Here is a 144,179-nt window from a genome sequence, read left to right as displayed (position 1 = left end):
ATTTATGATGATTATATTGATGAAAGTGGGTTTGGAAGAGTGTCAACTCTAGGAAATAATTATCCCTATTTTGGAGGGTGTTGAATCTTTTCACAATATTGATAAAAGTGGATTTGGAGAGGTCATGACTTTATTTAGTGATGAATCCACTATCTTGGAAGAGGTTTCAATTGATTATGAGAACAAAGTTGCTATCTATGATGATTATTGTGATGACATGTATGTTATAAAGAGTAATGGTATCCATGAAACTTGTCATCATGATTTTAATGCTCAAATTGATTATGTGAATCAAGTGTCATATGATAGTTATTTCATTGAATTTGCTCCCGCTATTATTGATGAGAAGAATTTTGCTTATGTGGAGAGTAGTAACTTTTCTATGCTTGTGGATAATGAAAATAATGCTTTGTGTGATAGCTATATTGTTGAATTCATTCATGATGCTACTGAAAATTATTATGAGGGAGGAATATATGCTTGTAGGAATTGCAATAATATCAAGTTTCCTCTCCATGTGTTGAAAATATTGAAGTTTTGCTTGTTTTACCTTCCTATGCTAGTTGATTCTTGTTCCCATAAGTTGTTGGCTCACAAAATCACTATGCATCGGAAGCAGGTTAGACTTAAATGTGCTAGTCATATGCTTCATGATGCTCCCATTATGTTTCAATTCTTATCTTTCATGTGAGCATCATTGAAATCATCACGCCTAGCTAAAAAGGCATTAAAGAAAAAAGCTTGTTCGGAGACAACCCAATATTTACCCCTACTGTTTTTGTGTTTTCCCATGATTATGATACTGTAGTAATCATGTTTTATAGCTTTTGTTTCAATAAAGTGTCAAGTAAGACCTTTGGGATGATCCATGGTGATAGTTGATTTAGTCTTGCTGAAAAACAGAAACTTTTGTGCTCATTGCCAGAATTTTAGAAATTCACATAAGCGTGCGTTTGGTCTAAATTTTTTACACATGATTTATATACAAATTGCCTAGGTTGTCCTGATTTTTCAGAATTTTTGGAGTTACATAAGTAGACAAAGTTTCCAGATTGCTACAGATTGTTCTGTTTTCTATGTGTTGTTTGCTTATTTTGATGAATCTATGAGTAGTATCGGAGGGTATGACCATGGAGAAGTTGATTACAATAGATATAACACCAATGTAAATTTAGAATGAGTTCACAACAGTACCTAAGTGGTGATTTACTTTATTATACTGATGGAGCTTACGAGTTTACTGTTGAGTTTTGTGTTGTGAAGTTTTCAAGTTTTGGGTGAAGTTTCAATGGACTACGGAATAAGGAGTGGCAAGAGCCTAAGCTTGGGGATGCCCAAGGCAACCCAACGTAATATTCAAGGACAACCAAGTATCTAAGCCTGGGGATGCCCCGGATGGCATCCCCTCTTTCGTCTTCGTTCATCGGTCAATTTACTTGAGGCTATATTTTTATTCACCACATGATATGTGTTTTGCTTGGAGCGTCCTGTATGATTTGAATCTTGGCTTTTTAGTTTGACACAATCATCCTTGTTGTACACACCTTTCGGGAGGGACACACATGAATCGTGGATTTATTAGAATACTCTATGTGCTTCACTTATATCTTTTGAGCTAGGCAGTTTGCTCTAGTGCTTCACTTATATCTTTTTAGAGCACGATGGTGGTTTTATTTTGAAGAAATTGATGAACTCTCATGCTTCACTTATATTATTTTGAGAGTCCTTAAACATCATGGTAATTTGCTTAGGTTATGAATTTAGTCCTAATATGATGGGCATCCAAGATGGATATAATCAAAACTTTCATTTTAGGCGCATTGAATACTATGAGAAGTTTGATTCCTTATGATTGTTTTGAGATATAAAGATGGTGATATTAGAGTCATGCTAGTGAGTAATTGTGGATTGGTAGAAATACTTGTCTTAAAGTTTGTGATTCTCGTAGCATGCACGTATGGTGAACCGTTATATGATGAAGTCGGAGCATGATTTATTTTTTGATTGTCTTCCTTATGAGTGGCGGTCGGGGACGAGCGATGGTCTTTTCCTACTATTCTACCCCCCTAGGAGCATGTGTGTAGTACTTTGTTTTGATGGCTAATAAATTTTTGCAATAAGTATGTGAGTCCTTTATGACTAATGCTAAGTCCATGGACTATACGCACTCTCACCCTTCCACCAATGCTAGCCTCTCTAGTGCCGCGCAACTTTCGCCAGTGCATTAAACCCACCATATACCTTTCTCAAAACAGCCACCATACCTACCTATTATGGCATTTCCATAGCCATTCAGAGATATATTGCCATGCAACTTCCACCGTTCCGTTTATTATGACACGCTTCATCATTGTCATCTTCCTTTGCATGATCATGTAGTTGACATCGTATTTGTGGCAAAGCCGCCATTCATATCTTTTATACATGTAACTCTTGAGTCATTGCACATCCTGGTATACGGCCGGAGGCATTCACATCGATTCATATATTTGTTCTAGTATCGAGTTGTAATTCTTGAGTTGTAAAGTAAATAAAAGTGTGATGATCATCATTATTAGAGCATTATCGCATGTGAGGAAAGGATGATGGAGACTATGATTCCCCCACACAAGTCGGGATGAGACTCCGGACGAAAAATAAAAAAAATAAAAAAAGAGAGAATAAAGAGGCTAAAGAGCCCAAAATAAAATAGAAAAATGAGAGAAAAGAGAGAAGGGGCAATGCTACTATCCTTTTCCACTCTTGTGCTTCAAAGTAGCACCATGATCTTCATGATAGAGAGTCTCATATGTTGTCACTTTCATATACTAGTGGGAATTTTTCATTATAGAACTTGGCTTGTATATTCCAATGATGGGCTCCCTCAAATTGCCTAGGTCTTCGTGAGCAAGGCGAGTTGGATGCACACCCACTTTGTTTCTTTTTGAGCTTTCATACACTTATAGCTCTGCTTCATCCATTGCATGGAAATCCCTACTCACTCTCATTGATATCTATTGATGGGCATCTCCATAGCCCGTTGATACAACTAGTTAATGCGAGACTATCTCCTTATTTTTGTCTTCTCCACAACCACCAAATTCTACTCCACCTATAGTGCTATATCCATGGCTCACGCTCATGTATTGCGTGAAAGTTGAAAAAGCTTGAGAAAATTAAAATTATGAAACAATTGCTTGGCTTGTCATCAGGGTTGTTCATGATGAAATACTTTGTGTGATGAAGATGGAGCATAGCCAGACTATATGATTTTGTAGGGATAACTTTCTTTGGCCATGTTATTTTGAGAAGACATGATTGCTTCATTAGTATGCTTGAAGTACTATTGTTTATATGTCAATATTAAACTTTTGTTTTGAATCTTATGGATCTGAATATTCATGCCACAATAAAGAATATTACATGGATAAATATGTTAGGTAGCATTCCACATCAAAAATTTTGTTTTTATCATTTACCTACTCGAGGACGAGCAAGAATTAAGCTTGGGGATGCTTGATACGTCTCCAACGTATCTATAATTTTGATTGTTCCATGATATTATATTATTTGTTTTAGATGTTTCATATGCATTAATAGGCTATTTTATATTATTTTTAGGACTAACTTATTAACCCAGAGCCTAGTGCCAGTTTCCGTTTTTTCCTTGTTTTTGAGTTTTACAGAAAAGGAATATCAAACGGAGTCCAAACGAGCTGAAAATTTACGGTGATTTTTTATGGACCAGAAGAAGCCCATGAAGCATCAGAGTTGGGCCAAAAGAGTCCCGAGACAACCACAAGGGTAGGGGGCGCGCTTGTGGACTCCTCGGGAACCCCCTTGACTTGTTTCTGACGCCAAAAATTCCTATAGATATAGAAACCTCCGAAAACAAACCTAGATTGGAAGTTCCACCGCCGCAAGCCTTTGTAGCCAAGAAAAACCAATTGGGAGCCTGTTCCTGCACCCTGCCGGAGGGGGAAGCCATCACCGGAGGCCATCTTCATCATCCGACGGTCTCCATGACGAGGAGGGAGTAGTTCACCCTCGGGGCTGAGGGTATGTACCAGTAGCTATGTGTTTGATCTCTCTCTCTCTCTCTCTCTCTCTCTCTCTCTCGTGTTCTTGATTTGGCACGATCTTGATGTACCGCGGGCTTTATTACTATAGTTGGATTATATGGTGTTTCTCCCCCTCTACCTTCTTGTGATGAATTGAGTCTTTCTCTTTGAGGTTTAGTTATGTTGGATTGAGTATTGGATTTGAGAACACTTGATGTATGTCTTGCGATGGGATATTGCTACTTCTTGAGCTTGTGTTGGTTTTCCCTTGAATAGGAAAGGGTGATGTAGCAAAGTAGAGATAATTATTTCCCTTAGTTTGAGAACCAAGGTATCAATCCAGTAGGAGATAACGCACAAATCACCAAGACCTGCACGAACAATAAAACAACTTGCACCCAACGCGATAAAGGGGTTGTTTATCCCTGCATGGTTACTTGCAAAAGTGAGATCTGATAGAGATAGATGAAACTAAACAAAAGAAGTAAATATTTTTGGTATTTTGGTTTATATATTGGAAAGTAAAAGATAGAAAAATAGTAGATCGGAAACTTATATGATGGAAAATAGACCCGGGGGCCATAGGTTTCACTAGTGGATTCTCTCAAGATAGCAAATAATATGGTGAGCGAAAAAATTACTGTCGAGCAATTGATAGAAAAGCGCAAAGTTATGAAGATATCTAAAGAAATGATTATGAAATCACAAACCTCAACACAAGTATTTATCCAATTCACGATTACTCATTAGCATGACTCTAATATCACCATCTCTACATCTCAAAACAATCATAAGGAATCAAACTTCTCATAGTATTCAATGCACTTTATATGAAAGTTTTTATTATATCCTTCTCGGATCCCTATCATATTAGGACTAATTTTATAACCAAAGCAAATTACCATGCTTTTTTAAAAAGACTCTCAAAATAATATAAGTGAAGCATGAGAGTTCAACAATTTCTGTAAAATAAAACCACCGCCGTGCTCTAAAAAGATATAAGTGAGGCACTAGAGCAATATTGCCTATCTCAAAAGATATAAGTGAAGCACATAGAGTACTCTAATAAATCACGATTCATGTGTGTCTCTCTCAAGAGGTGTGTACAGAAAGGATGATTGTGTCAAACTAAAAATAAAAGATTCAAATCATACAAGACGCTCCAAGCAAAACACATATCATGTGGTGAATAAAAATATAGCCTCAAGTAAAGTTGCCGATAGACAAAGACGAAAGAGGGGATGCCTTCCGGGGCATCCCCAAGCTTAGGCTCTTGGTTGTCCTTGAATATTACCTTGGGGTGCCTTGGGCATCCAAGCTCAGGCTCTTTCCACTCCTTATTCCACAGTCCATCAAATCCTTACCCAAAACTTGAAAACTTCACAACACAAAACTCAACAGAAAATCTCATAAGCTCCATTAGTATAAGAAAATAAATCACCACTTTTGGTACTGTTTTGAACTCATTCTTTATTTATATCTGTGTAATATCTACTGTATTCCAACTTTTCCATGGTTCATACCCCCCAATACTACCCATAGATTCATCAAAATAAGCAAACAACACATAGAAAACAGAATCTGTCAAAAACAGAACAGTCTGTAGCAATATGGAAACTTCTAATACTTCTGTAACTCAAACAATTTAGAAAAAAAGGACATCCTGGGAAATTTGTGTACCAATCTTGTGAAAAAAGTATCAGATCAAAAACATGCTTCCCTGAATTATGAAAATTATTTTCTTGGGCGCAAAAGTTTCTATTTTTCAGCAAGATCAAAACAACTATCATAGTAAGCCATCCCAAAGGTCTTACTTGGCATAAACACTAATTAAAACACAAAACCACATATAACCAGAGGCTAGATGAATTTCAAAGCAAAACAGGAGCAAAAAGCAAAGAGCAAAAATAAAATTGGTGGCTTGACCATCCTGATTTAAAAAAAATGGTGATTGACACCTGGAACACCCTGGTTCCTGGAAAAACAGCTATAGATATTTGGATGAATAAGAGTAAGCTATTTAGGAAGAAAGCTCGAGGGTGGAATATTAACATTGAAGCAGCTAGTAAAAAGAAGAAGAGGGAGCTTTTGCTCGAGTTCGACATTCTTGACGTGTTCTCTGAGAGAAACCAGATTGATGATAGGGATATGGTCAGGATGGAAGAAGTTAAAAAAGAACTTGCTCAAATCTGGAGCAAATAGGAAACTGCCTTGTGGCAGCAATCTAGAGATCGTCGAATTATTGATGGGGACAAGAATAATGCCTATTTCCACGCTTTGGCCAACCATAGACATAGGAAAAATCATCTCTCCGAGTTAATTGGGGATAATGGTCCAGTTTACACCACTCAGGAAATGTTGGGGGTAGCTACCACCTATTATAAAGACTTGTTCTACTTTGAAAATAAACACAATATTTGTCTCGGTCCTTCCTTCTGGGAGGAAAATGAGTTGGTTACTCAAGAGGAGAACGACCATTTGCAAAAGAACTTTTCTGAGGAAGAAATCAAAGAGGCAATCTTTGGGTCTTATGCCCATGGCGCTCCAGGCCCAGATGGACTATCCTTTCTGTTTTATCGAACCTTTTGGGAGGTTATTAAAACTGACTTCATGGCCCTGGTCAGAGACTTTGAAGAGGGCAAGCTAGATTTACAACGTTTGAATTTTGCCTTGATTGTTCTCATTCCAAAAGAACCTGATGCCAGAGAGATGAAGAAGTTTCGCCCTATAAGTCTGAGCAATTGTGGGATATTTTTTTCTAAAGCCATGACCAATAGGGTATCCCCTGTTGGATGTAGATTAATTTCTTCTAATCAAACTGCGTTCATTAAGGGGAGATACATCCTGGAGAGTGTGGTTATGGCACATGAGGTGATCCATGAAATTAAAAAATCAGGCTCACATGGTTTAGTTCTTAAATTGGATTACGAGAAAGCGTATGATAGAGTTAGTTGGGAGTTCCTATTTGATATGCTTCACTCGAGAGGTTTTGGTCCAAAGTGGATTTCTTGGATCAAAAGTACTCTCATCAATAGCACGTTCAGTGTGAGAATAAATGACACTACTGGGCCCTACTTTGTAGGAGGTAAAGGTCTCAAACAAGGGGATCCTCACTCCCCTTTGTTATTTAACTTGGTTGCTGATGTGTTTACTAAAAATGCTCAAAAAAGCTGCTTCCCAAAACTTAATATCTGGGCTTCTGCCTCATGTGATTCCTGGAGGTGTGGTTAGTCTGCAATATGCAGACGACACTTTACTGTTTTTGGAGAACTCTACTCAGAAAGCAAGGAATTTTAAATGGCTTTTGTCATGCTTTGAAAACCTGTCTGGGATGAAAATTAATTTCCACAAGAGTGATCTCATGACTATCAATGTGGATGATGCAATTTCTAAGGAATTTGCTCAGATATTTTGCTGTAAAAAAGGCTCTTTCCCTATTAAGTATCTGGGAGTGCCTCTGCACTATGATAAGTTAAAAAAAGAGGATTTACAGCCTATTATTGATAGAATCATTAAGGGCATATCTGGCTGGTTGGGAAGATATCTCACGTATAAAGGGAAAATTATTTTACTCTGTGCTTGTGTGATTAGTATACCTGCTTACTTGATGTCTGTGATCAAGTTTCCTAAGTGGGCAATTAATGCCATTAACTCCCAAATGGCTCACTTCTTTTGGGGGAATATAGGAGACCAACACAAGTACCATCTGGCTAATTGGGGCCTAATTACTAGGAAGAAGGAATTTGGAGGCTTGGGGGTACCCAACATTAGAGAGTATAATATGGCTTTATTAGCTTCTTGGGGTAAAAGATTTTTTAATAATCCCGACTCAGATTAGGTTAAGCTTCTCTTGTACAAGTACAGAGTTAATTCTCCTAACCTGCTCTGGGCTAAGAGTGAAGGGGGCTCTACCTTTTGGAAGAGCATAACTTGGGCCCTGGCTGCTGCAAAAACCTTTTATAGATGGAAACTGGGAGATGGAAAGCTCATTAGTTTTTGGCATGATGTGTGGGTGGGGGATTGTTCCCTTAAGGTACAATTTTGGGATTTATTTAGTATATGTAACCAAACTGACAGTACAGTTGCTCAAGTGTGGGATGGTAATGATTTAAAATTAACCTTTAGAAATGTGTTGATCTTCGTGGTATGAACCGTTGGGAACAACTTGTTTATGTTATCAGGCAAAAACCTCCTTTGGATGAAATGGATACCCCGATTTGGGGCTTAGAACCCAATGGGACTTTCTCGGTTAAATCCTTTTATAAACAAATCAATTTTAGTGGAATAGTTCCTGATATTAGTGATAAGATGTGGAAAATTTTATGTCCGCAGAACATCCATATTTTCCTTTGGCTTTGTGTTCACAATAAGATACTTACCAGAGATAATCTTGCGAAAAGGAGGGGAGTTGAAGAACCTTCCTGTTTATTTTGCTCTGAATTTGAAACGGTTCAACACCTGTTGTTTGACTGTGTGGTGGCCCAACAAGTTTGGGAATTTGTTGTAGAAGCTTTTGCTATCGACAGAATTTCTTGTTTTGGAAATGTTGTGTCCTTCTGGCATATGCATAAGGAAAATGCTGTCTTAAATATGGTGACAACTGCTGCCTTGTGGAGCCTGTGGAGACTAAGAAATGAGTTTTGCTTTCAGGGGCGCAAATGGAGAAGTGTGAAGTGCATTCTTGCAAAACTAAGCTGCTTTTTACACCAATGGAAAGTTCTCTGCGACGATGGGCAGGAGACTCTACTGCTACGATGCATCCTTCTACTGGACAAACGGCGTGGGGAACTCCTCCGGATCGCATGGAGATGATGCTGGGAGAGACCAACTGAAAAGCTGGGCGTTGGAGATGATGGATCACTCCTGAAGATCTTTCCTGTCGTTCTCCTTCATTTCTCATTTCTGTTGGTGCCCTGTAATAAGTAAAAGACTTTGTTTATGCTTCTAGCCTCTAAACTTTATATTGGCTTTAGGCTTTTATCGTTGATTTAGCTGCTCTGTAGTAGTCGGATGATACTTTGTAAAACTGGTGTCTGGTGCTGTCTGCTTCATTCTATAAAATGGGGCAGGGGGGCAACCCCTTTCCTTCAAAAAAATAAAAATAAAATTGGGCTGTCTCCCGACAGGCGCTATTATTGAAAGCCTTAGCTAGGCATAAAAACACGAATAGATCTAGGTATTGTCATCTTTGGTATGCAATCCATAAGTAGCTCTCATACTAGATTCATATGACAACTTAATTTTCTTTCTAGGAAAGTGTTCCATGCCCTTCCTTAATGGAAATTGAAATCTAATGTTTCCTTCTTTCATATCAATAATTGCACCAATCGTTCTAAGGAAAGGTCTACCAAGAATAACATGACATGTAGGATTGCAATCTATATCAAGAACAATGAAATCTACGGGCACATAATTCCTATTTGCAACAATAAGAACATCATTAATCCTTCCCATAGGTTTCTTAATAGTGGAATCTGCAAGATGCAAATTTAAAGAACAATCATCAAATTCATCGAAACCTAACACATCACATAAAGTTTTTGGAATCATGGAAACACTAGCACCCAAATCACACACGACATGGCACTCATAATCTTTAATCTTAATATTAATAGTAGGTTCCCACTCATCATAAAGTTTTCTAGGGATAGAAACTTCCAATTCAAGCTTTTCTTCAAAAGATTTTATCATAGCATCAACAATATGTTAAGTAAAAGCTTTGTTTTGATTATAAGCATGAGGAGAATTCAACATGGATTGCAACAAGGAAATACAATCTATTAAAGAACAATTATCATAATTAAATTCCTTGAAATCCAAAAGAGTGGGTTCATGGCTACTTAAAGTTTTGACATCTCCAATCCCACCTTTATCAATTTTTGCATTAAGATCTAAAAACTCCGAATAATTGGGACGCCTTTTAACTAAAGTTGACTCATCTCCAGTCCCATCTTTATCAAGATTTATATTGTAAAACAAAGTTTCAATAGGAGTCACATCGATCACTTTAAGATCTTCATCGTTATTTAAAGATTTCGGTTTAGCAGCCATCTTATTTACTAAAGTAGCTTGTTTCTTAGAAAATTGGCCTACTAATTTTTCAAGGTGAGCAAACTGAGATTTCAAACCATAAAATTCCTTAGACATATCATCAAGCTCTTTATTCATGTATTCCGTAAAACTTTTGTGCTCCTTAAGCTTGTTTCTAAAGAAATTATTATGTTCAAATTGCAAAGACATGAAGCTCCTAACATTATTTTCAATTTCTTCCAACCTCCTAAAGTAAGGATCAACATTCTTTGGTTGAGCCATGGAGGCAGGTAAGCACACCAACACACGGACGAGCTAAAATCAACAAAGGAGACGAACAGAAGGAGAGCGAAGAAAAAGGGCAAAGAAAAAGGGTGAATCTTTTCAAAAATTGTTTTAGAAGTGGGGGAGAGGAAAATGAGAGGCAAATGGCGAATAATGTAATGAAAGAGATGAGAGTTTTATGATGGGTACTTGGTATGTCTTGACTTGGCGTAGATCTCCCCGGCAACGGCGCCAAAAATTCTTCCTGCTACTTCTTGAGCTTGCATTGGTTTTTCCCTAGAAGAGGAAAGGGTGATGCAGCAAAGTAGAGATAAGTATTTCCCTCAGTTAAAGAACCAAGGTATCAATCCAGTAGGAGACAACACACAAATCACCAAGACCTGCACAAACAATCAAACAACTTGCACCCAATGTGATAAAGGGGTTGTCAATCCCTTCACGGTTACTTGCAAAAGTGAGATCTGATAGAGATAGATGAAACTAAAAAAAGATAAAGTAAATATTTTTGGTATTTTTGGTTTATAGACCGGAAAGTAAAAGATTGCAAAATAGTAGATCGGAAACTTATATGATGGAAAATAGAACCGGGGCCATAGGTTTCACTAGTGGCTTCTCTCAAGATAGCAAATAATACGGTGGGTGAACAAATTACTGTCGAACAATTGATAGAAAAGCGCAAAGTTATGACAATATCTAAGGCAATGATTATGAAATATAGGCATCACGTTCGTGTCAAGTAGACTAAAACGATTCTGCATCTACTACTATTACTCCACACATCGACCGACTGCTATGTGCATCTAGAGTATTAAGTTCATGAAAAACAGAGTAACACGTTAAGTAAGATGACCTGATGTAGAGGAATAAACTCAAGCACTATGATGTAAATCCCATCTTTTTACCCTCGATGGCAACAATACAATATGTGCCTTGCTGCCCCTACTATCACCGGGAAAGGACACCACAAGATTGAACCCAAAGCTAAGCACTTCTCCCATTGCGAGAAAAACCAATCTAGTTGGCCAAAATAAACCGATATTTCAAAGAGAATTACAAAGATATCAAATCATGCATATAAGAATTCAGAGAAGATTCTAATAATATTCATAGAAAGGCTGATCATAAATCCAAAGTTCATCGGATCTCGACAAACTAACCGCAAAAGAAGATTTCATCGGATAGATCTCCAAGAACATCAAGGAGAACATGGTATTGAGAATCAAAGAGAGAGAAGAATCCATCTAGCTACTAACTATGGACCCATAGGCCTGAGGTAAACTACTCACGCTTCATCGGAAGGGCAATAGAGTTGATGTAGAAGCCCTCCATGATCGAATCCCCCTCCGGCAGGATGCCGGAAAAGGCCCCTAGATGGGATCTCACGGGTACAGAAGGATGCGGTGGTGGAAAAGTGTTTTTGTGGATGCTTCTGGACAAAGAAGTAGGTCGGTGGAGTCACGGGGGGCCCACAAGGCAAGGGGCGCACCCTACCCCCCTTGGTGCTCCCTCCCCCCTTGTGGCCGCCTCTTGGCTCTTCCGACTTGATCTCCAAGTCTCCTGGGTGTCTTCTAGTCCAAGAAAAATCATTGTGAAGGTTTTATTCTGTTTGGTTTTCCTTCTCTACGAAGCTCAAAAACAAGGAAAAACAGAAAATGGCACTGGGCTCTAGGTTAATAGGGTACTCCCAAAAATAATATAAAATAGCATATTAATGCATATAGAACATCCAAACCAGATAATATAATAACATGGAACAATAAAAAAATATAGATGCGTTGGAGACGTATCAAGCATCCCAAGCTTAATTCCTGCTCGTCCTCGAGTAGGTAAATGATAAAAATGATTTTTTTGATGTGGAATGCTACCTAACATATTTATCCATGTAATTTTTCTTTATTGTGGCAGGAATGTTCAGATCCATAAGATTCAAAACAAAAGTTTAATATTGACATAAAAACAATAATACTTCAAGCATACTAACAAGGCAATTATGTCTTCTCAAAATAACATGGCCAAAGAAAGTTATCCCTACAAAATCATATAGTATGGCTATGCTCCATCTTCATCACACAAAATATTCAAATCATGCACAACCCCGATGACAAGCCAAGCAATTGTTTCATACTTTTGGTGTTCTCAAACCTTTTCGACTTTCACGCAATACATGAGCGTTAGCCATGGACATAGCACTATAGGTGGAATAGAATATGGTGGTTGTGGAGAAGACAGAAAGAGGGAGATAGTCTCACATCAACTAGGCGTATCAATGGGCTATGGAGATGCCCATCAATAGATATCAATGTGAGTGAGTAGGGATTGCCATACAACGGATGATGGGGAACACGGTAATTTCAAAAAAATTCCTAAAATCACGCAAGATCTATCTAAGTGATGCATAGCAATGAGAGGGAGAGTGTGTTCACGTACCCTCGTAGACCGAAAGCGGAAGCATTAAGTAACGCAGTTGATGTAGTCGAACATCTTCACGATCCAACCAATCAAGTACCGAATGCACGACACCTCCGCGATCTGCACACGTTCAGCTCGGTGATGTCCCTCGAACTCTAGATGCAGCTGAGGCTCAGGGAGAGTTCCGTCAGCACGACGGCGTGGTGACGGTGATGATGAAGTTACCGGTGCAGGGCTTCGCCTAAGCACTACGTCAATATGACCGAGGTGGAAAACTGTGGAGGGGGGCACCGCACACGGCTAAAGATCAACTTGTGTGTCTATAGGATGCCCCCTGGCCATGTATATAAAGGAGGGGAGGGAAGAGGTGGCCGGCCCAAGGGGGGCGCACCAGGTGAGGGGAATCCTACTAGGACTCCTCAGTCCAAGTAGGACCCCCCTCCTCTTTCCTATTCCTAGTAGGAGAAGGAGGGAAGGAGGAAGGGGGGAGAAGGAAGGAGGGCAGCGCCGCCCCCTCCTAGTCCAATTCGGACCAGCCCATGGGGGGCGCGCGGCCACCCCTTGAGTCCCTTCTCTCCTTTCCCGTATGTCCCATTAAGGCCCATTACTTCCCCCGGCGAATTCCCGTAACTCTCCGATACTCCGGAAAATACCCGAATCACTCGAAACCTTTCCGATGTCTAAATATAGACTTCCAATATATCTATCTTTATGTCTCGACCATTTCGAGACTCCTCGTCATGTCCGTGATTTCATCCGGGACCTCCGAACAAACTTCAGTCATCAAATCACATAACTCATAATACAAATCGTCATCAAACGTTAAGTGTGCGGACCCGTAGGTTTGAGAACTATGCACACATGACCGAGACACATCACTGGTAAATTACCAATAGTGGAACCTGGATGCTCATATTGGCTCATACATATTCCACGAAGATCTTTACCGGTCAAACCGCATAACAACATACGTTGTTCCCTTTGTCATCAGTATGTTACTTGCCCGAGATTCGATCATCGGTATCATCATACTTAGTTCAATCTCATTACCGGCAAGTCTCTTTACTCGTTTCGTAATACTTCATCCTGCAACTAACTCATTATTCACAATGCTTGCAAGGCCTATAGTGATGAGTATTACCGAGAGGGCCTAGAGATACCTCTCCGAAACACAGAGTGACAAATCCTAATCTTGGTCTGCCAACCCAACAAACACCTTCGGAGACACCTGTAGAGCACCTTTATAATCACCCATTTATGTTGTGACGTTTGGTAGCACACAAAGTGTTCCTCCGGTATTCGGGAGTTACATAATCTCATAGTCTGAGGAACATGTATAAGTCATGAAGAGAGCAGTAGCAATGAAACTATAACAATCATAATGCGAAGATATCGGATGGGTCATGTCCATCACATCATTGTCCTAATGATGTGATCTTGTTCATCAAATGACAACTCATGTCTATGGTTAGGAAACATAACCATCTTATATTAACCAGCTAGTCAAGTAGAGGCATACTAGGGACACTATGTTTTGTCTATGTATTCACACATGTACTAAGTTGCTGGTTAATACAATTCTAGCATGAATAATAAAAATTTACCATGAAATAAGGAAATAAATAATAACTTTATTATTGCCTCTAGGGCATATTTCCATCAATCTCCCACTTGCACTAGAGTCAATAATCTAGTTCACATCGCCATGTGATTTAACATCAATAGTTCACATCTGTATGTGATTAACACCTATAGTTCACATCGCCATGTGACCAACAACCAAAGGGTTTACTAGAGTCAATAATCTAGTTCACATTGCTATGTCATTAACACCCAAAGATTATTAAGGTGTGATCATGTTTTGCTCATGAGATAAATTCAACGGCAGAGCAACAAGAGGGAGAGTGTGTCCACGTACCCTCGTAGACCGAAAGCGGAAGCGTTAATTAACGCGGTTGATGTAGTCGAACATCTTCGCGATCCAACCGATCAAGTACTGTATGCACGGCACCTCCACGATCTGCACATGTTCAGCTCGGCAACATCCGTCGAACTCTAGATCAAGGTGAGGCCGAAGGAGAGTTCTGTTAGCACGACGACGTGGTGACAGTGATGATGAAGTTACCGATGCATGGCTTCGCCTAAACACTACGTCGATATGACCGAGGTGAAAAATTGTGGAGGAGGCACCGCACACGGCTAAAGATCAACTTGTGTGTCTATGGGATGCCCCCTGGCCACGTATATAAAGGAGGGGAGGGAAGAGGTGGCCGACCCAAGGGGGGCGCGCCAGGTGTGGGGAATCCTACTAGGACTCCCCAGTCCAAGTAGGATTCCCCTCCTGTTTCCTATTCCTAGTAGGAGAAGGAGGGAAGGAGGAAGGGGGAGAAGGAAGGAGGGGGGGGGGGCGCCGCCCCCTCCTAGTCCAATTCGGAGCAGCCCATAGGAGGGCACGCGGCCACCCCTTGAGTCCCTTCTCTCCTTTCCCGTATGGCCCATTAAGGCCCATTACTTCCCTCGGCGAATTCTCGTAACTCTCCGGTACTCCGAAAAATACCCGAATCACTCGGAACCTTTCCGATGTCCGAATATAGCCTTCCAATATTTCTATCTTTACGTCTCGACCATTTTGAGACTCCTCGTCACGTCTGTGATCTCATCCGGGACCTCCGAACAAACTTCAGTCATCAAATCACATAACCCATAATACAAATCGTCATCGAACGTTCAGCGTGCGGACCCTACGGGTTCGAGAACTATGTAGACATGACCGAGACACATCGCTGGTCAATAACCAATAGCAGAACCTGGATGCTCATATTGGCTACTACATATTCTACGAAGATCTTTATCGGTCAAACCGCATAACAACATACGTTGTTCCCTTTGTCAAAGGTATGTTACTTGCCCGAGATTCGATCATCGGTATCATCATACTTAGTTCAATCTCATCACCGACAAGTCTGTTTACTCATTCCGTAATACTTCATCCCGCAACTAACTCATTAGTCACAATGCTTGCAAGGCTTATAGTGATGAGTATCACCGAGAGGGCCTAGAGATACCTCTCCGAAACACGGAGTGATAAATCCTAATCTCGGTCTATGCCAACCCAACAAACACCTTCGGAGACACCTGTAGAGCATCTTTATAATCACCCATTTACGTTGTTACGTTTGGTAGCACACAAAGTGTTCCTCCGGTATTTGGGAGTTGCATAATCTGATAGTCTGAGGAACATGTATAAGTCATGAAGAGAGCAGTAGCAATGAAACTGTAATGATCATAATGCTAAGCCATTGGATGGGTCATGTACATCACATCATTCTCCTAATGATGTGATCCCGTTCATCAAATGACAACACATGTCTATGGTTAGAAAACATAACCACCTTTGATTAACAAGCTAGTTAAGTATAGGAATACTAGGGACACTATGTTTTGTCTATGTATTCACACATGTACTAAGTTTCCGGTTAATACAATTCTAGCATGAATAATAAACATTTATCATGAAATAAGGAAATAAATAATAACTTTATTATTGCCTCTAGGGCATATTTCCTTCAGTCTCCCACTTGCACTAGAGTCAATAATCTAGTTCATATCGCCATGTGATTTAACATCAATAGTCCACATCTATATGTGATTAACACCTATAGTTCACATCGCCATGTGACCAACAACCAAAGGGTTTACTAGAGTCAATAGTCTAGTTCACACTACTATGTGATTAACACCCAAAGATTACTAAGGTGGGATCATGTTTTGCTTATGAGAGAAGTTTAGTCAACAGCATAGCAACAAGAGGGACAGTGTGTCCACGTACCCTCGTAGACCGAAAGCGGAAGCGTTAAGTAACACGGTTGATGTAGTCGAACATCTTCGCGATCCAATCGATCAAGTACCGAACGCACGGCACCTCCGCGATCTACACATGTTCACCTCGGTGACGTCCGTCGAACTCTAGATCCAGCTGAGGCCGAGGGAGAGTTCCATGAGCACGACGACGTGGTGACGGTGATGATGAAGTTACTGGTGGAGGGCTTCGCCTAAGCACTACGTCGATATGACCGAGGTGGAAAACTGTGGAGGCGGCACCGCACACGGCTAAAGATCAACTTGTGTGTCTATGGGATGCCCCTGGCCACGTATATAAAGGAGGGGAGGGAAGAGGTGGCCGGCCCAAGGGGGGCGCGCCAGGTGTGGGGATTCCTACTAGGACTCCCCAGTCCAAGTAGGATTCCACTCCTCTTTCCTATTCCTAGTAGGAGAAGGAGGGAAGGAGGAAGGAGGGGGGCGCCGCCGCCTCCTAGTCCAATTCGGACCAGCACATGGGGGGGCACCCCTTGAGTCCCTTCTCTCCTTTCCCGTACGGCCCATTAAGGCCCATTACTTTTCCCGGCGAATTCCCATAACTCTCCGGTATTCCCAAAAATACCCGGATCACTCAGAACCTTTCCGATGTCCGAATATAGCCTTCCAATATATCGATCTTTATGTCTCGCCCATTTCAAGACTCCTCGTCACGTCCGTGATATCATCCGGGACCTCTAAACAAACTTCGGACATCAAATCACATAACTCATAATACAAATCGTCATCGAACGATAATCGTGCGGACCCTACGGGTTCGAGAACTATGTAGACATGACCAAGACATATCACTGGTCAATAACCAATAGCAGAACCTGGATGCTCATATTGGCTCCTACATATTCTACGAAGATCTTTATCGGTTAAACCGCATAACAACATACGCTATTCCCTTTGTCATCGGTATGTTACTTGCCCAAGATTCGATCGTCGCTATCATCATACTTAGTTCAATCTTGTTACCGGCAAGTCTCTTTACTCGTTCCATAATACTTCATCCTGCAACTAACTCATTAGTCACAATGCTTGCAAGGCTTATAGTGATGAGTATTACCGAGAGGGCCCAGAGATACCTCTCTGAAACACGGAGTGACAAATCCTAATTTCAATCTATGCCAACCCAACAAACACCTTCGAAGATGATAACCCACAAGTATACGGGATAGTTGTAGCCTCTTTCGATAAGTAAGAGTGTCGAACCCAACGAGGAGCTAAAGGTAGAACAAATACTCTCTCAAGTCCTATCGGCCACTGATACGACTCTACGCACGCTTGACGTTCGCTTTACCTAGAACAAGTATGAAACTAGAGGTACTTTGTAGGTGTGATAGAATAGGTTTGCAAGATAATAAAGAACACGTAAATAAATGTGGAAAAGTGGTGGTAGGAGTTGTGGAATTGTCCCTAAACAATTGACTACTTTACTAGACCGATAGCAAGTTTTATGTGAGAGAGGCCACTGCTAGCATGTCATCCCTGACTTGGAATTCTATGCACTTATGATTGGAACTATTAGCAAGTATCCGCAACTACTAACGTTCATTAAGGTAAAACCCAACCATAGCATTAAGATGTATTGGTCCCCCTTCAATCCTGTATGCATCAATTTCTATGCTAGGTTGAAGCTTCTGTCACTCTAGCCCTCCAATACATAGTCCTATCAACATACAACTAACCCTATGGTGTGATCCACGCGCGCGCTCATATGATGGGCACCAAAGGATAGCAACATAACCACAAGCAAATTAAATCAATCATAGCAATTCATCAACCACCAATAGGACAACGAAAATCTACTCAGACATCATAGGATGGCAACACATCATTGGAAAATAATATGAAGCATAAAGTACCATGTTCAAGTAGAGGGTACAGCGGGTTGTGGGAGAGTGGACCGTTGTAGATAGAGGGGGGAAGGTGATGGAGATGTTGGTGAAGATGGCGGAGGTGTTGGTGAAGATTGCGGTGATGATGATGGCCCCCGGTGGCGTTCCGGCGCCACCGGAAGCAAGGGGGAGAGAGCCCCCCTTCTTCTTATTATTCCTTGACCTTCTCCCTAGATGGGAGAAGGGTTTCCCCTCTGGTCCTTGGCTCCCATGGCTTGGGAGGGGTGAAAGCCCCTCCGAGATTGGATCTATCTCTCTGTTTCTGCGTTCTGGAATTCTGCCCTCGCACCGTTTCTTTTATATCCGTAACTCCGATTGGGGTGAATCTTTCGCCCAGATTTTTCTCGTAAAATTAGCTTTCTTGCGGCAAAAGAAGAGCGTCAACCGCCTTACGGGTGTCCCAGGAGAGTGCCAGGCGCGCCCAGGGGGGTGGGCGCGCCCCCTATCTCCTGGCCACCTCGGGCACCATTTCACGTTGATTCTTCCTCCGGAAAATCCCAAATATTCCAAAATAATTCTCCGTCCGTTTTTATCCCGTTTGGATTCCGTTTGATATTGGGTTTCTACGGAACATAAAACATGCAACAAACAAGAACTGGCACTTGGCACTGGATCAATATGTTAGTCCCAAAATAGTATAAAAAGTTGCCAAAAGTATATGAAAGTTGAAGAATATTAGCATGGAACAATAAAAAATTATAGATACGACGGACACGTATCAGCATCCCCAATCTTAATTCCTGCTCGTCCTCGAGTAGGTAAATGATAAAAAAGATAATTTTTGATGTGGAATGCTACCTAGCATAATCTTGATCATATGTCTAATCATGGCATGAATATTAAGGCACGAGTGATTCAAGGCAATAGTCTATCATTTGACATAAAAACAATAATACTTCAAGCATACCAACCAAGCAATTATGTCTTATCGAAAAAACATAGCCAAAGAAAGCTCATCCCTACAAAATCATATAGTCTGGCTATGCTCCATCTTCATTACACAAAATACTCCCATCATGCACAATCCCGGTTTCGGCCAAGCAATTGGTTCATACTTTTTAACGCACTTCAACTTTTTCAACTCTTACGCAATACATGAGCACAAGCCATGGACATAGCACTATGGTGGTATATGGTGGTGGTTGTGAGGACAAAAAGGGAGAAGATAGTCTCACATCAACTAGGCGTATCAACGGGATATGGAGATGCCCATCAATAGATATCAATGTGAGTGAGTAGGGATTGCCATGCAACAGATGCACTAGAGCTATAAATATATGAAAGCTCTACAAAAGAAACTAAGTGGGTGTGAATCCAACTTGCTTTCTCACTGAGGGAGTCCTGGACTGGGGGGGGGGTGTCCGGATAGCCGGACTATCATCATCGGCCGGACTCCAAGACTATGAAGATACAAGATTGAAGACTTCGTCCTGTGTCCGGATGGGACTATCCTTGGCGTGGAAGGCAAGCTTGGCAATACGGATATGTAGATCTCCTACCATTGTAACCGACTCTGTGTAACCCTAGCCCTCTCCGGTGTCTATATAAACCGGAGGGTTTTAGTCCATAGGACGAACAACAATTACAACAATCATACCATAGGCTAGCTTCTAGGGTTTAGCCTCCTTGATCTCGTGGTAGATCCACTCTTGTACTACCCATATCATCAATATCAATCAAGCAGGAGTAGGGTTTTACCTCCATCGAGAGGGCCCGAACCTGGGTAAAAACGTCATGTCCCTTGTCTCCTGTTACCATCCGCCTAGACGCACAGTTCAGGACCCCCTACTCGAGATCCGCCGGTTTTGACACCGACATTGGTGCTTTCATTGAGAGTTCCTCTGTGCCGTCGCATATAGGCCCGATGGCTCCTTCGATCATCAACAATGACGCGGTCCAGGGTGAGACTTTTCTCCCCGGACAGATCTTCGTATTCGGCGGCTTTGCACTGCGGGCCAATTCGCTTGGCCATCTGGAGGAGATCGAAAGCTACGCCCCTGGCCATCAGGTCAGATTTGGAAGTCTAAACTTCACGGCTGACATCTGCGGAGACTTGATCTTCGACGGATTCGAGCCACAGCCGAGCGCGCCGCACTGTCATGATGAGCACGATTTAGCTCTGCTGCCGGACAGTGCCCTGGAGGCAGCACACGAGCCCGCTCCGATCCTCAATTCAGAGCCGGCTGCCCAGATCGAGGACGGGTGGCTAGACACCGCCTCGGGGGCTGCTATCCCTACGGCGATGGAGCCGAATACTGACCTTGTCCCTCGTGAAGCCTGTGACTCTGAGGTGTCGGACTCCTCGCCGGACTCCGAACCTCCTGCGCCCCTACCAATCGAATCTGATTGGGCGCCGATCATGGAGTTCACCGCCGCGGACATCTTTCAGCACTCGCCTTTCGGCGACATTCTGAATTCACTAAAATGTCTCTCGCTATTAGGAGAGCCCTAGCCGGATCACGGTCAGGACGGTTGGGATGCGGATGACGAAGAAATTCAAAGCCCGCCCACCACCCACTTTGTAGCAAATGTCGATGATCTAACCGACATACTAGACTACGACTCCAAAGACATCGACGGTATGGACGACGATGCCGGAGACGACCAAAAACCAGCGCCTAGGGGGCACTGGAAAGCCACCTCGTCATACGATATATACATGGTGGATACCCCAAAGGACGGGAATGGCGATGGAACAGCGGAGGAGGATCCTTTCAAGAAACAGCCTAAACGCCGGCATCAGCGGCGCCGCTCTAAATCCCGCCACAGCAAGAATGGAGATTCCGGCACCGGAGACAATAACACCCCGGACAGCACCGAAGATAACCCCCTCCAGCAAGATTCAGCACAGGAGGGCGAAGAAGCCAGCCCCCATGAGAGAGCGGCAGACGAAGAGGTAGAGGATGATAATTACATACCTCCCTCCAGAGACGAGGCAAGCCTCGACGACGACCAATTCGTCGTACCTGAGGATCCCGTCGAACAAGAGCGTTTTAAACGCAGGCTTATGGCCACGAGAAATAGCCTCAAGAAAAAGCAGCAACAACTTAGAGCTGATCAAGATCTGCTAGCCAACAGATGGACTGAAGTCCTCGCGGCCGAAGAGCATGAACTCGAACGCCCCTCCAAAAGCTACCCCAAACGCAAGCTGCTCCCCTGATTAGAGGAGGAAGCATACGAACCTGCATCACCAGCGCACAATACGGCTGACCGACCACCTCGTGGCCGCGACAGAGAGGCCTCTAGGCCCTCCACTAGAACCGTACCCTGGCATCACTCGAAAAGTACGAAGCCACGGGGGAATGCGCCGGAGTTGCGAGACATATTGGAGGATAAGGCAAGACAATCAAGATCTATCTACGGATCATGTGGGTGCGCCACGATGCGCGACGACTACCGTCGCGCCTGATACTGCAACTCCGGTAGGGCCGAACACAGTAGACAAAGCTCGCTTGAGCTACGTCGTGATATAGCCCAATATAGAGGCGCCACGCACCCACTATGCTTCACAGACGAAGTAATGGGTCATCAAATCCCCGAAGGGTTTAAACCCGTGAACATTGAATCCTACGACGGCACAACAGACCCCGCGGTTTGGATCGAAGACTATCTCCTTCATATCCACATGGCCCGCGGCGACGATCTACATGCCATCAAATATCTCCCACTCAAGCTTAAAGGACCAACTCAGCATTGGCTTAACAGCTTGCAAACAGAATCAATTGGGTGTTGGGAGGACCTGGAAGCCGCATTCCTCGACAACTTCCAGGGCACATATGTGCGACCACTAGACTCCGATGACCTAAGCCACATAATTCAGCAGCCAGACGAATCGGCCAGGCAATTCTGGACACGATTCTTAACAAAGAAAAATCAAATAGTTGACTGTCCGGATGTAGAGGCCCTCGCAGCCTTCAAACATAACATCCGTGACGAGTGGCTTGCCCGGCACCTAGGACAGGAAAAGCCGAAATCCATGGCAGCCCTCACATCACTCATGACCCGCTTCTGCGTGGGAGAGGACAGCTGGTTAGCCCGCAGTAATAACCTCAGCAAAAAATCTGGCAGTCCGGATACCAAGGACCAAAATGGCAGGTCGCGTCGCAACAAGAACAAACACCGTGTTAACGGCGACAACACTAAGGATACGGCAGTCAACGCCGGATTCAGAGGCTCCAAACCCGGTCAGCGGAAGAAGCCATTCAAAAGAACCACTCCGGGTCTGTCCAATTTGGACCGAATACTCGACCGCTCGTGCCAGATACACGGCACCCCCGAAAAGCCAGCTAATCACACCAACAGGGATTGTTGGGTATTCAAGCAGGCAGGCAAGTTAATTGCCGAAAACAATGACAAGGGGCTGCATAGCGATGACGAGGAAGAGACCCGGCCACCGAACAATAGAGGACAGAAGGGTTTCCCCCCACAAGTGCGGACGGTGAACATGATATACGCAACCCACATACCCAAGAAGGAGCGGAAGTGTGCACTCAGGGACGTATACGCGATGGAGCCAGTCGCCCCGAAGTTCAACCCATGGTCCTCCTGCCCGATCACCTTTGATCGAAGGGACCACCCAACCAGTATCCGCCATGGCGGATTCACCGCATTGGTTTTAGACCCAATCGTCGATGGATTTCACCTCACAAGAGTCCTGATGGACAGCGGCAGCAGCCTGAACCTGCTTTATCAGGATACGGTGTGCAAGATGGGCATAGACCCCTCAAGGATTAAACCCACAAAGACGACCTTCAAAGGCGTCATACCAGGCGTAGAAGCCAGTTGTATAGGCTCAGTTACACTGGAAGTGGTCTTCGGATCCCCGGATAACTTCCAAAGCGAGGAGTTAATCTTCGATATAGTCCCGTTCCGTAGCGGCTATCACGCTCTGCTCGGACGGACCGCGTTTGCAAAGCTCAACGCGGTGCCACATTACGCATACCTCAAGCTCAAGATGCCAAGCCCTCGAGGAGTCATCACAGTCAACGGAAATATTGAACGCTCCCTTCGAACGGAGGAACACACAGCGGCTCTCGCGGCAGAAGTACAGAGCAGCCTCTTAAGGCAATTCTCGAGTCCGGCCGTTAAGCGGCCGGACACGGCTAAACGCGCCCGGAGTAACCTACAACAAGACCACCTGGCACGTTCCGAGCATGCGTAGCAATGAGGCCCCAACCCCTGCCCTTGTGAAATTGCAAAACTGGTCCTTCGTGTACATCAATACGCTCTAGAGATACCATGGGCATAGGGGGAGGGGCACGACCACCACAGGCCCAAAATGCGGCTTAACCGCACCAGGGGCTCCCAAGTGCGTCACTCTTTTCCTTTTTTCCTTTTTCTTACCCACAGGACTCGTTCACCAGAGGCCCTGTCTGGCAGCAGACCTGCCGAACTCACGATGCAACAGCCAGGGAAGGAAAAAGGCTACGACGAGTATCCAGGTGGTCTCCATTACGAGCATTAAATCTGTTTTTATACACCATTCCGCAGCCTACCCCTGGAGGGGGACATGCTTAATAGTCCTACCCCTTGCTTACCGCACTATTTGTATCGTTCAGCATTCATGGCAGTATTCCTTGAATAAACAATGCATCGCTTTTTGCTTATAATTGCATTTCTTTCTTATATATATGTTCATTTATGACATGTTGCATCCATACACTCTGGTACGGCTAAACACACCAGGGGCTTAAGTTCCCCACATTATGGTGTGATAAGTCCGAACACTTTCACAAGTGCGGCACCCCAAACTTATAGCATTATATGCATCGGCTCCGAATCATGTCTTGGGTAAATAGTTGGGTTTTCCCGGCTCCCATGTTTTGGTACCTTACGTTCCGTTGTATCGACTAAGGTAGCACTGGGAGAACCACTTCAATTGCGCCCCGGTTGAGCTGGGCGAGCGCCTTAGTGGAGAAAGCTAAAACTGACCGTCATGATAAGGCGAGAGCCGGTCGCTATTCGAGAGGTCTTTTCGAGTCCTTAAAGACTTATGCCGCTTAGAGCGAGGAATCGGCTTTGTCCGGCCCAGGCGTGGATAGCGCCCCGAACTCGGTCTTCCGAACACTAGGGGCTTTGCCGAAATTTAAAATTATAGAATTCTATGGCTAAGTGAGAGTGTTCAAGCATTATAAGTCCGGTTGCCTCGTTCGTTGTGTTGAGCGCCTCCCTAGATGGACCCAAAAATGGGAACAAGAGCGCTCAAGTTTATCCCGAACACCCCAGCACTCGTGGCATGGGGGCTGAAGCTGACGACTTGCCATCTCTCAGATTTGATAAACGGCCGCACATAAGGTAATATTTTAAATTAACAAGCGTTGCTTAGCGCATATGAACAAAGTTTTCAGTGCACAGGATAACACATTGCGAGTCTACTCAAATATTACATTTTTGGAGCACTCACCCGCAATCATGCGGGCACCCTTCAGGACACTCTTATAATACATTTCGGGCGTGCGATACTCCTTGACCGCCGGCGGCGCGTCCGTCAGAAGCTTCTCAACGTCCATGCTGCCCCAGTGCACTTTTGCACGGGCAAGGGCCCGACGGGCACCTTCAATACAGGCGGAGTGCTTGACGACTTCAACCCAGGGACACGCATCCACCAGCCGCCGCACTAGGCCGAAGTAGCTCCCAGGCATGGCCTCCTCGGGCCACAACCGAACTATGAGGCCCTTCATGGCCTGTTCGGCCACCTTGTGGAGCTCGACCAGCTGCTTCAGCTGGTCGCTAAGGGGCACCAGATGTCTGGCCTCAGCATACTGAGACCAGAAGACCTTCTCCGTCGAGCTCCCCTCCTCGGCCCGATAGAATGCGGCAGCATCGGACATGCTGCAGGCAGATCTGTGAACGCTCCTGGAGAGCTCCAAATGCGGGTAAGTAATAGGTAATTCACATTTACATGCTTACTTTGCATGAAAAATGCCTTACCCGCCGCTATCTTCTTTAACACCTCGATTTCCTGGAGGGCCTTGTGGGCTTCGGCCTTAGCGGCTTTGGCACTCTCAAGAGCTGATGAAGCTCGGACTCTCGAGTCTTTGAGTCGCGCTCCAAGCTCTCATGTTTTTCCACGAGAGCCTGGAGCTCTTGCTGCACCTCCGCTACCCGCGCCTCCTGCTTCTCTCACTCGGCTTGTTCCGCGGCCGCATTGCGTTCCGCCGCGGACACCGCCTCCTTCAGGGTCGTCACCTCGTTCGTGGCCCCTGGAGTACCCACGTTATCCTTGTTAGTTCTCTTGCAACCAAAATCCTTTTCTGTAAGGTACAAATTTAATATGGTGTTACTCACCTTCCTTGTCCTCGAGCTGCTTCTTGGCATGGCCGAGCTCGTTCTCGGACCGCTCGAGGTTCTGCTTCAAAGCATCAACCTCCGCAGTCAGTGCGGCAGAGGTCAGCAGCGCAACCTGCAATTCCATATTGACATATTTTTTAGAACTCCTGCGTATATCTTTTTAGATCCTCAGTCCAACTTTTCTTTCCGAACACCGAACCGAGCATCAGGGGCTACTGTCTATGCGGTATTATCTTACATGTCTTAAAATTCTTACCTCAAAGCCTATTAGAAGGATGCTGCAGGCTTTAGTCAGCCCGCTCTTGGCGAGTTGAACCTTCTGAATCACCGCACTCATGATAGTGCGGTGTTCTTCTTCGATGGAAGCGCCGTTGAGCGCCTCCAACAAGTTATCCGACACCTCCGGTTAGACGGAGGCCGCCGGTGTCACGGTCTTGCCCTTCTTATGAAGGGGCCGCCTGCCGGACTCCGGAACCACTGCTGGTTTCGGTGTGGAGTCTGGTGCGAAGTCCGGGAGGTTGCCCTGCGGCACCTCCGGAGCCTCCCCCTCCTGATGGGTCCCCTCCTGGGATCCCACCTCGGCGTCATCAGCGTCACGAGGGGTGGAGGCGGTCGGAAGGGAATCCATATCCGACGTGCCCAAGGACCCGCTCGACGAAGCGGGAAGATCGTCCTTGGCTGGACTACAGGTTGTACGCAGCATTAGAAAGACAACGCGTGGCAAAAAGAGAAATTATAAATCATCCAGGAATCCGGATACTTACGATCTTGCCAGGGGCTTGGCCCTTGAGGGCCACTCCTCGCCGTCGCCGGTGTTGGTGGAGCAGTCCGGAGGAAGGGTCCTTCCCTTCTTGGACCCTTCGGCCTCCCTCGCTGGGGAGGCCTTCCTCTTCTTCTCCCCCCCCCGCTTGGGGGGAGGCCTCTTTCTCCTCCTCCTCGCCTTCAGGGGAGGAGTCCGCCTCGAAGTCATCGGACGATGAGTCCGATACCACCAGGCGTCGGGAACTCCTTCGGGTTCCCGTGGCCTTCTTCTTGGCCTTCTTCTCCGGCACCACGTAAAGTGCCGGGACCAGCAACCCCATTAAACGGGCGTCCGCTGGGTCTTCTGGAAGGGGAGCCGGACAACTAACCTGTCCGAACGTCTTCTGCTAGTCCTGTTAAAGGCATTGGGAGTTTAGATCCCGCATAGAGTCAAACTATGAAAAACGAATGTCCCATAAAGGATAACGTAGCTTACCTCGCCAGCTGAACGCTGCGAGCTGAATCCGCGATCTTCGGTAGCGGATGTGGGGGCTTCGGCGCCCTTGAACAGCACCCTCCAGGCCTCTTTGTACGTAGTGTCGAAGAGGCCGCTCAAGGTCTGGTGCTGTGCCGGATTAAACTCCCACAAATTGAAATCCCGTTGCTGGCAGGGGAGAATCCGGCGGACAAGCATGACCTGGATCACATTGACAAGCTTGAGATTCTTGTTCACCAGGGTCTAGAGACAGGACTGGAGTCTGGTCAGCTCCTCCGCACTACCCCAAAGCAAGCCCTTCTCTTTCCAGGAGGTGAGCTGCATGGGGATGCCAGATCTGAACTCGGGGGCCGCTACCCATTTAGGGTCACGTGGCTCGGTGATGTAGAACCACCCCGATTGCCACCCTTTGACGGATTCCACGAAGGCACCCTCGAGCCAAGTGACGTTGGGCATTTTGCCCACCATGGCGCCTCCGCACTTTGCTTGGCTGCCCTTCACAACCTTCGGCTTGACATTGAAGGTCTTTAGCCAAGCCAAAGTGGGGCTGGATGCAGAGGAAGGCCTCGCACACGATGATAAATGCCGAGATATTGAGGATGAAATTTGGAGCCAGATCATGGAAGTCCAGGCCGTAGTAGTACATGAGCCCCCGGACGAAGGGGTGAAGTGGGAAGCCCAGTACGCGGAGGAAGTGGGGAAGGAATACGACCCTCTCATGGGGCCTGGGGGTGGGGATGAGCTGCCCCTCGTCGGGCAGCCGGTGCGCGATGTCGCTGGACAGGTATCCGGCGCTGCGCAGCTTCTCGATGTGCCCCTCCGTAACGAAGGAGGCCATCCACTTGCCTCCCGTTCCGGACATGGCTGGAGAAGGTTGAGGTGAGATGTGCGGACTTGGGTGCTGGAGCTCGAGTGCGCGGAGATGGATAAGCAAAGGAGGAAGAAGGCGTAGGTAAAAGAGGTGGATCCTTATCCCCTTATATATGGGCAGACGAAATTATACGTCCCCACCGGCCTGATAAAACTCGCTTATCTCCCAAGCGCCACAATCAATGGCGCGGTTGGGTTACCCACGTCTGTATTGATGGGAATCCCGGAATAAGGGGAACACGATCTCTGCTTCGATAAGACATGCCAAGGAAACCGCTTCGCTAAACGCGCTGAGGTGGTATAATAAAACGATTCAAGTAAAGGCTTGGTAGTGGTGTGATGTCACGCCACAGAATACTTCAGCAGATTGAACTTGTGTACATATTATTCTCTCTACGGTGATATGTGGAATTTATTTTACAGAGCCGGACACTATCCTGGCGTTCACAATCTTCTATGAATTATTCGGAGGAGGAACCTGCCTTGCAATGCCGAAGACAATATGCGCGCCGGACTCGTCGTCATTGAAGCCTGGTTCAGGGGCTACTGAGGGAGTCCTGGACTAGGGGGTGTCCGGATAGCCGGACTATCATCATCGGCCGGACTCCAAGACTATGAAGATACAAGATTGAAGACTTCGTCCCGTGTCCGGATGGGACTTTCCTTGGCGTGGAAGGCAAGCTTGGCAATACGGATATGTAGATCTCCTACCATTGTAACCGACTCTGTGTAACCCTAGCCCTCTCCGGTGTCTATATAAACCAGAGGGTTTTAGTCCATAGGACGAACAACAATTACATCAATCATACCATAGGCTAGCTTCTAGGGTTTAGCCTCCTTGATCTCGTGGTAGATCGACTCTTGTACTACCCATATCATCAATATCAATCAAGAAGGAGTAGGGTTTTACCTCCATCGAGAGGTCCCGAACCTGGGTAAAAACATCGTGTCCCTTGTCTCCTGTTACCATCCGCCTAGACGCACAGTTCGGGACCCCCTACCTGAGATCCGCCGGTTTTGACACCGACACTCACGAAGACCTAGGGCATTTGAGGAAGCCCATCATCGGAATATACAAGCCAAGTTCTATAATGAAAAATTCCCACTAGTATATGAAAGTGAAAGCATAGGAGACTCTCTCTATGAAGAACATGGTGCTACTCTGAAGCACAAGTGTGGTAAAAGGATAGTAACATTGCCCCTTCTCTCTTTTTCTCTCATTTTTTCTTTCTTTTCCTTTTATTTTTATTTTTTTGGGTGGGCTTCTTTAGCCTCTTTTATTATTCATAAAGTCCGGAGTCTCATCCCGACTTGTGGGGGAATCATAGTCTCCATCATCCTTTCCTCACTGGGGCAATGCTCTAATAATGATGATCATCACACTTTTATTTACTTACAACTCAATATTACAACTTGATATCTCGAACAAAGATATGACTCTATATGAATGCTTCTGGCGATGTACCGGGATGTGCAATGATCTAGCATAGCAATGACATCAAAAAACGGACAAGCCATGAAAACATCATGCTAGCTATGTTACGATCATGCAAAGCAATATGACAATGAATGCTCAAGTCATGTATATGATGATGATGGAAGTTGCATGGCAATATATCTCGGAATGACTATGGAAATGCCATAATAGATAGGTATGGTGGCTGTTTTGAGGACGGTAAATAATGGGTTCATAATACCGGCGAAAGTTGCACGGCAAAATAGAGGCTAGCAAAGTGGAAAGGTTAGTGTGTGTATATCCATGGACTCACATTAGTCATAAAGAACTCATATACTTATTGCAAAAGTCTACTTGCCCTCAAAGCAAAGTACTACTACGCATGCTCCCAGGGGAAGGGTTGGTAGGAGTTAACCATCGCGCGATCCCAACCTCCACTCATAAGGAAAGCAATCAAAGAACACCTCATGCTCCAACTTCGTTACATAACGGTTCACCATACGTGCATGCTACGGGACTTGCAAACCTCAACACAAGTATTTCTCAATTTCACAATTACTCAACTAGCACGACTCTAATATCACCACCTTTATATCGCAAAACTATTGCAAGGAATCAAACATATCATATTCAGTGATCTACAAGTTTTATGTAGGATTTTATGACTAACCATGTGAATGACCAATTCCTGTCATCTCTCTAAATAGATATAAGTGAAGCAAGAGAGCTTAATTCTTTCTACAAAAGATATGCCCACGCTCTAACAAATATAAGTGAAGCAAAATAGCATTCTACAAATGGCGGTTGTCTATATGAAGAGAAATAGGCAATCCAAACTTCAAATGATATAAGTGAAGCACATGAAGCATTCTATAAAGCCATACTCAAAAGATTTAAGTGAGGTGCAATGAGCATTCTATAAATCAACCAAGGACTATCTCATACCAGCATGGTGCATAAAAGAAAAGTGAAAACTAAATGCAAAAGACGCTCCAAGACTTGCACATATCGCACGAATGAAACGAATACGAAAACATACCGATACTTGTTGAAAAAAGAAGGGATGCCTTCCAGGGCATCCCCAAGCTTAGACGCTTGAGTCTCCTTGAATATTTACTTGGGGTGCCTCGGGCATCCCCAAGCTTGAGCTCTTTCCTCTCTTCCTTTTCCTCATATCGAGACCTCCTCGTTTAGACACTTCATCCACACAAAACTTCAACAGAAAACTCGGTAAGATCCGTTAGTATAATAAAGCAAGTCACCACTCTAAGTACTGTTGCAAACCAATTCATATTTTGTTTTTGTATTTTTTCTACTGTAACATAACTTTTCCATGTCTTAATCCACTAATATAAATTGATAGATTCATCAAAACAAGCAAACTATGCATCAAAAATATAATCTGTCAAAAAACAGAACAGTCTGTAGAAATATGAACATCCACCATACTTCTGGTACCCCAAAAATTCTACCAAAATTAGGAAAAATAAACAAGTTGTATATCAAGACAGTTCAAAAAGAATCAGAACCAATTGACGTTCCAGTTAAAAATATAAAACCGTGCACTACAGCCAAAGTTTATGTCCTGCACAGTACAAACCAACAAGCATTGTAAACATCCTAAAGGCAAACCTTGGCACATTATTTTTATAATACAATGGAATTGTACAAGGGGATAATTATTTTTGATGAAAAGTTTCTGTAATTAAGATTCACAAAGTTTCCGTGAGCATGAACAAAGTTCAAGGCTAGCTCCCACTTCAACAATGCTTGTTTTTCTCACTTTCACTTTCCTTTTTGAAAAGTTTTTAGGTTCCCCTCTTTTTTTTAAACTATATGAAAGCACTCAACAGAAATAAATGACTCTATAAAACTTCTGGGTTGTATCCCTGGCAGCGCTTTTAAAGCCATTAAGCTAGGCATTTAGTGCTCAAGTAATGAATCCACCCGGATCCCAAGGTATATCAAAGCCAATTTTAATTAACAATGATTTGTAATTTAGTTGTGAGCACAAAGTAACATATATCATGTAATGACGAAGTCTAACTCTCTTCCTATGCATCGGCATGTCATAAAAGAACAATTCATGCACACATAGTAAAGGCTAATGCATAGTATAAACAGTTTCTTGCAATTCTATCATATTGGAAACATAGAGAGGCGGAGATATAGTTCCTCTCTCATAATAATTTCAAGTAGGAGCAGCAAGCACACGCATATTACATCCATCAAAATCATCATGTGCAATGGTAAAAGGCAACCCATCAATATAATCCTTAATAAGCATAAACTTCTCCGATATAGTGTAGTCTGGAGAATTCAAATAGATAATAGGACTATCATGCGTGGGTGCAATAGCAACAATTCCATGTTTAACATAAGGAACTATAGCAAGTTCGTCTCCATAAGCATAATTCATATTGGCATCTTGGCCACAAGCATAGCAAGCATCATCAAAAATGGATATTTCAAGAGAATCAACGGGATCATAACAATCATCATAGCAATCATCCTTCGGTAAGCATGAAGGGGAATTAAACAATGTATGAGTTGAAGAGTTACTCTCATTAGAAGGTGGGCACGGGTGATCAATCCGCTCTTCCTCCTTTTGTTCTTCGCTCTCCTCATCATCTTTTTCATCCAATGAGCTCACAGTTTCATCAATTTCTTCTTCCATAGCTTCCTGCAAAATATTAATCTCTTCTTGGACAGTGGAGACTTTCTCAATAAATGCATTAATATTGTAATTGTATTCATAATTTTCATAGAAGTATATAAGTATAGCAAGATTTTCAGGCCTATAAACATCATCATGAAAAGCTTCATACTTTTCAAACAAAGGTTCAATTTCATAAGCAGCCTTAAAAGCAACAAATTCTTCAATTTGTTCAACATCATAGTAATCATATATACCATTAGCAGAAGAAGCTAAGGTTTCATTACCATTAAATTTGCATGAAAAGGGAAGGTGTGGAGCCTTCATCCTAGAGCAACAAGTAATATCATATCTCAAGCATAGATCCTGAGCATACCAACGCAACATATTAATTTGATCCCATAATAGTTTCCCTTTTTGTGTCAAGCGATAATCCCTAAAGTATTCACGTTGATCCAACGTTACTCCCATAACATAATTGAATGGGGTTTTCTCAGGATTATCAAAGTAGTACATAATATCTTTCATGTAACGAGCATCAAGGGTTTTAGGAGGTTCCCCATCTCCATGAGTAGAATCTACACCTAATTTTTTTGGTATTTCGTGTTCCATATCTAGAACTAAAGATAAAGAACAACTTAGAACAGCAAATAAAGATTACTTAGTGATAACGAAAACAAGCACACACGAGAATATTCACCCCACGCTATGACTTCCCGGCAACGGCGCCAGAAAAAGGTCTTGATAACCCGCAAGTATACGGGATAGTTATAGCCTCTTTTGATAAGTAAGAGTGTCGAACCCAACGAGGAGCTAAAGGTAGAACAAATACTCTCTCTAGTCCTATCGGCCACTGATACGACTCTACGCACGCTTGACGTTCGCTTTACCTAGAACAAGTATGAAACTAGAGGTACTTTGTACGTGTGATAGAATAGGTTTGCAAGATAATAAAGAACACGTAAATAAAAAGTAGGGTCTGTTTAGATAAATAAACAATAAAGTAAATATAGCGAGTGTGGAAAAGTGGTGGTAGGAGTTGTGGAATTGTCCCTAAGCAATTGACTACTTTATTAGACCGATAGCAAGTTTTATGTGGGAGAGGCCACTGCTAGCATGTCATCCCTGACTTGGAATTCTATGCACTTATGATTGGAACTATTAGCAAGCATCCGCAACTACTAACATTCATTAGGTTAAAACCCAACCATAGCATTAAGATATATTGGCCCCCCTTCAATCCCGTATGCATCAATTTCTATGCTAGGTTTAAGCTTCTGTCACTCTAGCCCTCCAATACATAGTCCTATCAACATACAACTAACCCTATGGTGTGATACACGCGCGTGCTCATATGATGGGCACCAAAGTACAACAACATAACCACAAGCAAATTAAATCAATCATAGCAATTCATCAACCACCAATAGGACAACGAAAATCTACTCAGACATCATAGGATGGCAACACATCATTGGAAAATAATATGAAGCATAAAGCACCATGTTCAAGTAGAGGGTACAGCGGGTTGCGGGATAGTGAACCGCTGTAGATAGAGGGGGGGAAGGTGATGGAGATGTTGGTGAAGATGGCGGAGGTGTTGGTGAAGATTGCGGTGATGATGATGGCCCCCGGCGGCGTTCCGGCGCCACCGGAAGCAAGGGGGAGAGAGCCCCCCTTCTTCTTATTCTTCCTTGACCTTATACCTAGATGGGAGAAGGGTTTCCCCTCTGGTCCTTGGCTCCCATGGCTTGGGAGGGGCGAGAGCCCCTCCGAGATAGGATCTATCTCTCTGTCTCTCTCTGTTTCTGCGTTCTGGAATTCTGCCCTGGCATCGTTTCTTTTATATCCGGAGATCCGTAACTCCGATTGGGGTGAATCTTTCGCCGAGATTTTTCTCATAAAATTAGCTTTCTTGCGGCAAAAGAAGAGCATCAACCCCCTTACGGGTGGCCCAGGAGAGTGCCAGGCGCGCCCCTATCCCCTGGCCACCTCGGGCACCGTTTTGCGTTGATTCTTCCTCCGGAAAATCCCAAATATTTCAAAATAATTCTCCATCCGTTTTTATCCCGTTTGATATTGGGTTTCTGTGAAACATAAAACATGCAACAAAAAGGAACTGGCACTGGGCACTGGATCAATATGTTAGTCCGAAAAATAGTATAAAAAGTTGCCAAAAGTATATGAAAGTTGAAGAATATTGGCATGGAACAATCAAAAATTATAGATATGACGGAGACGTATCAGGAGACACCTGTAGAGCTCCTTTATAATCACCCATTTACGTTGTGACATTTGGTAGCACACAAAATGTTCCTCTGGTATTCGGGAGTTGCGTAATCTCATAGTGTGAGGAACATGTATAAGTCATGAAGAGAGCAGTAGCAATGAAACTATAATGATCATAATGCTAAGCTAACGGATGGGTCATGTCCATCACATAATTCTCCTAATGATGTGATCCCGTTCATCAAATGACAACACATGTCTATGGTTAGGAAACATGACCATCTTTGATTAACGAGCTAGTCAAGTAGAGGCATACTAGGGACACTATGTTTTGTCTATGTATTCACACATGTACTAAGTTTTCGGTTAATACAATTCTAGCATGAATAATAAACATTTATCATGAAATAAGGAAATAAATAATAACTTTATTATTGCCTCTAGGGCATATTTCCTTCAGTATCCTACTTGCACTAGAGTCAATAATCTAGTTCATATCGCCATGTGATTTAACATCAATAGTTCACATCTGCATGTGATTAACACCTATAGTTCACATTGCCATGTGACCAACAACCAAAGGGTTTACTAGAGTCAATAATCTAGTTCACATTGCTATGTGATTAACACCCAAATATTACTAAGGTGTGATCATGTTTTTCTTATGAGAGAAGTTTAGTCAACGGGTCTGTCACATTTAGAGCCGTGTGTATTTTGCAAATATTCTATGTCTACAATGCTCTGTATGGAGCTACTCTAGCTAATTTATCCCACTTTCAATATGTATCTAGATTGAGACTTAGAGTCATCTGGATCGGTGTAAAAGCTTGCATCGACATAACTCTTTACGACGAACTCTTTATCACCCCCATTACCGAGAAACATTTCCTATTCATCACTAAGGATAATTTTGACCGCTGTCCAGTGATCTACTCTTAGATCACTATTGTACCCCATTGCCAAACTCATGGCAAGGTACACAATAGGTATGGTACATAGCACAACATACTTTATAGAACCTATGAATGTGGCATAGGGAATGACTTTCATTCTCTTTCTATTTTCTGCCATGGTCGGGCTTTGAGTCTTACTCAACTTTATACCTTGTGATGCAGACAAGAACTCCTTCTTTGACTGATCCATTTTGAACTCTTTCAAAAACTTGTCAAGGTATTTACTTATTGAAAAAAATCTTATTAAGCGTCTTGATCTATCTCTATAGATCTTGATGCCCAATATGTAAGCAGCTTCATCGATGTCTTTCAATGAAAAACTCTTATTCAAGTATCCCTCTATGCTATCCAGAAATTCTATATCATTTCCAATCAACAATATGTCATCCACATATAATATTAGAAATGCTAAAGAGCTCCCATTCACTTTCTTGTAAATACGTGCTTCTCCAAAAGTCTGTATAAGACCATATGCTTTGATCACACTATCAAAGCGTTTATTCCAACTCCGAGAGGTTTGCACCAGTCCATAAATGGATCGCCGGAGCTTGCACACTTTGTTATTACCCTTTGGATCGACAAAACCTTCTGGTTGTATCATATACAACTCTTCTTCCAGAAATCCATTCAGGAATGCAGTTTTAACATCCATCTGCCAAATTTCATAATCATAAAATGCAACAATTCCTAACTTGATTCGGACAGACTTAAGCATCGCTATGGGTGAGAAATTCTCATCGTAGTCAACTCCTTGAACTTGTCGAAAAACCTTTTTGCGACAAGTCGAGCTTTATAGATAGTAACATTACTATCAGAGTCTGTCTTCCTCTTGAAGATCCATTTATTCTTAATGGCTTGCCAATCATCGAGCAAGTCCACCAAAGTCCACACTTTGTCCTCATACATGGATCCCATCTTAGATTTCATGGCCTCAAGCCATTTCGCGGAATTTGGGCTCATCATCGCTTCCTCATAGTTCGTAGGTTTATCATGGTATAGTAACATGACTTCCAGAATAGGATTATCGTACCACTCTGGTGCAGATCGTACTCTAGTTGACCTACGAGGTTCGGTAGTAACTTGATCTAAAGTTTTATGATCATCATCATTAGCTTCCTCACTAATTGGTGTAGGAATCACTGAAACTGATTTCTATGATGAACTAATTTCCAATTCAGGAGAAGGTACAATTACCTCATCAAGTTCTACTTTCCTCCCACTCACTTCTTTCGGAGAAACTCCTTCTCTAGAAAGGATCCATTTTTAGCAACAAAGATTTTGCCTTTGGATCCGTGATAGAAGGTGTACCCAACAATTTCCTTTGGGTATCCTATGAAGACACACTTCTCCGATTTGGGTTTGAGCTTATCAGGTTGAAGCTTTTTCACATAAGCATCACAGCCCCAAACTTTATGAAATGACAACTTTGGTTTCTTGCCAAACCACAGTTCATAAGGCGTCGTCTCAACAGATTTTGATGGTGCCCTGTTTAACGTGAATGCAACTGTCTCTAATGCATAACCCCAAAATGACAATGGTAAATCAGTAAGAGACATCATAGATCACACTATATCCAATAAAGTGCGGTTACGACGTTCGGACACACCATTATGTTGTGGTGTTCCAGGTGGTGTGAGCTGTGAAACTATTCCACATTGTTTTAAATGAAGGCCAAACTTGTAACTCAAATATTATCCTCCACGATCAGATCATAGAAACTTTATTTTCTTGTTACGATGATTCTCCACTTCACTTTGAAATTCTTTGAACTTTTCAAATGTTTCAGACTTGTGTTTCATTACGTAGATATACCCATATCTGCTCAAATCATTTGTGAAGGTCAGGAAATAACGATACCCGCCACGAGCATCAACACTCATTGGACCGTATACATCGGTATGTATTATTTCCAATAAGTCACTAGCTCGTTCCATTGTTCCGGAGAACGGAGTTTTAGTCATCTTGCCCATAAGGCATGGTTCACAAGCATCAAATGATTCATAATCAAGTGATTCCAAAAGTCCATCTTTATGGAGTTTCTTTATGCGCTTTACACCGACCCAAACGGCAGTGCCACAAGTAAGTTTCACTATCATTATCAACTTTGCATGTTTTGTCATCAATACTATGAATATGTGTAATACCACGATCGAGATTCAATAAACCATCAACATTGGGTGTATGACCATAGAAGGTTTTATTCATGTAAACAGAATAACAATTATTTTTGTCTTAAATGAATAACCATATTGCAATTAACATGATCTAATCATATTTATGCTCAACGCGAACACCAAATAACATTTACTTAGGTTCAACACTAATCCCGAAAGTATAGGGAGTGCTCGATGATGATCATATCAATCTTGGAACCACTTCCAACACACATCGTCACTTCATCCTCGACTAGTCTCTATTTATTCTGCAACTCCTGTTTTGAGTTACTAATCTTAGCAACCGAACAAGTATCAAATATGTAGGGATACTACAAGCACTAGTAAGGTACACATCAATAATATGTATATCAAATATACCTTTGTTCACTTTGCCATACTTCTTATCCGCCAAATATTTGGGGCAGTTTCACTTCCAGTGACCATTTCCTTTGCAGTAGAAGCACTCAGTTTCAGGCTTAGGTCCAGTTTTGGGCTTCTTCACGGGAGTGACAACTTGCTTTTTATTCTTCTTGAAGTTCCCTTTCTTTCCCTTTGCCCTTTTCTTGAAACTAGCGGTCTTGTTTAATCATGAACACTTGATGTTGTTTCTTGATTTCTACCTTCGTCGATTTCAGCATCACGAAGATCTCGGGAATTATTTTCGTCATCCCTTGCATACTATAGTTCATCACAAAGTTCTAGTAACTTGGTGATGGTGACTAGAGAACTCTGTAAATCACTATCTTATATGGAAGATTAACTCCCACTTGATTCAAGTGATTGTAGTACCCAGACATTCTGAGCACATGCTCACTAGTTGAGCAATTCTCCTCCATCTTTTAGGCAAAGTACTTGTTAGAGGTCTCATACCTCTTGACAGGGCATGAGTCTGAAATACCAATTTCAGCTCTTGGAACATCTCATATACTCCATTACATTTCAAAAATGTTTTGAAGTCCTGGTTCTGAGCCATAAAGCATGGTGCACTAAACTATCAAATAGTCATCATATTGAGCTAGCCAAACGTTCATAACGTCTGCATCTGCTCCTACAATAGGTCAGTCACCTAGCGGTGCATCAAGGACATAATTCTTCTGTGCAGCAATGAGGATACTCCTTAGATCACGGACCCAATCCGCATCATTGCTACTATCATCTTTCAACTTAGTTTTCTCTAGGAACATATAAAAATATAAGGAAGCTATAACGCGAGCTATTGATCTACATCATAATTTAAAAAATACTATCAGGACTAAGTTCATGATAATTAAAGTTCAATTAATCATATTACTTAAGAACTCCCACTTAGATAGACATCCCTCTAGTCATCAAAATGATCACGTGATCCATATCAACTAAACCATGTCCGATCATCACGTGAGATGGAGTAGTTTTCAATGGTGAACATCTCTATGTTGATCATATCTACTATATGATTCACGCTCGACCTTTCGGTCTCCAGTGTTCCGAGGCCATATCTGCATATGCTAGGCTCGTCAAGTTTAACTCGAGTATTCTACATGTGCAAAAACTGGCTTGCACCCGTTGTATGTGAACGTAGAGCTTATCACACCCGATCATCACATGGTGTCTCAGCACGAAGAACTGTAGCAATGGTGCATACTCAGGGAGAACACTTATACCTTGAAATTTAGTAAGGGATCATCTTATAATACTACTGCCATACTAAGCAAAATAAGATGCATAAAAGATGAACATCACATGCAATCAAAATATGTGACATGATATGGCCATCATCATCTTGTGCTCATGATCTCCATCACCGAAGCATCGTCATGATCTCCATCGTCATCGGCGCGACACCTTGATCTCCATCGTAGCATCATTGTCGTCTCGCCAACTATTGCTTCTAAGACTATCGCTATCGCTTAGTGATAAAGTAAAGCAATTACATGGCAATTGCATTTCATACAATAAAGCGACAACCATATGGCTCCTGCCAGTTGCCGATAACTTTTACAAAACATGATCATCTCATACAACAATTTATATATCATCACGTCTTGACCATATCACATCACATCAAGCCTTGCAAAAACAAGTTAGATATCCTATACTTTGTTGTTGCAAGTTTTACGTGGCTGCTACGGGCTTCTAGCAAGAACCATTCTTACCTACGCATAAAAACCACAACGATTTTTCATCAAGTGTGCTCTTTTAACCTTCAACAAGGACCGGGTGTAGTCAAACTCGATTCAACTAAAGTTGGAGAAACAGACACCCACTAGCCACCTGTGTGCGAAGCACGTCGCTAGAACCAGTCTCATGAATGCGGTCATGTAATGTCGGTCTTCGCACTCCAACCGATCAAGTACCGAACGCACGACACCTCCGCGATCTGCACACGTTCAGCTCGGTGACGTCCCTCTAACTCTAGATCCAGCTGAGGCCGAGGGGGAGTTCCGTCAGCATGACGGCGTGGTGACGGTGATGATGAAGTTACCGGTGCAGGGCTTCGCCTAAGCACTATGTTGATATGACCGAGGTGGAAAACTGTGGAGAGGGGCACCGCACACGGCTAAAGATCAACTTGTGTGTCTATGGGGTGCCCTTTGGCCACGTATATAAAGGAGGGGAGGGAAGAGGTGGCAGGCCCAAGGGGGCGCGCCAGGTGTGGGGAATCCTACTAGGACTCCCCAGTCCAAGTAGGATTCCCCTCCTCTTTCCTATTCCTAGTAGGAGAAGGAGGGAAGGAGGAAGAGGGGAGAAGGAAGGAGGGGGGCGCCACCCCCTCCTAGTCCAATTCGGACCAGCCCATGGGGGGGGGCGACCACCCCTTGAGTCCCTTCTCTCTTTTCCCGTATGGCGAATTCCCATAACTCTCTGGTACTCCGATAAATACCCGAATCACTCGAAACCTTTCCGATGTCCGAATATAGCCTTCCAATATATTGATCTTTACGTCCCGACCATTTCGAGACTCCTCGTCACGTCCATGACCTCATCCGGGACCTCCGAACAAACTTCGGTCATCAAATCGCATAACTCATAATACAAATCGTCATCGAACATTAAGCGTGCGGACCCTGCGGGTTCGAGAACTATGTAGACATGACCGAGACACATCACCGGTCAATAACCAATAGAGGAACCTGGATGCTTATATTGGCTCCTACATATTCTACGAAGATCTTTATCGGTCAAACCGCATAACAACATACGGTGTTCCCTTTGTCATCGGTATGTTACTTGCCCGAGATTCGATCGTCGGTATCATCATACTTTGTTCAATCTTGTTACCAGCAAGTCTCTTTACTCGTTCCGTAATGCTTCATCCCACAACTAACTCATTAGTCACAATGCTTGCAAGGCTTATAGTGATGAGTATTACCGAGAGGGCCCAGAGATACTTCTCCGAAACACGGAGTGACAAATCCTAATCTCGATCTATGCCAACCCAACAAACACCTTCGGAGACACCTATAGAGCACCTTTATAATCACCCATTTACGTTGTGACGTTTGGTAGCACACAAAGTGTTCCTCCGGTATTCGGGAGTTGCATAATCTCATAGTCTGAGGAACATGTATAAGTCATGAAGAGAGCAGTAGCAATGAAACTGTAACGATCATAATGCTGAGCTAACGGATGGGTCATGTCCATCACATCATTCTCCTAATGATGTGATTATGTTCATCAAATGACAACACATGTCTATGGTTAGGAAACATAACCATCTTTGATTAACGAGCTAGTCAAGTAGAGGCATACTAGGGACACTATGTTTTGGCTATGTATTCACACATGTACTAAGTTTCTGGTTAATACAATTCTAGCATGAATAATAAACATTTATCATGAAGTAATAAAACAAATAATAACTTTATTATTGCCTCTAGGGCATATTTCCTTCAACGGATGCACTAGAGCTATAGGTTTATGAAATCTCAAAAAGAAAAACTAAGTGGGTGTGCATCCAACTTGCTTGCTCATGAAGACCTAGGGCGATTTGAGGATGCCCATTGTTGAAATATACAAGCCAAGTTCTATAATGAAAAATTCCCACTAGTATATGAAAGTGACAAAATAGGAGACTCTCTATCATGAAGATCATGGTGCTACTTTGAAGCACAAGTGTGGAAAAAGGATAGTAACATTGCCCCTTCTCTCTTTTCTCTCATTTTTTTGTTTGGCTTCTTTGGCCTCTCTTTCTTTTTTTATTTCCTCACATGGGAAAATGCTCTAATAATGATGATCATCACACTTCTATTTACTTACAACTTGATACTTAGAACAAAAATATGACTCTATATGAATGCCTCCGGCGGTGTACCGGGATGTGCAATGACTCAAGAGTGACATGTATGAAAGAAATATGAAAAGTGGCTTTGCCAGAAATACGATGTCGGCTACATGATCATGCAAAGAAATATGATAATAATGAAGCATTTCATAATAAACGGAACGGTGGAAAGTTGCATGGCAATATATCTCGGAATGGCTATGGAAATGCCCTAATTGGTAGGTATGGTGGGTGTTTTGAGGAAGGTACATGGTGGGTGTATGGTACCGGTGAAAGTTACGCGATACTAGAGAGGCTAGCAATGGTGGAAGGGTGAGAGTGCATATAATCCATAGACTCAACATTAATCATAAAGAACGCACATACTTTTTGCAAAAATTTATTAGTCATCAAAACAAAGTACTACGCGCATGCTCCTAAGGGGATAGATTGGTAGGAAAAGACCATCGCTCGTCCCCGACCACCACTCATAAGGAAGATGATACATCCATTTTGCATCATGCTTTTATGTCAATATTTATTGCATTATGGGCTGTTACTACACATTATGTCACAATACTTATGCCTTTTCTCTCTTATTTTACAAGGTTTATATGAAGAGGGAGAATGCCGACAGCTGGAATTCTGGGCTGGAAAAGGAGCAAATATTAGAGACCTATTATGCACAACTCCAAAAGTCCCGAAACTCCACGATAGTCAGTTTTAGAATATATTAAAAATATTGGGCAAAGAAAGCACCAGAGGTGGGCCACCCACTGTCTACGAGGGTGGAGGGCGCGCCCTACCCCCTGGGCGCGCCCCCCTGCCTCGTGGGCCACCTGGCAACCCCTCGATGCCCATCTTCTGCTATATGGTGTCTTTTGCCCTGGAAAAAATCATAAGGAAGCTTTCGGGGCGAAGAGCCGCCGTCTCGAAGCGGAACCTTGGCGGAACCAATCTAGGGCTCCGGCGGAGCTCTTTTACCGGGGAAACATCCCTCCGGGAGGGGGAAATCATCGCCATCGTCATCACCATCGATCCTCTCATCTAGAGGGGGTCAATCTCCATCAACATATTCACCAGCACCATCTCCTCTCAAACCCTAGTTCATCTCTTGTATCCGATCTTTGTCTCAAAACCTCAGATTGGTACCTGTGGGTTGCTAGTAGTGTTGATTACTCCTTGTAGTTGATGCTAGTTGGTTTATTCAGTGGAAGATCATATGTTCAGACCCTTTATGCATATTAATACCCCTCTGATTATGAACATGAATATGATTTGTGATTAGTTACATTTGTTCCTGAGGACATGGGAGAAGTCTTGTTGGAAGTAGTCTTGTGAATTTGGTATTCGTTTGATATTTTGATGAGATGTATGTTGTCTCTCCTATAGTGGTGTTATGTGAACGTCGACTACATGACAATTCACCATTGTTTGGGCCTAGGGGAAGGCATTGGGAAGTAATAAGTAGATGATGGGTTGCTAGAGTGACGGAAGCTTAAACCCTAGTTTATGCGCTGCTTCGTAAGGGGCTGATTTGGATCCATATGTTTCATGCTATGGTTAGGTTTACCTTAATTCTTCTTTGTAGTTGCGGATGCTTGCGAGAGGGTTTAATCATAAGTGGGATGCTTGTCCAAGGAAGGGAAGTACCCAAGCACCGGTCCACCCACATACAAAATTATCAAAGTAACGAACGCGAATCATATGAGCATGATTAAAACTAGCTTGACTGAAATTCCCATGTGTCCTCGGGAGCACTTTGCTTTATATAAGAGTTTGTCCAGGCTTGTCCTTTGCTACAAAAAGGATTGGGCCACCTTGCTGCACCTTGTTTACTTTTGTTACTTGTTACTCGTTACGAATTATCTTATCTCAACACTATCTGTTACCAATAATTTTAGTGCTTGCAGAGAATACCTTACTGAAAACCGCTTGTCATTTCCTTATGCTCATTGTTGGGTTTGACACTCTTACTTATCAAAAGGACTATGATAGATCCCCTATACTTGTGGGTCATCAAAAGACAATCAATAAATACCCCATGCTTCAACTTCGTTACATAACGGTTCACCATACGTGCATGCTACGGGAATCACATACCTCAACACAAGTATTTCTCCAATTCACAATTACTCACTAGCATGACTCTAACATCACCGTCTTTATATCTCAAAACAATCACAAGGAATCAAACTTCTCACAGTATTCAATGCACTTTATATGAATGTTTTTATCATATCCTTCTCGGATGCCTATCATATTAGGACTAATTTTATAACCAAAGCAAATTACCATGTTGTTTTAAAAAGACTCTCAAAATAATATAAGTGAAGCATGAGAGTTCAACAATTTCTATAAAATAAAACCACCGCCGTGCTCTAAAAAGATATAAGTGAAGCATTAGAGCAATATTGCCTATCTCAAAAGATATAAGTGAAGCACATAGAGTATTCTAATAAATCACGATTCATGCGTGTACCTCTCAAAAGGTGCATACAGCAAGGATGATTGTGGCAAACTAAAAAGCAAAGACTCAAATCATACAAGGCGCTCTGTTGGGGATATAACTACTAGGTATGACCCGCCCAGGAGGGGCCGGGTTATACCTATGGCGATTTATGATGTGAAGCCCATGAGGATATTGAAGATGACGGTTCACAGGCAAGGGCCCAAGGCCCAAGGGCGACTTAAGGCCCATAGGAGTAAACCGCCATATGTGTAAGACTTGTATTGTAAGGCATGTATAGTTAGTCACCGAGCCGGACACATTGTCTATGAGCCGGTCGGGACTCCGTGAGCCACTGGGCGTCAACCTGTGTATATAAAGGGACGACCCGGCGGTGGTTTAGGGCAAGAAACAACAGAACGAAAGCTAGGTCAAGCGTATTCGCTCCCTGGTAATCGAGACATAAGCAATACAACCTCGAACTGGATTAGGCCTTTACCTTCACCGCAAGGGGCCGAACCAGTATAAACTCCTGTGTCCTTTGTCCCGTTTAACCCCTTTAAGTTAACCTAGTTGCGATGGCTCCACGACTAAGCCCTCACACTAGGACATCTGCTGTGACTATTCCACGACAGTTGGCGCCCACCGTGGGGCTAGCGCATGGTGGTTTTGAGTTTTTAAAGGGCATCTTCGAAGGGATCAAGGGATATGCGGTCGGCCGGATGACCAAGAGTCGTTGCGGGAAGCTCTACATCGACGATGCTGGCTGGGGCCCCGAGGCCGGCTTAGTTGAGTACGGGTATCGGGTCCCCTTCGGCGAAAATTTACGTTTTCATCGGCAAGATCGGCGAGCCAGGCCCTGAGCCGGACATCTGCACCAACATCATCGAGATGGATCAGTGTGCAAGACCCGCCCGAGCTCAGCCCGCCGTGAAACGTGCCTTCATGGGATTCATCCATCACTACAAAAAAAGACACATCCGTGACATTTTGGGCCGAACGAATTTTTTTCCTGTCATACATATGACACTTCTATGACGATAATTGTGACAAAACCTGGTATCATCATAGATGTGGTGGGATCCTACTTCTATGACAGAAAATGGGCTTTTCGTCCTGGGCGGGCTGGAGAGCAGCTGCATGACATTCTTTGGGCCGTCTATGACGGAAAAAACCGTGGTAGAAGCGAGGGCGAGGAAAATTTTGGGGAGTTCCCGGTTACGGTGGGAGGTCGGGGGCCGAGCGATGTGCGTTTCTCTCGTACACGTGCGAGGCGTTGGCTCTAACTGAACCCAAGCGAGGCATTGGGCTCTAACTGAACCCGAGCGATTGCACTGTAGGCTACACGTTACTAAACCCGAGCGATTGATCGATGGCTGTTAACTGAACCTGATCGAGCGATTCCTTCGCTACTGCTGCTACCTGAAGCCGATCGATGCTGCCTGTGGGATGAACAGTGAGCATTGCGGGGGGGGGGGGGGGTTGGATGAACAGTGAGCGGTGGTGTTGCCTCTAGATGAACAGGACCCCGTGGTGTGGTGGAGGGCTGGATGAACAGTAGACGGTGGAGGGGTGCCCGTGGAGGGGTGGTTGAACAGGACCCCGTGGTGTGGAGGGCTGGATGAATAGTAGACGGTGGAGGGGTGGTTGAACAGTAGCCGGTGGAGTAGCGCGCGGTGGAGGCTGGATGAACAGGAGCCCGTGGAGGCTGGAGGAGGTCGATGGTAGCCCGTGGAGGCTGGAGGAGGTCGACGGTGGAGATGAACAGTATCCCGTGGAGTCCCGTTTTGTGGTACGCCACACCCCTCCCGATGAACAGGACCCCTGTTTCGACCGTAGGAGGTCCGTTTCGTCCGTTTTGCGGTACGCCACACCCCTCCCGATCAACAGGACCCCCGTTTCGACCGTAGGAGGTCCGTTTCCTCCGTTTTGCGGTGCGCCACACCCCTCCCGATCAACATGACCCCCGTTTCGATCATAGGAGGTCCGTTTCCTCTGTTTTGCGGTAGGCCACACCCCTCCCGATCAACAGGACCCTGTTCCGAACATAGGAGGTCCGTTTCCTCTGTTTTGCGGTACGCCAGGCCTCGTTTCCATCGCGTGTTCCGTCCAAGCCCTCCCGATGAACACGACCACGCATTCCGTTCCGACCCAGCTGGTTGGCTCCCACGCATTCCGTTGCCTCCCGATGAACACGACGCATTTTGTTGCCTCCCCATGAACACGACGCATTCCGTTGCCTCCCCATGAACATGACGACAACGCTGTTTCTCCGTTCCGACCCAGCCATGTACACGAGCCCTGGCCGTACGTATGCGCGAGTAGGCGTTCGAGACCCCGCCCGTATGAACACATATGTGGCCGTATTTTCTTTCTTGCACCCTGGCCGCTGTACGTACGTGTACATGCTACGTGCGCGCCTCTACTACGACACGTGCGCGCCTCTACATCGACCATTATGTACGTACACGTTCGCGACCAGAATGACAACGCTACGTATGCTTCGACCAGGTGGGTCCCGACTGTCAGGCACTTCCTTGCCTGTGAAGATGTAGCTAGTGGGTCCCAGCAGTCAGAGGGCGAATCGTTTTTTTTGCCCGGACGCACTTCCTTGCATGCGAAGATGTAGCTGGTGGGTCCCAGCAGTCAGGGCGAAACATTTTTTTTGCGAAATACGGTGGCCCGTCCGGTGGGTCCCTGCTGTCAGGTGGAGGAATAATTATTTTGCGTGTAATAAGGAGGCACTTCCTTGCTGCGGCCGTGGACCCAGCTATCAGCCTCTCCACGTACAGTCCACGTCCGATGGAAGCCGTTCCTTGACCATGTTGACCACTCCGCAACGAGAGAACCAGGGCGGTGGACGACGACGAGGCCTAGGAAGGGGACGATGCGGAGCCGGGGTAGACGCGGCAGTGGATGCCCACGCGTAGAGGAGTACGAGGGTTCACTGGTTCGCTGCGGTGTGAGGCTGCTGTCGCCGCAGAATAACAGGGGGTGTGGGTGAGTAGAGGGATGGCCTGGCCAGCGGTGGGAGTAGTAGGGGGCGGTGAGGCCTCCGCCGCATCGCAGCTGGCCACGGGAGGCAGGAGCACGAGGCACGACCGGCGCTGGTTTGGGCGGCTGGAGCAAGAAGACCAGAGGTTGAAGAAGCACTACGGCCGTTGGATGGACATCGTACGGTCACTGGAGCTAGAATCATGCATATCGACTAAGTTGACAAAGCCCTCCGTCCCCATCAACTTAGTAGGCTCACAAGTCAGCCTGCCACTATACTGGGTCCCAACTAACAGGGGGAGTATTCGTTTTTTTGTGCGTAATAAGGAGGCAGTTCCTTGCATACGAAGATATAGCTGGTGGGTCCGAGCTGTCAGCGGCGATAACATTTTTTTCACGAAATACAGAGGCCCTTTCGGTGGGTCCCCGATGTTAGGTCGAGGAATCATTATTTTGCGCACAATAAGGAGGCATTTCCTTGCATGCGGCCGTGGACCCAACTGTCAACCTCTCCACGTACAGTCCACTTCAGATGCATGTCGGTTGTTGACCACGTTGACCAGGCCACGCCGAGAGCACCAGGGCGGTGGACAACGGCGAGGCCTAGGAAGGGAACGACACGGAGGCATGGAAGACTCGGCAGTTGTTTCCCACGCGGAGGGGAGTACGACTGTACGAGGGTTTACTGGCTCGTCTGCCCTCGTCGGAGAATAACAGCAGGTGTGGGTGAGTAGAGGGATGGCTAGGCCAGCGATGGGAGTACGATGGGGCGGTGAGGCCTGTGCGGCACCACAGCCGGCCGCGGGGAGGAGGGAGCAGGCAGTCCCGCCGGTGCTTGTTTGAGCGGTTGGAGCAGGAAGAGCAGAGATTGAAGAAGCACGACGGCCGTTGGATGGACATCGTACGGTCACTGGATATAGAATCGTTCATATTGACTAAGTTGACAAAGCCCTCCGTCCCCGTCAAGTTAGTAGGCCCACAAGTCAGCCTCCCACCATGGTGGGTCCCAGCTAGAAGGGGGAGTATTCATTTTTCTGTGCGTAATAAGGAGGCACTTCCGGTGGATCGGAGCTGACAGCGGGGGGAACGTTTTTTTCATGAAATACGGTGGTCCATCCGGTGGGTCCCAGCAGTTAGGGGCAAACAGTTTTTTTGCGAAATACGGTGGCCCGTCCGGTGGGTCCCAGCAGTCAGGGGGGAAACGTTTTTTCCGCAAAAATGGTGGCCCGTCCGGTGGGTCCCTGCTGTCAGGTAGAGGAATAATTATTTTGCACGTAATAAGGAGGCACTTCCTTGCGGCTGCCGTGGACCCAGCTGTCAGCCTCTCCACGTACAGTACTCTTCCGATGGAAGTCAGTCGTTGACCACATTGACCACGCCGCGCCGAGAGCACCACGGCGGTGGACGATGGCGAGGCCTAGGAAGGGGACGACACAGAGCCGGGGAAGACACGACAATGGATGCCCACGCAGAGAGGAGCACGAGGGTTCACTGGTTCGGCTGCGGTGTGAGGCTGTCATCGCTGCAGAATAACAGGGGGAGTGGGTGAGTGGAGGGATGGCCTGGTCAGCGGTGGGAGTAGTATGGGGACGGTGAGGCCTTCACGGCAGCACAGCCGGCCACGGGAGGCAGGAGCATGCGGCACGACCTGTGCTGCTTTGGGCGACTGGGGCAAGAAGACCAGAGGTTGAAGAAGCACTACGACCGTTCGATGGACATCGTTAACCGCGCTGCGCCGAGAGCACGAGGGCGGTGGACGACGGTGAGCCCTACGAAGGGAACGACACGGAGCCAGGGAAGACACAGCAGTGGTTGCCCACGCGGTGGAGAGTACGAGGGTTGACTGGTTCGGCTACCGTCGCCAAAAAATAACAGGAGGTGTGGGTGAGTAGAGGGATAGACAGGCCAGGGATGTGAGTATGATGGGGCCGTGAGGCCTGCCCGGCAGCACTGCCGGCCACGGGAGGCGGGAGCAGGCGGTGCCGACGGCACTAGTTTGGGCGGCTGGGGCAGGAAGATCAAAGACTGAAGAAGCACGATTGCCGTTAGATTGACATCTAACGGTCTGACGCCGGTAGAGTCAATTGTTGACTAAGTTTCTTTTTTGAGAAACCTTGTGTACGCATGAACTTAGTAGGCCCACAAGCCAGCCTCCAAATCTGTGGCAGACAACATAAAGCCCATTTGCTATTTTTTATAATTTGCAGCCCATTTGCTAATTCTTAAGTAATTTATTACAACCCATTTACTGCCCAGGACCACGGTCAAAAAGTTCAACCTTATTTTGCATATTTCGGTGGAGTTCAAACTGTTGTAATCCCGAAATGATAAACATGTTTTTAAGAACTTATTGATTTGCCAAAAAAATGTTTTGTTTTTGTAAGCAAATCAGACGTGGGACAATTGAGTTGGTTTAAGGAAAACTAGTGGTAAAAAAATCAGCGCTGGGTGGGAAAAAACAACAAAAATAAGGATGTAAATATGAAAAGGGAAATTTATGTGTTTTCAATATAATGATACGTGTATATGAACTAGTAAAACTATAGGTAGAGATTAGAAAACGGATGTAGGACATGCGTTTCAAGAGGAAAATAGAACTGGAATGTGTGTTTGCTTCAGTAAAAAAAACTGCTTGCGGATGTTGTAAGACAAAATATAACTAACGCTGGCGGGCCAGAGGCCAGTAGATACCTGCTGGATATTTGTGCCCCATTGTCGTCATGGGCTGGGACTGTTAAAAACAAAACCAACCCTGGGCAGTCTACAGCCCAGTTGAAACTTGCTCGACCTAAAAAAACAATATACGTGCTCAATAAACGAGAGAATTCTGCAAGTACAGACGGATAACTGGGATGCAGCACGGATATTGTTTTTTTATCATGATAATAAGTGCATGCACTTGTTTCGAAAAAAAATGGAGAACTAGGAATTCGAACGGCGGGTGCTTATGCTACCCATCAAATAAAAATGATTCAGCTTTATATCCACGTCAACCCTCGACATGATGGTTGGAAGCAAATGCAACTTCATACCAAAAGATCGTTAACAACAATACCAACTTGAGGACGACAAGGTAGTACAACTACCAATACCAAACTAACTTCTAATCTTTTTACTCCTGGCCCTAGTGTTCGTCTGGTAGAAAATCTTGCAGAGGACCAGCTCCCGCTCCTTCTCTTGCTCCAGGTCCCCGAGGTGGTACTGGTGCATCACCCAGTTGGTCCTCTGCTGGTCGAAGTTCTAGTTGGTGTGCAGCACCAGAACCTTTTTTGCTGCCCGTCTGCCGGCCATTGACCATCACCGGCAAGGTATTGTCGGTCTTGTGCCACATCGTGTGCATGCCGCACTCCGACTGTATCTTGCGATGCGTCCACGTGCCCCTTTTGAACGCCCTAGAATTGCGCTAGAAGAAATGCTTCCTTAGGCCACTTAGTGTGATACCTGCAGTATTGTGGAATACAGGTTTTAGTGTACCTAGTTGGCATTTTCATAACATCTTTGGCATGTTGCAGTCACTTGTTTCACTTTTTATTAACTGTCAAATTGTAATTGCTTCACCAGGTCTGCGTCTAAAAAGAAAAATAGAGCTATAAACAAAGGAATATGTTTGTGCAAGTAGACGGCCGATCGGTGTCTTACCTGGAAGTTTCTCAGGTTGGGTGTAGCATATGCCGTGCTCGCTGTCGATGGTTGGTATGAACAAATCGATGAGAGACTGAAATCTCGCGCTGTCAGCACTCACTTTGGCCTCAAGGTGCTTGAGGGAGTCCTGGACTAGGGGGTGTCCGGATAGCCGAACTATCATCATCGGCCGGACTCCAAGACTATGAAGATACAAGATTGAAGACTTCGTCCCGTGTCCGGATGGGACTTTCCTTGGCGTGGAAGGCAAGCTTGGCGATACGGATATGTAGATCTCCTACCATTGTAACCGACTCTGTGTAACCCTAGCCCTCTCCGGTGTCTATATAAACTGGAGGGTTTTAGTCCGTAGGAAAAAACAACAACAATCATACCATAGGTTAGCTTCTAGGGTTTAGCCTCCTTGATCTCGTGGTAGATCCACTCTTGTACTACCCATATCATCAATATCAATCAAGCAGGAGTAGGGTTTTACCTCCATCGAGAGGGCCCGAACCTGGGTAAAAACATCGTGACCCTCGTCTCCTGTTACCATCCGCCTAGACGCACAGTTCGGGACCTCCTACCCGAGATCCGCCGGTTTTGACACCGGCATTGGTGCTTTCATTGGGAGTTCCTCTGTGCCGTCGCAATCAGGAAGGATGCCTCTTCCCGTCTTTAAAGACGGTACTATTGCCAAGGGAGCTTTGGCCACCGGCCAAACTGTCCGGCTAGGTGGTTTTCTTATGACCGCCTGTTCGGCCGCCGCTCCGACGATGACCTCTCGGGTCATCAAAGCGATCTTCACGTCAACTCGGAATTCGCCGAGCAGCTAGATCCGATTGAGCTCTCCTCCGTAAACGAGCTCTTGGATCGCTTCGCCGCCCTGGGAGTCGCTACAGACTACGATCAGATTGGGCTTAAAACCGATCTGGGAGAGATTAACTCTCCCCAGGCTACCCACCACGTTGCTGTGGTGGAGGAACAACGCGGCGACTCTTCTTCTATATTAAAAACCAGTTATGTCTGGATTCCGGATCCCTCCATGCCGGATTCCCGCGGAGGGATGGACATCAATCAAGTACTGAACCTAAAGTCAGGCAGCGGACCAGATTCGTTGGACGACATCCATCAATCCAAGCTTCCAAATTCGGAAACTTTTCGGCCCTTGAGCCTCAAGCTGGGCAGGGTTCCGGACTTAATCCCACCCGCCCACCCAAACATAAGCGATCTATCTCAAATCCGGCAAGAGCCCGCCGAAACAGTACATCATTACTGGGCCAGATTCCTCCTGGTTATGGACAGGATAAAGGAGTGCCGTGAGGAAAACGCAATCTCAATTTTCTGCAACAATTGCATGGACAAGGGAATCTTGAACGCCGTAAGTCGTCGCGAAATTACACGCTTCGCCGACCTGGCGTCCATAGTACGAAAGTACTGTGCTATGGAGAGTGCCTGGAAAACCGAATCTAAGTTTTGGGACAATCCGGCTCCGAACACAACCCTAGTCCGAAATAAAAGGGTGCATCATGCTCAGGCACCTGGGACAAAAACCAAAAAGCAAAACCCCCCTAAAGGGCACGGAACCGTACTGGAGGGATGGCTCAGTGGACCCTATAAAATCCATAGTACAGAGGGCGCCACTCCAACACACAGCCTTCGAGCATGTTGGATACTACGGCAGGTGGCCAAAAGTGGCAAAGAGCTTCTAGCCCCGGAGAACCAGCCCAACAGCACCAGTACGGTATCGCCTCCTCCGGCGCACCGAACACTTCGAGTGGACGGACGCTGCCACAGCCGGACTCGAAGAAATAAAGGCCATATTGGCAACAATTCTGGTCCTGGCCGCACCCAACTTGGGTGAACCAATGTTGTTATATATCACGGCAACACATCAAGTTGTAAGCGCGGTGCTCATCGTCGAACGAGAAACAGAAGGGCACAAGTTCCCTCTTCAAAAACCAGTGTACTACGTATCCACTGTCTTAACTCCATGCAAGTCCCGGTACCCACATTATCAAAAGATAGCGTACGCGGTGTCCATGGCATGCCGGAAGCTGCAACACTACTTTCAAGAATGTTCGATAACAGTGGCCTCTGAAGTACCTCTCAATGACATTATAAACAACCACGACGCGACGGGCAGGATTGCAAAATGGGCCATTGAGCTCTTACCATTCGACATAACCTACAAACCACGGCGAGCTATAAAGTCGCAAGTTTTGGCTGACTTCATCGCTGAATGGATTGAAGCCGAACTCCCTAAAGAGTACGGCGCATACTCCAATTGGATCATGCACTTCGACGGCTCTAAAATGTTGGCCGGCGTCGTCTTGACGTCCCCAACCGGAGACACAGTCCAATACGTACTTCAAATAATGTACACGGACTCTAACAATGCAGCCGAATACGAGGCCCTTCTACATGGTCTCCGGATGGCAATCTCCATGGGCATTCAACGCCTAGTGGTCCGCGGGGATTCAAACCTCGCAATATCCCAAGTAAATGGAGACTTTGATGCCAAGGATCCGAAAATGGCAGCCTACCGTGGCGCCGTCATAAAGATGTCAGCTCGGTTCAAAGGACTCGAATTCCACCATGTAGCCCGGGATAATAACCAGGCGGCCGACGTGTTGGCGCGCATCGGCGCAAAGCGTGACGCCGTCCCTCCAAACATCTTCCTAGAGCGGCTCTTTAAGCCATCCGTAGTATGGGAAGAGGAGTACGAAAACAACAATCCGGAACCAACCGCACCGCCCAACAACGAACATTCTGACACAATCGGTGGCTCAGCCAATGAAATAACACCTTCAGCCCACGAAATAATGGCAGTCATTGCCCCGTGGACGGAACCATTCCTAGCCTACTTAATCAGGCAGGAACTCCCCGAATACCAAAATGAGGCCCGCTGCATAGTGCGGCGATCTAAAGCCTACAAGGTCCACGAGGGAGAGCTTTATCAGAAAAGCACAATCGGAGTCCTTCAAAGGTGCATCTCCGAAGAGGAAGGGCGAAATCTTCTGGCTGAAATTCACGCCGGACTCGGTGGGCACCACGCTGCAGCCCGGGCCCTTGTAGGCAAGGCCTTCCGTACAGGATTTTATTGGCCGACGGCCCGGGCAGATGGTCAGGACTTAGTCCAACGATGCGTCGGTTGCCAGCTCTTTGCTAATCAGAGCCACATGCCACCCACCGCCCTCAAAACTATACCCATCACCTGGCCATTCGCGGTCTGGGGGCTTTACATGGTTGGACCCCTTAAAGGGGGAACCCACAAGGAAAAGTACCTATTGGTCATGGTGGACAAATTCACCAAATGGATAGAGGCCAAGCCAGTTAAAACGGCCGAATCCGGACCTGTGATAGACTTCATATCCGGGGTAGTACACCGTTATGGCGTCCCCCACAGCATCATCACCGATAATGGCACGAACTTCACGGCCGACGAGGTTAAACTCAGGTGTAAAAATATGGGCATCAAGCTCGACTACGCTTCAGTCTATCACCCTCAAACTAACAGTCAGGTCGAACGAGCAAATGGTCTAATCATGAGCGGCATCAAACCTAGGTTAGTGCGGTCCCTCACGGAATCTAACACGCACTGGGTAGAGGAGCTCGACTCCGTACTCTGGGGGCTGCGGACCACGCCAAATCGTACTACCGGATTCACGCCATTCTTTATGGTATACGGCGCAGAGGCAGTTTTGCCCTGCGATATAATTCATGACTCACCTCGAGTGCGCATGTACGAAGAAAGAGAAGCCGAGTTGGATCGGTAGGACAGTTTGGACGCATTGGAGGAGGAGCGCGACATGGCAAAGGCTCGTTTCGCATTCTATCAGCAGCAGGCTCGAAGTTCTACGCCTGCCGGACAAGAAAAAGGACAAACTCAAGACCAAATGGGAAGGTCCCTTCATCATCGACCAAGTCCTGACCGGCGGAGCATACCGTCTGTGAAATGCGTCGGACAACCGACTCGAGCCGAACCCATGGAACGCATACCCGCCTCCGAAGATTCTACGCCTAGCGCCGGACTCAGAGTTCGTCTTCTTCCTCCGTCCACATTTTATACTTTAGTTGTCTTTTGTTTCTCTCTTTTCTCCTCCCTTTTTCATAGAGCCTTTGAGGGCCGATCTACGCATTGTTCGCACACACTTGACGTGCTACCCGCACTCATTATACCTGGGGGCTTCTTTAACAGAAGCTTATTTATACGGGCTTTATGCCCAACACATGCGTCAAACTTCCGCATGTACCTTTTATTCACCATTATATGCATCGATATGACTTAAGTTTTGGCCAAGCTGGGTTGCCTGGCTCCTGTGCTTACCCCCACGTTCCCGATTGTTCGGCTAGGAGGTAAAGGGAGCACCTCTGCGATTGTTACTGCCGGGTCAGCCGGATGTGTACCTCAGACAGGGTGAAGCCGAAAGCTAGCGTTCTTAAGGGAATATTCGGTCGGTGACTTGAAAGATGATTTTTTACCTATCTATTCGTCTGCCCCCAGATGCTTTCCTGCTTTTTTCGCAGTCCGGACATGCACTTTAGGGCATGCCTCCCAGGGAAAGGAACCCCTAACGGAACTATTCTCCCTGGAAGATGTTTCTTACTAACCATGTAATATAACATAACTAGTTGGGCACTTGTCTGATAAAGCACTAATGACCCCTACGCCTGGTCTCCATGCATGCCCCGGTTTTTTCATAACCGTGAGGGTATTTGGACACACTCCGGACTCTAGGGTCCCGAGGTTGAAGCGAAAAGGTCCGCAAAGACAAACGATCTACAATCCGGCTAGAAGGCATTATACATGTCATTTTAAATACATCGTCAAATTGACTGATTGTACTCCTCCGCAATCCCATCTAACAGGCTGTCTAATTTACAGTCCCGTTGGGAATACTTAGCGGCCAACTCTACTTGGCCGTACATTAAGCTCACAGGGATCTCCTTCCCATCGGGCCCCACAGGTCCGACCTCGGCCATGTGGTTCAGATTCGCCTTTGTGTACTATGTCTTTACCATGGCCCAGGCCTCCCTGGCGCCTTGACGGCAGGCCGATATCTTCCACAGACGGAAGCACTGATGTGCTCCCTGAAGCTTCTCCGCAAGCCCTCCAAGACCCTCGGGTAGGGAGACGGACGGCCATAAGGCCTGGACGACGCCGCTCATCGCCTACCAAACACGTTCGTGCAGTTGCAGCAGCTCGGGAAGTTGGTCACCCGTTGAACCGGGCATTTCCTCCGCAGGGCGACCTGTGAGCACACCTACAGACACATCTCTGTCAAACGACTTCCTCGCCGAACTCTTCTTTTCAAAAGAGTTTGTTCAAGCACTTACTGTAGATGCCGCGACGAACCCGCCGATTCTCCTTTACGGAGTCAGACAGCTGGACCCGAACATCTTTTAGTTCTTCTCTCAGCTGGGTGTTGGCATCTTGGAGTTTGTTCCTCTCCTGCTGCACCCTCATAAGCACCTTCTCGCCGGCCTTCAGCTGGCATAGCAGATGTTGCTTGTCCGGATCTAGTCCGGCGCCCTCTGCAATATTATTGTCAGAGGGGGTCTCTGTGTCTATGAAATCTTTTTTGAAATATGTGTTACCAGAGGGGGTCTCTGTGTCTCCTCCTACGGCGGCTAGCGCGGCATCAAGTTGGGCCTTGCACTCTTGAAGCTCCTGGGACAATTGGGTATTCTTCTTCGTAAGATCCTGCATATTGAATGATCCTTAAATCAGTTATTCTAACTACTTCAAGTCTCGGGGGCTACTGGCATATATAACTATTAAAATTCCTTACCCATATGTCTTTCACATACTGCTCCGTGGCTCTGGTTAAACCATCTTGAGCGGCACGGAGGTGCGCGTCTCCCGCATTAAAGGCATTCAACGCCTCCGGGGAGAAACACGCGTCACGAAGAACTGTCCGGCGGCGCCTATGATTCATGGCGCTCTCCACCTCAGACCTGGTGGCGGACAGCCTGTCGGCATCCTCCGTTGGAGGAGCATCCAGCTCGCGCCTTGTGCTCGTCTCCCCCTCTGGACCAGGTGTTGGAGCCTGGCTGGCGGAGGCTTGGTTGGTAACCTCTCCGGGCATAGTCCGGCGAGCGCTCTTTTTCCTGGAAAAGTCTTGAGCGTTAATATACATCCCAGGAATATTTCCCTTAAAAACGGTGGCGCGCTATACCGTTGCGGCAACGTTTCGATTTGCACCGCACCCCTCTTCCGCCTGCTGGGCCGAACTGACCCTCGTTGGTCAGCCGCCGCGGGATCGGCTTCCCGCCTTGAAGGTGCCTCCTGCGAGACACCATTGGCATACGGTGGTCAGAAATAAGCATGGACGAAGTAATAGTGTCAGGGCTCCGGTCATAGTTACCTGGGAAGCCGGAGATAAACCGGGGTAGTCAGCCATAATGGTGACTAGAGCATTGTCCATGCTAAGTTGGTGGAAAACCCCATCAATCAGCTCCACCTCTATGTCCGGATCCTCTCCGGAGGCCGGATCAAGGGATCTTTCCGGATCCTCGGGTTGTGGAGTCGGACTGTGTATGCCCTCCACATCCCGGCGCAATTCCTGCGTCGAAATCATAAAGTAAGACACTTAACTTTGAAAGCACAGATCGGATAGATAAACGTCCACTTACCCAGCTCCGATGGTTATTCATGGAGAATCCGTTCAATGGACTCGTGTGGAGGAAGTCCTCCTTCTCCCCCTTGTACAAGCCGGACAGGATCTTCACCAGATCGGCGGCCGATCCCGGCCCCTTGCGGCCATGACGGGTGGCATCATTCTCCCTGTTGAAATCCCACATGGGGTGCCCCTATATTGGAGTGGCTGCACCCCTCGCATAATGCACATGGCCATGACTCCAATCATGGTCAATCCGGAGTGAGCCAGCAACCTTATCCGGCCCATCAGATAATGGACGCTCCTGTCATCTTCCCGTTGAGGGCTCCGCGGGCGCCAACTCACGCGTTTCTTCAGAGGTGCGTTGCTGAACTCCAGGAGGCCGATCCGAACTGGGTCCGACAGTGGAGCGTCTTCCATATAAAACCATTTCGAAGGCCAGTCTTCGGACGCCTTCTTCGGGGTTCCGGATAGATATCCGGTCCCGACGATGCGCCATATTTCGACTCCGCCCACTTGATATATCGACCCCTCGTGAGAACGGGGTACGAGGCAAAACAATCTCTTCCACAGCGCAAAATGAGGCTCGATGCCCAAGAACATCTTGCAAAGAGCTACAAAACCCGCAATGTGCAAAATGGAGGCGGGTGTAAGGTGATGAAGCTGGAGTCCGTAGAACTCCAGGAGCCCCCGGAGAAACGGATGTATGGGAAATCCAAGCCCCCTTATTAGATAAGGGACGAAGCACACCCGCTCTCCTTTGGAGGGATTGGGGGTGTTCTCCGCCTGCTTTCCACCTTTGTAGGTGGCCAGTCCGACTCGAACCGGAACCATGAAGGCTGGGGGAAGGTATCCCTCGGCCTGGAGCGTCACTAGCTTGCTATGGGGGACTGAACATCTCCTCCAATCTCCGGGCTGAGGGCTGGGAGCGCGAGAGGAGGAGCCGCATCGACTGTCCATGATGGAATGGATTTTTGTCAGAAGCGCTTCGATGAGTACTCACGGAAGGAGGATGGTGTGATTCGGATCTAGATCCTTGCTCCTCTTATAGGCAGCTATTTGCGCAGCTAGGGGGTAAAACGTAAAAATACCCTGGCCTTTCGCATTCATACGACACGTGGAAGAGGGCCATTATTGGGCGTGGAAGCCAAGGAGCGCAGCATTTATAAGGAAGCCGAACACTATTCGGCAAGCACATGGAATATGGAGGAGAACCCTCCTTGCAACGCCAAGGACAATATATGCGCCGGACTCGTCGTCATTGAAGCCTGGTTCGGGGGCTACTGAGGGAGTCCTGGACTAGGGGGTGTCCGGATAGCCGAACTATCATCATCGGCCGGACTCCAAGACTATGAAGATACAAGATTGAAGACTTCGTCCCGTGTCCGGATGGGACTTTCCTTGGCGTGGAAGGCAAGCTTGGCGATACGGATATGTAGATCTCCTACCATTGTAACCGACTCTGTGTAACCCTAGCCCTCTCCGGTGTCTATATAAACCGGAGGGTTTTAGTCCGTAGGAAAAAACAACAACAATCATACCATAGGCTAGCTTCTAGGGTTTAGCCTCCTTGATCTCGTGGTAGATCCACTCTTGTACTACCCATATCATCAATATCAATCAAGCAGGAGTAGGGTTTTACCTCCATCGAGAGGGCCCGAACCTGGGTAAAAACATCGTGACCCTCGTCTCCTGTTACCATCCGCCTAGACGCACAGTTCGGGACCCCCTACCCGAGATCCGCCGGTTTTGATATCGACAGTGCTCGATCAGCTCCTGATCCGTGGGATCGAACTTGACGCCAGCCGGCAGCACCGGCCAATCCTTCTTCGACTTGCATCGGTAATTCCAGTTATATGGTAATCAATGTATGATCAATCGACTGTTTTAAGTGAATGATGAAAGATTTCGACAGATAAGTGGTACTACAAATCTGAAGTCCAGAATACCCGAACACGCCGCCGGGATTCTTGTGTCACCTCACGCGCAGCGTGTTGTCACGTCAATTCAATGTGTGGACATGATGAATAATTTGACCGCCGTATACTAGTACTGCTACTGTACTACTTACTAGTCGTATTTAGTGTCACAATTTATACATAGGTTTAACTAACAAGTACGCACTTGAAGCCTAACTGATATATATATGGCTTCTGCACAGCATCTCCATCATCATTATCAGTACATCCTACGCAGGTGAGTTAGGATGCACTTGATCCCAGGAAGGTATCGATCCTTCAAACCAGAGGAGTGCTTCAAACTAACAATAGTACATAATATCCAACAAAAGAGGCTCGTGCTACAACAGCGAATACATGGCTCAATCTAGATATCAGCACAAATCAAGTTGTGCATATTTGCTGTTGGCATGAACCACATCGCCGCATGTCGGGTTTGCAAAAGCCATCCATCGCATGGAAGCTTGATGCCTTTCACACACTAAAGATTATCTGGCAACAAGCTGTGTCGACGAATCTCTGGATATGGTGATTCATGAAACCCATGGTATGATGTGTAAACACAGCCCCCCCCCTCGCGAATGGAAGTTGCATAGCACATAGTAATCATCGCCGGTGATATAGTCGATGATTGGTTGGATGATTGGATAATTGAGCCCGAGGAACAAGGAGTGGTTGCCGAGGCTGTAAACTGATACGTCTCCGTCGTATCTATAATTTTTGATTGTTTCGTGCCAATATTCTTCAAGTTTCATATACTTTTGGCAACTTTTTATACTATTTTTTGGGACTAACATATTGATCCAGTGCCCAGTGCCAGTTTCTATCTGTTGCATGTTTTTTGTTTCGCGGAAACCCAATATCAAACGGAGCCCAAACGGGGTAAAAATGGAAGGAGATTTTTTTTGAATATTTATGATTTTTGGGAAAGTAAAATCAACGCGAAACGGTGTCCGGGGTGGCCACGAGACAGGGGGCGCGCCCTCCCCCCTGGGCGCGGCCTAGGCTCTCGTGGGCCACCCGTTAGGCGGTTGACCCTCTTCTTTGGGAACAAGAAAGCTAATTTTATGAGAAAGATCTGGGCGAAAGATTCACCCCAATCAGAGTTATGGATCTCCGGATATAAAAGAAACGGTGCCATGGCAGAATTCCAGAACGCAGAAACAGAGAGATAGATCCAATCTCGGAGGGGCTATCGCCCCTCCCACGCCATGGGAGCCAAGGACCAGAGGGGAAACCCCTCTCCCATCTAGGGAGAAGGTCAAGGAAGAAGAAGAAGAAGGGGGGCCCTCTCCCCCTTGCTTCCGGTGGCACCGGAACGCCGTCGGGGGCATCATCATCACCGCGATCTTCACCAACACCGTCGTCATCTTCACCAACATCTCCATCACCTTCCCCATCTATATCCAGCGGTCCACTCTCCCGCAAGCCGCTGTACCCTCTACTTGAACATGGTGCTTTATGCTTCATATTATCCTCCAATGATGTGTTGCCATCCTATGATGTCTGAGTAGATTTCTATTGTCCTATCAGTGATTAATGAATTGCTATGATTGGTTTGAGTTGCATGTTTTATTATTGGTGCTGCCGTATTGTGCCCTCTGTGTCGCGCAAGCGTGAGGGATTCCCGCTGTAGGGTTTGCAATATGTTCATGATTTGCTTATGGTGGGTTGCGTGAGTGACTGAAACACAAACGAGTAAGTAGGTTGTTTGCGTATGGGATAAAAGGGGACTTGATGCTTTAATGCTATGGTTGGGTTTTAACTTAATGAATCTTTAGTAGTTGCGGATGCTTGCTAGAGTTCCAATCATAAGTGCATAGAATTCCAAGTAAGGGATGATATGTTAGCTTATGCCTCTCCCTCAAATAGAATTGCAATAGTGATTATCGGTCTAGTAACATAGTCAATTGCTTAGGGACAATTTCACAACTCCTACCACCACTTTTCCACACTCGATATATTTACTTTATTGCATCTTTATCTAAACAGCCCCTACTTTTTATTTACGCGTTCTTTATTATCTTGCAAAGCTATCCAACAACACCTACAAAGTACCTCTAGTTTCATACTTGTTCTAGGTAAAGCAAACGTCAAGCATGCGTAGAGTCGTATCAGTGGCCGATATGACTTGAGAGAGTATTTGTTCTACCTTTAGCTCCTCGTTGGGTTCGACACTCTTACTTATCGAAATAGGCTACAACTATTCCGTATACTTGCGGGTTATCAAGACCTTTTTCTGGCGCCGTTGCCGGGGAGTCATAGCGTGGGGTGAATATCCTCGTGTGTGCTTGTTTGCTTTATCACTAAGTAATTTTTATTTGTTGTTCTTAGTTGTTCTCTATCTTTAGTTATGGATATGGAACACAAAAAACCAAAAAAATTAGATGTACTTGCTACTCATGTAGATGGGGTAACTCCTAAAACCCTCGATTCTCATTATGCGAGAGATATTATATACTACTTTGATAATCCTGAGAAAACCCCATTCAACTTTATATTGGGAGACACGTTGGATCAACGTGAATACTTTAGGGATTATCGCTCGACACGAAAAGGGAAACTATTATGGGATCAACTTATTATGTTGCGTTGGTATGCCTGGGCTCTATGCTTGAGATATGATATTACTTGTTGCTCTAGGATGGAGGCTCCACACCTTCCCTTTTCATGCAAAATCAATGATAATGAAACCTTGGCTTCTTATGCTAATGGTATATATGATTACTATGATGTGGAACAAATAGAAGAATTTGTTGCTTTTATGGGTGCTTATGAGATTGAATCTATGTTTAAAGTGTTTGGCGATTTTGATGATTCAGTTTATAGGCCTGAAAATCTTGCTATACTTACATATTGCTATGAAAATTATGAATACAATTACTATATTAATGCTTTTATGAAGGAAGTCTCCGCTGTCCAAGAAGAGACTAATATTTTGCAGGAAGCTATGGAAGAAGAAATTGATGAAACAGTGAGCTCATTGGATGAAAAAGATGATGAGGAGAGCAAAGAACAAAAGAAGGAAGAGCGTATTAGCTACCCGTGCCCACCTTCTAATGAGAGTAACCCTCCAACTCATACATTATTTAATTCCCCTTCGTGCTTACCGAAGGATGATTGCTATGATGATTGCTATGATCCATTGAATTTGTTTGAAATATCCCTTTTTGATGATGCTTGCTATGCTTGTGGCCAAGATGCCAATATGAATTATGCTTATGGAGATGAACTTGCTATAGTTCCTTATGTTAAACATGAAATTGTTGCTATTGCACCCACGCATGATAGTCCTATTATCTTTTTGAATTCTCCCGACTACACTATATCGGAGAAGTTTGTGCTTAGTAAGGATTATATTGACGGGTTGCCTTTTACCATTGAACATGATGATTTTGATGAATATAATATGCATGTGCTTGATGCTCCTACTTGCAATTATTATGAAAGAGGAACTATATCTCCGCCTCTTTATGTTTCCAACACAATAGAATTGCAAGAAACTGTTTATACTATGCATTGGCCTTTAGTATGTAAACATGGATTGTTCTTTTATGACATGCCGATGCATAAGAAGAGAGTTAGACTTCGTTGTTGCATGATATATGTTACTTTGTGCTCACTACTAAATTACAAATCATTGTTAATTAAAATTGGCTTTGATATACCTTGGGATCTGGGTGGATTCATTACTTGAGCACTATATGCCTAGCTTAATGGATTTAAAGAAAGCGCTGCCAGGGAGACAACCCAGAAGTTTTAGAGAGTAATTTATTTCTGTTGAGTGCTTTTATATAGTTTAAAAACAAAATAAAAATAAAGAGGGGAACCTAAAACTTTTCAAAAAAGGAAAGTGAAAGTGAGAAAGACAAGCATTGTTGAAGTGGGAGCTAGCCTTGAACTTTGTTCATGCTCACGGAAACTTTGTGAATCTTGATTACAGAAACTTTTCATCAAAAATAATTATCCCCTTGTATAATTCCATTGTATTATAAAAATAATGTGCCAAGGTTTGCCTTTAGGATGTTTACAATGCTTGTTGGTTTGTACGGCGCAGGACAGAAACTTTGGCTGTAGTGCGAGATTTTACATTTTTAACTGGAACGTCAATTGGTTCTGATTCCTTTTGCACTGTCTTTCCATACAACTTGTTTATTTTTCCTAATTTCTCTAGAATGTTTGGGGTACCAAAAGTATGGTGGATGTTCAGATTGCTACAGACTGTTCTGTTTTTGACAGACTCTGTTTTTGATTCATAGTTTGCTTGTTTTGATGAATCTATCAATTTATATTAGTGGATTAAGCCATGGAAAATTTATATTACAGTATACACAATGCAAAAAAAATATGAATTGGTTTGCAACAGTACTTAGAGTGGTGATTTGCTTTATTATACTAACGGATCTTACCGAGTTTTTTGTTGAAGTTTTGTGTGGATGTAGTGTCTAATCGAGGATGTCTCGATATGAGGAAAAGGAAGAGAGGCAAGAGCTCAATCTTGGGGATGCCCGAGGAACCCCAAGTAAATATTCAAGGAGACTCAAGCATCTAAGCTTGGGGATGCCCCGGAAGGCATCCCCTCTTTCTTCAACAAGTATCGGTATGTTTTCGAATTCGTTTCGTTCATGCATTATGTGCAAGTCTTGGAGCATCTTTTGCATTTAGTTTTCACTTTTCTTTTATGCACCATGCTGGTATGAGATAGTCCTTGGTTGATTTGTATAATGCTCATTGCACTTCACTTAAACCTTTTGAGTATGGCTTTATAGAATGCTTCACGTGCTTCACTTATATCATTTGAAGTTTGGATTGCCTGTTTCTCTTCACATAGAAAACCGCCATTTGTAGAATGCTCTTTTGCTTCACTTATAATTATTAGAGCATGGGCATATATTTTGTAGAAAGAATTAAACTCTCTTGCTTCACTTATATCTATTTAGAGAGATGACAGGAATTGGTCATTCACATGGTTAGTCATAAAATCCTACATAAACTTGTAGATCGCTGAATATGATATGTGTGATTCCTTGCAATAGTTTTGCGATATAAAGGTGGTGATATTAGAGTTATGCTAGTGGGTGATTGTGTATTAGTAGAAATACTTGTGTTGAGGTTTGTGATTCCTGAAGCATGCACGTATGGTGAACCGCTTTGTGATGAAGTTGGAGCACAATTTTATTTATTGATTGTTTTCCTTATGAGTGGCGGTCGGGGACGAGCGATGGTCTTTTCCTACCAATCTATCCCCCTAGGAGCATGCGCGTAGTACTTTGTTTTCAATGGCTTGTAGATTTTTGCAATAAGTATATGAGTTCTTTATGACTAATGTTGAGTCCATGGATTATACGCACTCTCACCCTTCCACCATTGCTAGCCTCTCTTGTGCCGCGCAACTTTCGCCGGTACCATACACCCACCATATACCTTCCTCAAAACAGCCACCATACCTACCTATCATGGCATTTCCATAGCCATTCCGAGATATATTGCCATGCAACTTCCATCATCATCATATACATGACTTGAGCATTCATTGTCATATTGCTTTGCATGATCGTAAGATAGCTAGCATGATGTTTTCATGGCTTGTCCGTTTTTTGATGTCATTGCTACGCTAGATCATTGCACATCCCGGTACACCGCCGGAAGCATTCATATAGAGTCATATCTTTGTTCTAGATATTGAGTTGTAAGTAAATAAAAGTGTGATGATCATCATTATTAGAGCAGTGCCCCAGTGAGGAAGGATGACGGAGACTATGATTCCCCCACAAGTCGGGATGAGACTCCGGACTTTATGAAAAATAAAAGAGGCCAAAGAAGCCCAAATAAAAAAAAGAGGCCAAAGAAGCCCACCAAAAAGAAAAAAAATGAAAAAAAAGAAAAGTAAAAGAAAAATGAGAGAAAAAGAGAGAAGGGGCAATGTTACTATCCTTTTACCACACTTGTGCTTCAAAGTAGCACCATGTTCTTCATAGGGAGAATCTCCTATGCTTTCACTTTCATATACTAGTGGGAATTTTCATTAAAGAACTTAGCTTGTATATTCCGATGATGGGCTTCCTCAAATGCCCGAGGTCTTCATGAGCAAGCAAGTTGGATGCACACCCACTTAGTTTTCAGTTTGAGCTTTCATACACTTATAGCTCTAGTGCATCCATTGCATGGCAATCCCTACTCGCTCACATTGATATCTATTGATGGGCATCTCCATAGCCCGTTGATACGCCTAGTCGATGTGAGACTTTCTCCTTTTTTGTCTTCTCCACATAACCCCCACCATCATATTCTATTCCACCTATAGTGCTATGTCCATGGCTGACGCTCATGTATTGCGTGAAAGTTGAAAAAGTTTGAGATTATTGAAGTATGAAACAATTGCTTGGCTTGTCATCGGGGTTGTGCATGATTAAATACTTTGTGTGATGAAGATAGAGCAACAGCGAGACTATATGATTTTGTAGGGATAACTTTCTTTGGCCATGTTGTTTTGAAAAGACATGATTGCTTTATTGGTATGCTCGAAGTATTATTTTTTTTATGTCAAATGATAGACTATTGCTTTGAATCACTCGTGTCTTAATATTCATGCCATGATTAGACATATGATCAAGATTATGTTAGGTAGCATTCCACATCAAAAATTATCTTTTTTATCATTTACCTACTCGAGGACGAGCAGGAATTAAGCTTGGGGATGCTGATACGTCTCCGTCGTATCTATAATTTTTGACTATTTCATGCCAATATTCTTCAAGTTTCATATACTTTTGGCAACTTTTTATACTATTTTTTGGGACTAACATATTGATCCAGTGCCCAGTGCCAGTTCCTGTCTGTTGCATGTTTTTTGTTTCGAAGAAACCCAATATCAAACGGAGCCCAAACGGTATAAAAACGGATGGAGATTTTATTGGAATATTTATGATTTTTGGGAAGTAAAATCAACGCGAAACGGTGTCCAGGGTGGCCACGAGATAGGGGGGCGCGCCCTCCCCCCTGGGCGCGGCCTGAGCTCTCATGGGCCACCCGTTAGGCGGTTGATGCTCTTCTTTTGGCGCAAGAAAGCTAATTTTATGAGAAAGATCTGGGCGAAAGATTCACCCCAATCGGAGTTACGGATCTCCGAATATTTAAGAAACGGTGAAGGGGTAGAATCTGAGAACGCAGAAACAGAGAGATAGATCCAATCTCGGAGGGGCTCTCGCCCCTCCCATGCCATGGGAGCCAAGGACCAGAGGGGAAACCCTTCTCCCATCTAGGGAGAAGGTTAAGGAAGAAGAAGAAGAAGGGGGGCCCCTCTCCCCCTTGCTTCCGGTGGCGCCGGAACGCCGCCGGGGGCCATCATCATCACCGCGATCTTCACCAACACCGCCGTCATCTTCACCAACATCTCCATCACCTTCCCCCATTTATATCCAGTGGTCCACTCTCCCGAAACCCGCTGTACCCTCTACTTGAACATGGTGCTTTATGCTTCATATTATTATCCAATGATGTGTTGCCATCCTATGATGTCTGAGTAGATTTCTATTGTCCTATCGGTGATTGATGAATTGCTATGATTGGTTTGAGTTGCATGTTTTATTATTGGTGCTGCCCTATTGTGCCCTCCGTGTCGCGCAAGCGTGAGGGATTCCCACTGTAGGGTTTGCAATATGTTCATGATTTGCTTATGGTGGGTTGCGTGAGTGATTGAAACACAAACGAGTAAGTAGGTTGTTTGCGTATGGGATAAAAGGAGACTTGATGCTTTAATGCTATGGTTGGGTTTTACCTTAATGAATCTTTAGTAGTTGCGGATGCTTGCTAGAGTTCCAATCATAAGTGCATAGAATTCCAAGTAAGGGATGATATGTAGCTTATGCCTCTCCCTCAAATAGAATTGCAATAGTGATTATCGGTCTAGTAACATAGTCAATTGCTTAGGTACAATTTCACAACTCCTACCACCATTTTTCCACACTCGCTATATTTACTTTATTGCATCTTTATCTAAACAGCCCCTACTTTTTATTTACGCGTCCTTTATTACTTGCAAAGATATCCAACAACACCTACAAAGTACCTCTAGTTTCATACTTGTTCTAGGTAAAGCAAACGTCAAGCATGCGTAGAGTCGTATCAGTGGCCGATAGGACTTGAGAGAGTATTTGTTCTACCTTTAGCTCCTCGTTGGGTTTGACACTCTTACTTATCGAAATAGGCTACAACTATTCCGTATACTTGCGGGTTATCATAAACCCGCCTCCAATTGAATACGCCTAGCCCAACGGAGCTGGGATCTTTCTTGAACACGAAGCAGCCATAGCCATCAATGTCACGAACGCCCCACGCATTGTACTGCACGTGGTTTGATGTAATGCTTTGGTCAATTTGGTACGTGTGAATGAGCATCAAATGACCACCGTCAGCTGAACGAGCGATAAACCACCACCCATCGGCTGGTATGATTCCAGGTCCTGGAATCATGAAGGCCAGCGCATTTGCGTCTGCTGCAACAATTCAAATTGGAGACCAAAAGGACAAAAATAAACAATCATGTTCAGAGTATGTGTGGAATTAAGATTATTATAACAGTGACACATATTATAGACAGAAATTGCAATGCCGTGGTCGTAATCATACCCCAAGTTAAAAAAATAAGCCAATGGCTTTCATATTCTAGCAATATGTCATGGTTCAAACATCATGTAACAATGAGAGGAAAACAACTATGACAATGCCTACTCATATTCTACCATAGTACTTACTACTACTGTTCTCATATCAACTCTAAGCAATAACATGTGTTGTTATAAAAATCTTGTAAACGAGAGTAACATATAGCATTCATGATGTTATGCTCATAATATGTATTCTAACAATCATTAGATGCCAATTGTTCTCATATAAACTCTAACAATAACATGTGTGGTCATAAAAATCTAGGAAATGAGAGGAACATATAGCAATGATGTGGTTATAGACATGCTATGCATTCTAAATTTGTAACAAATGAACAGGCAGTCATATTCATAAGGTAAAGATGAGATAAGATAGAACAATTACACGACGATAGATTCCACCAGTATAGGCAGCCAATCTGTGCGTTGACCGTGTAAACGATGCCATCGTGCACTATAGCATCAGATAGAAATGTTGCCTCGACAGGATTGATGATGAGCCATAACCATGTATGGCGACCGGATTCTAGATAGACTAATCCCATGTTGAACAAGGCAGTGAGCTTGTAATCCATGTAGTCTTCTGATGGTGTCGGCACTTTGCAGATTACACCTTTCTGCAAGCAGAGGTCGAGCCAAAAGCTTGACGCGTCTCATGCGTAGTACGCAGGAGTGTCCGGCGGGCCGTGAGGCTCGATGGCGGCGGTATCCAACGATGGAAGGGTGATCTCTTGCTGGGTGTAGATATCCACGGGACGCCACAGACTACCGGTGTGGTGGATGAGGACGATCCAGTTGGCCTTCATGCCCGCCCAGTAGTGGCCGCGCATGAAGGACAGGTGGACGGGTAGTGGTAGCATGTCGAGGGGCACCACGACAACCTCCGTAGGATCGTCAAGTCGGTGTCTGGGCCACTGTAACGCCCTCGATGCGGCTATATCTCCCACGTGTCGAAGCACGACTTAGAGGCATAACCGCATTGAAAGCAATGTCGCAAGTGAGGTAATCTTCACACAACCCATGTAATACATAGGGGAAAGAGATACATAGTTGGCTTACAATCGCCACTTCACACAATTACATGAACAAAGCATTACATCATCCAGATACAATCAAGGTCCGACTACGGAACCAAAATAAAAGAAGAACCCCAGATGCGACAAAGGTCCCCGATCGACCCCAACTGGGCTCCACTACTGATCAACTAGAACGAAACAACACAAAGGGCAAGATCTTCATCGAGCTCCTCCTTAAGCTTGGTTGCATCACCTGCTCGGTAACATAGGCACCTGCAAACTGGTTTTTGAAGTATCTGTGAGCCACGGGGACTCAGCAATCTCGCACCCGCGAGATCAAGACTATTTAAGCTTATAGGAAGGATGGAGTAATGAGGTGGAGCTGCAGCAAGCGACTAGCATATATGGTGGCTACAATCGCAAAAGAGAGCGAGAAGAGAAGCAAGGCACGGTTGTGAAGCTAGTAGCGATCAAGAAGTGATCCTAGAGCAACCTACGTCAAACATAACTCCAACACCGTGTTCACTTCCCGGACTCCGCCGGAAAGAGACCATCACGGTTACACACACGGTTGATGTATTTTAATTAAGGTCAACTTCGGGTTTTCTACAACCGGACGTTAACAAATTCCCATCTGCCCATAACCGCGGGCACGGCTTTCGAAAGATAATACCCTGCAGGGGTGTCCCAACTTAGCCCATGACAAGCTCTCACGGTCAACGAAGGAATAGACCTCCACCCGAGACATTCCGATCAGACTCGGTATCCCGGTACAACAAGACATTTCGACAGGGTAAAACTAAACCAGCAACACCGCCCGAATGTGCCGACAAATCCCGATAGGAGCTGCACATATCTCTTTCTCAGGGCACACTCAGATGAGCGCTCCATACAACTAAAACCAAACCTCGAGTTTCCCCGAGGGGGCGCTGCACAGGACTCTAGTTTGGACCAACACTCAGAGGAGCACTGGCCCGGGGGGTAAAATAATGATGACCCTCAGGAGCGCGACTCCCAAGGGAAAAGAAAAGGCTAGGTGGCAAATGGTAAAACCAATGTTGGGCATTGCTGGAAGAGCTTTACTTAAGGCGAACTGTCAAGGGGTTCCCATAATAGCCCAACCGCGTAAGGAACGCAAAATCCGGGAACATAACACCGATATGACGGAAACTAGGGCGGCAAGAGTGGAACAAAACACCAGGCATAAGGCCGAGCCTTCCACCCTTTACCAAGTATATAGATGCATTAATTAAATAAGATATATTGTGATATCCCAACAAGTAAACATGTTCCAACAAGGAACAACATCTCCATGTTCCAACAAGGAACAAACTTCAATCTTCACCTGCAACTAACAACGCTATAAGAGGGGCTGAGCAAAGCGGTAACATAGCCAATCAACGGTTTGCTAGGACATGGTGGGTTAGAGGTTTGACATGGCAATTTGGGAGGCTGACAAGCAAATGGTAGGCATCGTAGCATTGGCATGGCAAAAGAGCGAGCAAACTAGCATAGCAAAGATAGTAGTGATTTCGAGGGTATGATCATCTTGCCTGAAATCCCGCAAGGAAGAAGAAAGAGTCCATGAAGAAGACAAACGGCCGTAGACGAACGAATCCTCACAACTCCGGAACGAAACCGAAGCTAACGAGAGAAGCAACCCGGAAAGAAACAAACAACATGGTAAACAACCAGCACATCAACATGGCATGATGCACAATCAAGTATGATGCATGTCCGGTTTAATGAGGCATGGCATGGAAAAATGAAGCAAACAACACTACAATTTAAGTGGAGCTCAATATGCACGAGTTGCATATTGACGGAACACCACATCAATTATTTAGTTCTCTCTCGGTTAGGTACTCAACAATATTAAGTGTTATTAAACATGGCAAGAGGTGGAGCAAAAGAAAACTACCTATCTAGGCAAGTTTAAATGAGGCCGGAACAACAAACAACAATTCCGGTAAATCCCCACATGTCTTTTAGTAGTTTAATGCAAACATAATTTTTAAACATTTTAAATGTTGTTATCATGATGCGGATGACATATGCAAGTTTTATGCAATTTTTATAAAAACGTTAACATAAGCATGTTATGAAGCATTAGTCGCCATGGCGGAATGAAAAGGGTGCCACGGCGGCGAAACAGAAATGGTGCCACGGCAACATATCCGAAAATGATGCCATGGCAACATATCGGTTCCGGTAGCTCACAGAGATACCGGTGCAAAAGGAGGCGTGACGTGAGCGAGTCATGCAAGATGGTGGGGTGATCCCGACTTCCGGGTTCCCACGGGACGGTGGCACGGCAAAAGAGGGGCATCGCAAGGACGATTCGATCACAGAGCAAACGATGCATCTCATTCAACACATGCATTAGGTCACGGGCGTCGTCTCGGCGTTATACCTTCGAAGCGTGCGTTTTCGGGGCGGATCGAGTTCGTAGTGGAAGTAGTCGTTCACGGAGCGGTCGTCGTCGGAAGTAGTTGTACATGTCGGTGGTAGTAGTTGTACACGGCATCGGTAGTGGTACACCATTGGAGACGTACACGTTCCGTAGATGAACTTGGCGCTCGTGGTACACGGGTCTTCGGACGACGGCAGATGTACACGGCAATCGTAGTGGAACTTGGTGCATCCAAGCTCTTCGGCGTAGTGGTACACATTCCGTAGACGAACATGGGTGTCGTGGTACTTGGTGTTACTGTGGCCTCCAGGTACTTGCCGAAAACCACATCGGAGGTAGTCGTACAAATTTGAAGACGAACTTGGCGAAAATCCCGAAGATGGCCTTGGCGTTCCTGGTGAGACGACATGGTTCGGGGCGGTCTCGGTCTTGGCGTCCGTGCGGTAGCCGTGAGCTCATGGCCTACAGCAGTAGCAAGGCGCGGAACGGGACGGAGACGCCGGGCGCTGATGGTGGTGGAGCAGGGGCTTCACGCGAACAGGGCCGCGGCGAAGCTGATGGCCTCGCAGGCCATGGCAAGCGGTGGGCACGGAAGGAGGGCGAGCGGTCGGCGCGAGGAGGTGGAGAGGCGCGGGACGAGGACGAGGCAGGAGGTCGCGCGAGGTGGAGGAGGACGCGGCAGGTGAGGGAGGAGGCGGTGGAGGCCGGCTCCGAGGCGGACGGGCGCGGCTCTGGTCGGTGGGTCGAGGGGCTTGGCCGGCGGCGCGGCTTGGGTGCAGCTCCGGCGAGGGGCTTGAGGCCGCGGGGAAGGAGCCGCGCAGAGAGGCGGTGCTCGGTGGCGGGGCGGCGATGCAACAGGGTGGCAGCCTGGGAGAAGACGAGAGGGCGAGGATGAGGGGATCGGGAGGAGTTGGGGACGGGCGCTGGGGCTCTCCTCTCCTGGCGGCGCTCGAACGGGAGACGAGGGAGAGATCAGGGGAGATGGGGATCGAGGACGATCCCGATCGGGACGAGTGGCTGGCGGCGGAAGGGGACGAGGAGGGGGAATGATCGATGGGAGCGCTCGGGCTAGGGTTAGGGCAGCGGTTGCGGCTGGGCCTTGGGCCTAGGGAGACTGGGCCGGCCTGGTGGGGAGGAGAATGGCCAGAGGCCTGGTGGGCTGGCAGAGGCCTAGCTGGGTCTCTCCCTCACTCTAATGAAAAATAAAATAGAACAGAGAAAAGAAAGAAAAGAAAGAGAGGTTAGTGGAAAGATTTGCGCATGGGGATAATTTTCCCGGACTCGCAAAAATGCGCTTGTTCCAAGAAAAATAGAAAGGCCACGATTGAAAGATTTAAATTCAAATTCATTTGAATTAATTCAAATGATTTGAATAGGAAGTGAGGGTTGGGAAGGTCCAAAAATGTTCGGATTTTTGGTGGAGCTCCGGAAAATGATGAAAGAAATTATGGGCAAGGTTGGAGACCAAGAATTGAGATAACAAAGGCATTGGGATTTATTTGCAAGTGGGTTATGGTTAATTCCAAATAAATGGAATATTTACTATAGCTCTCTAAATATCGAGAGGATATGTTTTAAAGAGAAATCACCATGTGAATATCCCTCGATTTAAATAGATCAACGATCTATGCAATTTATTTAGTTGAGTTTTAAAAAAAATAAATGGCATGATGACATGATGCGATGCAAAGATAAAAGAGCAAGCACAAAAGAAACACACGGCGAAACTCGGAATAGCTAGAAGGCATCCGAAGCTCCGGTCTTGGGGCGTCACAACACTCCACCACTACGAGAGGATCTCGTCCCGAGATCTAGGATGGCACCGGAGAGAAACGGAAGAGGAAGAGAAGAGGTAAAACTAAGTTGCTTCTTCGACCAATGAGTGAAACCAAAGAACCTTGAGAGGTTGAGCAATTTAAAAGAAAGAGCACAACTGAGAAGAACGAGATTGCAAACAATCCGTTAGAAAAAAAAAGAACAAGGAACATTACGAGAACTTGAAGGTTGCAAAGACATGAATCAAGAGTTTAATGGACAAGATAGAATTCGAAACCACTCCGGTTAAAACAAGATGAGAGGGGAAGAATTCGGGCAGTACTCCGGTTGAACATGGAAGGAATAGAACATGAACTTGAGAAGATGGGATGTTACTTGATGAAATCAACAACACACTGCCTCCGGAACTATTGAAAGAATGGCACAATGGGTAAGAAGGATTTCAGACAGCTCTCCAGTTGAGGAAGGAGGGAAAACTTGATAAGATTAGAGAACTCGAATGAAAACACGACACTCCGATTAAATGGATAAGCAAGAAAAGAACACGATCCTCACGAATCGAGATGGTGAGTGAAAAGAGCAACGTCACAATGCCTCCGGAAGAAAGAATAGAAGATAGGTCATTGGAATAACAGAATGGAGGGGGAAATGGCAACTTCTGCCACAATTGAGCTTGGAAAGCACCCTTCCAAGAAGGTTACAACGGGGTTGTTGGGAAAAACCCAACAACGAAACGAATAAGCTTGTAGTGGGCTTATGGAAAACATCTCAAAATTATGAGGTGACAACCGGCCACTAACGGAAACGATTGCTAGCTTTAGATCGACTAAGAGATGAACACTTCTTCCACCAAGATGATAAAGAGATAACTTGGATCATTGGCAAGCACCACAAATAGCAACATTCCAATGGAAGGCTTTTAGGTGAAATATGACACAAGATAACTCCAACAACGAGGTTGATGGATTTAAAATACCTCATTCTTAACAACATGTGAATCACGAAACATGAACTCAAATTATCAAGAATGACATAATACCACCTTCAAAGATTCGGAAGAAAGAATTGCACTCCGGGTAGCAAGATGAAGAATGCTTGAGCTCCTTAGAAAAGAATCTCAATGAACACTTGGAGAAGTGATATAAATCCTTGATGAACCATCATGCATAGCCTCCATGAAGAAACTCCGGTAACAAAAGAATAAAAAGAAAGAGAAATTGAAAACACAAGGTGAATCCTTGCAATGATTTAGATGGAGCTTCGCGACGAGATAATGCGGAAAACTTAGAACTCCGGAAGAAAGATGAACAACAAGCAGCCAAGAATTTATTCCTCCTGAACAAACTCTGAAGGAAAGGATTAATCACTTGGATGAAACCAGAATAAGAATTATGTTATGCGTATCCTTCACCAATTTAAATTGATGACAAGCAACGGATTTGGCATACTACTTATTCTTGTAGAAAGGATTAAGAGAGATATGGCGTAAACTTGAGAAGGTCTTCAACGAACCACCGGTAGGATTTGGAAAGAACGAATGAATTGATATGATAACAAAGAAAGAGAACTCTTGAACGAACCACCGTAAGAATTGAAATTGAACGTAGCAAATGCACAAATCACCGGGAAGAATTGCAAAATGAATGAAGATACTTTAGGGTATTTAGATACATGAGAACGAAGAGATCAAGAACTGATTAGAGGATATTCGATTGATGCACCGGCAAGATAGGAGAATGATAACTGACAGCTGAGAATGAATAAACCTGAATTGATGGACTCCGGATGACAAACTGAGAAGACTCTTGAATATCTCCTGATGGGTGAAAAAGATTCTCACAATCGAAAACAATTATGAGAGGATGGCAACAAGCTAGCACCATGAATCTTGAAGAGAATAGAGCAAGATTAAAGAGAAACTCTTCTTCGGTCTTCAAATGATGAGAATGACAACGAGAAACACCACCAAGAATTATTGAGGCACACCGGAAGAATCAAAAGCGAAGAGGTTGAGCCAACTATGAAAAGAATTTGAAAGATCTTGGAGAAAAGCATTTGACTGATGATAACTCATTCTTACGTCAAACTTAGAGAAGAATTTAGGATAGCTCTGGGAAAATAGAAGAGTCAGGTAAGATCCTGGGAAAAGACCTGTGGGTTAGAGCCCACTCAAAAGAACACCGTTGAAAAGATTTAAAAGAGATGTTGCACCGGTTGAATTAAATGACTTGAATGAGATACCAATCTCGAAAGAGCTTGAACGAATGCAGAGTGGAAACACGAATCTTCGAGATATCTTGAGCACTCCGGAATAACAAATAGCGAGAAGTAGAATGATAATGAGGTGCACCGGTATGAGAAGACATTGAAATGAGGAAAAAGGTATGATCAACAAAACTTGACTTGAATCCACCGGAGAAGAGAAAGGAATGAGGAATGACGAACTAGTAGAACATCTTCTTGAGAACCACCGGGTAAGAACATTGACGGAAAAGAATGGAGAAACTTCACAAAAATAAAAGGATACTTGGTAAAGAAATCTTAGTCCTTGAGGAAAAAGGGTGGGTGGGCGGGAAAAAACAAAGGCAACTTGGAGACGGATGAAACAACCACCGTTGAGAAGAAATGATAATTGGTCTTGCTGATGTTGAAGTGATCGGATCCACTTGAAGAGAAAGACGCCGGTTGAAAAGGATTGACATGACAATCTCGATTGTCGAGAAGGATTGGTATTCACATCGGAGTATGAGAACACCATTTCGGAAAGGTATGGAATCAACACTTGACATTGAAGCAACTCGAATACCACAACTCAAAACAAAAACAAAGGACTGGCTTGCAGAATAAGCCGGAACAAACATATGATAGAGATTTCGTCCGAAGTTTTCGTGGTGGGGCCTACACGGGCTCGATCGTACAGCACCATCATGTACAAGGCAGTGCACATGACATACGAAGCGTCCCCGAGTCGGCATAGCCAAGGACTCTTTAAGACACAACGAGACCACTGTAAAACCAACCGTGAATAGGCGGACCACTAGACGTCGAACCCCAATTTCATATCATACATCCGTCGGAAAGATATCCTAAGAGCTACTTGAATTCCCACTTATAAACTCCCGAAATTTTCTGGTTATGCAATCAGGTGTTGGGGATACAGGGGAAGCATAATATCTCACCCAAAACTAGCAGATCCTACATCCAGCTGTATCCATCCTTCAACACATAACCAAGAAACCTTCGGAAATCATCTACCTCAACCTTCGAAAAGCATCCGTTATACAAGTTATGGCGATACTCCCGAACTCCCGCCCCAGTACTGGGTGGCGTCGAGGTTATCTCACCAACAACTGCATAAAAGAGATTTTCGATGTCGGCGTACTAAACTCAGGTATTCCAGAACTGCAACGATAAAATTATGATGACAACACCTCAGAGCTCAACTCCCCGGGACACTTCCACAAAACCCCTGACAGGAGGCACCAAGACAATGTTCTCGTCATAAAACCATCGGAACGATTCCCAGATACCCGCGTGATCCTAAATTTTTTTTAGTGAAATTTGAGAAGAGAAGAGTCAAAACTCTACGTCAGGATGCCTTACCAGAGCGATGAGTAGACTGGGAAGTAAAAAGAATTCCTAACTCTCCGATATATAATTCCTAAATGACTCAAAACATTTTTCTAGACACAACTCGGCTGCTAAAAACGATCAAGCAATGGGGCTCCTAAGGTCGGGGAAGGCTCTGATTACCAACTTGTAACGCCCTCGATGCGGCTATATCTCCCACGTGTCGAAGCACGACTTAGAGGCATAACCGCATTGAAAGCAATGTCGCAAGTGAGGTAATCTTCACACAACCCATGTAATACATAAGGGAAAGAGATACATAGTTGGCTTACAATCGCCACTTCACACAATTACATGAATAAAGCATTACATCATCCAGATACAATCAAGGTCCGACTACGGAACCAAAATAAAAGAAGAACCCCAGATGCGACAAAGGTCCCCGATCGACCCCAACTGGGCTCCACTACTGATCAACTAGAACGAAACAACACAAAGGGCAAGATCTTCATCGAGCTCCTCCTTAAGCTTGGTTGCGTCACCTGCTCGGTAACATAGGCACCTGCAAACTGGTTTTTGAAGTATCTGTGAGCCACGGGGACTCAGCAATCTCGCACCCGCGAGATCAAGACTATTTAAGCTTATAGGAAGGATGGAGTAATGAGGTGGAGCTGCAGCAAGCGACTAGCATATATGGTGGCTACAATCGCAAAAGAGAGCGAGAAGAGAAGCAAGGCACGGTCGTGAAGCTAGTAGCGATCAAGAAGTGATCCTAGAGCAACCTACGTCAAACATAACTCCAACACCGTGTTCACTTCCCGGACTCCGCCGGAAAGAGACCATCACGGTTACACACACGGTTGATGTATTTTAATTAAGGTCAACTTCGGGTTTTCTACAACCGGACGTTAACAAATTCCCATCTGCCCATAACCGCGGGCACGGCTTTCGAAAGATAATACCCTGCAGGGGTGTCCCAACTTAGCCCATGACAAGCTCTCACGGTCAACGAAGGAATAGACCTCCACCCGAGACACTCCGATCAGACTCGGTATCCCGGTACAACAAGACATTTCGACAGGGTAAAACTAAACCAGCAACACCGCCCGAATGTGCCGACAAATCCCGATAGGAGCTGCACATATCTCTTTCTCAGGGCACACTCAGATGAGCGCTCCATACAACTAAAACCAAACCTCGAGTTTCCCCGAGGGGGCGCTGCACAGGACTCTAGTTTGGACCAACACTCAGAGGAGCACTGGCCCGGGGGGTAAAATAATGATGACCCTCAGGAGCGCGACTCCCAAGGGAAAAGAAAAGGCTAGGTGGCAAATGGTAAAACCAATGTTGGGCATTGCTGGAAGAGCTTTACTTAAGGCGAACTGTCAAGGGGTTCCCATAATAGCCCAACCGCGTAAGGAACGCAAAATCCGGGAACATAACACCGATATGACGGAAACTAGGGCGGCAAGAGTGGAACAAAACACCAGGCATAAGGCCGAGCCTTCCACCCTTTACCAAGTATATAGATGCATTAATTAAATAAGATATATTGTGATATCCCAACAAGTAAACATGTTCCAACAAGGAACAACATCTCCATGTTCCAACAAGGAACAAACTTCAATCTTCACCTGCAACTAACAACGCTATAAGAGGGGCTGAGCAAAGCGGTAACATAGCCAATCAACGGTTTGCTAGGACATGGTGGGTTAGAGGTTTGACATGGCAATTTGGGAGGCTGACAAGCAAATGGTAGGCATCGTAGCATTGGCATGGCAAAAGAGCGAGCAAACTAGCATAGCAAAGATAGTAGTGATTTCGAGGGTATGATCATCTTGCCTGAAATCCCGCAAGGAAGAAGAAAGAGTCCATGAAGAAGACAAACGGCCGTAGACGAACGAATCCTCACAACTCCGGAACGAAACCGAAGCTAACGAGAGAAGCAACCCGGAAAGAAACAAACAACATGGTAAACAACCAGCACATCAACATGGCATGATGCACAATCAAGTATGATGCATGTCCGGTTTAATGAGGCATGGCATGGAAAAATGAAGCAAACAACACTACAATTTAAGTGGAGCTCAATATGCACGAGTTGCATATTGACGGAACACCACATCAATTATTTAGTTCTCTCTCGGTTAGGTACTCAACAATATTAAGTGTTATTAAACATGGCAAGAGGTGGAGCAAAAGAAAACTACCTATCTAGGCAAGTTTAAATGAGGCCGGAACAACAAACAACAATTCCGGTAAATCCCCACATGTCTTTTAGTAGTTTAATGCAAACATAATTTTTAAACATTTCAAATGTTGTTATCATGATGCGGATGACATATGCAAGTTTTATGCAATTTTTATAAAAACGTTAACATAAGCATGTTATGAAGCATTAGTCGCCATGGCGGAATGAAAAGGGTGCCACGGCGGCAAAACAGAAATGGTGCCACGGCAACATATCCGAAAATGATGCCATGGCAACATATCGGTTCCGGTAGCTCACAGAGATACCGATGCAAAAGGAGGCGTGACGTGAGCGAGTCATGCAAGATGGTGGGGTGATCCCGACTTCCGGGTTCCCACGGGACGGTGGCACGGCAAAAGAGGGGCATCACAAGGACGATTCGTTCACAGAGCAAACGATGCATCTCATTCAACACATGCATTAGGTCACGGGCGTTGTCTCGGCGTTATACCTTCGAAGCGTGCGTTTTCGGGGTGGATCGAGTTCGTAGTGGAAGTAGTCGTTCACGGAGCGGTCGTCGTCGGAAGTAGTTGTACATGTCGGTGGTAGTAGTTGTACACGGCATCGGTAGTGGTACACCATTGGAGACGTACACGTTCCGTAGATGAACTTGGCACTTGTGGTACACAGGTCTTCGGACGACGGCAGATGTACACGGCAATCGTAGTGGAACTTGGTGCATCCAAGCTCTTCGGCGTAGTGGTACACATTCCATAGACGAACATGGGTGTCGTGGTACTTGGTGTTACTGTGGCCTCCAGGTACTTGCCAAAAACCACATCGGAGGTAGTCGTACAAATTTGAAGACGAACTTGGCGAAAATCCCGAAGATGGCCCTGGCGTTCCTGGTGAGACGACATGGTTCGGGGCGGTCTCGGTCTTGGCGTCCGTGCGGTAGCCGTGAGCTCATGGCCTACAACAGTAGCAAGGCGCGGAACGGGACAGAGACGCCGGGCGCAGATGGTGGTGGAGCAGGGGCTTCACGCGAACAGGGCCGCGGCGAAGCTGATGGCCTCGCAGGCCATGGCAAGCGGTGGGCACGGAAGGAGGGCGAGCGGTCGGCGCGAGGAGGTGGAGAGGCGCGGGACGAGGACGAGGCAGGAGGTCGCGCGAGGTGGAGGAGGACGCGGCAGGTGAGGGAGGAGGCGGTGGAGGCCGGCTCTGAGGCGGACGGGCGCGGCTCTGGTCGGTGGGTCGAGGGGCTTGGCCGGCGGTGCGGCTTGGGTGCAGCTCCGGCGAGGGGCTTGAGGCCGCGGGGAAGGAGCCGCGCAGAGAGGCGGTGCTCGGTGGCGGGGCGGCGATGCAACAGGGTGGCAGCCTGGGAGAAGACGAGAGGGCGAGGATGAGGGGATCGGGAGGAGTTGGGGACGGGCGCTGGGGCTCTCCTCTCCTGGCGGCGCTCGAACGGGAGACGAGGGAGAGATCAGGGGAGATGGGGATCGAGGACGATCCCGATCGGGACGAGTGGCTGGCGGCGGAAGGGGACGAGGAGGGGGAATGATCGATGGGAGCGCTCGGGCTAGGGTTAGGGCAGCGGTTGCGGCTGGGCCTTGGGCCTAGGGAGACTGGGCCGGCCTGGTGGGGAGGAGAATGGCCAGAGGCCTGGTGGGCTGGCAGAGGCCTAGCTGGGTCTCTCCCTCACTCTAATGAAAAAATAAAATAGAACAGAGAAAAGAAAGAAAAGAAAGAGAGGTTAGTGGAAAGATTTGCGCATGGGGATAATTTTCCCGGACTCGCAAAAATGCGCTTGTTCCAAGAAAAATAGAAAGGCCACGATTGACAGATTTAAATTCAAATTCATTTGAATTAATTCAAATGATTTGAATAGGAAGTGAGGGTTGGGAAGGTCCAAAAATGTTCGGATTTTTGGTGGAGCTCCGGAAAATGATGAAAGAAATTATGGGCAAGGTTGGAGACCAAGAATTGAGATAACAAAGGCATTGGGATTTATTTGCAAGTGGGTTATGGTTAATTCCAAATAAATGGAATATTTACTATAGCTCTCTAAATATCGAGAGGATATGTTTTAAAGAGAAATCACCATGTGAATATCCCTCGATTTAAATAGATCAACGATCTATGCAATTTATTTAGTTGAGTTTAAAAATAAATAAATGGCATGATGACATGATGCGATGCAAAGATAAAAGAGCAAGCACAAAAGAAACACACGGCGAAACTCGGAATAGCTGGAAGGCATCCGAAGCTCCGGTCTTGGGGCGTCACAGCCACCTACGAGGATCGGGCATCAGCAAGCAGGGTGTCTTGAAAAGAGCCGGCCGGTTGCAGACGAGTGGATGGTACAAAGACACCGAACATGCGGCCAGACGGACGGTGCTGAGTAGGTCCATACGACTACAGATCTGCTCCAAGAGGACATCGGGGAGGGAATTCCAATCGCGGCTCTGCGTGTCAGTCGGTTCTGCCATTGGGGTTTTCGGTGCCTGCGAGCCAGCGGGGAAGTGGATTCGGGCGGGTGAGCGAAGAAGCTTCTCCTCGTGTGGCAGAGCAGCGAGCGGGGGGATATGGTACACGCGAGCTACCAAGGAAGATGGCGCGGGCGGGCGAGCAATGAGCGGGGGTAAATGGTGTGCGGCCGACGATGAGGAAGAGAGGAGGAAGAAGAAGAAAGGAGGAAGAAGAGTGGAAGACGGGGAAGAAAGTGCATTAAATCTCAATTCTACTAGTACTACTACCAGGATATACCGTCCTTCAGAGTGTAAATAGTTACACCGATGACATGTGGTAGAAAGAGGGCCCATATGTCAGTTAATGGAGGACAAAGGTGCGTAGGCGTATTTGCGGAAGCGTGCTCTACTGGCAAACATGATGGCAGTACTGGGTAAGGCTAATTTAGTAACACCAACACGCTGGTTCAGCTTATTAATTACGTGTCCCATCAGCTGCAGTGTGTATTGTCACTTCACTGCGAAGACTAGTTGAATAGTTCTCTCTGATCGAGATGGGGAATAATGGATCGCGAGGACTTCCTTTCTACAGTATCCCTATGCCTCTACGCTCACTTCACTCATTTTTCTCCATACCTAGTCACTTGTTGAAATCTGTAGAAAGACAAATACTCCGTATTTGGGAACAGAGGGATGCTTTTACTCCGTACTATTTGGGAACAGAGGGAGTATCTCCATATGGAGGAACAGAGGAAGCTTGAAATATGAACATGTCAATGGGAGGGAGTAAGCCCCATGCATGCATGCATGCAACATGCAACACTCACACGTACACGTGGACGCACGCAGCACTCACGCACCCATGTGGCACACAACACATGACGCAACACACACGCTCACGCTCAAGTGCTCAACCTACTCCCTACGTCCGTGAAAGACTGTACATTTAGAGATTTACACATTGACCACGACATAATTAACACCCAAAAGTAGCATACTTATGTGTGCATGCGACCATTGAGATAAGAAGATTAAGTGAAGGCCGTTGCATGCTGTAATTAAGGATAGACATGTAGCCTATACCTACAGCACAAGTTGGTGCATTAGTCAATCAATCAATATCGATTTAGATTAAAGGCTAAATGCATTGGAAGTGTAGATGTACATCATGTACTACACTCTTTGTTTTATAGCCGATGTACACTCTTTGTTGGAAGACCGAGGGAGGACACGTGCATGCACTCACATACACAGCCAGGGCGGTTCGCGCGCAAGGGTTGGACTCGTGTTGCGCATGCGTAAAGTTTTGTTTAACTGATTTCTTTGCTCTGCCAACTGACAGGTGGGACCCAGAAACCAGGTGACAATTTAACCAGTCAACAAAGTGCCACGTCGACTATGTGGCCGGTCAGTAGGGTGCAATACGGTGCTCTACGATGAGCTAGTGATCGTATAATCGCCGCAAAACTATATATAGTGACCGTAAAGAGCGTATTGTTACATACGTTGACCGCCAGTGTATTTTTCTCATTTCAAATTAAGCCATATTAATCGGAAAGGATGCGGTATGGACTACTACTAGTACTAGTACTGCTTTGATGTGTCCCATCAACTCGCCGAACAAGGAGAAGCTTGCTTACTATGCCTCTCCCTCGCCCACGCGCGCGGTGGTTCGCAGGACGAGGAGAGGGTTTTGACTACAGCGCCCTCTCCCTCTCCCTCGCCCTCGCCCTCACCCTCGCGGTGGACGTGCATCAGTTCAATCAGTGTCAGATTGCCAGAAGCATATTGTACTGTAGTATCATCATTGTTGGACCTTCCAAAGAGGCGAAGAGCCAAGTGCAAGGTTCACACGAGTACGAACTGTTGAACCTCCCGAAGAGGCAAAGAGCCAAGTGCAAGGTTTTATAGGAGTTGTCGTCCTACTAGGAGTGTACTACAACTATAGCAAACAATGCTACTGTATGATGTCGCCACGTCACGTATATCCAAAGCTGTGCCACCTTTTTTTCTCAAAGAGCGTGTTGGAGCCCGTGCAACAACCACACAAGTTGCACGTACACATAACACATTTACTAGTAATAAATTCTAAAGGACAAATGCCAGTATGCCACACAAGTTCATCTCCAATTCACGTGATAAATTTGTGCACGACTAGTCTACATATATTCATAGCGCTACCGTTCACAATTACCGTACTCCACTTACACGTTATAGATGGGCTACATGTCCTCCTCCAGGTTCCACTCCCAGGTGTTCTTCATGGATGGCACAATCCATAGCGGTGGGTAACGGGAATCATTGTCGCAGCTTTCTAGTCCGGTTCCACACGATGGAGACTCATCCAAGCTGAAGCGGCATAAATCAGGGATAGCGTGTCCCAGCATGTCGTTCATCCGGCGGTGCGCACTGAAGACACAACCATGCTTCATGAACGGCAGGCCTTCCGTGTCATGCACGAAAGGTGGCATCCGCTTCACAATGGGATAGCTATCCCCGATGAAAAGCGAGTACTCTCCAAGAGTGTTCCTCGGCACCCACGTAGCATCACGTGGGTCGAACTCGGCGCCGTTCATCTAGTACACGCGGCATCCCAGATCTGGACACATGGTGACGTACATAGTCAAGGTCCATGCATAATAATGTTGTGCTCAAATATGGCGGTCAGTAATACTGTGCAGCAAATAGTGCTACTCCGGTATAGAGGAAGTAAAATAACCGGCTTATTATATATATCCACTCTTGGCTACATGGATGAGATAGTAAGACATGGAAAAACAAAAATGGTGGCAGCTAGTGGGTTCAAGTCTTCAAGGGCCTAGCTAGCTATACGCGTCCTCCAAGTTAAAAAGTACTCCTACTAGTACTACTAAGTATACTACTAGTACAACAATGAAAGAGAAGGCGAGAGGGTTAAAAAATGGAATACCTGGGTAGATGGTGATGGTCCGATCATGGTAGATTGTGTGACCATTTTGCACATCAGTGGTACCATGGGTAACGACTGCTAAGATAGTTGATCCCAATATGCCAAAGTCAGCTACAAGGTTCCAGGTTAGACCGAATCGCGGATGCAAATGCACATCCAGGATCGGCGATCTTATTTTGATCGGGGGATGACTGGTCCCTGCAAAATAATGGAGTACCGTTAGGGATGCAAATGATGGTTTGTGCATTCCGTTTGTAATCTCCCGTACCGTAGGATGGCAACCAGATGAAACAAGTACCCTGGCTTGTCACCGCAAAGATGCGGCCTAGATGGCGCACGGCGTCTTCGAACGTGTAGGGGTACAAATCTGCCGCCGCCAACATGCGCCAGCCTCTGCCGTTACTGCCTCTTGCATTGATGGCAATCCTTACGTCGAACACCGCGATGAGATAATAATTGTCGTAGCCGCGTCGCTTTGTCGGCGGGTCCGCAATTGCTATCTTCTTCAATCTCATGTAGGCATCATCATACGTATTCAAGCCCAGCCAGTCCGGAAGGCCGATCCCAATGGTGGAGAAGGGGTCTACCGGAACGGCCGCACTGCTGTGGATGTTGTGCAAAATGATGGTGGTATCCGGCTGGAGGTATGCAAGCCAATCTTTGTTGGCACCGACCCAGACCTATATATAAGACGGTGGGCTACGGAGAAACTACGGGATGGAAATGGAATAACTAAGTGCTACATGATCAAACTCCATTACTGACCTGCTCATCGGACAAAATCCGACTACCTCTTAACCTCGGCAACTCTAGCGGAGTCAACGTGCAACCATAGCCAGGGAGCGGTGGACTGTTCGAAGGATTGTCCCATAGAAGAACCTTCTCCTCGAGGATGCATGGAAGACCAACAAGCATGGCCTTTTCCCAAGCCTGTTTAAGCAGTGTCTTGAAAAAGTTGGTGCAGGAAGCACCGAGTCTTGCGGCGGTGAGGACGTCGGAGCAGCGTGCGATTTCTCCCAGAGGATTGTCGCCCAAGGTCTCCCAGCCCCGACGAGGAGGAGAACCGCCTGGCGAATCCATGGGAGCAGTGACGAACTACCTTCTCTTCGGGGGGATGGGAATTGGCGAGGAGGAGATAAGAGCGTAGTAACCGCAGGGCCTCGTCCCTTCCAACTGTAGATTGTTCCTCAGCGAAGGGGTGATGCTATTATTTACTACTAGTACTGGCATTATGGAACGTTACGGGATTGCATTATACTGTAACTAATAGCACTAGTAAGAATTTTTTGGCACTAGGTAGTAGTTTTTGGCGTGGATTAAGAAATTTTGGGTATGTTTTTGCCATTTTTTGTACACGCCAACTAGTGTCAAAAAACGCCTTACATTATGTGACGGAGGAGTACGTATTCGTACTGTAGCATTACTAGTACTACTTTTCTCAACTAGTAGTGCGATGTACTGTACTTCTAGTCTAGTCTAGTATAGTGCACCAGTTTTGAACTCTTGAATCTCAGGGCCAAGGAGCTACAATTGGAACTGGAGGGTACTACTGTTCTCTAGAACCATCGCTGTACTATCAATCCAGGGGAAGTACACCTGCGTAGTGGCCTAGTGGGTACTCTCGGTGCTCTATTCAGCCGCTCCTCTCACGTAGCTGGCCTACTCAGCCACTCCTCTCAAGCACACACTAGTAGCCTGTTTATCAGCGACGGTTACTGCAGGGGCAGAACATTTGAGTTATTTGATACAGCGAGACTAGGCTTTTCACTTCCATTTGTGGAGGTGTAATGGATCTCGTCGAACTTTGTTAGTAGTTCCTTCTTTATGAATGAGATGAAGCAAAGCTTTTGCCTCCGTTTCAGAAAAAAAACACGTCAAGAGGAATTTATTTTATAGTAGAGCCGATAATGGAGTGAAGTCCATGCGTGCAATGCCACAAGCTATAGAGTAGTAGTAGAGTGCTTTACGTATAGAGCCATATTGCACAGTTCCCAATGCCCCGCTAGGCTTTTCCGGCTCCTCGGGCTTAATTGGGAGGCGCTAGTTTAAATATGCTACTAGCTGATGAGGAAGCTGCAAGCGAGGTGCGGCTAGGGCAAGCACGCGAGCCACGGGATGCTGGGAAGGAAAACCCGTTCACGTGGCTAGGCTGTCCAGTGCACCCAGATTGTGGGGCCGCACGTCCATTTGACTTAAAAACTCAAACTACCCGTGTAAAATATTGGCTCGCGGCGAAGTGTAGTAGTACTATTTTAAAAAAGAAGGCCGTTGTGCATTCGGCCGGGATCAAACCCACAAAATGAGTAGTACTCGCTGGAGTACAACGAACCTAGAATCGCCTTTTATCGCTAGTAGTACGTACATTGTTCCTTACAAGAAACCCCTAATAGTGCACGAAACCACTAAAATGCCAAGAAACTACTACCACTTGCATACGTGGCAGACTTAAGATAAGACTACCTTATCAACCACTGTACATGCTCTTACCAACAAAAATCCTCGAGTGACCTCCTACCTCTGGCCCGTCCACCTAGTCATCCTCGGTCATGGGATGCAACTACTGCCGCCGGCAGAAGGTGAGGTCAAAACCGCTGGCGGTGTGGAGCCCATGTTGCGGCAGCCCGGATGCCAGCTCCATCCGGCGCTCGCGGCCGCTAGCTAGCCAAGATAGCTCCGTCCAGCTGCTTGTCTGCAAGGTTTGCTAGCTAGATTGGCACGGCAGCGCGGCGGCTTGCTCGCACGCGTCGCGCTAAGGCCAGCCATCTGGCTCGAGCAAAGGCCAGCGCAGCGGCTTGCTCGCTCGTGAGTCACGCTCGGGCTAGCCTGCCAACCCGTGCGGAGGCCAGCGCGGCGTCTGGCCCGTCCGGCGGAGCGGCGGCCAAATCGCTCATCACCAGCGCCCCCGACGAACACGCATCAGTACTGTTTGAAGTAATGTTCAGGAAAAATAATGATTTGAGGGGGAATAACAGGATAGAAGGTCAGATGTGGGTCCGTCGTGTCAACGGTCAAACAAAATGTGTTGGTTTAAGCTGCCTCGTCAGCACGGACGTGTGGGCCAACCCTATCATAAATGGGTTTAAATGAACCTAATCGGTAGGAGTACTAGGTAGTAGTTTTTGGTGTGGATTAAGAAATTTTGGGTATGTTTTTGCTATTTTTTGTATCATAGATTCTTCCTAGGGCTGGTTGAAAGTGGTGGTTTTTGGTTAAATACTCTACATATTGTAAGTAGGAGTGAAACTTAAGCTTTGGAAGCCAATAAGCAAGGCTAGTTACATAGTGCATATGTGTACATGATTGAAAGTAAATATCAACCATGCGTGACTAATATCTTGATGGAAAACTCGAAACTATGGAATACTAGGAAAAAATGCATGGTTGGAAATACTAGCAATGTTCATGTCCGTTGCAACGAATCATAATTAGAATAACACTTATTCACAAACTTGGTACAAAACACTCAAATTTTGATATACATATGTCACTAGAGATATATTATGTTTCAATTAGAATATATTCCTTGGGCTGTTTTGGTGAGGTCAGGGAGGGATGTGGTTGGTTTTAAGATACTAATTATGGGTTTTTCTGCAAATTGGTAGACAAGTGGGATGTTGGTGAGAAAAGGCAACAACTCCTCCCAATCGTTAGATGTAGATCTAATGGTCAGAAACGACGGATGGCAGACACACCAGCATCGCCAACTTAGTCTTGTGTAGGAGTACTAGCAAGATCCGTGCATTGCATGGAACATCAAGATGCATTTTTTATAAAACACTTGTTGTGATTGACCCTTGCGGGAGTAATCCCATGTGTAAAAACTAATGATATCTCGAGAAATATGAGATAAGGTGAAGAGGAGTGGGGTGTGGTGGTGGTTGGTGGTCGGACTGAGTGGAGGCATGGGGATTGACGACGCCGGCAGTGGCCACCAGGCCAGTTTGTTCCAGAGGCATCCTTTCTTAATTGCTCAACAATGAGGTTTGTTGGAGATAAGGATGAACGAGGGAAGGCCTTGTTTGCAAATGTGGAGAGGGGTGCGGGTATCTTTTAGTTTAATTTCCATCCGTTAGATATAGATCGGACGATCTATATTGCAAGATGGCACACGTACCATCATCACCAACTCAGTTTTTTATAAGAGAAGAAATATAAGTATGGAGATACAAACGTATTATCGATACTTGCTTCCGTAAACTAGCATCTGCATTCTATTCAACGCCTTGGCATGTGGGGCCTTAGCACAATGACTTCTCGACTGTGTAAAACAAAGATTTTCCCGTCGCCGACAAGGAGGGGGTGACGGCGTCGTGCTTTTTGGCTTGCTCTAGTCCTAGTAGTCATACTAGGTGGTCTAAGCACGTGTAGATTTATTCTTTTTCACGTCTCGTGTTCGCTGTACTACCACGACTGTTGACGAATAGACGGTAAGTTATTCACGGGGAAACCCTTGTTGAGCGTGTTTGCGAGAGAGAGAGAGACAGTGTGCGTGTGTGATATGTTAGAGACTGAGGCCATGATAACATATTCTTTGTCTCTATGTGTGTGGAGGATAGAGAGAGAGATGTACATGGGGCTTTGTGTTGTGTAACGTGGAGACACATATACATAATTAGAGAGTGAGTGTGTGAGATACACATGCGGACATGGGGAGAGATGAGGATCCAGATAAATGGGTGTTTGTGCGTGTCTGTGTGTGTTTGTGCACGCGTTTTTGTGTGAGAGGGAGAGAGTGTATGTGGAGTAGAGAGACCACTGATGATGTAAACCTAGTATAAGGGAAGGGGGAATGGTGTGACATGTGTAGTAGCGAGATAGCACGGGTGTGGGCGGGGGGAGCAGACTATTTGGAAGAGACATCGAGTGTGTGTGTGGGAGAGGGGTGAGAGGGAGAGAGAGGAAGAGAGGGGCCGAGAGGGGTCGTTTGTGTCCATAAATGGCGTATAGATAGGGAGACAATGTTGATGTTGTCTGAAATTGGCCTATGAACGGAGACGCAAGGGAAGCGAGTCATCGTGTGTGTGATAGGGACTTCATGAGAGATATAGAATAGATGGTGTAGAGAACAATGTGCGAAATCGAGAATGATTATACATTAGGGAGCTATGCAAAGAGTCACGACATATATGTATACAGGGAAGGAGCCGGGGCGGGTCCGCATGTGGGAGAGATAGAAAGAGGAGAGTGGTGCACAAGACAAAGTGTGCTTGTTTGTAGTGGGGGTGGTGTGTGAGGTGAGTGCGCGAGAACCACATAACTAGGGAGATAGACGTTTGAGGGCGACGTTTTATGTGTATGGGAAATATACACTCTACATAGTGCGTGTGCTTGGGTAAGAGAGATAGCGGGAGACCTAGAGAGCGAGGGAAGAGATGTGTGCATGCCCGAGAGACAAAGTGATAGAGACCTATGTTGGGGTCCGAACTTTACAAGAGAGAGGGGTGTTAATGTGCTCATGTGTTGGTGTTTGGGGGAGATAACGACTTCTCTATGTGTGTGTGTGTGTGGTGGTGGTGGTGGTGGGGGGGGGGGTTGACTTCAGATAAAGAGTGAGGTGTCTATATTTGAGGGACTTTAGCGTAATTGAGATATTGTGCACGCATGGTTGATCAATTTGTTTCACAGTTTGTACTATGAGATAACGATACTTTTGAACATGCGTGATATACCTTGATGTACCAGAATTACAAACCTAAGATTGGAATTTTGGAATTCGACTCCATCATTAGCTTTTGTAATTCATTTAAATGAAGGTACATTTTTTAAGCCGGGATTTCGTGATTTCAAATTCATATATCAAACCTAGAGATATACACATATGGCCATGATCAAACTTTATAATCATCCACTTTATTCATACACATACACATTTTTGCTTTTGTCATCATATTTAGGATAAACACATTTGGAATTTCATTTGAATTGGACCGTATGATGGTATTTGCTTGTAGTAGCTCAATGATCCATATTTGAATTGGATGGACAATCTAAGTTTCGAGTTGGAGACATTCATTTTCAAAACTTGCACATTTTTTTGCGTGCAAAACAAACAAATTGTCGGCCATGATATCATAGTCGGCCGTACGAGAGCAGAATACTTATAATTTTAGGCGCCAAAAGCTTTCAAACTTCCCGCTCACATCGAAATATCACGCGCCCAAAAGTTTAGCCCTGCGATATTCTTGTTTTACCCCTGCCACATGAATGGAAAAAGGCTGCTTTGGTAACTCCATTGTTTTCCCCTCTTTGCCCCCAACATTCTTCCCCAGAGCCCCTCTGTCAGTGTCAAAACTGGCGGATCTCGAGTAGGGGGTCCCGATCTGTGCGTCAAGGCTGATGGTAACAGGAAGCAAGGGACACAGATGTTTACCCAGGTTTGGGCCCTCTCGATGGAGGTAAAACCCTACTTCCTGCTTGATTAATATTGATGATATGGGTAGTACAAGAGTAGATCTACCACGAGATCGTAGAGGCTAAACCCTAAGAGATAGCCTATGATGGTATGATTGTAATTGTGATCGGCCTTCTAAGGACCAACCTCTCCGGTTTATATAGACACCGGAGAGGGCTAGGGTTTACATGGAGTCGGTTACAAGGAATGAAATATAATATCTGGATAGCCAAGCTTGCCTTCCACGCCAAGGGGAGTCTCATCCGGACACGGGCCGAAGTCTCGAGTCTTGTATCTTCACGCTTCAATAGTCCGGATGTTGTACACAGTCTGGCTATCCGGATACCCCCTAATCCAGGACTCCCTCAGTAGCCCGTGAACCAGGCTTCAATGATGATGAGTTCGGCATGCAGTATTGTCTTCGGCATTGCAAGGCGGGTTCCTTCTCCGAATACTCCAAAGTGATTATCGAACATGTAGGCCGTGTCCGGACCTACAAGATGATCTTTACACACCGCCGTAGAGAGACTGATATTTTCACAGATGCAATCTGCTGACAAATTTTCTGATGACATGACATGTTATTACGGTCGGATCATTACTCGAACCGTTTTCCCTCAACCAGCTACAACGCATATTACGAGGCGGTTTCTGTGACACGTCTTGTCAAAGCAGAGATTGTGTCCCCTTATCGCGGGATTCTCATCAATACGGGTATGGGTAATCCCACCATGCCATCAATCGTGGCGCTTGGGAAGCAAGCGATTCCCAACGGGCAAGTGGGGAGGCGCACCGCTTTCGTCGCCTCTATAAAGGGATAAGATTTCCATATTTTTACCCACGCCTTCTTTCTTCCTTGCCCACTCTTGCCCCCTCGAGCTCCAGCGCCCAAGCCCAAGTCTTCTCCGCACAGCCAAACATGTCTGGAACAGGAGGCAAGTGGGTGGCTTCCACCGTCAAGGAGAAGCATGTCACAAATCTTCGGGCGACCGGATACTTGGCCGCAGACATTGCGCACCGGCTACCGGACGCTGGGCAGGTCATCCCGACCCCAGGACCCCATGAGAGGGTCGTGTTTGTCGACTACTTCATCTGTGGACTGGGGTTCCCACTTCACCCCTTCGTCCGCGGGCTCATGTTCTACTACGGGCTAGATTTCCATGATCTAGCCCCGACTTTCGTCCTCAACATCTCGGCGTTCATCATCGTATGCGAGGCCTTCCTCAGCATCCGGCTTCACTTCGTCCTATGGCTGCAAACCTTCTGCGTGAAGCCGAAGGTTGTAAGTGGCCAACAAGCGGAGTGCGGAGGGGCCATGGTGGGTAGAATGCCTAATGTCACATGGCTCGACGGCTCCTTTGCGGAGACCGTCAAAGGATGGCAATCGGGGTGGTTTTACATCACCGAGCCGCGCGACGCCAACTGGGCGGCGACCCCCGAGTTCTGATCTGGAGCCCCCATGCGGCTCACCTCCTGGGAAAAGAAGGGCCTGTCCTGGGGCGATTCTACAGAGCTGACCGGACTCCAGACATGCATCAAAAGCATGAAGGACAAGAACATCAAGCTTGTCAACGTGATCCAGGTCATGCTCGTCCGCCGGATCCTGCCCTGCCAAAGGCGGGCAGTCAATCTATGGGAGTTCGTCCCGGCCGAACACCAGACGCTCCGGAAGCTCTATGACATGACACACAAAGGCGCATGGACGATGTTGTTCAAGGCCTCCGAATACCTCCTCCCATATCCGAGGACCGCGGGCTTCACGCCGCGCGGGCTCCTAGCCAGGTGAGTTCTCATTCTACCACCGGATTTGGTTCATTCCAATATATTCACGGGAGAACCGTAAGCAGTTATGCATGTTTGTTCAGGATTATGTGGAGATAGCGGAGCAGGTTTACTGTCCGGCTCCGCTGCCAGAAGGCCCAGCCGATGCTCTCCTGACAGAGATGCTGGTTCTGGCATCATACAAGGTGCCGGAGAAGAAGGCCGAAAAGAAGGCCCCGGGGACCCGAAAGGGTCTCCGTCGTAAGGTTCTGCTAGAGGCCTCGTCCGAAGACGACGAGGCGCACTCCTCCCATGAAGGGGAGGAGGAAGAAGAAGAAGACGCCCCATCCGGAGAGGATGAGGGGCCCGGGGAGGCAGACCAAGGGGTCAGAAAAGGCCCTCGGCGTAAGGCCATCATACCCCTATCGTCTGATGACGACGAGATAGATTCTTCCTGCGGAGGCACAAGGAACCATGAAGAAACTCTACCTCCCCGCACTGGGAGTTGAGAAAGAGAAAAGCCGCCATAGAGGGGGGAGGCTGAGGCGTCCAAGAAGGGAAAGGTATCCCTTCCGGACTATTCCGCCACGGCCGCTCACAGCGAGGGGGGGTGGCTGCCCAGAGGGAAGCCCCCAGTGCGATCGTAAGTGTCCGCATTCTATCATGGTTTCACTTCATAGTTTTTGTATTTATAATGCCGAACATATATGCAGTCCGGCCAGGGCTCACCCCGATGTATCTTCCTCCGGGTCCCTGAGCGACTCGGTGATAATTTCGCTTCCGACGGCCACCACTCCTCAACCCGCAGACGACACAGAGGTGTTGTCCCGAAGGCTCCCATAGCGGGGGGAGGTGACTCTGGAGACGCCCGAAGGTGGGATTCCAGATGTCGGACACGCAGGGTTCAAGATCCCCGCGGATCATGTCGACAAGAGCCATGGCAAGCCGGGCTCTCAGCCGAACACAGTTCCGGAACCTTTGATGGTTCCGGACTCAGGCGGGCGGCGCCTCGTTAGGGAGGGCGAGCCATCTGCGTCGAGGACTTCCGTTGCGCATGAGGCGCCAGACTGTCTGCTGGAAGCGCTTCGTGGCTCTTCCATGGATGAAGAGCACCGTACTCTTATGAGTACGGTGATTCGGAAGGTTTCGTCCGCCAAAAGCGGACTAACCGAAGCTTGCACCAGCCTCCTGACAGGCTTTGAGGTAAGTAATGAATATGTGCAAAATTACCACCCGATAGGTAGTAGCCCCTGATACTCTATTTGGTGTTCGGAAAGAAAAGCCAAACGGAGGGTCAATTATAATCCGCAGGAGTCTAATAACAAGTATTGTTGTGAATAAGCAGGCTGTGCTGCTTACCGCCGCTGCCCGTACTGCCGAGGTTGCCGAACTGAAACGGGACCTGGAGCACGCACAGGGAGAGCTCGACTTCACTAAGAGGCAGCTCGAAGAGAGCAAGGGTAAGTGATTCCCTCTCTTATGCATTTAAGGATAGGCAAAATTGGTGAGTCTAACACCTACGTGTTGTGACTGGGTGACAGGGGCCACCGCCAAAGTGGCGTCCCTGAAGAAGGCGCTGTCCGAGGCCAAAGACAAGGTGGCCTTGGAATGTAAGGAGCACGAAAAGCAAAGTGCCAGAGTGGGCGAGGTACAGCAAGAGCTCCGAGACCTCGGCAAGAAGTGCGAGTCCGTGGAGCATGATCTGAAGGCGAAAGAGGCCGAGCTTACGAAGGCCCTTGTGAATTTGAAAGGCACCAAGGCCGAAGCCGAGAAAGCACAGCAGGAGATCCAGGAGGCCAAAAAGATAGCAGCGGGTAAGAAGTTCTTTATGCAAAGCAAACATGTGGAGGAGGCGTTTCTTTTACTTACTCGAATTCGGAGCTCTCCAGGGGCATTCGCAGATCTGCCATGCAGCGTATCAGACGCTGCGGAGTTCTACCGTGCCTAGGAGGGGAACTCAACGAAGAAGCTGTTCTGGTCCCAGTATGCTGGGGCCGAACACCCGATGCCTCTGAGTGACCAACTGAAGCAGTTGGTCGAACTCCACAGGGTGGCCGAACTAGCTATGAAAGGTTTCATAGTCCGGATGTGGCCTGGTGAGCTCATGCCCAGTAGCTACTTTGGCTTGATCAAGCGGATGGTGGATGCCTGCCCGCGGCTGGAGGTGATCAAGCGATCCATTTGTATCGAAGGTGCCCGCCGGGCCTTTGCCCGCGTCAAGGTGCATTGGGGCAAGCTGGATGCGGAAGCTGGTCAAGGACGGGCCGCTGGAGGGCAAGGCACATCGCCATCCCGAGATGTACTATGATGGCGTATGAAGGGTGCTCGTCTCGTGGCTGATGAATGTACCAAGGACACCATTTTTGAATGAATTCACTTCTGTCATGTTTGTATTTTAAGGACGAAGTTACTTGCGCTATGTAGCGCTTTTGTTATTTAAAATATTACCTTCTGTGCGGCTGTTTATAAAATTCTGAAAGTAGGCCAGTCGTCGGCTTCCGCCCCCACGTAACTAGTACTGGGGTGTTCGTGGAAAACCCGGACACTCTTTATCCAAATGTTTGGTCCGTTAAGGAGGTGTCCGGCGCAGCGAACAAGGCAATCAGACTATGCGGCTTTATAACTTTCACTTAGCCATAGAAGTCTACAATTTTAAATTTCGGCAAAGCCCCTAAAATCCGGAAGGCCGAATTGGGGCGCTATATACGCCTAGATCGGACAAAGCCGATTTATCGCCTAAAGCGGAAAATCTTTAAGGATTTTAAGACCTCTCGAACAACGACCAGCTCTCGCCACATCATGCCAGCCAGTTTTCAACTTTCTCTACTGAGGTGCTCGTCCGGAAGAACCGGGACACAATCGCAGTAGTTCTCCCTGCGCTACCTTAGCCGATATAACGGAACGTAAGGCACCAAAACAAGGGAGCCGGGCTATCCCAACTGTAGACCCAAGACATGATTCAGAGGTGATGCATATAATGCTATAAGTTTGGGGTGCCGCACTGTTGAAAGTGTTCGGACTTGACTTGCCATATTACGGGGCATCATGAGAAGCCCCTGGCAAACTGACTGTACCAAAGTGTACGGATGCCATATCGAATAAACATTTATAAGAGAAAAAAATGCTCAAATAAGAACAATAAGCTGATGCTATATATGATCTCCCATTGACGAATAATACGTTTAAGCGTATGTTTACAGTGGATGCATTAAGCGGAGATAAATAGGACTATTTGACATGTCCTATCCAGGGGCGGGCCGTGTACAGATAGATAAAGCAGGTATAATGATCATAAATAGATTCCACCTGGGTATTTCCTTCTGCGCACAATGTCAGCTGCCTCCTTGGATGTCTCTCCCATGTGAGTCCGGCAAAACGGCTCTTCTGAGGATGCTGCACTAAAGCGACGTCCTGAAAGGTAAGAAGGAAAGATTATGAGGGTATTTGGCGGTTACCCGCACTATTGACTGGGTCGTTTATGCGCCTCCGTCCATGCCCATGGTATCTTGAGTGCGTAATTGTGTACGCGTGGCATGAATGCTACTTTGATGGGGCTTGAGCGGAGGCCGGACTGCTAACCACGCTCTTGGCGTTCCTGATGATCCTGTTGTGGGGTTCTCCGGACTCGCTTGACAGTGCTCAAAGTTGTCGCCGGATTGGTTTGTCGGAGTAGGCCGCATTGTACTTCTGCCGCGAGGGCTGCCGTATGCTCTTCTGTTCGAAGGGAGCGGTCCATATTTCCATTGACAGTGATGACCCCGCACAGTCCTGGCATCTTGAGCTTGAGGTATGCATAATGTGGTACCGTATTGAATCTAGCGAATGCGGTTCGTCCGAGCAGTGCGTGGTAACCACTACGAAAAGGGATGATATCAAAGATTAACTCTTCGCTCTGAAAGTTGTCCGGGGATCCGAAGACCACTTCCAACGTGATAGAGCCCGTACAGCGGGCCTCTACTCCAGGAATTACACCTTTGAAGGTAGTTTTGGTGGGCTTGATCCTTGAAGGGTCAATGCCCATCTTGCGCACTATGTCCTGATAAAGCAGGTTCAGGCTGCTGCCGCCGTCCATAAGGACACGCGTGAGGTGGAATCCGTCTATGATTGGGTCTAAGACCAATGCGGCTGAGCCGCCGTGACGGATGCTAGTAGGGTGATTCCTATGATCAAAGGTGATCGGACAAGCTGACCATGGGTTGAACTTGGGGGCGACTGGCTCCATCGCATAGACGTCCCGTAGTGCCCGCTTCCGTTCCCGCTTGGGGATGTGGGTGGCGTAGATCATGTTGACTGTTTTCACCCGGGGGGGGGGGGATTTCTTTTGTCCCCCCGTATTCGGACGCCGTGGCTCTTCGTCATCGTCGTTGTGCAGCCCCTTGTCCTTGTTTTCGGCGTTTATCTTATCCGCCAGTTTGAATACCCAGCTGTCTCTATTGGTGTGGTTGGCTGGCTTGTCCGGGGTGCCATGAATTTGGCACGAGCGCTCCAATATGCGGTCCAGGCTGGACGGTCCCTGACTATTTCTTTTGAATGGCTTTTTCCGCTGACCGGACTTAGATCCGCTGAATCTGACGTTGACCGCCGTGTCTTCAGTGTTGTCGCCGTTGTTCCGTATCTTATGTCTGTTACGCCGTGGCTTGCCGTTAGCATCGGGCCATCCGAAGTGATGGAATGTGGCGTGGTGCCGCTGCGAGCCAACCAGCTATCCTCACCCGCACAAAAGCGGGTCATTAGGGTCGTGAGAGCTGCCATGGACTTGGGTTTTTCCTGGCCGAGGTGTCGAGCGAGCCACTCGTCGCAGATATTATGCTTAAAAGCCGCCAGGGCTTCGGCGTCCGGACAGTCGACTATTTGGTTCTTTTTAGTAAGGAACCGAGTCCAGAATTTCCGGGCTGACTCTCCAGGCTGTTGGGTAATGTGGCTCAGGTCATCGGCGTTTGGTGGTCGCACATATGTGCCCTGGAAGTTGTCGAGGAATGCGTCTTCCTGGTTTTCCCAACTGCCAATGGAGTTTGCTGGCAGGCTGTTTAACCAGTGCCGGGCTAGTCCTTTGAGCTTAAGGGGAAGATATTTGATGGCGTGTAGATCATCTCCACGGGCCATGTGAATGTGGAGAAGGAAATCTTCGATCCATACTGCGGGGTCTATTGTGCCAACATACGATTCGATGTTTCCGGGTTTGAATCCTTCTGGGAATTCGTGATCCATCACTTCGTCAGTGAAGTAGAGGGGTGTGCGGCGCCTCTATGCCAGGCTATGTGGCTACGCAGCTCGGATTGGTCTGGGTTGTTGTGTTCGGCCCGGCAGGACTTGTTGATGATGTGTCCGGTGCGACGATCATCGTCGCGCGCTGGGGCGCGCCCCCGTGATCCGTAGATCGATCTTGGCTGTCCTGCTTTGTTTTCCAGAATATCTTGCAGGTCTTGCCTGTTGCCCCGGGCCTTAGTGTATCGACGTGGGGGTGCAGGCTGGTATTTGGGCTGATATGCCGTTTTATCCCGGCCACGGGGTGGCCGATCAGCCGTTTGGCGCTCGAGTCCATATTCCTCGGCTGCCAGGACTTCAGTCCATCTATCTGTGAGCAGGTCTTGATCAGCTTGGAGTTGCTGCTGCTTCTTCTTCAGGCTCCTTGTAGTGGCTATAAGCCTATGCTCGAAGCGTTCCTGCTCCACGGGATCCTCAGGTACGCCGAATTCATCGTCGCCGAGGCTAATCTCGTCTTCGGAGGGGGGCATGTAGTTGTCCTCCTCCGGGTATCCGTTAGTTGCCTGTTCTTCTGGGCTGACCAGCTCATCTTCTATTCGGCCTGCTCGAAGGCGGGGTGGTCAGGGTCATATTCGTCTTCGGCCCCATCCGGATTACTTTCGTCTCCGGGGCCGGTATTGCTATGGTGGAGCTTGGAGCGGCACCGACGACGCCCATGTTTTGCTTTTCTTCCCGAGGGGTCATCCTCCGTTGCCTCGTCGCCATTAGTTTCCTTTGGAGTGTCCACCATATATATATATCATATGAGGAGGTGGCCGTCCACCGCCCTGTGAGCGGTGGCTCCTGTAATTCTCCTGCATCGTCGTCCATATCGTCGATGTCTTCGGAATCAAAGTCAAGCACGTCGGTTAAATCATCGATCGTGGCAATGAAGTGGGTGGTGGGTGGGCGATGAATTCCGTCGTCGTCCGCTTCCCACTCAAGCCGGACATAGTTCGGCCCGGAGTCTCCTGACAAGGAGAGATGTCGGTGTCAAAACCGGCGGATCTCGGGTAGGGGGTCCCGAACTGTGCGTCTAGGCGGATGGTAACAAGAGACAAGGGACACGATATTTTTACCCAGGTTTGGGCCCTCTCGATGGAGGTAAAACCCTACTCCTGCTTGATTAATATTGATGATATGGGTAGTACAAGAGTGGCTCTACCATGAGATCAGATAGGCTAAACCCTAGAAGCTATCCTATGATATGATTGTTGTTCGTCCTACGGACTAAAACCCTCCGGTTTATATAGGCACCGAAGAGGGTTAGGGTTACACAGAGTCGGTTACAATGGTAGGAGATCTGCATATCCGTATCGCCAAGCTTGCCTTCCACGCCAAGGAAAGTCCCATCCGGACACGGGACGAAGTCTTCAATCTTGTATCTTCATAGTCCGGGAGTCCGGCCAAAGGTGATAGTTCGGCTATCCGGACACCCCCTAATTCGGGACTCCCTCAGTAGCCCCTGAACCAGGCTTCAATGGCGATGAGTCCGGCGCGTAGATTGTCTTCGGCATTGCAAGGCGGGTTCTTCTCCAAATCTTGCGTACCTGTGGAATAGCGTCCGGCTTCTCGTAAATATTGCGCTCCTTAGCTTCCACGCCTAATAATGGCCATCTTCCACGTGTTGAACGAATGCGAAAATCCAGGGTATTTTTACATTTACCCCCCTAGCTGCGCAAATGAGCTCCCTATATAGGAGACAAGGATCTAGATCCGAATCACACCATCCTCCCTTCGCGAGCATTCATCAGAGCGCATCTGAGAGAAATCCATTCCATCATGGACAGTCGACGCGTCTCCTCCTCTCGCCCACCTAGCCCTCAGCCTGGAGACTGGGAGAGAGGCTCCGTCCCGCACAGCGAGTTAGTGACGCTCCAAACCAAGGGATTTCTTCCCCCAGCCTTCATGGTTCCGGTTCGAGCCGGACTCGCCACCTACAAGGGCGAAAAGCAAGCGGAGAGCGTCCCCAGCCCCTCCAAAGGAGAGCGGGTATGCCTTGTCCCTTATTTGATAAGAGGGCTCGGATTTCCAATTCATCTGTTTCTCTGGGGGCTCCTGGAGTTCTACGGCCTCCAGTTGCACAACCTTACGCCTGCCTCCATTTTGCATATTGCGGGCTTCGTGGCCCTTTGCGAGCTGTTTTTGGGCATCGAGGTTCATTTTGCGTTGTGGAAGAAGCTGTTCTGCCTTGTGCCCCATTCTCAAGAGGGGTCAATATATCAAGTGGGTGCAGCCGAACTATGGCGCATCACTGGGACTGGATATCTATCCGGAACCCCGAAGAAGGCATCCGAAGACTGGCCTTCGGAATGGTTTTATATAGAAGATGTCCCCCTGCGGGACCCTGTTCGGATCAGCCTCCCTGAGTTCAATGATGCTCCTTTGAAGAAACGCCTAAGCTGGCGTCCACGGAGCCCTCAGAAGGAAAATGACAGGGACGTCCTTTACCTGATGAGCCGAATTAGGTTGTTAGCTCATTCCGGACTTTTACCATGATTGGGGTCATGGCCACATGCATTATGCGGGGGGGGGGGGGGGTGCAGCCGCTCCAGTATAGAGGACACCCCATGTGGGATTTCAACAGGGAGGATGATGCCACCCGCTGCGGCCGTAAGGGGCCGGGATCGGTCGCCGATCTGATGAAGATCTTGTCCGCATTGTACAAGGGAGAAGAGGAGGAATTTCTCCGCGTCAATTCGCAGGACGGATTTTTTATGTACAATCCTCCAAGCTGGGTAAGCGGACATTTCTTTTTGCCCATCCGATCCATATTCCCATAGTCAAGTATCTCATTTTGCGATTTTGACGCAGGAACTGCGCCAGGCCGTAAGGGATATAAACAGCCCGCCTCCACAACCCGAGGATCCGGAACGGTTCCTCGATCCGGCCTCCCAAGAGGATCCGGACATATCGGTGGAGTTGATTGATGGGGTATTTCACCAACTAAGCATCGATAATGCCTTGGTCGCCATTACGGCCGATTACCCCAGAATACTTCCAGCCTCACAGGTAACTGAGACCAAAGTCCCAATACTTTGAAAATGACCCATCCGTGCTTATTTTTAATCACCGTATAGCAATGGTGTTTCGCAGGGGAAGTCCTTGAGGCGGAAGGCCGAGCCTGCGGCGGCTAGTCAACAAGGGACAACAAGGCCCAGCAGGCTGAAAAGGAGTGCGGTCCGGATTGAGACGCCGGCGCAACGGTATGGCGTGTCATCTTACTCCCAGGTTTTATTCCTGGAAGGCATACTAACACTTGTGCTCTTTTTAGGAAAAAGAGCGCTCGCCGGACTGTATCCAGAGAGGTTGCCCATCGAGCCTCCGTCAGCCAGGCTCCAACGCCAGGTCCAGAAGCCGAGATAGACACGAGGCATGCGTCGAACGCTCCTCCGACAGAGGAAGCCGATAGGTTATCTGCCACCAATTCCGAGGTAGAGAGTGCCATGAATCACAGGTGTCGGTGTCAAAACCGGCGGATCTCGGGTAGGGGGTCCCGAACTGTGCGTCTAGGCGGATGGTAATAGGAGACAAGGGACATGATGTTTTTACCCAGGTTCGGGCCCTCTTGATGGAGGTAAAACCCTACTCCTGCTTGATTGATATTGATGATATGGGTAGTACAAGAGTGGATCTACCACGAGATCAAGGAGGCTAAACCCTAGAATCTAGCCTATGGTATGATTGTTGTAATGGTTGTTCTTCCTACGGACTAAAACCCTCCGGTTTATATAGACACCGGAGAGGGCTAGGGTTACACAGAGTCGGTTACAATGGTAGGAGATCTACATATCCGTATCGCCAAGCTTGCCTTCCACGCCAAGGAAAGTCCCATCCGGACACGGGACGAAATCTTCAATCTTGTATCTTCATAGTCTTGGAGTCCGGCTGACGATGATAGTCCGGCTATCCGGACACCCCCTAGTCCAGGACTCCCTCAGTAGCCCCTGAACCAGGCTTCAATGACGATGAGTCCGGTGCGCATATTGTTCGGCATTGCAAGGCGAGTTCCTCCTCCGAATAACTCATAGAAGATGGTGAACGCCAGGATAGTGTCCGGCTCTGCAAAATAAATTCCACATTCCACCGTAGAGAGAATAATATGTACACAAGTTCAATCTGCTGACGTATTTTGTGGCATGACGTCATACCACCACCAAGCCTTTACTTGAATCGTTTTTTATCATTCCACCTCAGCGCGTTTGGCAAAGCGGTTTCCTTGGCACGTCTTGTCGAAGCAGAGATCGTGTCCCCCTTATTCCGGGATTCTCATCAATACGGACGTGGGTAACCCAATCGTGCCCGTTGCCATACCCCCTCTATCGGAGGCAAGTCCCGAACGGTCACGGGGACGACTCTTGGTATTCTCCCCCTTTATAATGGGACCAAGGCTCGTTTCTTTTCTTCAACCTTCAATCGAATCTGCTCCTTGCCCCGAGTTCCAACACCCAGAGCCCCCAGATTCGAGCGCTTCGGACCTTCAACAATGTCCGGCTCCGACCTACAGGGCCGGTGGATGCCCTCCTCCGTCACGGAAGAGGACGTGCTAAAGCTGCGAGAAGCCAGGTACCTAACCTATGAGATTTCGCATAGGTTGCCTGCCAAGGGGCAAGTCATTCCTACTCCTGAGCCCGGCGAGAGCGTCGTGTTTGTGTCCCACCTCCGTCGGGGTTTAGGCTTCCCGGCGGACCCTTTTGTGAGAGGGCTCATGTTCTACTACGGGTTGGAATTCCATGACCTGGCTCCGGAGTCCATCCTCCATATCTCTTCATTCGTTGTCGTCTGCGAGGCCTTCCTCCGCATTACCCCTCACTTCGGCTTTATGGCTCAAGACCTTCAACGTGGAGCCGAAGATGATCGAGGGGCGTCAAGAAGAGTGCGGCGGGGCGGTTGTGAGCAGAAGGGCCGATGCTCCATGGCCCAAGGGCTCTTTCCAGGAGGAGCTCGGCCTGTGGCAACAGGAGTGGTTCTATATTACCGCTCCTAGGGGCAGCAAGCAGAAGCCGCCGCCCATCTTTCGCTCGGGCCCTCCACAGCGGCTGATGTAGTTGGTCAACCAAGGGCTCAACTGGGGGCCGTCAAAGGACGTACCCCTACTGCAGGGCCGGATTCGAGACCTCCAAGAGAGGGAGATCAGTCTGGTGACGGTGATGCAGGTTATGCTGATTCGGCGCCTCCTGCCCTGCAAGCGTCGCCCCCTCCGTCTGTGGGAGTTCAATCCCGAGGGGCCGCGAGCTCTCCAACACTTCATGGGTACGACACCCGTGGAGATGTATAAATTGTTCTTCGGATCACAAGAGATGTGTCCGAATTGACCGAGGACTCCGGCCTAAGCTGCAATCACCCGGATACTCAGGTAAGTGGTCCCGCGCCTGAACACATCGCTTGTTTACGCCTTCTCGAATTTGCCTTTTAACCCACCGTCTCTTGAATAGGAGTGGATAGCGCAAGCGAAACTGATACGATGTTCGGCCCCCCTCCCGGAGACCGTGCCGGATCCCGTGCTGGTCAGGATGCTGAAGGTTGCACCTTCGGAGGAAGGCGAAGGGGCGAACAGGGACACCACCGCCTCTACCAAGGAGGCTTTGGAGGAAGGGGGAATTGAGAATCCCTCCTTCCAAGGGGAGAAGAGGACCGCCTCCGAAAACCCGGAGGCCAAGGCCTCGAAGCGGGGGAAGAGATCTTCACCAGAGGGTCCTGCGTCTGGGGAGGCCCCGGCCGCACTATCTCCCCTAAGGAATCAGCCCTCCAGCAAGCCGTAAGTAAAAAAAGGGGGGTTCTGTAATAAAAGACATCCCTATGTTTGCTTCTGAGGATAACCGAAGTCTTTACCTTGTAGTTCGGATCTCCATCCTTCTCAGATGAGCTCGTCTTCGGGGGACCTTCGTCCGGAGATGGTGGAGAGCGAGACGCCTCCATCCGCCGCGCCATCAGGCGGGGTGGACGAACTTGAGGTGTCATCGCGGAGGGTATCCCTGAGTCCGGCGGGGCCGAAGAGTTCAGCACCGGATGGTGTGCGGCCGGGGGAGCTGAAGGATCTACTTGAGAGGGCGTCTATCTCAGAAGATCACCGTACATTGATGAGTATGGTGATTGGAAGAATTTTGTCCGCCGAAGGCGGGTTGCATGATGCCGTCAGAAGCTTGCTGGCGGGGTTTGAGGTACGTAAAAATGGCATACCTTTTGACAGTTTGGCACATAAAAGTGCGCCCTGTATAGATAGTAGCCCCTGAGACTCGGTAGGTTGTCGAGAGCGACAGCGTGCCGAGGATCAAAATCGCAGGTATTGATTTTTGCCTTTCCCATGTAGGTGGCGGATAGTCCGGTGGCCAGCCGGGCCGATGGAGTTTCCGAACTAAAGCGGCAACTTGACATTGCGGATGCGGACATCGCGCTGGTCAATAAGCGACTTGACGAGTCACAAGGTATGTTTTTTCTCTGTGGTCACCTAGTAAGGGAGCCTAAGCCCACTCCTTACAACATGTGTGCTCAATGCAGGTGGTGTCGCTGCCGTGGAGAGCCTTCGGGCCGAACTTGCTCGAACCAAGGAGCAAGCCAGAAGGAGTGATGCGGCTGCCTCGAGGGCGGCCGAAGAGCTAGAAGCCGAGAAGGCTGCTCACTGCCGAAGCAGGGAGGAGATGGCCGAAATGGCCGTGAAGTTGAAAGATATTACAGACCGCTATGAGGTTCTTGAAAAAGAATGCCGAGCGGAGCAGGAAGGCCTGAAGAAGGCCAACGCCGAAGCCAAGGATGCCCGTTCTGCAATGAGGGCTATAAAGGAGGAGCTGCGCCAGGCCGAAGATATTGTGGCTGGCAAGCCCTTTCTGCTGCGCAGGCGGTTTACAGTTCCGAAGTATGCTTAGCTTGGCCAGCTGTGGGGTCCGGAGGATCCGTATATGGACTTAGCGGCGAGTGCGGCAGATGCTGTTGTGCACTTCCGAAGTCAGAAGGATCACGAGACGGAAGAGCTTTTTTGGTCTCAATTCCATAGTCTGGAGCGTTCACTCCCGCTGACCGATCGGTTGGCCGAGTGGGCTGAGCTGAATAGACTGTCCGGACTCGCCATGACAGATATCGTGGCTCATGTCCGGCCGGATAGTCCCAAGCCGAAGAGTTATTTTGGCTTACTACAGCAATTCCTTGGGGCGGTGCCGCATGTCAAGGCGATGAAGCGGTCGGCCTGCATAGAGGGTGCAAGGATGGCCCTCGCCCGAGTGAAGACACACTGGACGGAGATGGATGCCACCGCTGTTGCGACCCAGGGTTCGGACGAGAGCCGGTTACCCGCCGAGCACTATTTTGGGGAAGTTCTGCGTGGTGCTCGTGTAATAGATACGCAGTGCTCGAAAAATGTTATGTTCAAATGAACTTTGTGATTTATAAAATGATGTTTATAGTATAAGCGCTTTTTGTTCTTGTGCATTCAAGTATTGAAATATCTCCTGTGCGGCCGTTTATGTATACGTGTGTATAACCTGAAAGATGGCAGTCGTTGGCTTCAGCCCCCACGCACAAGGTGCGGGGGTGTTCGAAAAATAGCGCATTTTCACACTTAATCTGACGTCTCGGTCCTGTGAAGGAGGTGGTAGCGTAGCAAACGAGGCAACCGGACTATAATGCTTTATCACTTTCACTTAGCCATAGGAGTTCGAGGGTGGGGCTACGATATAGCCCCTAGGGGCACGGCGCTCTCCAAATTCGGGGTGCGTATGTGCCTGACCGGGAAACGGTCCTTCGTCAAAGCGGAGGAATTCTAAACATTCCGGTAGTCGATCGAGTGGTTGACCAGTCTCTCGCTGTATCATGACAGTCAGTTTTCGGCTTTCTCTACTGAGGTGCTCGCCCGGCCGAACCGGGGCACAATCGCAGTAGTTCTCCTGGTGCCGCGTTAGCCGATGATACGGAACGTAAGGCAGCAAAATACAGGAGCTAGGCAAACCCAACATTTGACCAAAGACATGATTCGGAGCTGATGCATATAAGGTCTAACTCGAGACGCCGAACGCTCCCTAAGGTATTCGGTCTTTATGATAGCGGGCAGGACAATGCCCTAAGCCCCTAGTGTCCAGGTACACGCAAGGTCCTCTGACGCGGCCGATGCCAAAACGTCAGTCTCCTCTCTGGTTATAATGAAAAACCAGGGGATATATAGCAACAAGAGACAGTAAAAAGGTTTACGTAGGGTCTTAATCTGAAAAGAATCCTTGCAACGGGTCCCTACTGCACGTCTGCGCCTGTGTCTCCGTTGTGCTGTATCCTGGACGGGTGTAACACGCTGTTCATCTGTAAAAGAGAGGACCTTAGTTTGAAAAGTAATTGTGCAAAAAATGAATTAAAAATTGAAATATGAATGAATAAAGCTGAGCTTATATTAGCTCATACGCACAACCCCTTGTAAAGGGGTGTGCGGCTAGGGAGCCCCTGGCTTATTTATGCCGGACTCGTCTACCCGTGTCCGGGGTCTTGAACGACCTTTTAATGATATGATGCCGCGTGGACTGGGCATTTTAAGTGTAAGAGACGCGTAGTGTGGTATTGCATTAAAGCGGACAAAAGCTTCACGTCCCAATAGTGCTTGATGGCTACTTTTGAATGGGGCGACATGAAAGATTAGCTTTTCACGTCGGAAGTTGTCGGGTGACCCGAACACAACTTCTAGTAGTAAGGAGCCCGTGCACTTGGCGTAAGGGCCTGGCGTCACTCCTTTGAAGGAAGTGCGGCTATGTCGAATTTTAGTAAGGTCTATCCCCAACTTGCGGATTGTGTTCGGATATAGCAGGTTTAAATCACTGCCGCCGTCCATGAGGACTTGTGTAAATTGTAATCCGTCGATTATGGGATCCAATATCGGAGCAGTCCATCCTGCGTTTCGAATGCTTCTGGAATAGTCCAGATGGTCGAAAGTGATTGGTTTTGACATCCACTTTCGAAGTTCCGCTGGGGTGGACCGTGCGACACCTACTTTGGCGGGTGCCGCACTGTTGTTCCGTATTATCACATGAAGTGAATTTACTGTTTTGACTTCTTGTGGGAAAGTCTTTTGTTTTCCGGCGCTCTACTGGTGGGGTTCATCATCATCGCTTGGCGCGTCGAGCCCCTTGTGTTCGGCGTTGAGTCGGCCGGACTATTTGAAGACCCAACAATCTCGGTGGGTGTGGTTTGCAGGCCTTCCGGAGGTGCTGTGGATTTGACATATCCGATCCAAAATTTTGTTTAAGTTGGATAGCTCTTCACTGTTGTCCTTAAGAGGCAGTGTTTTGTTGTTTGGCCGCGAGCTTTTGAATCTGGCGTTGACCACCGTATTCTTTGGGCTTTTTTCTTTATTTTGGCACTGGTCCTTTCTGCGCCATGATTTTCCATTTCCATATCTGATCTCGGATGTACTCGGGTCGCTGGTGCTGCATCTTGCGAGCCAGCTGTCCTCCCCTGCGCAAAAGCAGATCATGAGGCTTGTTAGCGCGGCCATAGTTCTCGGCTTCTCTTGGCCGAGGTGTCTGGCGAGCCATTCGTCTCGGACATTATGTTTAAAAGCTGCTAAGGCTTCGGCGTCCGGACAGTCGACTATTTGGTTCTTTTTGGTAAGAAACCTGTTCCAGAATTTGCACGCTGACTCTCTGGGCTGTTGAGTTATGTGACTTAAATCGTCTGCATCCGGAGGTCAGACATAAGTCCCTTGAAAATTTGCTCTAAACGCGTCCTCGAGCTCTTTCCAACTTCCAACAGTATTTTCTAGGAGGCTTTTGAGCCAATGTCGAGCTGGCCCTTTGAGCTTGAGGGGTAGATATTTTATGGCGTGGAGATCATCTCCTCTAGCCATGTGTATGTGCAGTATGTAATCCTCAATCCAGACTCCGGGGTCTGTTGTTCCGTCGTATGCCTCTATGTTTACGGGTTTAAATCCCGCTGGAAATTCATGATCCAGCACCTCATCGGTGAAACATAGTGGGTGTGCGGCGCCCCTGTATTTAGGCGTGCCGTTATCTTCAAGCATGCGGCGTGTTGTGTTGCTTCCTGGGGCCCTCTTTTTTGGCCCATAAATGGTCCTGACCGGGCCATCTGTTTTGTGAGGATCGTGTGTCGTCTTGTGTGCGGCGCCGCTTGTCACTTTTGGCCTGTCATCTGGTCGTCTATCCGGCCAGGCGACCTCTTTGCTTTTTGACTGTGGGGGCTCTATGGCCTCCTCGTCGAATTCTGGCAGCAGCTTGCGCTTCGGGTAGCTCTTTGTTTGGTGGCTATTGCCATATTTGTCCACGGTCTTGAGTACTTTGCTCCACCTCATTCTGAGTATGTCTTCCGCTGTTTTGAGCTTCCGTTTTTCCTTTTTCAGACTTCTTGCAGTGGCGACAAGTCTTTTGTGAAGGTTCTTATGCTCCGGTGGTGTGTCCGGCGTGAGGTCGTCTGGACTGTTGTTTTCGCTGGGCACAGATTGATTATCCGATTCATCCTGCTCGGATGGTTGCTTGGTTGCATGTTCGTCGTCCACTGGTTTGCCCTGCTCTATTGCTGGGTCATTAGGAGTGCTGTTTTTGTCGAGGCAGGACTTAGGGCGGCGTCTGCGTCGCCGTTTTGGTTGTTTGCAGGTGGAATTATCCTTTGCCGCGTCCCGTTGCCTCGTTATCGCTTCCTTTTGGGGTGTCCACCATATATACATCATGGGTTGGGGTGGCCTTCCAGTGCTCGGTAGGCGCTGGTTCTTGGTAGTCTCCGGCATCGTCGTCCATACCGTCGATGTCTTCGGAGTCGTAGTCTAGCATGTCAGTTAGATCGTCGACAGTGGCTACAAAGTGGGTGGTGGGTGGGCTTTGAATTTCTTCGTCGTCCGCATCCCAACCATCCTGACCGCAGTCTGGCCAGGGTTCTCCTGATAACGAAAGATGCTTTAGTGAGTTCAGGATGTCGCCAAAGGGTGAGTGCTAAAAGATGTCCGCAACGGTGAACTCCAGGATCGGCGCCCAATCGGATTCGATTGGTAGGGGCGCAAGAGGTTCGGAGTCCGGCACCTCGGAGTCACGAGCTTTGTAAGGGACAACGTCAGTATTCGGCTCCATCGCCGTAGAAGTTGCAGCTCCCGAGGCGGTGTCCAGCCACCTGTCCTCGATCTGTGCGATCGGCTCCGAACTATGGGTCGGAGCGGATTCGTGTGCGGCCTCCAAGGCACTGTCCGGCGGCAGAGCTAGATCATACCCATCGTGACAGTGCGGCACGCCCGGCTGTGGCTCGAATCCGTCGAAGATCAAATCTCCGCGGATGTCAGCCGTGAAGTTTAGGCTTCCAAATCTGACCTGATGGCCAGGGGCGTAGCTTTCGATTTGCTCCAGATGGCCAAGTGAATTGGCCCGCAACGCAAAGCCGCCGAACACGAAGATCTGTCCGGGGAGATTATTCTCGCCCTGGACTGCGTTGTTGTTGATTGAAGAAGCCATCAAACCTATCGGTGACGACACAGAGGAACTCTCAATGAAAGCACCAATGTCGGTGTCAAAACCGGCGGATCTCGGGTAGGGGGTCCCGAACTGTGCGTCTAGGCGGATGGTAACAGGACACAAGGGACACGATGTTTTTACCCAGGTTCGGGCCCTCTCGATGGAGGTAAAACCCTACTCCTGCTTGATTGATATTGATGATATGGGTAGTACAAGAGTGGATCTACCACGAGATCAAGGAGGCTAAACCCTAGAAGCTAGCCTATGGTATGATTGTTGTAATGGTTGTTCGTCCTACGGACTAAAACCCTCCGGTTTATATAGACACCAGAGAGGGCTAGGGTTACACAGAGTCGGTTACAATGGTAGGAGATCTACATATCCGTATCGCCAAGCTTGCCTTCCACGCTAAGGAAAGTCCCATCCGGACACGGGACGAAGTCTTCAATCTTGTATCTTCATAGTCTTGGAGTCCGGCTGACGATGATAGTCCGGCTGACGATGATAGTCCGGCTATCCGGACACCCCCTAGTCCAGGACTCCCTCAACAGGCGTCGCCGGACAGTTCTTCGTGACGCATGTTTCTCCCCAGAGGCATTGGATGCCTTCAATTCGGGAGATGCGCATCTCCGTGCCGCTCAAAATGGTCTAGCCAGAGCCACGTAGCAGTATGTAAAAGACATACAGGTGAGAAAATTTGACAGTTATATATGCCAGTAGCCCCCGAGACTTGAAATAGTTAGAATAACTGATTTAAGGATCATCTATTATGCAGGATCTTACAGAAAATAATACCCAACTGTCCCAGGCGCTGGATGAGTGCAAAGCCAAACTTGAGGCCGCACTAGCCGCGGCGGGGGAAGCCAAAGAGACCCCCTCTGATAATTTATGCTTCGAAAGATAAGTAGTTTGTGAAGTGCGGCATGTGTATAAGTCTGACAATAATATTGTAGATGGCGCCAGGGTAGATCTGGACAAGAAACAACTCTTGCGCTGGTTAAAGGCCGGCGAGAACGTGCTTACGAGGGTGAGGCAGGAGAAAAATAATCTCCAAGATGCCAACACCTAGCTGGGTGAGGAACTAAAGGATGTTCGTGCCCAGCTGTCTGACTCCGTTAAGGAGAATCGGCGGCTTCGACGCGGCATGTTGAGTAAGTGCTTGAACGAACTTTGAAAAAAGAGTTCGGCGAGGAAGTCGACTAACAGAGTTATGTCTATAGGTATGCTCACAGGTCGTCCTGCAGAGGAAATGCCCGGTTCTACGGGTGACCTTCTTCCCGAGCTCTTACAACTGCACGAACGAGTTCGGCAGGTGATAAAAGGCGTCGCCCAGGCCTTGTGGCCATCTGTCTCCCTGCCCAAAGGCCTTGGAGAGCTTGCAGAGAGGCTTCAGGGAGCGTGGCAGCGCTTCCGATTATGGAAGATATCAGCCTGCCGTCAAGGCGCCAGGGATGCCTGGGCCATGGTGAAGACGCGGTACACGAAGGCTGACCCAAACCACATGGCCGAGGTCGGACCTGTGGGGCCCGATGGGAAGGAGATCCCTGTGAGCTTAGTGTACGGCCAAGTAGAGTTGGCCGCAAAGTATTCTCAGCAGGACCGTAAACTAGAAAGCCTATTAGATGGCATTGAAGAGGAATACAATCAGTCGAATTGACTATGTAATTTAAGATGACATGTAAAATGCCTTCTAGCCGGATTGTAGATCGTTTGTCATAGCGGACCTTTTCGCTTCAACCTCGGGACCCAATAGTCCGGAGTGTGTCCGAATACCCTCGTGGTTATATATGAACCGGGGCATGTGTGGAGGCCAAGCGTAGGGGTCATTAGTGCTTTATCAGACAAGTGCCCAACTAGTTATGTTATATTACATGGTTAGTAAGAAACATCTTCCAGGGAGAATAGTTTTGTTAGGGGTTCCTTTCCCTGGGAGGCATGCCCTAAAGTGCATGTCCGGACTGCGAAAAATGCAGAAAAACATCCGGGGGCAGATAAATAAATAGGTAAGAAATCGTCTTTTCGTTCACCGACCGAGTATTCCCTTAAGAACGCTAGCTTTCGGCTTCACCCAGTCTGAGGTACACATCCGGCTGACCCGGCAGTAACAATCGCAGAGGTGCTCCCTTTACCACCTAGCCGAACAATCGGGAACGTAGGGGTAAGCACAGGAGCCAGGCAACCCAGCTTGGCCACAACTTAAGTCATATCGATGCATATAATGGTGAATAAAAGGTACATGCGGAAGTGTGACACATGTGTTGGGCATGAAGCCCGTATAAATAAGCTTCTGTTAAAGAAGCCCTAGGTATAATGAGCGCGGATAGCGCGTCAAGTGTGTGCGAACAAAGCGCGAACGAGCCTTCAAAGGCTGTAAGAGAAAAGGAGGGAGAAGGGGAGAAATATAAGACAACTACTGTATAAAATATAGACGGAGGAAGGAGACGAACTTAGAATCCGGCACTAGGCGTAGAATCTTCGGAGACGGACTGCGTTCCATGGGTTCGGCTCGAGTCGGTTATCCGATGCATTTCGCAGACGGTACACGCTCCGCCGGTCAGGACTTGGTCGATGATGAAGGGACCTTCCCATTTGGGCTTGAGTTTGTCCTTTTTCTTGTCCAGTAGGCGTAGAACTAACTCGCCCAACATTGTAAGTTTTGGCCCGTACTTCTCTGTTTGATATCTTCGAGCCTGCTGTTGATAGAATGCGGAACGGGCTTTTGCCACGTCACGCTCCTCCTCCAAGGCGTCCAAACTGTCCTGCCGATCGAGCTCGGCTTATCTTTCTTTGTACATGCGCACACGAGGTGAGTCATGAATTATATCGCAGGGCAAAACTGCCTCTGCGCCGTATACCATAACGAATGGTGTGAATCCGGTAGTGCGATTCGGCGTGGTGCGCAGCCCCCAGAGTACGGAGTCGAGCTCCTCTACCCAGTGTGTGTTAGATTCCTTGAGAGACCGCACTAGTCTGGGTTTGATGCCACTCATGATTAGACCATTTGCTCGCTCGACTTGACCGTTAGTTTGAGGGTGATAGACTGAAGCATAGTCGAGATTGATGCCCATGTTTTTGCACCAGAGTTTGACCTCGTCGGCCATGAAGTTCGTGCCGTTATAAGTGATGATGCTGTGGGGGACGCCGTAACGGTGTACGACCCCTGATATGAAGTCTATTACTGGTCCGGATTCGGCCGTCTTAACAGGTTTGGCCTCTATCCATTTGGTGAATTTATCCACCATGACCAGTAGGTATTTTTTCTTGTGGGTTCCTCCTTTAAGGGGTCCAACCATGTCAAGCCCCCAGACCGCGAAGGGCCAGGTGATGGGTATAGTTTTGAGGCCGGTGGGTGGCATGTGGCTTTTATTAGCAAAGAGCTGGCAACCGACGCATCGTTGGACTAAGTCCTGAGCGTCTGCCCAGGCCGTCGGCCAATAAAATCCTGTACGGAAGGCCTTGCCTACAAGGGCCCGGGCTGTGGCGTGGTGCCCGCCGAGTCCGGCATGAATTTTGACCAGAAGATTCCGCCCTTCCTCTTCGGAGATACAACTTTGAAGGACTCCGGTTGTGCTTTTCTTATAAAGCTCTCCCTCGTGGACCTTGTAGGCTTTAGATCGCCGCACTATGCAGCGGGCCTCATTTTGGTCCTCGGGAAGTTCCTATCTGGTTAGGTAGGCTAGGAATGGTTCCGTCCACGGGGAGATGACTGCTATTATTACGTGGGCTGAGGGTGTTACTTCGTTGGCAGAACCACCAATTGTGTCAGAATGTTTGGTGTCGGGCAGTGCGGTTGGGTCCGGGTTGTTATTTCCGGACTCCCCCTCCGATAGTACGGATGGCTTAAATAGCCTCTCTAGGAAGATGTTGGGAGGTACGGCATCGCGCTTTGCGCCAATGCGTGCCAATACGTCTGCTGCCTGGTTGTTATCCCGGGCTATATGGTGAAATTCGAGCCCCTCGAACCGAGCTGACATTTTTAGGACGGCGTTGCGATAGGCTGCCATTTTCGGATCCTTGGCATCGAAGTGTCCATTTATTTGGGATATCGCGAGGTTCGAATCCCCGCACACCTCTAGGCGTTGAATGCCCATGGAGACTGCCATCCGAAGACCATGTAGAAGGGCCTCATATTCGGCTGCATTGTTGGAGTCCGTATACATTATCTGGAGTACATATTGAACTGTATCTCCGGTTGGGGACGTCAGAACGATGCCAGCCCCCAGACCAGCCAACATTTTGGAGCCGTCGAAGTGCATGATCCAGTTGGAATATGCGCCATACTCTTTAGGGAGTTCGGCTTCAGTCCATTCGGCGACGAAGTCGGCCAAAACTTGCAACTTAATAGCTCGCCGTGGCTTATAGGTTATGTCGAACGGGAGGAGCTCAATGGCCCATCTGGCAATCCGGCCCGTCGCGTCGCGGTTGTTTATAATGTCGTTAAGAGGTACTTCTGTCGGGGGTTGGGTGCGACATATGCCAAAGGATGGCTTATCATGGTGGGGGCGAGTAAAACGTCGCCGGTGCCTGGAAACGGGATGAGGCGAAGACATGCATGCCGACAGATCTTACCCAGCTTCAGGGCTCTCCGAGGAGATAACACCCCTACTGCTGCTCTGCGGGGTCTCCGCATGATCACTAAGGCAAAGTGAATACAAGCTTGCTCCTAGAGCTGTTTCTGGAGGTAGGAGAGGGCAAGGCTAGCTCTCTCCTTCCTATGGGGTCTGTCTAATGCTAATGGATGCGAACCCTTTGCATGGGTGCCCTGGGGGGGTTTATATAGGCCTACCCCCAGGGTTACAATGGTAAAACCGGCTGGGTGCGGGTCCCAGCCGTCTGTCTCTCAGGCACCGTCTTCTCCGCCGACTCCTGGGGCCCGCCGACTGGTGGGTCCCGCCGACTAGCCTGGTACGAGGGTGTCAGCCCTTGTCCGCCATAGGCAGGTCGTGCGGGCTGCAGATTACTGTAGCCGTGCTTCTAATTACGCGGGCTTGGTCATGGGGTGATGCCAACAGTACCGCCACCTGACGGGCGATCATTGTTGCCATTCCCCTATCGCGTCTGGTTAATGGCATGTGGGACCCGTGGGAGGGGCCGGCCGACTCCAGGGGGCCGACTCCCAACGGGTCCGACTCTCGGCGCTCTCGCCGTCTTCAATACTCGCTGACTGGTAGGCCCCGCCGTCTCCGGGCCGTACAGACAGGAGGTCATGGGTACAGGGCCCCGCCCCAAGGGCTGATGTCAGGGCTGGCATGGCGACAGTACCGCGCTGGGTGGAGATCTCCGCGAGTACGGCGCACTATGGCCATGCTTGCCTTTAATTATCTGGTGGTTGGAAGTCGCGGGCCAACTCCCCATAGTCGGCCTCTTCGGAGTGGCCTCTGGGACTCGGCTTGAATGGGAGTCGCCTCTGGGATTCGGCTCTTCTTGGAGTCGTCTTCTGGGATTCGGCTTATCTTGGAGTCGCCTCTGGGACTCGGCTCGTCTTGGAGTCTCCTCTGGGACTCGGCTCGTCTTGGAGTCGCCTCTGGGACTCGGCTCGTCTTGGAGTCGCCTCTGGGACTTGGCTCGTCTTGGAGTCGCCTCTGGGACTTCAGGGGCGCAGTCTGCCCCGATGTCTTGAAAGGTTCTGGGCCTCGGGTTAGCCTACCCATGGCCCATTACTCCAACAGTAGTCCCCGAAGCTGGTGAGGCCCCGGGGATGATAAGTCACGGGCCTCAACAGTTTCTTTCTTTCGGTGGTAGGATTTTCGGCCTTGCTCGCCATCTTCCTTCGGGTCGACTGGCCGGAGTCGGACTCACAAAGGGCCGTCCTATCGCAAATCGACTAGCTGGGATCGGAGTCGCCGAGGGCCGTCTTGCTCAGGCCGACTAGCTGGAGTCAGATTCGCCGGGGGCCATCCTGCCCTTCGAGGAGTTTCGAACGTCGCGGCGGGAACCAGGCGGCGTGTCGGATATGCTTCCCGCGGTCGCCCGCCGCGGCCCCGTCACGCGGTGCCACGTGGCAGGGGCAGTCTGCCTGCCCACGCGCGCGACGGGACGGGCCGTCAGGCGGGGCCGGCCACTACCGCGCCTCGGCACGCGAACGGATCCGCTGCGGCCGGGCGGGCGGTTGGGCTCCCCACGTTGTTACTGCACGCAGTAACTTCGTGGGTTCAATCGTGGGGGCATGGGGTCTCGCATGCAGTTAATCCCACGCCGCCCCGTCGGCTTCTTAGCCTACGGGCCTATAAATAGGCGAGGGTAGCGGGACGGCGAGGCGCGCGCTCGTTCTTCCCTGCTTCCCCCGCTTCCTCCTGCTTCTTCTTCCTCCTGCCTTCGCCGCACCACGCCCCACCGCCCCACAGCGATGAGCTCTTCCTCCGCCGCCGCGGCTCCTGCAGTGCGTTCCGGCGTTTGAGACGGCTCCGAAGTGGATGACGATGCCATCGAGCACCTCCGCAAGACGCGCCGGCTCCCCAGCGCAAACTTGGTGCGAGCCCGCGCCCCGCCGGCAGGGGAAATAAGCCGGCGCCACAGGATGGCGAGCGGGTCATATTCCACTTGCACCTTATGCGCGTCCTGGGCCTGCCGGCGAGCGGCTTCCTCCGCTCCTTCTTGGAGTTCAACGAACTCCAGCCGCACCACCTCACCCCCAACACGGTGGTGCTGCTGGCCGCCTTCGCCACCCTGTGCGTGGGTTTTCTCGGCGTTCTCCCCACCATCAAGCTGTGGGGAGAACTTTTTCAATCCAAGCTCGGCACACACGTTGCCGACGTGCTGGCTCAGTGCGGCGCCTTTATCGCAATGCGCAGGTCGACCGCCGACAACCCCTTCCCCTCCATCGCGCTGATCAAGTCGGTGAAGATGTGGCAGCGTTCGTACTTCTACGTGAAGAACGTCGCCACGGAGGGCGACTGGGTCAACCTGCCGCCCTATGAGGCCGGCGCGCCGGCTGGGAGGCTTCCCAGTTGGTCCTACCGGGCCCAGATGCTGCCTCCCGCCGGCGCCGCTGCCATCGCGCGACTCCGGGTGCTGACGCAGTCGGAGGGCCTGGTCAGGGCCGACTTGCTGGCCGCCTTCATGGCGCGCCGAGTCCTCCCTCTCCAAGGCCTACCTCATCTGATTAGTCAGATGAGCGGCCGCCGAGACCCGAGTCGGATGTGTACCTGGGACATGCCCCACGCGGAGGTGGCGAAGATGGTGAATCACATCGCGAACTGCGAGCTCGCGGAAGATTGGCAGTTCGGCAAGGAGCCGTACTCACGTGCTAACCCCCCGCCTGCGGTAAGTCAAATGTTCTGCTTTCTGTTTTTCTTTCTAGCCGAATCCGACTTCTGATCTTCTCGGTTTTCTTTCGAGTCAGAACCCTCTCATCCCGCCCACAGCCGGCGCCACTGGACAGCCCCGCCACTTCGCTCCAGATCGAGCGGAGAGCGATGTCGAGGACCCCGACTTGGGGGCCGCGGCAATGGAGGCCGACGCCGAAGGCGGAGGAGGGGGAGCGGAAGGCGGCCTCCGGCCCTCGACGACCTTCGCCGACTGGCCAGAAGACGACGCCGAAGGGGAAGTCGTCTCGCGCCACCAACCAAAAGCCGGCCATCCAAGCGCGAGCTCCTCCGCCGGCTTGGCTGGTCAAGTCGGCACGAAGAAGCGTCGGGCCACGCCGAGTTCGCTCGGCGGATGACCGAAGAAGTTCAAGGGGGTAGCCGCCGCCACCAAGCGGGAGGAGGCGATCGTGAAGGCCAACCGCTTCCGCAAGGAGGTGAAGAAGCCGCCGCTGGTCTCTGCGTAAGTGTTGACTGCCTTTATCTTGTTTTCTTCAACAAATCTTTTCTGAGTCTTTATATTTCCTTCTCTGCTTCAGGGCCCCTCTTTCTCTTGAGAGGGTCGCCGTCCCCTCTGTCATGGGGTCGGCCGAGACGTCCACCAACACTCGGCGGATTGACCCCGCCGCCGACCTTCGGGAGGCGACGGAGCGCAACGCACGGGACAAGCGCGACGAGGAAGAGGCCGACCACCTGGAGAAGGCAGAGGCTGAGAAAGCGGCGGCCTTCGCCCAGAAGAAGCTGGAGAAGGCCGAAGCCGCCGCCGCAGCAAAACAGCGGGCGGAGGAGACCGCGCGCCGCCAGTCGCGCTGCTTGTCGTCCCGCTGAACTCCACGCCGCCGCCGCCGCCAGAGTTTACGGGGCATATTGGGGAAGTCAGCGGGGAGCACTCCATCGTGGAGAGGGACGGTGGCGAGGCCTCCGCGTCGGGCACGGCCACGCCGCCACCGCCGCCTCCGCTGCATGGCTAGCAGCCGGCGGGCCCGCCAGTGCTGCCGGCTGAGGACGAGGCGGTGGCGAGGCTGCTCCTTCAAGTCGCCTCACCAGCGCGCCGCCGCCTTGCGAAGGCGGTCTCGGCGCCACGCCCTTTAGAAGCCGGTGCCGCCAGCTCGGCCATTCCAGATGCTGAGGCATCAAGTGCTGCGCCTACTGGATGGGTGCAAGGAGGCAGCGATGATCCGCTGAACCAGGCACTCCTGGATGTGCAGGCGAAGCTGCGAGCTGAAGGCGAAGCCATCCAGGGCTGCACCAGGGCACATCTGGCATCGCGAGCGTCTATCTGAGTACGTTTTTCTTTTTTGACTTTGTTTCTTCTCGTTCTTCTCTGTGGGGGCACGCCAGCGCACCCACTAGGTGTAGTCCCCGAGTTTCGGGCCGGCTACTGCGTAGGCGGCCCGGAACTCAATCTGGCGAGTTCCTCATTTTTGTCTTTGTCCGATTTTTTATCGCAGGAGTATCACAACCTCCGCGTCACAGCCTTCAACCGTAACATTGAGCGGCTGGAGAAGCGGACTGCCGACTTGTCGGAGAGCCAGAGTAAGTTCTTCTTCTTTTTCGCGGGGGCGCGCTGGCGCACCCACGGGCTGTAGTCCCCGAGATTTGGGCCGACTGCTGAGCAGTTGGGCCGGATCTTCCCGGCGACCTTTGTTGTTGACGACTCAATGTCTTTTCTCTTTGTTTTTGAGAGGCCAATGCCGCTCTCCAGGAACGGTTGGGCGAAGTCAGCACGGCCCTTCGCGCCAAGGAAGAGGAGTGCGGCAAGCTCGCCAAAGAGCGTGACTTGCTAGCCGAGCAGTTGGCGGAGCAGAAGGAGCTGCTGAAGGCGGCTCGGGACAAGGCGGGGAAGAAAGAGACCGCTCTCCTGGCCGAGTTCGAGATGGAGCGCTCCTCCTGGACTGATAGGGAGGCGATGCTGACTTCCGGCTTCCACGAGATCGAGGACATTGTCGATGGTGAGTTCCTTTGCTTTCTTTCTTCGAACTGCCGACTACAAGCCGAGCCGACTTCTGATTCTTTCTTTGCTTCTTTCTGTTTTGGGCAGACTTCTTCTCAGGCCACTCGCACGCGGTCACCCGAGCCATTGAGGCTGATCGCGAGGCATGGAGGGCGAATGGCAAGGAGATCGCCGCCAACGCCCCCCTGACCGTCGATGAGCAGCTCCTGAGCATCGAGACCCGTCTGTGGCCGGCCCATCAGCTGCTGCGCCGGCTTCAACGCGCTGGGGCCCAAGCGATCTCCGCCCTGTGGCCGAGTATGCCGGCTCTGCGCACTGCCAGTCGGACTGCCGACTGGCTGGAGGTCGCAGCCGGCCGTCTCGAGGCTTGGAAGGGTTCCTCGGCCTGGGCTGGAGCGTGCTGGGCCTTGGAATTCGTCAAGGCTTGGTACCCAGGACTGGACCTGGACCGGCTGGCCGCGTTCTGGTCAGAGGCCCAGGCAGAACTAGCGGCTGTGGAAGGCGCCCTCGTCGAGCGTGCGGCGGCGATCGCCGACTACACCGACACCAGCGTCTTCATTCCTGAGCGGGCCGCGAATGGCAAGGAGGTGCCTCTGGAGTGGTTTGGGATGAACCCCGACTACAATGAGGACTCGACGGAGGTGATCGGCTCCAGCACCGAGGAGGAAGACGAGGCGGGGGACGGAGACGAGACGGAGGCGCCAGAAGACAGAGCGGACGACCAGCCTCAGCTCGATCGCGCCTCCAGCAATGAGCCGCGTCCGACCGGGCCGACTGCCGCCGGAGATGATCAAGCCGAGACCGCCCAGCCGGCCGCTCCGGCGCCTGACACCGCCGTCTCCGCCGACCCTCCGAACCCGTCTTCCACTCCTTAGGCTGCCGTCTTGCCTTTATTTTTCCTGTCTTAATAGTCTTTTGAAAGAACTTGTCAATTTGCACAATTCCACCGGCGGGGTGTATCTTGAATTTGGCCAGAGGCCTTTGTTATGTAAATATCTATCTGCCTTCTATCTTTCTTTGCTTATTGCTCTTTTTGACTTTTTCCTTTGCCGCCTTTCCATAGTCGCCGCTTTGCCAGACGAACAGCCGCTCTAATGACTGCCGCAGGTCAAATGCTTGGCTACTTTAGGGAAGGCAAGTACTTGGCCTTTTTAGAGTTTTTTAACAAGTTGGATAGAAGGCGGAGAGCCGACTATTCGAGAGTCGGCTCTTTAGAGAGAGGCTGGAAGCCGGCTTGGGCTATGCATGTGCTTTGAGTCCTTAGCCATTTTTTCGTGCGCGCGCTCGTTCTTGCTTACTCTCTGCCTACCAACAGTCGCTCTGCGAGCTGCGGCTTTCGATAGGAGACGGCTTAAGCGCAGCACACTACTTGTCCGACTGCGGGAAGCATTTCATAGCGCAAGACGGCGAGTCCCCGGGCCGGCTAGTCGAACCCGGTGCCAAGCGGCATGGCAAAGAGTAACATACTTGGAGGCATAATTCTTATCATACAGATAACAAAAAGGGCAGTCCTCGAGCTCGTCTCGAGGGGCCCAAAGTCTTGGTACTTTAATACAAAGGATAGCGTGGTACATACTGCATCAACTGTAAAATCTTCGGAAAGATTCGCGTTCCATGGTCGCTCTGACTCCTTGCCGGAGTCGTCCCTCTTGCGCACTCGAGGCTTCTGAGCGTCGATTAGGTAGTAGGAGCCGTTGCCCATCACTTTGCTGATGATGAAGGTGCCTTCCCAAGGCGCCGACAACTTCTGCTGGCCGGCTATTCGCTGAATCAGCCGGAGCACAAGGTCGCCCTCTTGGAACGATCTCGGCCTGACCTTCCGGTTGTAGTATCGGCGCAGACTCTGCTGGTAGATGCCGGACCGGGTGAGTGCCAACAGCCGGCCCTCTTCCAGCAGGTCGATGCTGTCTTAACATGCTTCTTCGGCTTCCTCTTCGGTGTACATGGTGACTCGTGGAGAGTCGAACTCTATGTCCGTCGGGATGACGGCTTCGGCACCGTAGACGAGGAAGAAAGGCGTGAAGCCGGTTGCCTTGTTTGGAGTCGTGCGCAGACTCCAGAGGACAGCTGGCAGCTCCTCAAGCCAACAGCTGGCCGAACGCTCAAGTGGTTCGACCAGTCGAGGCTTGATGCCGGACAGGATGAGGCCGTTTGCTCGCTCCACCTGGACGTTTGACCGCGGATGGGCAATGGACGCTAAGTCCAATCGGATGCCCTGCGTCGCGCAGAAATGGGCCAAGGCGCCTTTGGCAAAATTGGTGCCATTGTTGGTGATGATGTTGTGCGGTATGCCGTACCGCACCGTGATGTCGGCAATGAAAGTCACTGCAGTCGGACCGTTCAACTTCTTGATGGGCTTTGCTTCTATCCACTTGGTGAACTTGTCCACCGCAACAAGCAGATGAGTCAGGCCGCCTCGGGCCATCTTGAATGGTCCCACCATGTCCAGGCCCCAAACTGTAAAAGGCCAGGCGATGGGGATTGTCTTTAGCGCGGAAGCCGGCTGAAGCGGCTTGGAGCGGAATTTCTGGCACCCCTTGCATTTCTGGACTAACTCTTTAGCCTCTTCTAGGGCAGTCGGCCAGAAGAAACCGTGCTGAAAGGCTTTGGTGACAAGTGCTCTTGAAGCTGCATGGTGGCCGCACTCGCCTTGGTGGATGTCTATGAGAATTGCTTGGCCTTGCTTTGGCTCCACGCAGCGCTGGTAAACACCAGTAACACTGCGCCTGACCAGCTCTCTGTTGATTATGGTGTAGGCTGCCGCTCGGCGTTGCACTTGCCGAGCCAAGATTTCATCAGTTGGCAGCTCTCTGTTCACCAGAAACTTGAGGATGGGCTGCGCCCATGAAGGTGCTGCTATTTCTTCGATTGCCACCACCGCAATTTGGACAAGGGCGGCTGGGCTGGGAGGCGGCGGGCTGGAGTCTGCGGCCGCTTGCTGGATTGGCGCAGTCCCCGGGCTGGGTTCTGAAGTCCCTGGGCCGACTAGCGCAGTCCCCGGGCCGGGTTCTGAAGTCCCCGGGCCGGCTTCCACTATGCTTTTCTTGGGGCCGTCTGCTGGGGCTCTTGAGTCGGATCCGACTTCTTTGGGAGGAGCCGGCACAAAGATGGAGTCTGATTCCGGTGAAGGCTTGATGGACGGCTTCAGGAGGTGCTGAAGAGCGACGCCGGATGGTATTGCTTGGCGGGTGGAGCCGACTCGTGCCAAGGCATCTGCTTGGTCGTTGTCATTTCTTGGCACGTGAAGGAACTCGCACCCCCCGAAGTATCCGTTGAGTTGCTGCACCAGGAAGCGGTAGCTCGCCATGTTTGCATCTTTGGCATCCCAGTCGCCAGATGATTGCTGGACCACCAAATCGGAGTCGCCATAGCACAGGATCCAACGAATGCCGAGTTCTTTGGCAAGCCGGAGCCCATGAATGAGCGCCTCGTACTCGGTGACGTTGTTGGAGGCGGCGAAGTGGATCTGCAGCACATACTTGAGCTTGTCTCCTTTAGGGGAGGTGAGGACGACGCCGGCTCCCAGGCCGGTGCGCATCTTGGAGCCGTCTAAATGCATCCGCCAATGGGTGGAGTCGGGCACTGGCGGCAGGTACTGGGTCTCAGCCCAGTCGACGAGGAAGTGGGCCAGTGCTTGCGACTTGATGGCGGTGCGGGGTTGGTAGTAGATGGTGTAGGGAGCCAAATCTATGGCCCACTTGGCTACTCGGCCAGAAGCATCTCAGCTCCCGATGATCTCGGCCAGCGGGGCTATGCAAACCATAGTGATTGGATGCTCTTGAAAGTAAGGCTTTAGCTTCTTGGCGGCAAAATGCACACCGTAGCACATCTTCTAGTAGTGGGGGTAGTTCTGCTTGGAGGTCGACAGTACCTCGCTCAGGTAATATACCGGTCTCTGGACAGGGAGCGCCTTGCCTTCCTCTTTGTGTTCGACTACAATGACTGTGCTGACTACTCAGCTAGTGGCGGCAATGTATAGGAGCATGGGCTCTTTGGGAGTCGGAGCCGCCAACACAGGGGTTGTAATCAACATCTTCTTCAGCTGGAGAAATGCTTCATCCGCCTTGTGGTTCCACTAAAAAAGGTGGTCTTCTTCATTAATAGATACAAAGGGAGAGATTTCTCGCCCAGCCGACTGATGAATCGGCTGATGGACGCCAAGCAGCCGATGAACTTCTGCACATCTAACAGTTGGCTGGGTACCTCCATCGTCTCGATGGCCTTGATCTTCACGGGGTTGCACTCTATGCCGCGTTCAGAGACCAGGAAACCAAGGAGTTGGCCGGCTGGTACTCCGAAAATGCACTTCTCAGGGTTGAGCTTGATCTGGAATCGGCGCAGGTTCTCAAAGGTTTCCTTGAGGTCTTCCAGCAGCGTCCCACGCTTCTCCGTCTTCACCACCACATCATCCACGTAGACGTGGGCATTTTGGCCGAGTTGCTTGAGGAGGCACTTTTGCATGCAACGCTGAAAGGTGGCACCGGCATTCCTCAAGCCGAACGTCATGGTCAGGTAGCAGAAGGCTCCGAACGGTGTGATGAAGGCGGTCTTCAGTCTGTCAGCCGGATTCAGCTTGATCTGGTGATATCCTGAATATGCATCTAAGAAACTAAACAGCTCGCATCCGGCTGTGGAGTCTATCACCTGATCGATTCGCGGCAGGGCAAATGGGTCCTTCGGGCAGGCTTTGTTGAGGCTTGTGTAATCAATGCACATCCGCCACTGCTTGTTTTTCTTCAACACCAAGACCGGGTTTGCCAACCATTTGTCAGGACCCCGACTCAATGCCACATCGATCTAGCATGTAACACCTCATATCATTTTGTGGCCTCACGCACGGTATTCCCACGGGTGTCGTCTTACCTTTGCCCGGGACCGTTTGCGCCTTTTGGCACACGTATATGACAGTGTCGCTAGCATCCATATGATAAGGAGCCCGGGCTGACATGGCTAGTCGTAAACCCAAAGTGGCACAAACCTACAGGGACGGGCATCCATGACCCAGCATCGAACGTGTCGGTCATCAGCGAGTGAATCCAGGCTGTAGCACTGGGCTAGCAGGACTCCGGTGAACCGGGCTGTAGCGGGCTAACAGGACTCCGGTATTCATCGCGTGACATTTCCCCGAAGGGACAGACACAGGAACGAAGAAGGACACATGCCGGCCAGCCTAAGTGTTCCGGAGCAGTAGCAAGCTACCATGGCTCAGTGGAAACACCAGGAGACATTTCCCGGTAAGAGAGGCTACCAAGGATAAACAACTAGGTTGTCAGATCCCACACATACCAAGCATTTCAATAACATACACACAATATGCTCGATATGTGCAAATACAACATGGCATCACAACATGACTCTACAACTCAAGTATTTATTCATTAGGCTCCGAGGAGCGAGATATTACAAACAGGGGTCTCATGACCCAACATTCAGAGCATACATATCAAAGCACAAGCGGAAGCTATCATGTCTGAGTACAGACATCTATAAATGAAAAAGGCTGAGAAGCCTGACTATCTACCAAATCCTGCTGAGGCACAAGATCGTAGCTGAGGTAACAAGCTAAACGTCGAAGTCCACGTGGAACTACTAGTGAGACTGAAGTCTCTCTGCAAAAACATAAAATAGGCAAACGTGAGTACAAATGTACCCAGCAAGACTTACATCAGAACTAACTACATATGCATCATTTTCAACAAGGGGATGGTGGGGTTTAACTGCAGCAAGCCAGCTTTGACTCGGTGGCTATCCTAAACTACGACTGCAAGCGACTCTTTTGAGGTGGCGCACACGAGTCCACATATTCACCATATCAATACACCACTATGGATCCGCTCCCGTCTCCCTACGAGAACGCCATCCATAGCACTCACGCTTATCTTGCGCATTTTAAAGTATCCACTTTCACTTGTCTATGAACTGATATAAGCAACCCAGAAGTCCTTTACCGCGGACACGGCTATTCGAATAGATGATGTTAACCCTGCAGGGGTGTACTTCTTCATACATGTTTCCACCACTTAGCGTCTGCACACGACATGTGCTCGGCAGACTTCAAGCGAAAGCCGACGTGGGTGTAGACCACGACCTACCTAAACACCTAAGTCTCTAGTCCAGGTTTATCGCCTATTCGGGTTCCATCCATGAGGAGATCCGGCCGGAGTTTCGCTCACAGCCCCAAACGATGTGAACAGGGTTCCCGTGACACCAAACGGGTGCCCGGTTACCCGGCCACGTGCCTACCGCATCACAGCCCACCCCTACGGTCAGCGCTGTCCACGGCCTCCAGCATACTACAAACACCAGAAACTACTTGCAACTCCTGGACAGAGGACAAGGGTGAATAAGAAGTCGAGCGGGGTCATATTTCAGGGCCCAATGTATGGTAGTAGCTGAATCATGGATCACAAACACAGAACTCAGTTCCTGAGGACGGCTGCAATGAGACAACCCACCATGTACTCCTACATGGCCTCTCACCGCTACCTTTACCAAATCGTGTTCACACACTTAGCTCACACACAGTAGGACATGTTCACACACCTCTGATTCATCCCCGATGAATCAGACCTGACTCAACTCTAAGCAGTAGCAGGCATGACAAACAAGCATGAATGAGTAGGCACAACAGGGCTCAAACAACTCCTACTCATGCTAGTGGGTTTCATCTATTTACTGTGGCAATGACAGGTCATGCAAAGGATAAAGGGGTTCAGCTACCGCAGCAAGTAACAGTTGAATCGTTGTTGTCCTAATGCAGTAAAAGAGAGCAGGAGCGAGAGAGTGGGATTGTATCGGAATGAACAAGGGGGTTTTGCTTGCCTGGCACTTCTGAAGATAACATTGAGTCTTCATCAGTGTCAACGATCACATCATCGGTATCACGTCTATCGAGAGGGGACAAATACCGGCAACACAGAAGGGAACACAATCAATGCAATGCACAATATGATGCATGATCATGACATGGCAAAATGAATGTGTTTTGGGCTAATGCAACTAGCAACAGATTAAATGAAGTTGGTTTGAATACAAGATTCAAATTCAAACTCCATATGTGATTATTCAAATGCCATTTAATTGATTTGTGCTAAACAGCAGCTATAAGTTGTTCTAACATGCATGAAAATGGTACAGATGGATTCCTTGAATTTTTCTGATAATTTTTCATATATAAATTATTTAATTTGGAGTTACGGTTGAATTTCTATGAATTTTTAGAAGTTTTAGGCATTTTCTGGAATTTCCTGAATAATATTAAATCCAGAAATGATTATGGCGTCAGCACCACGTCACAGTGACGTCAGCAGGGTCAACTGGGCGCCCCAGGTCAAACCTGACGTGTGGGGGCCACACGTCAGTGACACAGGAGCTAATCCCGGTCAAACCCAGCACTGACTGGGGTTTGACCAGGGGTGGGGCCCACTGTCAGTGGCTGTGGGTTTAATTAGTGGGGCCATTAACACTAATTAAGCGTGCCCCGTCGGCAGTCGCCGGAGTATCGCCGGCGGCGACCATTCCGCACGGCGGCGCGGATCGGATTTGAGCTAGGGGCGATGGTTTGGCGCGCGGTTTGGCTCATTAGAACGTCCGCGACGCGGCGCGGCCAGCGGTGGCTGTGGCCGCGGCTGGGGTGGCCGGTAGCGGCAACTACGGTGAGAGAGGCGGCGACCGGAGCTCGGGCATCGCCTAAGACGATGCTATGGTGCGGCTACGGACGAACCGATGGGAGTTTTCGGCTCCTGGGAACATCTCGAGCCCGAGGGCGTGCTCAGACGCGAGCTAAGACACCTGTGGCCACGGCGGTGCCATGGCCGGCGGCGAGGAGCGCTCGGCAAGGTGGTTAGGGCGGCTAGAGTACGGGAACGAGCGCGAGGAGGAGGGGGAATGGAAGAGTAGCTCACAGCGGATCTGGTGGAGGCAACGGCGAGGCCGGGGAGGGGCTGGAGCTCGCGAATCCTCGAAAGTTCGCCGGCGGCCGAAGGTTGGGGGCGAGCTTGAGGGCGACGCTGCAGGGCTTCCGGAGGGCCGTGGATCGGTGGGGAGGAAGAGGGGGTCGGGGCGGAGCTTCCTGGGGCGTCGGTGAGGCGTGGGGTGGCCGGTAGCCACGGTGGCTCTCGTCGGTGGCGGCGGCTCCGTTCGGGTGAGGAGAACAGAGGAGGGGGAGAGTGTTCCGGGGAGAGGATGAGGACGCGGGAGAGTGAGGAAGAGAGGCAGGGAGGTGCGTGGCGTCTCCGGGCGTCGAGGAGGAAGCAGGAGGTGGCCGAGGCCTCTCGGGCGCGCGCCACGCCTCGCCTCTGTCCTTCTGGCGAGGGAGGAAGACGACAGGGGAGGGGGTGGAGATGGGCTGGGCCGGCTGGGCCGGTTGGTGGCGCCAGGTAGGCTGCGGGTAAGTGGCCCAGGTAGGTTTCCTCTCTCTCCTGTTTTATTGTTCTGTTTGTTTTATTTTTATTTAATCTTTTGCCACTGTTTTTGAATTTAAAATAATTCAAACAATGCCAAAAGCTCCTCTGAATATTTTTATTTTGCTATATGGACTTTTCCAAAAGCTCATAAAATATTTCAGGGGTATTTGAAATTATATTCTAGTTATATGAATATAATTCAAATTCAAATAGCTAATGATTTAAATTCAAAGTCCCAAAAATAAATCCTTAAAAATGTTCAATATTTTGGTTGGGACCAGAACCCTTACCAAAAATTATCAAACATTTAAGAAGAGCATTTTGGAGCAATGAATGAGATTTTTAGGGTTTTTGCCCTTCTTTTATTTAAGTTTTTGAGGCTTCCAAAATTCCTCAGTTCAGGTTTCAAAAATTTAAACATGATGCTCAGATGGAAGCAGGCATAGGACAGGCCAGAACTAGGGATGTGACAACTCACCTCCACTAAACAAGAATCTCGACCCGAGATTCAAGGGTAGGGTAAGACGAAGGGAAAACGCAAACTAGTATAATCTTCATGAACCAGGGTGCACTTCAAATGAACGTTGATTTGAACACCATCATTGTCTTGAAGCCCTGCTCTGAGAAATCCTGTCATCATGACATGGAGGGAAGAAGGAGACTCTAGAAGGGTCGATCCTCTCGAAGATCAAACAACTCACGGAATGAGACATAGGACCATCTCTCGGGTTGAGACACGAGATACACATTAAGAGGGGTGGAAAGAAACGGATAACGAAGGTTCACTAGGTAGACAACAATTTCACGCTTAAGAAGGTGGTAAACGATTGTCAACATAGCGAGGAGTTGAGTTGCCATGATACCATAACGATACAGCTTAGGGAAGGTGACTCGTAGAGATATCCCCTTAAGTGGCAAAAAGAATTACTTTTGATTCAGAGATCATTGAAACTCTTTAAACCAGCCTAAGACAATTCTCGAGCGATCGTTTGGAGGGGGTCGGTAGAATGGCATACTCAAACTTGGATGATGTGGATTACCTTGTTGAAGACAACGTAATGGACGAATTTGCTTATCACCGGAAATGGAAGAGACCCATGGTAGAATGGCACATTGGCGGTGCAAGCTGGGAACAAAATGCAAATGCTGGGAATGATTCTGGTAACTGGAGAAGAACCCAACAATAGAGAGTGAATTCACTGTTTGAAAAGGTCATAGCATTGCCGAGGAAACCGAGAGGAATCCCAGTTAGAGCCGATGATAACACGTAGCGCTTGTGCGTGCTCTCATGAACTTGAGCATTTCCATAATCATCAAGGTTTTACCAACATCCGTGTCAAGGATGCTGACAACACAACATACTACCATGATGAATAGCGATGGACGATGCAGATGCAAAGGAGGATAACACTTTCTCAGATTTCACCTTAGCGAGCCAAGGAACAAAATCTGGACGATCGACCGAGAGACATTTAGCACTCCGCTTCTAATGTTCTCCTTGATGTGCTAGCGTAACCCATTCATAGATATGGTTTGATATCTAGAACATCAAGTAAAAAGGTCGGACTTCGGGATCTCAAAATCCATAGGGGCAACTAGGGAGTAAATCCTACGAAATCCCTATGGGGAGGTGGCCAACTTCCTCAATCAAGATATTATAATAACAGGTCTTCCGGCTGGGTGTGTTGGCCACGACATCCACTTTACCGGTTTTCGAGGGACCGATATTATAGTTCTTGGGAAATGTTCCAAACCATCATATCTGCCTGAGATTCAGATCTGGTTGGTGTCAGGATATTCCAGACTCATCGAGTCTAGGAAGAAAAATGAAAGTTTGCAACACAAATCGACGAGATGACGTTGCGGGATTCTCGGGAGATGAACTACGATAGCAAGCTCCAAAACATGAGCTGGTTCTGCTACAAACATGTGAACATGTTGTCCAAGACAAGCATGACCACAAAGTAGTCTTATAATAAAACACTACCGAGTTCAGGAGGGGGAACCATCATTAATGACATCGAAGTCTCCACGGGTGGAAGTCCAAAGAGTTCACCTTGGACAGACTCCTTTATCTTTGAACAACTCAATCAGTGGCTTGGTGTGCTAGGATATACATATAGAATGGAGGTTGCAAATCTCCAGACCATAGAATACTTCGCACGTATGCATGACTGACTTGGGATGATTCCAGAGGAAGCAAAACTAACTTTCTCAAATTCACGGCGGCAACTTTCACCAAATGCACGTGTATAAGAGGAAGTCACTCCTTTCATCAAACAAATACTTCATGAGCTAGCATGAAGAAAATGCTTTCAAAAGTTTCCAACACTAGCTTAATGTCCAACAAAATCATGGAGGAGATAAGGATGTTGTCAATGGGCTCAACAACAATTCATCTGGGTTTCCTTTTAATAGGAATTCCATAGTTAAGTGAACAAGTGATAGCATGGGTCAGACCCAAAAGATATAATGGTGTATACTCGAGGGATCAACCACGAGTAAGACAACATTATGAATATCGTTGGTTCTGGTCTGATTGGATGATAGCCCATACTCCAATCAAAGGTTGGATAAAATGATAGGTCCATTAACTGATCACGAGGTTCAGTCGATGAAAATATCAACTTTCTTCAACACACATACAAGACATCCCTTATAATGAAGTATATCGGACAAGCTTCTATCTTCCAACTCTCCAAGTTGATGCATAGCTTAACCAACTAGCTCAGGGGTATCCAACACGGATTCTTGGAGAAAGGGTGGTTTATAGGATAAACCAACTTGATCACGAGCTTAACATAACAGTCAGGTGACAACCTGGTGATACTTTCGAGAAGATATTCGGAAAATCACGAACCACCGATATGTTACTAAGATCGAGAACAATCTTGCTTTTCAGGGCAAGACGATATGATCAAATGAGTGAGGACTTGACACAATCCTAACTCATTGATCGAAGGGTGCACCGGAAATAAGGACTAGATAGCACGATCAGTCTTAGAATGATGATTCAAGAACCAACACGCTAAGAATGAAATTATTATCCTTTAACTACCAAGCAACAGAGTTGCTAGCAGTATTGATTTCACACGCCATGATTCATTTGTCGGCATTCTGGTTACAATAACACAGGAACCGAGGAATGAACAATGATGGCAAAGTATCACTGTACCAAGAGTTCATAGGATGGTGTGCAATTCCTATAACAATCCCGATATAAAAGATGGTAATACTCCAAGGTAGAACAGAGCAAAAGCTGGATTGACATTTTGATCTGTGGAGTACAATTGTTTTGACCCAATCCTAGATATGGAAGAGGTACTGGAGTTTGTTTCTCCTAGTCATTCCACGATAGAATGGCTTGATGGACCACAAGAGTAATAGGAATCGATAAACGAACGCACGCATACTCTTGACTATCAATTGATAGACGAAGGTCAGTAGACAACTAAAGAGGGACAACTCAAAGGAACATATAACTTTCTGAGTTGTGGATGCATAGACTAGTATGTCGAACCAAGTTCAACATAATTCTTCCGGATAACCCATGCAGAAGGGTTGAGCTGGCAGAGTCGCAATATAGCATGGAGAACTCATCGAGAGCACTCTTGTTGTCATCTTTTGGTTCAGAAGAACTCCTGCCAAGAATGGTTCATGGTAATTGGAAAAGGATGTACCACGAACCTCGAGGACTATCGCAAAGGTTACTACTATTCTAAAGGGACTAGCAAACACTATCAACATGAAGTAAGTAGGGTGAATCTCGGGTTCAAAACCCAAGGAGTAGAATACCTACTACTAAGTGGCATCACGGGATGCTTTCAAGAATAAAGGCCAGAATCATCACACTAGGACACAAATCATGGCTAGCTTACTAGGTGACTCCCTAAAACACCTAGGGTCATAATAATAGCTCCAACATATATGTCAAGGCAATAAATTACCTCAACGCACCGGTTAGTGTGCTTATTCTGACCATAAGGGGCATCGGGAACGAAAAGAGAGGATTTGCAAATGCATCAGACTAATTAGAAACCTGGGATGACTCGGACAACATAACGGCTGTAAATGCTCAAAAGATTGGAGACATGCTACAAAAATGGTGGCATAGCCACTCAGAAGCACAATATCAAGGTTCCGAGATCAACAGTTAACATACGGAAGTAGTAGGAACTGAACTGAGACTTAAATCCAACAATCTTATAAGTCCACTGATTAGTAACGCGTGATCCTGATAGAAAGAAGAGATGGCCTAGTTCCTTAACCCCGCAGGAAGATAAGATGACTCAGATCAGAAAGGGCATAAGGTATAAGGAGTAAAAGAGCCTTACGTTCCATCCCACAATCAATTCCCTTATATAACTAAAGAATTTCTAGACTCAACTTCGACCAGTTTGGCTTGGTAATCCTACAGGCAGTCAAGCTCTGATACCAACGCTGTCAGGACCCCGACTCGATGCCACATCGATCTAGCATGTAACACCTCATATCATTTTGCGGCCTCACGCACGGTATTCCCACGGGTGTCGTCTTACCTTTGCCCGGGACCGTTTGCGTCTTTTGGCACACGTATATGATAGTGTCGCTAGCATCCATATGATAAGGAGCCCGGGCTGACATGGCTAGTCGTAAACCCAAAGTGGCACAAACCTACAGGGACAGGCATCCATGACCCAGCATCGAACGTGTCGGTCATCAGCGAGTGAATCCAGGCTGTAGCACTGGGCTAGCAGGACTCCGGTGAACCGGGCTGTAGCGGGCTAACAGGACTCCGGTATTCATCGCGTGACATTTCCCTGAAGGGACAGACACAGGAACGACGAAGGACACATGCCGGCCAGCCTAAGTGTTCCGGAGCAGTAGCAAGCTACCATGGCTCAGTGGAAACACCAGGAGACATTTCCCAGTAAGAGAGGCTACCAAGGATAAACAACTAGGTTGTCAGATCCCACACATACCAAGCATTTCAATAACATACACACAATATGCTCGATATGTGCAAATACAACATGGCATCACAACATGACTCTACAACTCAAGTATTTATTCATTAGGCTCCGAGGAGCGAGATATTACAAACAGGGGTCTCATGACCCAACATTCAGAGCATACATATCAAAGCACAAGCGGAAGCTATCATGTCTGAGTACAGACATCTATAAATGAAAAAGGCTGAGAAGCCTGACTATCTACCAAATCCTGCTGAGGCACAAGATCGTAGCTGAGGTAACAAGCTAAACGTCGAAGTCCACGTGGAACTAATAGTGAGACTGAAGTCTCTCTGAAAAAACATAAAATAGGCAAACGTGAGTACAAATGTACCCAGCAAGACTTACATCAGAACTAACTACATATGCATCATTTTCAACAAGGGGATGGTGGGGTTTAACTGCAGCAAGCCAACTTTGACTCGGTGGCTATCCTAAACTATGACCGCAAGCGACTCTTTTGAGGTGGCGCACACGAGTCCACATATTCACCATATCAATACACCACTATGGATCCGCTCCCGTCTCCCTACGAGAACGCCATCCATAGCACTCACGCTTATCTTGCGCATTTTAAAGTATCCACTTTCACTTGTCTATGAACTGATATAAGCAACCCAGAAGTCCTTTACCGCGGACACGGCTATTCGAATAGATGATGTTAACCCTGCAGGGGTGTACTTCTTCATACATGTTTCCACCACTTAGCGTCTGCACACGACATGTGCTCGGCAGACTTCAAGCGAAAACCGACGTGGGTGTAGACCACGACCTACCTAAACACCTAAGCCTCTAGTCCAGGTTTATCGCCTATCCAGGTTCCATCCGCAGGGAGTCCGGCCGAGGTTTCCCATACGGCCCCGAACGATGTGAACAGGGTTCCCAAAATACCGAACGGGTATTCGGTACACCCGGCCACGTACCTACCGCATCACAGCCCACCCCTACGGTCAGTGCTGTCCGCGGCCTCCAGTAGGCTACAAACACCAGAAACTACTTGCAACTCCTGGACAGAGGACAAGGGTGAATAAGAAGTCGAGCGGGGTCATATTTCAGGGCCCAATGTATGGTAGTAGCTGAATCATGGATCACAAACACAGAACTCAGTTCCTGAGGACGGCTGCAATGAGACAACCCACAATGTACTCCTACATGGCCTCTCACCGCTACCTTTACCAAATCGTGTTCACACACTTAGCTCACACACCGTAGGACATGTTCACACACCTCTGATTCATTCCCGATGAATCAGACCTGACTCAACTCTAAGCAGTAGCAGGCATGACAAACAAGCATGAATGAGTAGGCACAACAGGGCTCAAACAACTCCTACTCATGCTAGTGGGTTTAATCTATTTACTGTGGCAATGACAGGTCATGCAAAGGATAAAGGGGTTCGGCTACCGCAGCAAGTAACAGTTGAATCATTGTTGTCCTAATGCAATAAAAGAGAGCAGGAGCGAGAGAGTAGGGTTGTATCGGAATGAACAAGGGGGTTTTGCTTTCCTGGCACTTCTGAAGATAACATTGAGTCTTCATCAGTGTCAACGATCACATCATCGGTATCACGTCTATCGAGAGGGGACAAATACCGGCAACACAGAAGGGAACACAATCAATGCAATGCACAATATGATGCATGATCATGACATGGCAAAATGAATGTGTTTTGTGCTAATGCAACTAGCAACAGATTAAATGAAGTTGGTTTGAATACAAGATTCAAATTCAAACCCCATATGTGATTATTTAAATGCCATTTAATTGATTTGTGCTAAACAGCAGCTATAAGTTGTTCTAACATGCATGAAAATGGTACAGATGGATTCCTTGAATTTTTTTGATAATTTTTCATATATAAATTATTTAATTTGGAGTTACGGTTGAATTTCTATAATTTTTAGAAGTTTATACAATTTTCTGGAATTTCCTGAATAATATAAATCCAGAAATGAATTATGGCGTCAGCACCACGTCACAGTGACATCAGCAGGGTCAACTGGGCGCCCCAGGTCAAACCTGACGTGTGGGGGCCACACGTCAGTGACACAGGAGCTAATCCCAGTCAAACCCAGCACTGACTGGGGTTTGACCAGGGGTGGGGCCCACTGTCAGTGGCTGCGGGTTTAATTAGTGGGGCCATTAACACTAATTAAGCGTGCCCCGTCGGCAGTCGCCGGAGTATCGCCGGCGGCGACCATTCCGCACGGCGGCGTGGCTCGGATTTGAGCTAGGGGCAATGGTTTGGCGCGCGGTTTGGCTCATTAGAACGTCCGCGACGCGGCGCGGCCAGCGGTGGCTGTGGCCGCGGCTGGGGTGGCCGGTAGCGGCAACTACGGTGAGAGAGGCGGCGACCGGAGCTCGGGCATCGCCTAAGACAATGCTATGGTGCGGCTACGGACGAACCGATGGGAGTTTTCGGCTCCTGGGAACATCTCGAGCCCGAGGGCGTGCTCAGACGCGAGCTAAGACACCTGTGGCCACGGCGGTGCCATGGCCGGCGGCGAGGAGCGCTCGACAAGGTGGTTAGGGCGGCTAGAGTACGGGAACGAGCACGAGGAGGAGGGGGAATGGAAGAGTAGCTCACAGCGGATCTGGTGGAGGCAACGGCGAGGCCGGGGAGGGGCTGGAGCTCGCGAATCCTCGAAAGTTCGCCGGCGGCCGAAGGTTGGGGGCGAGCTTGAGGGCGACGCTGCAGGGCTTCCGGAGGGCCGTGGATCGGTGGGGAGGAAGAGGGGGTCGGGGCGGAGCTTCCTGGGGCGTCGGTGAGGCGTGGGGTGGCCGGTAGCCACGGTGGCTCTCGTCGGTGGCGGCGGCTCCATTCGGGTGAGGAGAACAGAGGAGGGGGAGAGTGTTCCGGGGAGAGGATGAGGACGCGGGAGAGTGAGGAAGAGAGGCAGGGAGGTGAGTGGCGTCTCCGGGCGTCGAAGAGGAAGCAGGAGGTGGCCGAGGCCTCTCGGGCGCGCGCCACGCCTCGCCTCTGTCCTTCTGGCGAGGGAGGAAGACGACAGGGGAGGGGGTGGAGATGGGCTGGGCCGGCTGGGCCGGTTGGTGGCGCCAGGTAGGCTGCGGGTAAGTGGCCCAGGTAGGTTTCCTCTCTCTCCTGTTTTATTGTTCTGTTTGTTTTATTTTTATTTAATCTTTTGCCACTGTTTTTGAATTTAAAATAATTCAAACAATGCCAAAAGCTCCTCTGAATATTTTTATTTTGCTATATGGACTTTTCCAAAAGCTCATAAAATATTTCAGGGGTATTTGAAATTATATTCTAGTTATATGAATATAATTCAAATTCAAATAGCTAATGATTTAAATTCAAAGTCCCAAAAATAAATCCTTAAAAATGTTCAATATTTTGGTTGGGACCAGAACCCTTACCAAAAATTATCAAACATTTAAGAAGAGCATTTTGGAGCGATGAATGAGATTTTTAGGGTTTTTGCCCTTCTTTTATTTAAGTTTTTGAGGCTTCCAAAATTCCTCAGTTCAGGTTTCAAAAATTTAAACATGATGCTCAGATGGAAGCAGGCATAGGACAGGCCAGAACTAGGGATGTGACACCATTCTAGAAAAATCACCTCCATAATGAAGCCGGGCGCCAGGAGCCGGGCTATCTCTTCTCCAACAACTCTCCTCTTCTCCTCTGACAGGCGGCGCAAGGGCTGCCTGACGGGCTTCACATCAGGTCGGACATGTAGCTTGTGCTCGGCGAATTCCGTCGGTACACCTGGCATGTCTTTAGGGGACCATGCAAAGATGTCTCGATTCTCACGGAGGAAATCAACGAGCTCGCCTTCCTATTTATTGTCAAGGTTTGTACCCATGACAACGTACGTCTCGGGGTGCTCCGGGTCCAAGGGTATCTTCTTAGTCTCTTTGGCCGGCTTGAACGAACCTTCAGCTTCCGACTCCTTGGGGTCGGGCGACATCTCTGGCTGCTTTCCGGCCATCGCCACGACCCGATCAAGGAGCCGCTTCTCAGCTGCGATCACCAAGGATTCGGCCAGCCGACTGCTCTCCGACGCGCAGGCGGACGACTTCCTGTAGTCGCCAGCGACGGTCAGAATCCCCTTGGAACTCGGCATCTTCATCTTGAGGTAGGCGTAGTGGGGAACCGCCATGAACTTGGCCAGTGCAGGTCGGCCAAGTAACGCATGATATGGGCTTTCAAGGTCTACCACTTCAAACCAGACTGGCTCTCGGCGGAACTGATCTTTGTCCCCGAAGAGAACGTCTATCATGATCTTGCCGATTGGTGTGCAGGAAAGGCCAGGTACAATGCCGTGGAACACAGTCCGGCTGCTCTGCAGCTGTCTTTGCTTGATTCCTAGCTTCTCCATAGTGTCCTTGTACAGGATGTTGATGCTACTGCCTCCGTCTATCAATACTCTTGAAAAGCGGGCTGCCCGCCTATCAGTGGCCAAGGTAGCGCCTAGGACCAGGGCGTAGGAGCCCGGATTCGGCATCACCTCTGGGTGATCCGCTCTGCTCCAACTGATAGGCTTCTCGGACCAATGCATAAACTCTGGAGTATCTGTTGCCACTGCATTTACTTCTTGCTGCTGCAGCCGTCTGCTGCGTCGATCATCAGCTACACTGGTGAACACCACATAAGCTCCATGCTCTTCTGGGTACTCGTCTTGTACTGCGCCGACTGGCCGAGCGGCCGGCTGCTGGGGCGGCGGTGGAGGCGGCGGCCCAGCAGGCGGCGGAGGGAGGAGGCCGTCTCCCTTGGCGATCCTGGTGAGCCAGTGGCACTTTCGGGTGGTATGGTTTGACGACTTCGCGCCATTGTGGAACTTGCAGGGACCATCCAGAGTCTGCCCGTAAGAGAAGGCCGACAACCAGTTGGACTTGCCGCCTTTCTATCGCTTGGCCGGAGGCTGCCCCTCCGGGTGTTGATCTTCGACTGTCGCAACCTGCCGACTGTTGGAAGTCGGCTGTTGGGCCTTGCGTTTGTTGTCGTTTTGTTGTTGTCGCCGACTGGTGTCCCCAGCCGGAGTTCTAGGAGCCTGAGGGGCCACTTTGCCGGCCGCATTAACTTGAATCTCCATCTTCATGGAGGAGTCGGCTGTGGCGTACTTGTCTGCTATGACCAGCAGTTCGTCGAGGGTTTCCGGCTCGTCGCAGAGGAGCTTGTGCTTGAGGAGGGTGCCTTCTCGGCACCCGGCGGTGAAGTACTCGATGGCCTGCACCTCGTGCACGCCCTCGCAGGAGTTCCGAAGCTCGCCCCAACGCGTGAGGTAGTCGCGCATTGACTCGTCAGGGCCTTGCACGCACAAGCTGGCGCGGCTTGGGAGGTCGCTTGTACGTGCTCGTGAAGTTGCGGATGAAGGCCTCGGTGAAGTCGACCCAGCTGTTGATGCTGCGGGGCTTCAGACTGTTCAACCATGTCCGGGTCGTGCCCTGGAGGATGAGTGGAACATACTTCACGGCAACTCGCTTGTTGCTGTTCGCTATGTTGACGGCCCTGGAGTAATCAATTAGCCAGTCTTCTGGCTTCACTGAGCCGGTGTACTTGGGTGTGTCTCGGGGGAGCGTGAACCCTTTGGGGAAGGGCTCGTCTCGGATGCGGGGTCCAAAGCAAGGCGGACCCAGCTCATCTTATTCTTCTAGCGCCAGGGATCAGTGGAGTCGGTCGATCCGGTGGCGGGCGTCATTTTCTTCAACTCCCTCTCGGCGACCAAGGCGGCCACCGAGAATCGGATGCTCAACAGGCGGCGGGGAAACTCACCGTTCTCTTCTTGGTGGGGGAGGCAGGTAGTCGTCCGGCCGCTCTACGGCTCTCGGACGGCCGTCTTGGTCGCGCTCGATGGTGATGCGAGTCCGACTGTGACTGATAGCCGGCTCTTTGTCTTTTCTTCCGCGAACTCCACCAGTCGGCGTCCGAGACGTCGCGCCTTGTTCTCGGTGGGGAGGCAAGTCGTCGTTGGGTTGCTGCGGCGCATTGGTGCGGCCGCCAACCGTGTTCTGCGCAGCAACCGCGTCGAGGAGCTGCTGGACTCGCTCCGTCACCATGCGGCGTTCTTCGCCTTCGAAGTTCTTCAGCTCGTCAGTCGTCGCTTGGGCGGCGCGGATGTTCTCCGCAGGGGTGGCGTATACGGGGCGACTGGCCCCGAACAAGTCGGCGATGGTCGCGCCGCGTTGCCGGACCGTACCTAGGCGGCTGGGCCCAGTCGGAGACGGCGAGCCGCCCACGGCGCAATCCATTTCGCGCTGGTAGGCTTCTGACAAGCGCCTCATGCTTGCCAGCTTCTTGGCGCCTTCGATGATCTGAAGGCGGCGTGTCTCCAGCATCTCGGCGTCTTGCATCCTCTGGAATGGGTGCAGTCAGGTCTTGCAGGGCCGCGTCGAGCGGGTCCTGAGCTCCTTCACCGGAGCGCTCATCATGACTGATGACGAGCACCTCCGTGACGGCGCTTCCACCGCTCTCCTCGTGAGTAAACGGCTCGTCGTAGACCAACACGTTGGTGGGGAAAGTGTCAAGCGACACGGTGTCGGAGTCGACCAGCATCGGGTCGGTGGAGCCTACGGACTCCAAGTCCACGGCAGGCTCGCCGGTGACGTGGAGTTGGTCGAGGAGGCCCGCGAGGAGGCTCTCGGGGCCACCCGTGCCTGCGTCGGATGCAGGCTCGTCGGAGAGGCGAACCTCGCTGACAAGTTCGGCGAGGTTGCTCGCTTCACAAGCGGCTTCGGCGCCGTGCAGCGCGTCGATGCAGACTCCGTCTGGCAAGCCTGGCTGGCTGCGCTCGCCAGGGAGGAAGAGGGTTCCCGTCCAGAACAGATCTCCGGACAATGGTGCACCAGGCCCCACGGTGGGCGCCAAATGTTGGGGGTTGGGTGCGACATATGGCAAAGGATGGCTTATCATGGTGGGGGCGAGTAGAACGTCGGTGCCTGGAAACGGGATGAGGCAAAGACATGCACGCCGGCGGATCTTACCCAGCTTCAGGGCTCTCCGAGGAGATGACACCCCTACTGCTTCTCTGCGGGGTCTCCGCATGATCACTAAGGCAAAGTGAATACAAGCTTGCTCCTAGAGCTGTTTCTGGAGGTAGGAGAGGGCAAGGCTAGCTCTCTCCTTCCTATGGGGTCTGTCTAATGCTAATGGATGCGAACCCTTTGCATGGGTGCCCTGGGGGGTTTATATAGGCCTACCCCCAGGGTTACAATGGTAAAACCGGCTGGGTGCGGGTCCCAGCCATCAGTCTCTCAGGCGCCATCTTCTCCGCCGACTCCTGGGGCCCGCCAACTGGTGGGTCCCTCCGACTGGCCTGGTACGAGGGCGTCAGCCCTTGTCCGCCGCAGGCGGGTCGTGCCGGCTGCAGATTACTGTAGCTGTGCTTCTAATTACGCAGGCTTGGTCATGGGGTCATGGCAACAGTACCGCCGCCTGACGGGCGATCACTGTTGCCATTCCCCTGTCGCGTCTGTTTAATGGCATGTGGGACCCGTGGGAGGGGCCGGCCGATTCCAGGGGGCCGACTCCCAACGGGTCCGACTCTCGGTGCTCTCGCCGTCTTCAATACTCTCGCTGACTGGTAGGCCCCGCCGTCTCCGGGCCGTACAGATAGGAGGTCGTGGGTACAGGGCCCCGCCCCAAGGGCTGATGTCAGGGATGGCATGGCGACAGTACCGCGCCAGGTGGAGATCTCCGCGAGTATGGCGCACTGTGGCCATGCTTGCCTTTAATTATCGGGTGGTTGGAAGTCGCGGGCCGACTCCCCATAGTCGGCCTCTTCAGAGTCGCCTCTGGGACTCGGCTTGAATGGGAGTCGCCTCTGGGATTCGGCTCTTCTTGGAGTCGTCTTCTGGGATTCGGCTTATCTTGGAGTTGCCTCTGGGACTCGACTCGCCTTGGAGTCTCCTTTGGGACTCGGCTCATCTTGGAGTCGCCTCTGGGACTCGGCTCGTCTTGGAGTCGCCTCTGGGACTCGGCTCGTCTTGGAGTCGCCTCTGGGACTTGAGGGGCGCAGTCTGCCCCGATGTCTTGAAAGGTTCTGGGCCTCGGGTTAGCCTACCCGTGGCCCATTACTCCGACAACTTCGGAGGCTACTGTTATCGAACACTCTTGAAAGTAGTGTCGCAGCTTCCGGGATGCCATAAACACCGCGTACGCTATCTTTTGATAATGCGGGTACCGTGACTTGCATGGAGTTAGGACAGTGGACACGTAGTAAACTAGTTTTTGAAGGGGGAACTTGTGTCTGTCCGTTTCTCGTTCGACAATAGCATTGGTTTGCCCATGTTGGGCGCGGCCAGGACCGGGTTTGTTGCCAATATGGCTTTTATTTCTTTGTGTCCAGCCGTGGCGGCATTCGTCCACTTGAAGTGTTCGGTGCGCCGGAGGAGGCGATAAAGGGGTAATGCCTTTTCTCCCAAACGGGAGATAAAGCGGCTTAGAGTCGCCATGCATCCAGTCAATTTTTGTATTTGTTTGAGGTCCTTTGGGATATCCAATTGTGACAGAGCTCGGATCTTGGCTGGGTTTGCTTCAATTCCCCTGCCGGATACAATGAAGCCCAAGAGCTTTCCGGCTGGTACGCCAAAAACGCATTTTTCCGGGTTGAGCTTGATGTCATATGTTCAGAGATTATCGAATGTGAGCCTCAAGTCGTCTACTAGAGTTTTGACATGCTTGGTTTTAACGACCACATCGTCTACATATGCCTCCACTGTTTTGCCGATCTGGTTTGCCAAACATGTCTGAATCATGCGCTGATATGTTGCGCCGGCGTTTTTGAGCCCGAAGGGCATTGTGTTGAAGCAGAATGGGCCGTATGGGGTGATGAATGCCGTTGCGGCTTGGTCGGGCTCTGCCATCTTAATTTGGTGGTAGCCGGAGTATGTGTCGAGGAAGCACAATGAATGGTGTCCTGCGGTAGCGTCGATAATTTGATCGATAAGGGGAGGGGGAAGGGATCCTTTGGGCAATGTCGGATTTCGGGTGCCGGCAGACCCTTGAGGTTCGAACACTGGGGTGCGCGCGGAGATTCAACCCTCTACCGGCTCGCTCCTCGCCGAATCGCTAGGACCTAAACTACCAAACTGAACAGCACAAGAGACACAAGATTTATACTGGTTCAGGCCACCATTGTGGTGTAATACCCTACTCTAGTGTGTGGTGTGGTGGATTGCCTCTTGGGCTTGATGATGAACAATACAAGGCAGAACAGCCTCGCGAGGGTCTGTTCTTGGCTGGTGCGACGAACTGCTGGGAGGAGTTCAATCGCTCTATCTACTGGTTTCTTGGTGAGGATCCAATTGCTACGTCAGGTCCCGACTCAGATCAGGCTGCCCTACCCTGGGGGTGGCTAGTCCTATTTATAGGCAAAGGCCCTGGGCCTCTTCCCAAATATTGAGCGGGAAGGGCGCCAACAATTGGCCATTTTGAAGGGGAACAGCGGGTACACTTATCCTGACTAAAGTTGGTCCTCGCCTGTCAAAGGCTCTGGTGGTGACGCCGGCTTGGGCTCCACAATGACTTCCTTCCGGCCGTTGGGCTGGTCTTGGTCTTGTTGCACCCAAATGGACGCCTTTGCTTGATGCTCTCGCCTGCGCTTGCCCCCTTTGCACCAAAGAGGAAAGGAGGACACTGTGCGGGCTGGCGCCCGACTGGCGCCCTTGGTCGTCATGGCTTGCGTCATGGGCACCTCGCGAGGTACCCCGCCTTGAACTCTCCGCCTCCTCATGAGCCAGCCTGACGAGGTCGTGCCTGAGGAAGCTCCTTGTCGTTCGCCCCATGAGGCTTGGCCCCTCATGAGGGTCTAGAGCTTGTGTTGATGAAGATGGGTAGTGCTGGGCCTCCTTTGAGCCACGCCGCAGGCCGCAGGCAGGCAAGTCTGGGGACCCCCATTCCCAGAACACCGACAGTAGCCCCCGGGCCCACGGCGCGCCCGAACTTGGCTGAGCAGAGAGTTGAAAGGGCAAGTGCGAAGCGTTGTGGGCCTAACAGCCTGCGGACATGGGCGCCGCGTGGCGGTTGATTGGACGTGGGCGCCTCTGCAACCGCGCGAGTTGATAAAGGAGCGGCATTTCCCTTGCCTCCTTTACTTCCTCCAGTTGCTGCTCAGATCCCCTAATACTGTTCTGGATCGCGCTGTTGCCGGACTGGACCGTCTGCGGTAGGATCTTCTGGGCGCCGACCCTCGTCTAGTGGCCGAGCGCTTGGAGCTGGCTTCTGGCTGGATTCGCTTCGATGCTTCGATACGGGTGGCGCTGGTCCAGGCCTCGACGGCTTGCAACGAGGAGAAGCAGGCCGTCCTTGAGGCGAAGGTTGCCCGTGATGCTGCCCTGGGGGAGGCAGCTAGCGTCCAAGGTCGCTGTGAGACGCTGGAGAGCAAGCTGAAGGGCCTGCAGAACCAGCTTGCTGAGGAGGCCCGCCTTCGCCAAGAGCAGGAGGAAAGCATGAAGGCTCGCGAGGCGGCCGTCAAGGACCTGGAGGCCAAGCTCAAGAGGCGCCGTGGCCGCCTAGGCGCGCTGGAGCAGGAGCTGGAGGCGAGGAAGGTTGAGCTGGATGGCAAGGCCCGGGTTCTCGCCGAGGATCGCGTGGCTTTCGCGGATATGGAAGAGAAGGCTCACACTTCGCCGAAGACACTTTACGACAGCAGCCTTGAGAGCCCGCTGGCTGGCGAGGAGGATGGCCCCGCCAAGCTGCTTCCCTTCCTGGTTCGCGCCCTTCAAGACGTCACCCTTGGCCTTGGCCCTACGGCTGAGGCCGAGGCACGCGTCTTGTCTTCTGCAGCGCTGACGCGGGTCTTCACCCACATCTATCTTCGTGACCCCAACATCGACCTCGACAGCCTGCTGGAGCCAGTGAGCGGCGAGCGTGCCGCTGCCGCTGCTGAGGCCGTGAAGGGTCGTGCGGAGGCTCTGCTGGGGAAGTTCCGGGCCTTCAGTACCAAGCCGAAGCGGAGCGCTGCTAGCCCTGCCGCTCCTCAAGGCGAACCTGCTCCGTGCAGCTCCCCCGCCGGCAAGTGACTCCGTCGTGGCTCCCGTCCTGCTTTTAATTCCTGCGCATGTACCATGCCTCGGGGAGGCGTTAAAACTTATGTTTGATGTTGTGATAACAACATGGACTATAATATTTGCTTTTGAATTCCCTGAAATTTGCATTATTCCTTCCTACTTGCTTATGTTCTACGCCGGCAGAGCCCGGCCCCGCGCATACCTCAGCCGCCATTGGCCCCAACCGGAAACTAGGACGGGACCAAGGAGTGAGGGGCTACGTGACAAGTTAGGCTCCAGAGTCGCGATGCTCAGGAGTCCCCCTTGGCGCTCGAACAACAAGTAGGGAGGTGAGATGTGGGGTGACTCCTTAGGGAGGTGAGATGCGGGTGGATCTGCCGTTCTACGTCTGCAGAGCCCGGCCCCGCGCATACCTCAACCGACGTTAGCCTTTCGGAACTAAGGAGTGAGGGGCTACGTGACCAGTTAGGCTCCTGAGTCGCGATGCTCAGGCACCCCCCCTTTAACACGCAAGCTGGGTTATATGACAAAACTCTACGTCCTCGGGTCCCGGCTCTCGGGCTGGTCTCAGCGGTCGCTGGCATGCCAGGTCGTGATGCCATGGACAAGACCAGAGGGTGAGGGCCGGAGAGCCGGTAGGAGCCCTGAGTCGCGATGCTCAGGCACCCCCCTTTTAATGCGCAAGCTGCATTAGATGTCGAAACTCTACGTCCTCGGGTCCCGGCTCTCGGGCTGGTCTCAGCAGTCGCTGGCATGCCAGGTCGCGATGCCATGGACAAGACCAGAGGGTGAGGGCCGGAGAGCCGGTAGGAGCCCTGAGTCGCGATGCTCAGGCACCCCCCTTTAATGCCCAAGATTCCGACACCCAGGAGAGAAAGGCACCAAATAACAAGCATGGTGGATCGAAAGCATAGCCCTAAGATAAATGCAAGAAGGGTACATGCCGCTGGGTCAGGCCCGAGCGGCTTGGGGATGATGCAGCCCGAGGGGCGCCCCCAATAAGGTAAGCTAAGGACATGAAATAAAAGGGATACATGCCGCAGGGACGGACCCACGCGGCCTGGGAATAATGCGGCCCTGAGGGCGCTCCCAGCCAGAAATTGAACTTAAAAGATGTCACCTGATGATGTTGGGGACGAAGGGGTGTTGGTGTAGCAGACCCGGTGGGCTGCGGGAGCCGATCCTCACGAGCCCCCAAGGCCCGGGGGCCTCAGGGGGCCCCGGAGGCGCTGGCGGCTCCTCGCGGGCCATCTCCATCTCCGCTAGGGCTGCGGCACGCCTGACCTCTTGAGCCTCCAAGATGGCCCTCATGAGGCGTTGGTGCGCAGCAGCCGCGTTCGGCAAGCCGTAAGGCATGCGCACATAGCTGTGGGTGGACCCTCGCAACGTCCCACTCGCGAGGGCCAGAGGCGCTCTTGAGACGCGGCTCGGTTGCGCCCCGGTATGTC

The sequence above is a fragment of the Triticum aestivum genome, chromosome 5B, assembly GCF_018294505.1.
Source record: "Triticum aestivum cultivar Chinese Spring chromosome 5B, IWGSC CS RefSeq v2.1, whole genome shotgun sequence".
NCBI classification, from domain to species: domain Eukaryota; kingdom Viridiplantae; phylum Streptophyta; class Magnoliopsida; order Poales; family Poaceae; genus Triticum; species Triticum aestivum.
This window is presented reverse-complemented; position numbering follows the sequence as displayed.